Consider the following 144,179-nt stretch of genomic DNA (forward strand, 5'->3'; position numbering starts at 1 on the left):
AAAAGTGGGGGGGCAAAATGAGTCCTCGTCTGGGCCCAGTGCATAGTTGCCCATTCCTTTCAGGCCAGGTTAATTGTGACCCTTACTATTTAATTTTGACCTACTTGCTGCTGCTGCTGTTGTGCAGTTTTTGGCAGCCTGGTGCCCTCCTGATGTTTTGGACTACAACTCCCATCAGCCCTCGTCAGCAAGCTGGGTCACTGAGGGTTAGGCCACATATCCAGAAGCAAAGTGATGGCTTTTCATCTGGCAAGCGAGCCAAAGAGAGATGCTGTTGCAGTTTCTGACAGGACAGCTCCCCTCTGTTGGTGTAAATCCCCGCTGTCTGTCACTGACATTAAAATGGCAGTCCCGTGCAATTAATTATCCAGAGCGACAATAGAAAAATGCAAAAAGAGAGCGCCAATCAGAACTGAATTGGGACAGGGCAAGGGTTTAAAAGTTAGTGGTTTGAGTCTGGTTATTAAATGAAATGTGCTTTAATACCAGCCTGAGCTGCAGACATGAGCAACAGATAAGAAGAACATAAGAGAAGCCAGCAGGATCAGGCCCATGGCCCATCTAGTCCAGCATCCTGTTCTCACAGTGGCCAACCAGGTGCCTGTGGTTTCCTGCAACTTGGATTCAGAACCACTGCTGCCTCCAGATGTGCTGGGGGGAACCCACACTTCCTGATGACTGCACATCAACTGGCTGTGAAAAGAGGCACAAGAGCAGGTCACAACAGGTGTCTCAGGTCAGTTGGCAACCTACCTTCTGCACTACGAACACTCGTTGGTTTTAACTGTCACGGCTCTATGCCCACTGCGAAGGATCCCGAGGGTTGCAGCTTGCTGTGGGTGATGAGGGTCAAAATGTTGTTAATAGGGAATGTGTGGACTGCGACCAAATAGAACCAGTGTGGAGCAAGATCAGATCCAATGAGATCCAGGTTCAAATGTATACACAGCCATCAAGCTGTGGGCCCATCGCTATCAGGATAACCTCCCTCTTGGGAATTGTTGTGAAGATCAAATGAGGGTTGTGTTCTTGAGCTGCTTGAGCAAAAGGAAGGCTGAAAATGTAATAAAATTCAAGTAACTACCCTCCTGTTGCCTATAAAGGTAAAGGGACCCTTGACAATTAGGTCCAGTTGTGGCTGACTCTGGGGTTGTGGCGCTCATCTTGCTTTACTGGCCGAGGGAGCCGGCGTACAGCTTCCGGGTCATGTGGCCAGCATGACTAAGCTGCTTCTGGCAAACCAGAGCAGTGCACGGAAATGCCATTTGCACTTTTGACGTGCTTTCGAACTGCTAGGTTGGCAGGAGCAGGGACTGAGCAACGGGAGCTCACCCCGTTACGGGATTCAAACCGCCAACCTTCTGATCGGCAAGTCCTAGGCTCTGTGGTTTAACCCACAGCGCCACCCGTGTCCCTCCTGTTGCCTATAGTAAATCTAATCTCACATTGTGGCATTCTTTTTTTCCCTGGCTCCTCCCCTCTCCAGTCATCAGGAGCCCCCTTTTTATATACCCATGACTAGGGATGGGGAAAGAAATTAGATTTTGTTTGCATTTTCATGAGAAATGACCAAATCCACGCTTTTCAAACCAACGGGTGAGGTGAAACACATCCATCTTTCAATGTACACACTACTCTAGATTTTGTGATGCAGTTCCCTGTCCAATGATGTGTACAAAAATGACTGTATTAGGGCAGGAGGGGCTAAATTTGGCCCTCCAGGCCTCTGTATCCGGCCCTTGGGATCTTACCCAGGCCACGCCCTGCTCTGCACCGCCCCCTACTGGCTTGAAAGTGTCATTGAACTAACTAGGATTATACCTCTTGGTTGGCTGGATTGAGAGGGCTGTACGTTAGGTCCCACACCCTTTTGCTGCACACACACCTCTGTTATGTGGCCCTCAGAAGGTTCCCCAAGTGGGAATTTGGCCCTCAGGCTGAAAAAGGGTTCCTTATCCTTGCATGAGGGGAAAGTGTGCATACAAATGCATATTTGTGCAAACAGCATGCAGAAATGCATAATATCAGGAGGAAGTGATTGCGGGAATAGGCGAAGTTGCATACAAAATATGTTTTTATTTGGAGAAATTAGCACAAAAATACTGATGAATTTTCATGAAGATTTGTTTTTTTAATGCAAATTGCTGCAGGAGGTGTGGGGAACGGGATTTCAGATTGGAAGACTGAGAAAGCGGGAGGAACTGAAATTGACAGGTATGTCTGTCCCTAATCATGATGGTAAACGCTGCAGTTTGCAGAAAGGGCAGTTCCAGTTTTGAGCAGCAGCTACGGCGTATTTATTGCAGCATGGCAGTTTGGACCTGGGGTTTCTCAGCTGCTCACCTTTGGCCCTTGCTCTGCCTCTGGGAGGACAGGTGCCACTTACCGTCAAGAAAACAGGAGGTGATGTCGGAAGACTGACATGCTAGAGAGAATCAGGGCTGACAAGGCATGCACTTCAGGGTGTCTGGATGATCCCGGGCTATAACTGCCTCCAGACATAGCAAGGATAGTCATTCTCAAGGCTTGCAGGACCATGGACAGGTCACTGAGAGCTAGCACCTTGCTGCAACAGAGGTGTCTTCCAAACAATCTGTTTATTGAGCATCCCTCCTGATTTGCTTGCAAGGAAGGCTGGGCAGCACCAACTACTTATTGAGTTGTCTACAACTACACAGTGCATTCACCTTCACTTTCCTAACTGCAAAAAGCCTGGTGGGTTGGTTTTTTTTTGGAGGGGTGGAAGTGAGCTAGGTGTACAGGAGCAACAAATCGGCTTTGTGTACAACCTGAATTTGCTGCTGCCTGAACAGAAGCTCCCAGAGACCCAACTGCAGGCATAAACTTTACTTCTCTCAAGGCCCAGACGACTCTTCTCAGACTCTGCCCCACTGTTTGAGAATTGAAGGTCCTTTCAGGGGCAACCCACAAGCCCCACTGCCAAGAGCTCTAACACCTCCCTGTGACAAATCCTTTTATGTGATCCGGTGGGGACTGATGCCAATTGAGACTGTAAGAAGGCAGGCAGGTGGAGGTTGGTGGGGCAGCGCCCCATTTGCCCTCATGGACCTGCCACCGTGGAGTTGTGATCTCTGCTCCTGTGTGAAGGTACTGGAGAGTGGATGGCAGCTGGTGGGAAGAGGCTCAATCCTTTATTGGGAAGACTGCCTTCCTTAGGAGTCTCCAGGTACCAGGCTTGCAATGAATAACAAGAATTGAGTCTCGCATCACTGCTGATAACGGGGGTCTAGACCTCTTCCTCAAAGTCCTAGTACAAGGATGGCCTAGTTCTGGCCTAAGAGACAACTATGGCCCCCAGCCTCTCCCCTATCGGGCCCTCAGGACCTTCCCAGGCCACACCCCTCGCCAACCCTGCTTTGCACCCTCCTTGAATTTTTGTGCCAGTTGGTTTGTGCCCTCAGATCATGCCTCTTGCTTGTCTGGATAGAGAGGCAATGGTTGGGGTGTGTGTGTGTGTGTGTGTGTGTAGAAACAAGCCTACTTTACAGAGGCAAAATTCACATTTAATAAGGTGCTTATTTTTGCCTCTGGCTTTCCCAACCACTGGCATGTGGGCCCCAAAACATTGCCCAGAAGGGAATGAGGCCATGCCTTGCAGAGACAAAGCAACCATTCAGAACCATTTGTCTATGGTGTTGATAAACCCAAGCCTGAGACATGCAGTTCAGTCCTTTTCGTGGCAGTGGCCTGGATTACGAAGGTGGGAGAGGGCCTTTTCCTAGAATTGCTGCATTTAGAAGACCGCAGTGAAGCAAGAGTTTGGCTTAAATTAGGGGGAGAAGGGCTGGCAGATTTTGTTAGGCACCCTCTACCTCGAGACCAGGTGCCAAATGCAGTCTTCCAGCCATCTCTTGTCCAGTCTTCAGGACTTTGCCCGGGCCACACCCCTCACTGACCCTTCCTGCATGAATTTGTATTTGGCCAGAAGGTGTCCTTGAACTGAGATGGTATTTCTTGCTTGCCTGGATGGAGAATGCTGCATGTGTTCTGGGCACACTCACCCTTGGTAGGTGGCCCTTGCAATGTTGCCCAGGTCGAATGTGGATGTCAGGGGCTGGAGGAATGGTGGGAGCCCCCCCCCCACCTTCTCCTGAACCTTCCCAAGGGCAGGAGGAGAGTATTGATTTAGAACAGTGGTTTGCAGAGGGGCATAGTTTAGAGGGGGAAAGCTGGGAAATATTGGGTGAGGAACAGCTAGAAGAACAGCTAGAACAGCTGGCAGATTCAGTGTCCTTGGACAGCATTCCTGACTCCCCTTCGCCTAGGACTAGACGGGCTCCGAGAGTGATAGAACAGAAAGCGCAGAGGCAACAAGATCAGATTACCAAACGTAGGAGTGACGTAGATTAATGGGGACAGAGGGGGTGAACCTTAACTAGGACCCACGCCATTTTTAGAGAGATATGCATTCATTTGTCTCTCGCTGTGATGATTAAAGAAACTATCTGGCAAGAATGCTCCCTTTCGTTTGATCTGTTTAATTACTGCCACCGGGGGAGGAATCTGATTCCCCGAAGCCTGACAGTGGCCAATAATCCAAGTGTTACTTTCAGTCTTCAGTTCTGACATCGCTTGGACCATAATCCTTTCTATCTCCCCACCCGAAACACACCATAGGGAATGCTGGTAAATGATCGCATTTGGCTAGGAATATGGGAGACAAGACAAATACCCACGAGGGAGGTGTTCTACCTGCAGTCAGAGGCAATATGCTGTGGGAAAAGTGGGATACTGGCCTGATCCAGCAAGCTCTTATGTTCTCAGGTTATTCTCTCCTTCCCTCTTGTGTGTATTAAAAAAAACTCTAAACAAACAAAAACCCCTGGGATTACTGCAAACTTAACTTCTGCCCTTCCCAAAAAGAGAGAGAGAAATAATAAAGAGATCTTGTTGTTCTATGTACAAGTGGGGAACATTGCACTTAATTTCTTTTACATCCATTGGACAACATTAACTTTCTTTAATATATAAATCTCTCTGGGTAGGCTGTGGGGGGGAAGGAAAGGGAGGAGCCGGGAAATCACCGCGTTTCTCTATATACAGTTCCGTTGGCTCAGTTCGACAGCACAGGCAGCTCATCCTCCACAACCTGAAGTAACAGCCCCAATTTCACTCTCTGGTCCATTTTGGTAGAGGAATGTAACTTTTTATAAATATGATTGATCTTCAGCTTTTGCACTCTCTCCAAACTCCTCCTCAGTCCAATATCCATTTTGTTCTCACTTCTCTCGCAAAGAAATGCCCCCAGGGAAGGAAAAATACTTTCAAAATCCTTAAAAGACAGTAAGTCTTGGAAAATACTGTGGGCTGGGGGGTGTGGTGTGACAGAGACCCACAGGGATGTCATCTTTGCACCCGTTGCAAAAGTCACCGAAATGTTTTGTCTTTGAAACTTCCAGCCCTCTCGCCAGGTTTGGTGGGCTCTCTTTGGTATGGCGCCAGACCTCTTGATAACCTCCTGGCCCCAGGACTCTGTCGTGGCTCGCTGGCAGGATGATGAGGGGAAATAATCTCTGGTTGCTATAGGCAAAGGAAGTGAGGTATGGAGCATCACCAAGCTTGCAGCGGACACTAAAAGGGGCAGGGGTATGAAGGGAGGGAAAGAAGAGGGAGGCAGAGGTTAGAAGTCATATACCAGGAGTGGAGAACTTCAGGCCCAGGGGCTAAAGACGTCCAGGCCTCTGAATTCCCCAGGCCACCCCCACACTGGCCAGGCCTCAAGCCCTCCTTGAGTGTTCTTCCCCAGCTGGAATGTGTCATTGAACTCTGATTATGCCTCTTGCTTGTTGAAATGGGAGGACAGAGAAGGGTGTGTGTGTGTATCAGCTAGCCTACTGCACAATGGTAATGTTTACATTCATTGCTGTGCCCACTTTTGCCTCTTGGCCTAGTCCATCACTGGCATGTGGCCCCCAGGAGGTTGCTCAGAAAGGAATGTGGCCCCTCAGGGTCAAAAGGGTTTCCCACACCTGCCATGTACAAAAAGATTACCTTGGAGAAAAGAGCATTTCTTTACACTGTAAAGGTAAAGGGACCCCTGACCATTAGGTCCAGTCGTGACCGACTCTGGGGCTGCGGCGCTCATCTCGCTTTGCTGGCCGAGGGAGCCGGTGTACACCTTCCGGGTCATGTGGCCAGCATGACTAAGCCGCTTCTGGCGAACCAGAGCAACACACGGAAACACCGTTTACCTTCCCGCCGGAGCGGTACCTATTTATCTACTTGCACTTTGACGTGCTAGGTTGGCAGGAGGAGGGACCGAGCAACGGGAGCTCACCCCGTCGCGGGGATTTGAACCGCCGACCTTCTGATTGGCAAGTCCTAGGCTCTGTGGTTTACCCACAGCACCATCCGCGTCCCTTTTACACTATAGGATGGTGTTTTGATCTTACATTTTTATGCTGTAAACCGCCATGAGATCTACACATGAAGGGCGGTATACAATTATTGTTGTTGTTATTGTTGTTTGTTATGGTGTGTGTGTGGATGGGACCACTGTGAAAGGTTCCAGACATTTACAAATCGGTTCAGCTGGTTAGGTTAAAGTACAGAGACAGGGCGGGGCTTCAGTAGCACCTTGGACAGTTCCCTGCAGAGCTCAGCCTGGCTGCTCCATAAGAGCAGCACTCAAATGTTGCTTCAGCACCAGCCACCCTCAAACTGAGCCTGAAATAGGAGCTCCATCTCCATCTCAGTAGCTAGCTGAGATGAGCCTCTTCGTTTCAAGGGGCCCACCCTGCTATAGCACTTGCTGGCTCTGATAGAGCAGGGGAGAATGCAGTTGCACTAGGACACAGTGGTAGCCAACATGGTGCCCTCCAGATGTTGTTGGGTTTCCATCGACCATCAGCCTCAGCCAGCCTGGCCAATGGTCAAGGATAAAGAGAATTGTAATCCAGCAACCTCTGGAGGGCTATTTCTGCACTAGGGCTTCTGAGCTGGAGTCCTCCCAAGTCAGAGGAAGGCAAAGCAACCTCCTTGGACTAGAGAGCTACTTGCACAATGAGCTTCTCTTGTGCAAGTATTTCTGGCTTAGTAGGGACATCTGGAGATGGCACCAAGGACCATTCCACTCTGAACCCGTCTGACCTCATCCCCAATTCCTCAGTGTCTGGTAAATATGCAGCCGGCTGCATCAGTTCAAGTTTTTTGTTATGTTTTTTAAAGGGCTTTTTAAAAAGGATTTTAAAAAAGCATCTTCTGTGGCTGTTATCTGAAGGTTTGATTGCACGTGCTACTGCTGGGGTCTTTGCTGCTGACTACTGAACTGTATTATGATGCTGAAGGTTGGAAGATTCAGGACAGACGAAAGAAGATACCTTTTCACCCAGAGCAAAGTTCAACTATGGGACTCGCTCCCACAGGAGGCAGTGATGGCTGCCAACTTGGATGGCTTTCAAAGAGGACATCTAGGACAGTTCAGTCGGTAAAGCATGAGACAATTAATCTCAGAGTTGTGGGTTTGAACCCCACCTTGGGCAAAAAAACCCCACCCTGCATTGCAGGGGGTTGGACATGGTCCCTTCCACTTTTACAGTTCTATGGTTCTATGGCTTTCAATAGCTACTTGCTACAATGGCTATGTTCTACCTCCACTGCCAGAGGCAGCAATGCTTCTGAATACCAATTGCTGGAAACCACAAAAGGGAAGAGTGCTATTGAGCTCAGGCCCTGCTTGCTGGTTTCCCCACAAGCATCTGGTGGACCACTGTGAGAACAGGATGCTGGACTAGATGGGCCACTGACTCAATCCAGCAGGCTCTTCTTATTATATTGGATTTATTTAAATTGACTGTTTATACTGTAAACTGGATTGTATGCTCTAATGTTTGTTAACTGTTATTAATGCAAGTCACATTAAGAAGGATACAGTCTGAAAGGCAGCTTAAAAATACATATATAGGTATATTTATTCCAGTCTCTATCTGTACTTGGGTTTGAAATTGTTCTTACATATGAAATTGTTTTTAATATGTTGTTACAATATGGAATTGCTTCTGATTGTTTTGTGTATGTGTATGGCAGTCATTTTGACATGTGGAATTGCTTTAATTGTTTCGACATAATGGTAGTTTTTATTGTTGATGTTTTTGCTGTCAAATTGCTTCAAGGTATTTTTCTTGATAATAATTTTTATTAGTTTTCAATTACAGTCCAATAATAGCCTCATTATAACAAGGTATTTTTATGGGAATCAAACAAATAAATTTAATAACAATAATTTTTTTGTATTATTTTATATAAACAACTTAGTAATTGTTTTTGATTATGCACTCGTGTGTGTGTGTGTGTGTGTGTGAAAATGGCTGAATATAAATATAAATATGGCGAAACAGCTAATTGCTGCCGATTATCCCAAACAGCTCTCTTCTGAGTTTTCTTTACCACCAGCACCCATGCCCACGTTTGACTGCCCCAGCGAGGCTGAGCAAGCAGCATCTTGCTGGGTTTTGATTAAGAGGACGCTTCCTGAATCCAGGAGGGCTTGTTCCAACACGCAAGCATCAAAGTCAACTGGAGGGCAAGATGGAATAATCAATCAAGGACAAAGTTATGGCTGAGTGCCTGGCAGATGAATCGATAGAGCCTTGCTAAGGAAATGGTCTTCTTCCCCCGGTGGTGTGGATGCGCCTGATTGCTTGACTGATGGCGAATGGTGGGCAAGCGGTTTCTCCAGCTCACTACAAAGGGTGGGAACCCAACAGGAGTGGGGGGCCTTGAAAACAACACTTTCGCCTTCCAGTGCAGTGTGGTAAACACTTCTCTGCAAGGCCCCATGTGGTTCCAAATCCAGACGGTTGCCACCAACCAATATGGACAACATGCTCATATAAACAAATCAGGCAGGATGGTGGAAACTGAAGATGTCCAGAAGGAACTCTCCAGACAAGGTGACCAAAAGCTCAGTGTTGTAAATTGGTGTAAACTAGAGGGGGAAATTATTTTTGTGCACACACAGATTTCACACACTGGCTGTGATGGATCTGAACTGCTTGTGATGAGACCTAATCTCATGGTTCTTTCTTAGGCAAAACGATTGAGGGATTTCTCAAAAGCATCCTTACCAAACCAGGCAAAATGTCTTGGAGGGTTATTTGTATGTTTATAGACATCCTTAGGACTGGAATGAGGTTGTCGCATCAGGCAAAAATATCTGATGAATATTTTTAGGGGGATAATTAAACTTTAGCTAAGAGGGAAATTCTCCAAGGGGGTTTCACACCCATTTCTCATTGAACCATGTTTGGCGTTACTAGGCTGGTCATGATGATGAGTTAAACTAGACTTAGCCCCATTCAGCAGTCTGCCAGGGGATGGAAGTTCCAGTCAAATCAAATTCTGTGGAATCATAGAACCATGTAGAGTTGGAAGGGAGCCCTGGTCATCTAGTCCAACCCCCTGCAAAGCAGGAATCTCAAAACGCAGTTCCTCCATCCATTTTGAAACCATAACGGACCCTTTCCAAATGTGCTAGCACTTTTATTGCTGCACCACTAGGAGGTTAGGACTTAGGAACATAGGAAGCTGCCTGACACCAAGTCGGACCGTTTGTCCATTTAGCTCAGTATTATCTACACTGACTGGCAGCAGCTCTCCGGGGTTTTAGAATGGAGACATTCCCTGGAGAGGCTCAAGATTGAACCTGGAACCTTTTGCATGTGAAACATGTGCTCTAATCACTGAGCAATTGGTGGCCTTTTCTCAATGCACCCATGCATGAAAACCCCGGCTGTAAGCACCCACAGAGACTTCCATTCATCAGCCCCTTCTGCACAACCTCCAGGAAACACTGGCCCTGTATGGGAATCCAAGCTCTCGTTCTAGACATTCTTTAACCCAGCCCATTATAATAATTTTGGCACGCCTTGTTTTCTTTTAAAACGCGAAAGCTTATCTGTTGAGAAGTTCAAGGTTTTCTCCTCTAACTATCTGTTAATCAATAAAAGGCTGAATATTTCCCACGGTCTGCAAAGCTGCCTTTAAAGCAGGAGAAAAGAGGACCTTTTGTTAGAACTCCTCGCTAAATGGCTCAGGCCATTTACAGCAAAATGGACTGGTTAGGGAATTTTATTCTATTTTTTGGAGGAGGGTGCACTAACGTGTCTCCAAAGGTTTCATAAAAAGAGGAGGTGTAAGGGCAGGACTATCCTTTCCTGACTTCAAATCCCACCCCTGAGGAACTAGGCACAACAAGGTTCTTCCTCAGACCCTCCAAGTGCTAACACATTGTTAGGCCCTTCCTCATCTTATTAGGCTCCAGCCCCTAACTCCAGGGCTCGCCTCCCTCAGGAGATGTGGCAACTCTAGTTGTATAGGAGTGTTGTCAGTCAGCTAGGAGGCTGGCAGAACCCCAGCTCATATCGGGCTGTGCTCTGAATCTGTGGCTTTATTTGGCGTACCAGTTTCCACAAAGAAGACTTGGCTGATCATTATTTACCTGTTTACTGGAAGACATATTGGTTAACGAACTGATGCTGCTGGTATCCGTGACCACCATGGCTGAAGGGAACCGGGATGTGTGGGAATACTGAGGGGGTTCCTGCTTGTGCGCGTACACTGTGGAGGGAAACGACAACAGCACTTCTGTCATGTGAGGCAGTGGGGAAGACAGGCAGCCCTTTTAGCGTGCAACTATAAACGGACTCACCCCATCAATGGAGAAAGACTCACTCCAAGAGATGATGACTCTTATATTATTAGTTGGGGGTTTTATTTTACGGAGTTTTAAAATTTGTTAGAAATGGAAGCGGGAGCACAAATTACACTTATTGGTCCCCCATCCAGAACAGAAACCAATCAAGTGAATGCAGTTGGTATTTGCTGTTGTTTTCAGCTTGGAAACTGAATAATTACATAATAATTATGTAAATTCCCACCACAGCAGACAGCAAGGCAAATAATGTAATATTGGGAGCTGAACCGCAGCGGAATAGATACAGTGCTGCATGCAATAAATATGGGTCAGAACAGAAATCAATTCTTATGCCCCTAACGTAGTGCCCCTGCCATCCCTTATCCTTGGAACAAACCAGTGACAGAACTGAAGCTAAGAAAGACTGAGTGGCCCCAACATCACTCTGTAAGCTCTGAGGCCAAATGAGGATTTGAACCCAGGTCTAACCACTACACCACAGTGCCCCTTCTGCCCTGTTTTCGCTTCTCAGTCTGCTGTCCAGGCCCCTCCAACTCTCCCGCCTTAGGGTTCTTTATTTTAAACTGGACTTGGACCAGGCAGGGCTGTGTTCTGTAAAAAGCAAGGCAAACCCTACTTTCGCTAAGGCAGTGATTCACAGATTCTGGTTTTTTTTCTGGGAAACTGGCAACCAGGAAGGAGATTCAACATTTTAAAATTCTGGCCCCTGTAGCAACTGCTCCTCCCAACAATATAGACAGACAGCACCTCGGCCACATCTGCATCATACATTTAAAGCCTTCCTGTAGCACTTTAAAGCATCATGGCTTCCCCCAAGGAATCCTGGGAAGTGTAGCCCACTAAGGGTTCTGAGAGTTCTTAGGGACTCTCTTCTTTCCCACAAAGAGCTGTTATCTCCCAGAGCAGTTTAACAATCAATCCCTCTTCCCCAAGGAGCTCCCAGAATCCTGTGGGGGAAGCCGTGGCTGTGAAGGCGGTATAATACCGCTTTAAACGTAAGGTGGAGACGTGGGCACAATTAGTCGCTCTTTTCACCTCGGGAAATACCTGACAAGATCCTTACTGTGTGAATTCTGCAGCTGCGTCACCATGAAGGGCTGCTGTGCCATAGGGTTGGGCGATTGCTGCATGATGGGCTGCTGGTGGGGGCTGTGCAGCTGCTGGGAGAACTGGACGGGCTGCAGGGCTGCCAGGCTGCTGGCCACGCTGTTGATGACGGGGATGCTCTGTGCTTGGGAACTGTTTAGGCCTGGGAGAGAGAGGGGAGAGGAGGAAAGGGGAAACAAATTAGAGCAGGGTGAGGAATCTGGGCCCTTGCAGCTTTCTGCATGTCCGGAATGTAATCCACAGTGCAAAGGTATAAGAGTCTCCTCCGCTGCTGTTCCCACTTTGCTTCCGGCTCTGACCACCACTGTCACACAATTCCTACAAGGGAATGCTTCCTTGAGCTGGAAAAGGTCCCTCAGATTATTCCTAACGTACATCAATTACCTTCCTGCCTTGATTCACACACGGTGGTACAGTGGTACCTCCGGTTGTGGACAAGATCCGTTCCAGAGCTCCAGTCGGATCCCGAGGCTTCCACAACCGGAGGCGCCTGTTCTGCACATGCGCACGGCACAATAGAACACTACTGGACATGCACATGCGACGAAACCCAGAAATACACTTCCAGGTTTGCCACATGCGTATCCTGAAGGATATGTAACAAGAGGGGCACGTAAGTAGAGGTACCACTGTATAAAATTTCTAGAAATTCTTAATGAAAGTCTCTAAAGTTTACTCAGAGTAAAAAAAGGTAAAGGTAAAGGTGTACTCAGAGTAAACCCAATGAGATCAGTAGACCTAAGTTAGCTATGTTCATGAATGGGTTTATTCTGTGTATGACTACCACTGAATGCAATCCACAGCTAGCCCAAAAAAGCCTTCCTTCCTTCCCCTCTTCAAAGCTCACTTTTTCTATGAAGCCTCTGGTCCAACCCCTTCGTCACCACATGCTCTGCTGCAGACAGCTAATGTGGTGCTTCCCATACAAATGATGGACTACATTTCCCATCATCCATTCCCATTGGCTATGCTGCCTGAGGCAGATGGGAGCTGCAGTCCAACAACATCTGGTGGGTACCATGTTGGCTATACCTATCCGACTGTACCTAAGCTTAAGTATGTGTAACTGAAATAACAACATGTTATTTCCGTGTTCACACCTGTTTCCATTTTCCTCGCCTTCCTCGTTTCTTCTCCCATTGTTGAACTTTGGGCTGTAAGATCCTCAGCGGAGAGACCTATCTCCTGCTCCCTCTAAAATGCCCTTCACACTGATGGCATATCATATAAATACGAAAGAAAGATACAGCCTTCCAGTCCAGCAGAAAAGCACTTACTTTGTGTGATAGCCATGACACCTGATAATGGTGCCATGATGAGGTTCTGGGACTGTTGTGGATTATGATGGGAAAAGCTGTGGATGTTCGTGAGAGTACTGACCGGGGGAAGCCCACCTCCTGGCGCCGTAATCTGCCAAGAAAAGAAGAAGGGGCAATTCAAAACTGAGGCATGGACAGTCAGCCAAACAGCTCTCGCTCCACTGAGTGTCTCATACAGGCAGAAAGTCAGGATATAAAAGTTACAAATAAGTAAGATTGTGCAAAGAGGTTTGTGATGCAGCCTTTACTACTGTTGTATGTCCTTTTGGAAATCTTTTGTTGTTTTACCTCAGAATTCCCAGAGATGCTTACTTTGAGCAGAGGCCTTCCAATTCGCCTCAGATTTTCCTTTGGGGGAAACCCAGTAGCACCTGAGATTTTTATATATTTACTATTACTTTAACATCCCTCTTCTCCAAGGGACTTAACACTGTTTACCACAGCCCCATTTTATGCTCACAACCCTTGTCCGGCTAAGAGATGGCATTTGGCCAATGGTCGCTCAGGGAGCTTCATGGCCAAGTGGAGATTTGAACCCGGTGCTCCCAGGTCCTAAGTCCAACACACTTACCACAACACCACACATGCTCTTCCCTGGCCCTGAATGATTTTGCTATTCTTATCTCAAAAGTCCTTCAACATTCCTACAGGCGTCATCACCTGGCCTTCCAAAAACTGGCCTCACATTTCATGGGAGGGGGGCAACATTATTTGTAGAGTGCCGTGTGAGCCTGGCTACGGTAGTCAATAAACGACTTTCTGCATGGAAGGCCAGGTTGTCTCAGAAGAGAACTATGCATCCCTGGCCAAGGGAGAGAAAGCAACTATAAAAACCACCCAGTGTGACATGAATCAGTCAAGCTAGGCCAAGGAAAATAACCCCACAAGGCGAATTTCTAGAATATTCTCACACTTCTGGTACTGAAAGCTGGCATTGCCCAAACAAAGAGGGGAAATAAGTGTTATAATACCAGGAACCGGGGGCTCGGGAACAAGGGGCTAAGAGAGGGCAAAAACGATTCAGAGGTTGAACGGTGGATGTTTGGAACTGTTTTCAAGATGGCTGCCATCACACTTTGGGCAGGAAGGTCCATTTGCTTGGCCCCATGGCAACGGCATCATTGCCTGTGCTAAAGTTCGCATTCTCCTCACGGGGGTCATTGGCCAGGCAGCCGGCCTCAGTGAGGACATGCTGTCCAACACACTTAACACACCATTCTGGCCACACACAGAGCACAAGTTCAAGTGATAGGCCTATCTAGTGATAGGTGAGCAGCCTTTCAAGCCTGGTGTCATAAGAGGGGCATCCTCGGGCAGCTATTGCCAATGTCCGGGGCTCTCTTTTCCGGTGCGCAGAGGCATGCTTGGCAGCTGCCACTATAAATTACCCACAGTTACTGCCTCTCAGCCTGAAGTTATTAAGTATATATTAAGTATACCTGAAGGAGCGTCTCCACCCCCATCGTTCTGCCTGGACACTGAGGTCCAGCGCCAAGGGCCTTCTGGCGGTTCCCTCATTGCGAGAAGCAAAGCTACAGGGAACCAGGCAGAGGGCCTTCTCGGTAGTGGCACCCACTCTGTGGAACGCCCTCCCAGCAGATGTCAAAGAGATAAACAATTACCTGACATTCAGAAGACATCTGAAGACAGCCCTGTTCAGGGAAGTTTTTAATGCGTGACATTTTAGTGTATTTTTGGTCTTTGTTGGAAGCTGCCCAGAGTGGCTGGAGAAACCCAGCCAGATGGGTGGGGTACAAATAATAATAATAATAATAATAATAATAATAATAATTATTATTATTATTATTATTATTATTATTATTATTATAACCTAACATGACTAGCAGGGTTGTTGTGAGGTTAAAAATGGGGAGGACTTGTACTCCATCTTGAGCTCCTCGGAGGAAAGATGGGGTATCAATATAATTAAATAAATAACAAATAAGGCTGGAGTTAGCCCTTCTCCTTGAGGAACTTCTAATAAACCTCTGAGGCAACCTAGGGAAGAAATGGGGGAGAAAACTGGCTTGTGTTTTCATTTTTAATGAGAAAGGTATTTGCACTTTGCAGACCAATACGCAAATTGAAATGCAAGTATCCTTCAAAAATGGCATGTCTCTGAATTTTTGTGATGCAGCTCTCCAACCAACCAAAAATGCATACTTAGGTGAAAGCGTGCATAAAGATGCATGCGTTAGTGAAATTAACATAGAAAAAATGTATTCGATTATGAGAACTGGCTTGCAGAAATGGTTATATTAGTCAAAACTGCATACAAATATGTATTTATTGGGGGGGGGAATTGCACTAAATTGCTGGAAATTTTCATGAAGATTTTTTTTTAAAACAAAATAGTAAATTGCAGCAGAGATGTAAAGAAACCAAACACTATAGATTTGTCCATTTCTTCCTTACAGTCCACCAGGAACACTGATGGATTGAAAGCAACTTACAGAGGGCATATCTACTAAAGCTTTCAGCGCTCTCTGATCATACATTATAAGAAAGGGGGATGGGGCTTCCTTCAACGCAGGACACAATTCCTTGTATGCTTACCTTGAGGAAGGAGAAATTCCTCAAGTCCAGGTCGCCTCAGTCAGGCATGCATGTGATACAAAAAACCCACCCCATTTACACAAACCATTTAATGCATCAGCAAATCTTGAAAAAGCGATTAGGGACAGAAAAATATATGAATTAATAAGGACAGGGGAGGGGAGTCACCTGACCAGGAAAGAATTCGACCCCATGGTCACAAAGAAAACTTGCAGAGACACTCTCCAGCGTTATGACCCTGAGTGCAGAGTCATAAAAGACTGACTGCACACCCAGAGATCAGACTAACACATGTCGGGAATTAAAACACTGGCAAAATGCCTAGGCAAATTCCAATGCAGATTCTGATTTTTACTTGATGGGGCTAGGAGACAGATTTCATTTGATTTTATTTATTTGAAGGATGTATAATATTTTTTTGACGATCATGCACCACAAAGCACTCAGCATACATCGAAACAGAAATCCCAAGTCTAAATGAAATGGAGCATAAAACCATTTTAAATATCAATGTGGTAATAATTCTATAAGCCTACAAAATGGAAAAGAAGTAAAACTGTAGCATAATAACTAGACACCCACCAACCTGCACAAAAGCTCAGCTCCTGCTTATATCTAGCAGAAGAGGACCTTTGTAGCCCCACCTCTTTAGACCTGCCTCCTTAGCCCTTGGTCCTGCCCAGTTGGCTACTAAAGGTAAAGGTAAAGGGACCCCTGACCATTAGGTCCAGTCGTGGCCGACTCTGGGGTTGCGGCACTCATCTCGCTTTATTGGCCGAGGGAGCCAGCGTACAGCTTCCGGGTCATGTGGCCAGCATGACTAAGCCGCTTCTAGCGAACCAGAACAGCACACGGAAACGCCGTTTACCTTCCCACCGGAGTGGTACCTATTTATCTACTTGCACTTTGACGTGCTTTCGAACTGCTAGGTTGGCAGGAGCAGGGACCGAGCAACGGGAGCTCACCCCGTCGCGGGGATTTGAACCGCCAACCTTCTGATCAGCAAGTCCTCTGTGGTTTAACCCACAGTGCCACCCACGTCCCTAGTTGGCTACTAGAGGGTTTAAAAAAGGTTCCCCACCTCTGCTTAGATAAAAAGTGCAGTGGTACCTTGGTTTACGAACTTAATCCATTCTGGAAGTCTGTTCTTAAACCAAAGCGTTCTTAAACCAATGTGTGCTTTCCCATAGCAGCGGGGGACTCAATTTACAAATGGGACACACTCAACAGGAAGTGAAACATGTTCTTATTTCAAGGCAAAGTTCACAAACCAAAACACCTACTTCCGAGTTTGCAGCATTCTTAATCCAAGTTGTTCATAAACTAAACTGTTCTTAAACCAAGGAACCACTGTAGTTCTTAAAGGCTCCAAGGGATTTTGAAAAACATGCTGTGCTTTAACTAGTTTCACAGGGCAATCACAACCTAAATCTGTCCCAGTTCTAATTAGGGGGCCCAGTACCTTGCATTAAGAGTTTCCACGTAACACATAAACATGATACAGCACAGTTTAAATGCTACCTATACACACACTGATTGGCCAGCACCCATGACATCGCTAGGAAATCACCCATACCCCCAATCTCAGGTTAGTTTTGCAGGGTTTCTTTTAAGAAAACACTTTCAGATTCTAATTACGTCATTAAGGGATGGTTCAATATGCAAACTCTGCTTTTGAAAACAATCACACACACACACCCTTCTCCAAAAAGGCAGAGTCCACCTGAAACATGGCAGAGGGAGAAAGACAAACAGGTGCGTTTCATTTGTCAAGGAGGGACAAAGCTGGGATCAGCCAATGGCCAATAAGTCTGCCCTGAACTCTCTTTTTATATAATGTCTTCTTGAGATAGAGAGCTCTCCCTGCCATCAGTGTTGTCATTATTTCCATCCCTATTGGAAAAAAACAGTGGCCTGGTTCACAAGTAACACTAAACCATGCCTAGTGATAACCATAGTTAATGAACCATAGATTTGAAGCATCTGGCAGACAATTACTTAAACCATGGGGTGTGTTTTTTATGTCACAGATTTGTTAGAAGCATTAGCAGCAGCAGCCAAGCTTTGAGAGTGGCTTGAATTATTTACCGCTCTTCACTTGCAGTGACGGTTCCTTTATCCATAATTAAGAAGGAGGTTTGCTTGTAATGTTAAACCATGGTTAATGTTAACGAAGGCTAATAAAAACAAAAAATTTTTTTCCTTCCAGTAGCACCTTAAAGACCAACTAAGTTAGTTCTTGGTATGAGCTTTCGTGTGCATGCACACTTCTTCTAATAAACCAACTGCAAACCTTAGTTATCCATCTTTAACCATAGTTAACAAGCCATGGTTAAATTGCTTAGCTGGGTTCACACATAACACCATGCCATAGTTTAATAAACCATAGTTTACTGTTACATACGAAACAGGCCATTATTACTTTTGCTAACATCTGTTGGCCTGAATGTAGATAGTCATAGGGGTTAAAAGAGAAAGGAATTATGGGAGTTTGCTAAATGACTTCAGTGGGGATGGAATGATTGAAGGTGGTGTGTGTGTGTGTTTTAATCAAATGGAATGTCATCAACAGCGAAGAGCAAACAATGATCCACCCCACCGTTCCAATTTAGCAGGCATTCAATCAATACCCTGAGAACGGCTCTGTGTCACATTTATTGGCGGGTTTCAAAGCCTGTGTCACTACCTGTTGCCAGGGAAAAGGTAAGGTCAGCATGATGACTTTTTCCTCAGTGTACTCTGGCTTTCCCCCTTCCCGTCCCTACAAATGCCTCATTGTCTTGTGCAAAAAAAAAACACACACGCACACACAAACCCCCAGAGTTTTCAAAAAAAAATGAAAAAGAGAAAGTTTTGTTTGTTTTGCTTGCTAGGCCATCTTATCTTATCAGTCCCTGAGCTACAATAGGGCAGGTGTGCTCACCATTTTGCCGTCCGGTGGGAGCAGGCTGTGGCTGTGGCCTGGGTCCAAACCGGCTGGAGACACTTGCTGTAGGGCAGCCTGGCTGGTGGTCACCATGGAGCTGTTGCCATGGTGACTAATGGCGGAGGAGGAAGTGACTTCATTGCTCCCTGGTTGGCTGTAGCGGACTCCTGGGGAGAAGATAATTCAAATAGTTTCAGGCATGTTATTTATTTGTTTTAAAGGCATTTATATGCTGCTTCACCATTAGCACTTTCTAAGTGGTGTACATTTGATAATAAAAAAGCCATATAGGGAATAAAACAACTTAAAAGATCACCATAAAACCCACACACAAACCTGGATGCTACCTGAAAATGCCTCCTGGAACCAAAGAGTATTTAGGATTGTTCACAGATTACACTGGACACAGATACAAGCTGTGTGGGTGAAAGCGTGCAGGTGTGTTGCTTTCTACAGCTGAGATTTTGTGTACATGGAGTCTGTGTGCATGCTGAACATGACACGTTAATAACTATACAAGTGTACAGCTCAGCCATTTTGTGTCCACAAAAGAGCTGTTCACACATTTTGACAGGACGCAGGCACAGGTTGTCTCTGCACAAGTACACGCTTTGGTGTGAAAGTGTACGCTTGTTCACTTGTACAGCTCACCTGTTGTGTACATGCGTGCAAAGACTGTACACTGTTTTAACAGGACATGCAAATTATTGTACAGCTCCAATATCTGTATCACACAGGCAAGCAGGTTGTACATTTGTTGGATGTAATGTGTGAACACCCCTTTTGTCATTCACGTGCAGTTCAGCAAGGAGGGCTCCTGTCTCATCTCAAGTCAGAGGGAGGGAGCTGCCTAGGCCTGGGCCCACAACACTGAATGCATGGAGGACCACCAGCAGAGACTCCCCCCCCCCCGAATCAAGTGACTGGACATATAAGGACTCAGGCAGTCATTGAGATGTCCTGCATCCAAGCTGGTAAGGTCCTACACTGACTGGCAGAGGCTCTCCAGGGTTTCAGGTATGGGTCTCTCCCAGCCCTACCTGGACATGCCAGGGGATGAACCTGGGACCTTCTGCATGCCAAGCAGATGCTCTGCCACTGAGCTGTGGTCCTTCCCTATACAGTCGTATCTCGGAAGTCGAACGCCTTGCGAGTTGAACATTTTGGCTCCCAAATGCCGCAGACCCGGAAGTGAGTGTTCCGTTTTGCGAATGTTCTTTGGAGCCTGAATGTCCAACACGGCTTCCTGCAGCCAATCGGAAGCCGCGCCTTGGTTTCCAAACATTTTGGAAGTCAAACGGTCTTCCGGAACGGATTCCGTTCGGCTTCCGAGGTACCACTGTACATCCTTCCCATATACCAGATGTGTGTCCAACAATACACACCAGCAGCTGTGAGAAAAATAGACAGCTCGTCTTGTTAAACAAGGAGCAGTTGGAAGGTATGAAATGATTCACCGTCGGTGTGTTTAAGTTTTTTATATATATAATGTTCAAAACCTTCAGCCATGGGATACACTGGATGCGGCACTGGAAGGCACACAGAGCAGATCAGAAATAATTAACTGAGGAAGCCAGCTGGGAAACAAAATCCCTTTTATCAGTCCTGGGGCTCAAGAGGTAATTTGTTATGCACCGTCATGCGCCACAAACCAAAAGCATTGTTGGAAGGCGAGCCGCTGGAGGAGGATAAAGCCCAGGCAGCACCTGGGCAGCTAAAGTGACCACAGTGGACCTGGTAAAGGAGGAATCAGTGGCGGAACCCATGCTTTGCCTGCAGAAGGTCTCGGGTTCAAATCCTAGCATAAAAAAATAAAAGCCTACTGGATCAGGCCAGCAGCCCATCTCTCAGCCTAACCTGCCTCACAGGGTTGTGAGGATGAATAGGAGGAAGAGAGTCATGTACACCACCTTGAACTCCTTTGAAGAAAAGGTGGTGTATAAAAGCAATAAATACTTTTTAAGGGGTACTCAAGGGTACCCAGTACTGGCACCTCTCATTTTTTTTGTTACTTACTCTAACAACTTCATGGTGAGTACCGGCACCTATTTTTCTAGTGGGGAAAAGCACGGAATAAATGCAAACACAAACGTGGGTGTGCATGCTGCAAAAAGCTTGTGGCGTAAGCAGCACCCGATCCCACGATAAAAGTTCCGTCTGGAAGAGCCCTTTGTCCATCTAGCTCAGTACTGTTGACTCTGACTGGCAGCAGCAGCTCTCATGCAAGTCTTTCTCATTACCTGCCAGCTTATTCTTTTAATTGGTGAGGCCACCTGGGCTTCAACCTGGGAACTTCTGCATGCGAGACATGACCAGTCCAAGGTCCCTTCCCAAGACTTGCCCTCCAGATGAGACTCGAACTCAGCACCACCGCTGACCTGAGGTCTAGTTCTGGTTAGGCAGCATAAGCTAAAGAAGGGGAAGCCAACATGGTGCCTTCCAGAGGTTATTGGAACACCCCACCCATCATCACAGACCATGGACCATGCAGGCTGGAGATGATGCGAGTTGTGGTCCAGCAACATTCTAGAGGGTTGTTGACTCCTGAGCCAACAGATTACTTCACTGAAACCCAGTAGCCAGTTGACCAATGCAGGAAACAGGATTCTGAATTAGATGGATATTTGATGCAATTTTGCAGAGAAAAGCATGTGGATGTATCTGCTATCTGGACATATACACTGACCCAGTCAAGCCGTGCAAATCCATTGAGTTGACCTCAACCCAGAATATATCTACCCACCATACATTTAAAGCACATGTTCTCCACCCACAAAGAATCCTGGGAACTGTAGTTTGCCGAGGGTGCTGGGAACCGGGAAAGGCAAGCTACAGTTCCCAGAATTCTTCGGCAGAAGGAATCTGCTTTAAATGTATGGCGTGTGGATGTTGCGACCCATATAGACCCCATGCCACACATGTGGAAAGTGTTTGAGAGGCCTTTTTCTCGAGATGTCTTTGGCACCCTCTGTTTTCCCCATCCCTGATAATGGAAGAATGCTCTTTTGACAAATGGACCTTTGCCAGAGCAAGTGGATGCCCCAGACATGAACAGGGTAAACATTGCTCAATCTGAAGCGCTGTACACCCGCATTCTTTGACTGTATTCCTAACCTCATGCAAAGGGTGTCCAGGCTCGGGCCAGATCAGAAAGCCTGAAACATTGTTTGAACAATGGGAGGGAAGATAATTAGAACAAAGAGAGCTGAGTTTGAGGGACGAGGTTTGTTTTTTCTTAATTGAAACGTAAATAACACTGATTCCTTCATTACCTCCTCCCCTCCACAATCCGCATGGATTTTGCAATTTTAAGAGGAGAATCAGTTTCTGCTTAGGAAAGTTAACTCCAAGGTGAAAAATCCCGTTAAGAGATAATCAAAGCTTTATGGGACATTCTATGTATTTTATTGCATTCTATGTATTTTATTAATACATAATACAATTAAATAATGCCAAGCATATTAAGGTGCCTGTATATTTGGAGTTCTGAAGATTCTTGTCCTGATTCTCTTCCACTTCCCCACACACTTTTTGGGCCCCCAAATCCTAAAATTTCTAGTTACAGACCGGTGGTTACAGTTTATGCAGGGTCTTCTGGCAGAATGGATTTCTTTTTAAGGAGTGCAGAAACCAAGTACAAATATGCTTTTTCTGATCATGTTCTCTGGTCCTCCCCTATCATTGGGCAGTGAGGAGAACTGCTTCAGGCAGAAGATGCTAGGAGATGGCATTGGGAACCCCCTGGCTGTACCCTTCTGCTGAAGGACAGGGCTGAGTGTGTGCAGGCCATGTGGTCTGTCCCTGCACCGCCATAACTAGCCTGCTCCCCTAAGAAGCGGTGGAGAACACTCTCCCATTGCCTGGAACTAGGGCTGAAGCGAGGCTCAACTCCCAGTCCACCCAGCTTCTGCAATGGTGCTGTCTTGTATTTCACCTCAGGAAAAGAAATGCTTCAGGCTGACCCCGCCTGCAGAGATGGCAAGAACATCAGGAGAGCCCTGCTAGGTCAGACCAAAGGCCTATGTAGTTCAGCAACCTTGCTCTTGGAGGCATATGGGGTTGGACTAGATGACCCTCATGGTCCCATCCAACTCCACATTTCTAGGATTCTATGAAAATGCAGTTGCAGTGTAGGGCAAAATTGACTGAATTTTATTGCCATGTGTGTTTTTAATTGGTTGGCAAGTCATTTTTGGGGGTGTGCTTTGGTGGTACAGCAGCATAACATACCAAAACAAGGAAACAAACAACAACACTTCTTACGTGCCTATTGCTATTATCATTAATAATAGTTCATATCCCACAGTTTCCCACTTGTCTTGTGCTTTCTAGGCATGAGTCGTAAGTGGTTAAGCCTTTGACTTGCTGCTTTCCCCTAGAAAACCAGCTCTTTAGGACCTAAATCAGAGCAAATGTCAATCTGGAGAAAACCCAATGACATGTGTTCCAATTCAGGGCTCTGTGGATGAGCAAACTCACAAACGATAAAACAGTTAAGTCACTGAAAAACAATTCCAATAAAGATGCAGACTGGAAAAATGTCTACTTAAGAAGCTTGTTTGGGACCAGGTGGTCCCAGGGTGGGCTGTGACAATTTAACAGTACAATATTAAAACAGTTAATGATGGATTAACTGTCATTACAGATGACAAGGAAGACAACAGGAAGGCTCCTAATTAGGGCTGGCCGATCCCTGGATTTCAACATCGTGATATATCACCAGCCAAACATTGTGATATCACAATGTCTGAAATAAGGGTGGAGCTATGTGGAGGCATTGCCTGGCTTCACAGTTTTTCCTCCATTGTGATTTTTGCATAACACACCCACCCACCCACCCACCCACCCATGATTTATGATATATTGCCAGGTCAAAAATTATGAAACCAATATCATTATCAATTTGTCCCTTGACACGGGGACATTCCCAGGGGAACTGAAGGAAGCAGTGGTGTGTCCACTCTTAAAGAAAACTTCATTAGATCCCTTAGACCTATCCAATTACCGCCCAGTTTCAAATCTTCCATACCTGGGTAAGGTAAATGAGAGAGCAGTTGCTGAACAGCTTGGTAGGTTTCTGGAGGAAACATCGGCATTAGATCCATTTAAGTCCGGTTTCCGTCCTGGTTTTGGGACAGAGACGGCTCTGGTTGCCCTAACAGATGATCTCCGTAGACAACTGGATCGAGGCGGGTCAGGACTGCTGATCCTTTTAGATTTGTCAGCAGCCTTTGACATGGTCGATCATGATCTTCTGGACCACCGCCTCGCAGACGTGGGGATACAGGGCATAGCCCGTAACTGGCTGTGCTCTTTTATCTCTGGTCGGGGACAGAGGGTGGCACTAGGGAGGGAAATGTCGTTGCGCCACTCCTTGGTGTGTGGAGTGCCACAGGGCGCAATTCTCTCCCCGATGCTTTTTAACATCTTTATGCGCCCCCTTGCCCAGATTATCCGGAGCTTTGGGCTGGGCTGTCACCAATATGCTGATGACACTCAGCTCTATCTGCTGATGGATGGCCACACCGACTCGGCCCCGAACACACTGACCAGATGCTTGGAAGCTGTGGCTGGATGGTTTCGTGGGAGCCGATTGAAACTAAATCCTTCGAAGACAGAGGTCCTATGGCTAGGTCGGGATGGCATGGGGATGAGGGACCAACTCCCTTCTCTTGCGGGGGCCCAATTAATGCCATTGCCTTCCGTTAAGAGTTTGGGTGTAATCCTTGACGCCTCCCTTTCCATGGAGGCGCAAGTTACAGCAACAGCCAAGGCGACATTTTTCCACCTTCGCCGCATCAAGCAGTTGGTCCCTTACCTTTCCCGCCCCGACCTGGCCACAGTGATCCATGCGACGGTCATCTCCAGGCTTGACTACTGTAATTCGCTCTACGCGGGGCTGCCCTTGAAGCTGTCCCAGAAACTCCAGCGGGTACAGAATGCTGCAGCGAGGCTCCTCACGGGGTCTCTGCCATGGGAGCATATTCACCCAGTGCTTTTCAAGCTGCACTGGCTCCCGGTGGAGTACAGGGTCAGATTTAAGGTGCTGCTTTTGACCTTTAAAGCCCTTCACGGCCTAGGACCCTCGTACCTACGGGACCGCCTCTCCTGGTATGCCCCACAGAGAGCCTCAAGGTCCATAAATAACAACACCCTAGTGGTCCCAGGCCCTAAGGAAGTTAGATTGGCCTCAACCAGAGCCAGGGCCTTTTCAGCTCTGGCTCCGGCCTGGTGGAACGCTCTGCCTCATGAGACCAGGGCCCTGCAGGATCTGATTTCTTTCCGCAGGGCCTGTAAGACAGAGTTGTTCCGCCTGGCCTTTGGCTTGGAGCCAATTTGATTCCCTCCCTCCCTCCCTCTCTTTCTTTTTTCTTTTCCTTCTCCTCCTGCGATGAGGCTACATTTTAATATTTTAATGTTCCATTATTTTAATGTTGTATTTTATTTTTGTTTTTAAGTTGTAATCATTAATCTTGTTTTATTATTGCTTGTAAGCCGCTCTGAGCCCGGCCTTGGCTGGGGAGGGCGGGGTATAAATAAAAAATTATTATTATTATTATTATTATTATTAGACTTCAAAACTGGTTTTGGATGATAACACCGCCCAGCCCGAATACACATCATGATTTGCAATATACTGCCAGGTCAAAAATTATGAAATGGATATGACAATATGGACTTCAAACTGGTTTTGGACGATATATCAATATATTTCCCAGTCCTACTCCTGATCTCCCTTGCCTGCCTTCTCTCTGTATGTGTGTGTGGAGTCAAAGTCCAGGGCAAAGTGTTGTGCCTTCAACAAACTAAGACTACATAGTGAAGGTGCTGGGTACACCTTTGTGGGGAGGGAATTCTCCCCAATTCAGGGGCTGCCACAAATAATGTCCTCTCCTGGGCAGACACCCCCCCCCCAAATCTGATGGTGAAGGAACTGCCAAGAGGACCCCCCTCTGCTGATCTTAACACCTGAGATGGTCTATAGGGAAGGAGGTGGTTTCTTAAATATATTTGAGGCTCAAGTTATTCAGGGCTTTAAATGCTAATATGAGCACTTTGAACTGGCCCTGGAAATGAAATGGCAGCAACCAACATGATATCCCTGGCTTGGAATAAATGAAAAAATATTGAGAATCCTCAGCAGCTCGCCTGGAAGGTAAAGATTCCCTGGCTTCTGAATGTCTTGGGATAATATATTGCGCGAAGAATATTGTCTGTGGTTTATGGAAAACCTGGGCGAGACAGGCATTGAAAAGCCCAGCCCATTGTTCGCCCTCTTCCCTTGCCACAGCGTGAGGCTCTTGTGGCATGGAGAGGTTTCATTCTTCCCGGAGCTCCCTCTGCCATTAGTTCTCAGCAGCAAAGCCTGATAGAAAAACCACCTCTGCGTGACTGCGCCTTGCTTCATAAAGATGGCTTTAGTAGAGGAGCAGACGGAATATAAAAGTCTTGTTTATGGGACCTGAACTATTGTTTCCGACTCCAGGTTGCAGAGCCCATCAAATGCCTTTATTGGCTGCTTCGTGTTTTCCTGCCCAAGCACAGAAAATATCGGTTTTCTAACCACATTGGCTTGTTTGGTGAAACTTTCCAAAGCAGATCCCATCTCAAATTGCACATTGTGGGTAGGTGGGGGGGAATATTTCCTTTCGGGTTCCTCCAGACGTCCTTTTTATTGAACACTCATAATGATTTGTGCTTATGATAGCATCTGGGCGGTCACACACAATCCCACTTCCAACACTGTATGTACCTGCAAAAGTTTTGGGGCAGTCACACTGCTTCATTTTCAGTGGCTCGTATCCCGTAAGTTCCTGATGGAATCCCAAACCCATTTTTACTCCACCATGTCCTGGGTTTAATTTTGTTCCACTTTTGTTCCACTATAGCCCCTTGAGACAGTGCTCATAGAAAAGCACGACAAAATAAAGTAGAATAAATCAACCACTAATGCACTATTTCTGTGTCAACACCATGCTGCAGAACAGACCCACAATAAAACACCGGTCTGGAGAGGCCCTTTGTCTGTTCTGGATCCACTGCCCATGAATTTAACTCAGATGACCTTGAATTCTAGTATTATGGGAGAGGGAGAAAAGGTTCGCTCTCCATGCCATGCATAATTTCAGAAAACCTCACCTTAACCATTCTCCCCTACCCACAAGCAAGAAAGCCTCAGGTGCATTGTCTTTTCCTCATAGGGGAGGTATTCCACATACATACACAGGTCCTATTGCCTTTTTCTGCCCCTTTCCAACTTTTTCAGCTTGCCTGGTGCTTTTATTACATATCTTTAGGTGCCAGGCGAAAACATTCTCTTTAACCAGGCCTTGGGCTCATTCTATGTCCTTTTAAATGTGTTTGTGGGAGTGGGGGGGGTTATGGGTTTGTTCCTGTTTTTATCATGTGTGTTTCATTTTGTATTTTTTTGTTGTGAACTGCCCTGTGATCTTTGGGTGAAGGGCTGTATACCAATTTAATAAATTTATTACCACTGTGGCTCAGTGGTAGAGAGCATCTGCTTTGCATACAGAAGGTCCCAGGTTCACGCCCCAATAGCATCTCCAAGCAAGTCTAGGAATGTCCCTGGCCTTGGAAGAACTGCTGCCAGTCAGTGTAGACAATACTGAGCTAGATGGATGACAGTCTGACACAGTATAAGGCAGGTTCCTCTGCTCCTAACCATATTCAAGTACAGTGGTACCTCTAGTTGTGTTCACCTGTTTACGTATCCTTCGGGGTACGTATGTGGCAAACCCAGAAGTATTTTTCTGGGTTTCACCTCGTGCGGAAGCGCAGAAGTGCTCTATGCACCGCGCGCATGCGCAGAAGCGCCACCTCCAGTTGCAAATTCCTTGGGATGTGACCGTAGCTCCAGAACAGATCCCATTCACAACCAGAGGTACCACCGTATTCCAAATCAGGACATGCCATATACAGTGGTACCTCGGGTTACATACGCTTCAGGTTACATATGCTTCAGGCTACAGACTCCGCTAACCCAGAAATAGTACCTCGGGTTAAGAACTTTGCTTCAGGATGAGAACAGAAATCACGCTCCGGCGGCGCGGCGGCAGCGGGAGACCCCATTAGCTAAAGTGGTGCTTCAGGTTAAGAACAGTTTCAGGTTAAGAACGGACCTCCGGAACGAATTAAGTACTTAACCTGAGGTACCACTGTATTTATAATATAAAAGCATGCCATTACCGGCAGTTTTATTTTTAACACTTTCCCCTCCTAAAACTGGATGTTTTATTTTGGTTACATTCACACCATGCATTGAAAGCACTATGATACCAAGCTTTGAACTTCCATGGCTTCCCCTAAAGAATCCTGGGGGCTGTAGTTTGTTAAGGATGGTGAGTGGGTTTTTTTTTTAGAGGACCCCTCACAGAGCTCGAATACCTACCACCTTTAACAAACTACAGTCCCCACTACAGGGATTTAAATGTATGGGGTGGCTGTGACTTTTTAGTTCATAAGCCACACATAGCAGAGGAAGGAAACCTACGCCATAATCCACAAAGTCTCCAAGTCACTAAGGGCTTTTTCTACAATTCTGAAGGCATTGGTCCAAGTGGTTCTAAATCAGAACAAACAGCAATCCACTGAAAACAGGAGTGCCTTTTTCCTCTGACTGAGCACTAAGGAATGGTTTCTCCCTGGGGAAAGAAGCAGGGATAGAGGAAGTGTGGATAACCCCTAACTCTTCTGACTCGCAGCGGGAGCTCTTTCCACCCACCCACCCAAAGGCCGATCAACCAAACATTTCTGCCTTTGTACCATTTCATCTACAAGAGCCCACAGAGCCTATTGAGAAAGCCAGCAAAAACTACAAGAGACTGCCACTCAAAAGGCGCTTGAAAGCCTTACTCTCCTGCGGCTGTGGGGCGAACCATTTGTGTCCATTATAAACCAGTTTATTGTGACTGTCCTCCTTTGCCTATTTGGCTGGTGCCATAAAACTCTAATTATCCCCAATAAAACCAGAAAAGGTTCCTAAACAACGTGTTGAGCTGATACAACACAATAATGAGCAAGAAAGCGTAAAATATGGGGCTTGGATGGGCCGTCCCCCTTTAGCATTCAAATCCAGCATTCTGTTGCTCCTCCTAGCAGTAGAATGGGGAATAAATCACTGAGAACCTCTTTAAGTGCTTCCCTTCCCCCCAAAAACTAACCCCTACAACTTTATTCCAAAGGACTGAAAATCTTAAGACACGTAGAAACAGGTATAATCAAAGAAGAAAGCACTTGTCTCCTTTACATGAAGAGTAAGTTGGTATGTTGTGCTAATATCTCTGATTTGGTTGACTTTTGATGAGTTGATTTATACTAGAAAGAGAGATGTCAGAATGGATGCCACATCCATTCCAAAACACCACAGTTCATCTCTGGTGTGACTGAACTCTCTTTAGCTACTCCATGGTGAGTGAAATGCACTCACGGGAAATGTAATTAATTAATTTCTTTAATTCACACATTTCAGGGTCAAGTCTAGCTATTTGAAAGCAGATGCCCAGGCTCAATCCTGGCCCAAATTAAGTCCCAAGTACCATCTTGAGATCCTCCAGATGAACTGTTTATTTGAGCATTTCATCTTCATTTGCTTGCACAAGGCTTATGCAGAGGTTAAACAATACCCAGTCTTCATTGACCATTTGTTCAGATTTGTTTGCAGGAAGATTATATAAAAATGAGCGTTTGTCCTTATTTGCTTGCAGGGTGGTTATGCAGTCATTTATCCCATCCTCTTTACTACATTTCCCTGTTTCTTTCCTACCCTCAAATGTCTGATTTTATAGAGGGCACTTCCCAGACTGTCACTATTTTCAGGTAAATTTTTACTGCCTACTGGCAAATTCAGATTGCAGAATTAAAGTTTGGCAAACCCAGTTGCCGAAAAGATGATGATGATGATTGCGATACAGAAAGTTATGGGGAAATGCACATGAAAGGAGAATAACACTTCAGGCAGCAAAGTATATTGGGCTGAACCTGCACTAGGGAAGTATCTATGGGGCAGACCGTCACTGTTTTCAGGTGGGATTTAACCTCATCCTGGCAAATTCAGGATTGTGTAATGAAAGTTCATTTGGAGCTCTTGAGCAACAAGCCTGCTTCCAAAAAGAAAGAAAAAAGACAAAGACAAAGGGGACTATTTGCGATAAGGAAAGTGATGAGAAGATGCCCTGGAAACTATGGAATAACAATTGCTTCACGTGACGCTGTTTAACCTTCCTGCGCACAAATCAGAACGAATGCTTAATAAACAGCCAATGTTGTCTAACCTCCCCACAAACCTTGTGCAAACAAATCAGGATGAGCGCTCAGTAAGCAAGTGGTCTGGAAGCAACCTATGTCTGGATCCTCAGTCCCTCATCTGTAAAATAGGAGTTATAGTGAACTCTTTATAGAGTTATAGGGCGTTATACATCACAGGGTTATTGTACAAGCAGACACAGTGAAAATGGTCATCAGCAATTAAAAAAAAACCCTCCCCTTTTGCCATCCTCTTAAGAAGGTTTAAAGAAAGTTACACACACAAAAAAAATGTATAAACTTTGCTATACTATAAATTTTGCTAAACTTTGCTCCTCATCCCTTCAGAATTCAAAGCTTAATTGCATACAACTGTTGCACATTATTTAGTACTGGCTAGAGTGGCTTGGGACAGAAGAGGGTTGCAGACGATTTGAGGCATGCTATTAAGCAGTTAAGGAATTTAGTGCTCCAGACAACCCTACAGAAACAGTGCAAGGACAGTTCAAATCCCAGCATGGAGAGTCATCAGTGGGGTCAGCAAAAAAAACAGCCAGCCGTGGCTGCAAATTCCATCTCTCCCCTGCCCCTTGCATTGTGCAGGTGAGTAAATTAAAGCGGGGATATTAAACCTCCAAAGAAGAGCTTTGTGGCTGTAGATTTCAGCTCTTTTTCTTTCAGCCTCCGGAAGGGATCCTTTGCACATCAGCTGCTTAAGGAAGCCTGATGTGCAGGACTGTGGAAGGATCTCCAGTGTGTGGCAAAGGATTCTGCAATACATTCTAGAGTAAACACGGAAAAGCCCTGCTGGATTGGACCAAGGGTCTGTCTAGCCCACCACCCTCTGTCACACATGGACCGTCTTAGGGAAGCCCAAAAGCAAGACGTAACAGCAAGAACGCTCTCCCCAGTTTGTAATTCTCAGCCACTGGTATATAAGAAGATTCCTTATACCCGGTCAGACTATTTGCCTGCCTAGCTTACTATTGTCTGTTCTGACTGGCAGCAGCTCTGCAGAGGCTAGGGCAAAAAAAGGGTCTTTCCCATCACCAACTACATGGAGATGCTGGGTTTTGAACCTAGGACTTTCTGCATGCAAAGCAGGTGCCCTACCACTGAGCTATGGCCCTTCCCTCTAGACATGGGAACGTAGGAAGATGCCTTATACCAAGTCACACCATTGGTCCACCTAGTTTAGTACTGTCTACACTGACAGGCAGCAGCTCTTCAGGATTTCGGAGAAGACGTATTTCCTAGTGCTACCTGGAGATATCAGGGATTGAACCTGGGACCTTCTGCATGCAAAGCAGGTGCTCTACCACTGAGAGCAATACTGCTTCTGGGCCTGATCCTGGGAGAAGCATATAGCCAAGATGATTGGGAGCCATTGATAGACTTGTCCTCCGGTTCAATTTGTCTAATCTCCTTTCAAAGCCAACTTAGGCAGTAGACATCATCATATTTTACAGGAGCAGATTCCATCAATCAATTAGAACAGGTCCTACAGACCACACACCAGTTATTGAGGGGGGGTCACAGCTTGGCAAAAGAGCACATGTCCACATGCAGAAAGCCCCTGGTTCAATATCTGGCCCATTGAAGAGAGGTAGCAGGAATGGATAAAGGTTTCTCCCTGTTCATTATTATTATTTATTGGATTTCTTACTCACCCTTCACCGTAAGGTCCCAGGGTGGGATACAACAATATAAAAACACAGGATAAAAATTAGTTTGAAACAATTTACAATCAAAAGAATAGGATGGTCCCCAAATATATACAGGTGAAACTCAGAAAATTAGAATATCGTGGAAAAGTTCATTTCTTTCAGTAATTCAACTTAAAAGGTAAAACAAATATATGAGATCGACTCATGACACGCCAAGCGAGATCTGCTTCTACTTCTCCGAGGTCCAATCTTGCTCCATTTGCAATCCTTGTTTTGCTGATTTCATTGAAGATTCTAATTTTCTGAGATTGTTAATTTGGGGTTTTCATCAGCTGTACGCCACGATCATCACAATTATAACAAAGAAAGGCTTGACATATCTCGCTTGGCATGTCATGAGTCGATCTCATATATGAGTTTCACCTTTCAAGTTGAATTACTGAAATAAAGGAACTTTCCCACAATATTCTAATTTTTCGAGTTTCACCTGTAGGTTAATCTATATCTACCAGGTGTCTGGGTGGCACTGTGGGTTAAACCACAGAGCCTAGGACTTGCCGATCAGAAGGTCGGCGGTTCGAATCCCCGCGACAGGGTGAGCTCCCGTTGCTCGGTCCCTGCTCCTGCCAACCTAGCAGTTCGAAAGCACGTCAAAGTGCAAGTAGATAAATAGGTACCGCTCCGGCGGGAAGGTAAACGGCGTTTCCGTGCGCTGCTCTGGTTTGCCAGAAGCGGCTTAGTCATGCTGGCCACATGACCCAGAAGCTGTATGCCGGCTCCCTCGGCCAATAAAGCGAGATGAGCGCTTCATCCCCAGAGTCGGCCACGACTGGACCTAATGGTCAGGGATCCCTTTACCTTTACTTTACCAGGTGTCCAAGGCCAGAGCAAAAAGATGTATCTTCATCAGATGATGAAAGCTGTGCAATGAAGGAGCCAGGGACACCTCCATGGGGAGAGAATTTCAGAGCTCAGGGGCTGCCACAGAGAGCACCTTATCATGATGCTCTCTCTGTGGCAAACTTGCCAACTCCCAAGAACAGCATTAAGTTCCAAGAGGACCTCCCCTGTGCCAGTCTTAACACCCAAGAAGGGTCTGTAAAGAAGGGGATGGTCTTTCAGATATTTCAGATGTTTGTTCACACACCATACATTTAAAGTACAAGACTTCAGCCAAAGAATCCTGGGTACTGTAGTTTACCTTCCACAGAGCTACAGTTCCTGGAACCCATTACAAACTTGTGGAAAACAGGGGTACAAGTTTTAACTAAGTAAATATTTCCAGGAAAGCAGGGAGAGCTGCCACTTAGTGGTAGAGCTCCTGTTTTGCATGCAGAAGGTCCCAGGGATGCCCAGTTTGAAAAGAACAGGTAAAAGGTGAGAGGAAAGACCTGGAGAGCTGCTGCCAGTCAGTGCAGACAATACTGAACTAAATGGTCCTGTGAAGTATATTGCAGCTTCCTATGTTCCTGGAATGCACCATAGCTAAGCAGCAGCGCATCTGCTTTGCACGCAGAAGGTTCAATTACTGGCCCCTCCAGATAGGGCTGGGAGACACCTTTGTCTGAAATCCTGGAGAGCTGCTGCCAGTCAGTATAGACAATACTGAGCCAGATGGACCATTGGTCTGACTCACTATAAGGCAGCAATCAGCGTGGTGACTATTCCAGGTCTCTCAGAGTGTTTAATTTCACTTTGGTTGGCAGAGCCCTCTTCTTTCAGACTGAAGTCTGAGGCAAACGAGGCCTGTAATGGCAAACCTTGCTGATCCACAGTACAATGCTATTTATTTTATTGTTTAAAGGAAGGGATATCGGGAGGATGGGTTAAAAGGACCACATTTAAGAGCCTTTCCATCCTCTCGGAATAAACTGGACACTGGCTGAACCATCTCAGTGGCCCCGTAATAAGAGGAAAAACAAAAGAGAGTCATCCGCTAACTCAACAGATGCTGGAGGGATGCGGAGGACACATCAAAGGCACCCACGCTGGTTCAAAGCCCCAACTTTAATTGTCAATTAAGCATGCATAACCGGGAGGAGTTGTGGGGGGCTGGGGGGGCTGGAAACAAAGCCAGGGTACCCCCCCCGACTCCATGCTGGCGTATTATTGTAAAGGCAAGCAGGGAAAACACTGAAAACAGCTGATTTTGCTGACAGTGTGCTGGTAGTGCATCTTGTAAGCAATCAGGCCCTGACAGAAGAGAGCAAGCTCCTCTCTCTGTCACACGGGTATTGTGTGGGACATTCCACCACTAGGGTCACGTCGTGGTCAGTGGGGAAGAGAGTGGAGCCGGTTTAGGCAGCTGCTTCAAAGCACATCCAGATTTGGCTTGTTGCATTTGCTACCCGGGACAGTCGGAGGAACACGGCTGCATACACACCATACGTCTCAACCATATTTAAAACACACATCCCTGTGAACTATAGTTTACCCCTCAAAGAGCTACTGCTCCCAGCACCCTTCAACTACAATTCCCATGATTATTTGTATTTTTGTTATACAGTGGTACCTTGGTTCTCAAACACCTTAGTACTCAAACAACTTGGAAACCAAACACTGCAAACCTGGAAATAAGTGTTCCGGTTTGCAAACATTTTTTTGGAAGCTGAATGTGCTCTGTTTTGAGTATTACGCTTCCGTTTTGAGTGTTACGCTGAGGTCTGTCTGTTTTTGCTATTTATTTTGCGTTTTTGGTTTTGTGGCTTTTTTGTTTTGTTTTTGTGACTGTGTGGAACCCGGTTCAGCTACTGATTGATTGATTGATTGTGTGACTGCAGTACATTGTTTATTGCTTTCATTTTATGGATCAATGGTCTCGTTAGGTAGTAAAATTCATGTTAAATTGCTGTTTTAGGAGTTGTTTTTAAAAGTCTGGGATGGATTAATCCATTTTGCATTACTTTCTATAGGAAAGTGCACCTTGGTTTTGGAACGCTTTGGTTTTGGAACAGACTTCCGGAACAGATTAAGTTTGAGAATCAAGGTACCACTGTATTTTCCAGCCCACCTTTCCTCCTAGCAGCTCAAAGGTGGGTAATTAATAACAAGAATAATCATAATTGTAAGCTTCCAATTGGGTTGGACTAGACGACTTCAAGCTCTGTAATTCTAAGGTTCAGGACCCGTCCCCCTTCAATCTTGGCGGCAAGGAGTGGTTTTGTGATTCCCCTCTAGCACATGCTGCAGTCAGTTAATGGGATCTATATAGTTTTGCCACAGCCTGATTATTACCAGCGTGTGGCAGCATGGAGGTGAGCTTCTACACTGGTGGCACCAGGGTTGTGGAACCGCCAGTGTTATACTGAATTCAGGTTGCTCCCAGACACCCTGTTTATTGAGTGTTTATTCTGATGATTTGTTTGCACTGAGTTTGTGAGGACATTGGAAGACAGTCACATTCATTTAAAGCACATGACTTCCCCCAAAGGATCCTGGGAACCGTAGCCTCCCAGAGTTAAAACTCCCAGCACCCTTAGCAAATGACAGATCCCAGGCTTCCTTTTTATGGTTTTATGTGCTTTGAATGCATTATGTGGATCATGCAACCGACATTTATTCAAAGATTGCTTTATAACATAAAGCCATTAATGCACTGTGTAAGATGAAATCCGACCCAGACCCCAAAATGTAACATTCTCACAACAATAGCATCGTTTTGACAAATTCTAAAATCCAAAGAAGAATATTTATGCAGATATATAATTGATATATTATAAATGACCGGGTCAACCATCAGGAAAAGCCTTCTTAAACAAAAACATTATTTAAGTATTTAGTGACAACTCATTCTGACTGGTGGGTGGAGGGATCAGACAACATTGCATGAAGCAGTCATTATCCCACACTTTCCAACTGGATGATCCCATAACTTTCCTTACCACATAAAATCCAGTGTGGTGTGGTCTTTTTGGGGAGGGCGGGGGCAAGTAGCTGTGCTGCGCAAGAGTACCAAATCAGCTTTTATCATACAACCCGAATTTGCTGGCATGTGATTCAATCCCAACCAGAAAACAGAAAATCTGGATGCACTCCAGCACAGTGGCTGTTCCTAAGTGTGATGCAAGATTTTGAGTGCTTCCATCATAAAAGATGACTCAAAAGGACCCATTTATCAGTTCCCTGTTTGTAACCAGCAATGCTGGATAGAAGTTCTGCAGCCTTCCATGCTGCAACTGAGTGGGATTACATTAGTTGTCTCCCTCCACCCATTCCTCTAGAAAGGGGGGTGGAGAGAGAGAGTGATAGAGATTGAGGATGCTGTATTGTTTAAGGAACCAGCAGCAGAGACCCAAAAGAAAAGAGCTAGTGACCCCACACTGACCCCAACACAACCCTAACGCTTGTCAGAAAGCTGATTTCTGTTGTTTGCCTCTTGAGCTCGCTGACTTTGGTGTGTAGATTACAGGTACAAGAACAATGGGGATTGTTCTGCCCAACAATGCTCCTTGCTCTACACCACTCAGTCACTTGAGATAGCCTCCCCCCCTCCCCCAATTAAGAGCCACTCTCTTCTAGCCTTGTCCCTTTCCAAACTCTCCCCATTTAAATGTGCCTGCTTCCCCATCTCTCGTCCCTCTCCATTATCCTGCTTTGCTTTTGTGACAACCCTCTGGTCCACCCAACAAGTTATAAAATGACCAAAGACTTGCCATAAACACAGATGGGGGAGAGCATGAGACAGGCAGTGAAAGTTCCCCTCTGGGTGTCCCCTTTTTTATTGTGCATCCATGATGATTTGTGCCCACGATGGCATCAGGAAGGTTTTAAAAAACTGTTGTTCCAAGGGACACTGCCTCTTGACAGTGGAGGCAGAGCATAGCCCCTGTGGCTAGCAGCCATTGGTGGCAGCCTTATCCTCCATCCTTTTGTCTAATCCTGTTTTAAAGGTAAAGGGACCCCTGACTCTTAGGTCCAGTCGTGGCTGACTCTGGGGTTGTGACGCTCATCTCACTTTATTGGCCGAGGGAGCCGGCGTACAGCTTCCGGGTCATGTGGCCAGCATGACTAAGCCGCTTCTGGTGAACGAGAGCAGCGCACAGAAACGCCGTTTACCTTTCCGCCGGAGCGGTACCTATTTATCTACTTGCACTTCGTGCTTTCAAACTGCTAGGTTGGCAGGAGCAGGGGGACCAAGCAACGGAAGCTCACCCCGTCGCAGGGATTCTGTAATAAACGAAAATCTGCCCTTATTCCCTTATGGGGGACACAAGAGCCCTTCTAGAGTCGTTTGTAGGTTCTCCATCGATCGGAGAAAAGAACGGAGGCCAATCAGAGAATATTGAGAAGCAAAGCAGCTCGTAAGCCTGATCTTTATTGAACTGTTGCAACAGGGTGCTCCCCTCACACGCAGGAAAGGAACGGGACCCAGAACCCAGGTGTGCCCGCCCTTATATAGACATTTTAAATTGCCCGCCCTAGAGTCCAAGACCACCCCCCAGAAACATCATACATACATCACAGAAGGGGTGTAGCTCAAGACCACCCCCCAGACACATCATGCCTACATCACAGAAATCTGAGTGCATTGTTTATCTCCTGTCGTTGTTTATCTCCTGTCTGGCAGGTTACCTGTTAATGCTTACTTGATTGGATACTCTGGGGAGCCTGGCCAGTATTTTGTAGTGACAAATACTTATTTCCTGAGCCAGGTCACAGGCTCACCCTATTCATACACAGATATACCCTTTTGTGAATGGAAAGACAATGGGGAGGCTTTTCCATTTTCCTTTGACCTTGCAGAGAAAACGTTTGGTCAGTTTGGGAGCCAAAATGGCTCCAGGACTGCTCTCCTGTGCTGCCTCAGACATGTGGCCCATACATTTATGTACGTGTTTGCCTATATATATATATATATATATATATATATATATAATATGACCTTAGTTTTTTATTTCAATTCGAACTGGCAACCTTCTGATCAGCAAGCCCTAGGCTCTGTGGTTTAACCCACAGTACCAACCGCATCCCTATCCTGTTTTAAAGCCATCCAAATTGGTGACTATCACTACATCTCTTTGGAGCAAATCCCAGAGTTTTAACTATGCACAGTGTGAATAAGTATTTCTTTTGTCTGTCCAGCATTTAACTTCATTGGATGGCGCAAAGTTCTGGTGTTTTGAGAGAAGGAAAGCTTTTCTCTATATTCACTTTTCTCATACCGTGAAAATTTTTATACACCTCTGTTACGCTGCCTCTGACTTGTCTCTTCTCTAAACTAAAAAAGCCCAAATGCTGCAACCTTTCTCCCCATAGGGGTTCCTCATCTTGGCTGCCCCTTTCTGAACCTTTTCCAAACTGTGCACAGTCTTACAAATGTGGGCATGCCATGGATCTGTCCAGCACTGTGTTCTCACAGTGGCCAGCAAACAGCAAACAAAACCCGAATGCAATAGCACTCTGCTCACCTGCAACTCCCAGCAACACAAGACCAGCATTTACGAGGTTTCGTAAATGCTGGTATAACAAACAGTTTCTATTACTGAGTTCCCTGTTGTCTGTTTTTGATTGTAAGCTTCTTGCAGGCAGTGGACTACTTCTGGTTATGTCACTTTGTTATGTCGTCAGTTACTCTGAAATGTACTATAAACAGCAAACACTGCAAGTGCTTATAACAGTGTTTGCTGGGGAAACACGTAATTCTCATAATTCTCTCTCCCCGCATTTCCTTACCTGACATTTTGCTTGGTGGGGAAGAGCTGGGTTGCGCATGATGGGGGGAATTGTGGGAGAGCAAAAGGTTCATGCTGTGAGGTTGGCCCGTGCTGTAAGCATCCATAGCCAGCTTCTGACGAAAAGCCTCCTCTTTCCTCCGGTTCGCAAACCAGTTGTAGACCCGGACTTCTGTCACCAAATTCGAACCCAGTCCATGTGCTTTAGAGGGGGACACGCCCCGCTGGTGGCATTCTGCCCTAGGAGGAGAAGAATAAAGAGAGCTCATTGGAAGAGCTTGCAATAAAAGCCTTCCGTAGGCAACCAGAGCTATCCTGGCACTGCTGGATCAGGCCAGTGGTCCACCTAGTTCAGCATCCTGTTCTCACAGTGGCCAACCAAATGCCTATGGGAAGCCCATAAGCAGGACCTGAGCACAACAGGATCCGTCCTTCCTGTGGCTTCCAGCAAACTGGCATTCAGAAGCATGCTGCCTTCAGCAGTGGAAGCACCTTAAAGACTTAATGAATTTATTATGGGATAGGCTTCTACGGATGACAGATTCCACTGGCGTTCAGAAAACCTTATGAGGACTTAATGGGGGTAACAGTGGTTGTCTAGATGCTGCTGATGTGTTACAAGTTGAGCTGATTTCTTATGAGCTCAGAACTAATATTATGAGGCACTTGTAACAGTTTAGTGTGGCAGCACCTGCACTTTGAAACTCCCTGCCTGTTGACATCAGGTAGTGCCTTTGCTGTACTCCTTCTGGCACCTGCTAAAAAACCGTTTTCGTTCAGGAAAACCTATAGAGACATGTAAAAGCTGAAATGTGCTTTGCTCTGTTTTTAGCTTAACTCTTGATTTTACTTATATTTAGGATTGCACACAAACACACATTTTCAACTTTAGTCTTTTATTGACTTTTTAAAAAAATAAATGGCTTAAAATTTTGATTTACAGTCAATTGGTATATAAATTTTGCCACATAAATAAACAAAAGTCCCATCATTCCTGAACACTGGCCACACTCAAGAGGGACTTATGGGAGCCGAAAACCCAAGGTGCAAGTCAAGCTTTGCACAGCAGGAGAGGGTACTTTGGTTCTATCAATTGCATCGCCTGGGCCATCTTCTCTACCCCTCAGAGCAATCTGAGCATCAACAGGAACACCAGCTGAACAAAGCAAAAATGATCCAAAGCAGTGCTGGTAGGTGCCCATTGGACAGGCAGAGGGGACCAATTCTAGTTTGGTCTCCATCATCCTCCCTGTTGAGTTATACAAGGGTGACACTGAGACTGCGGAGGAGGAAGATGACAGCCAGTCTCAGCCCCTGGCCTGATGATTAGTAAGGGGGCAGGCGAGTTGGGGGCTGGCTGAGGGCAGACTGGGATTGGTAGGGCAGTTCTCCCAAATAGACCAGCCTCCACTTCACAAAGGACTCTCAGGAATCCATACAGATCCATCAGCCTCCAAGGTGGGACGTTCTGATTGGTTTTCTGCAGAAGGAAATTAACATGCTTGTATAAAACATGGCCTTCCTTTTAAGCCATGTTATTACAGAAAAGAGAGACTCTAAATAAAATAAGTACTATAACAGGTTGGTGTTTTTAATTTGAGACAAATTTAAATTTGCCTGCCTGTTGAGATCAAGGAGGCATTGTCACAGGACTCTTTCTGGTGCCTGCTAAAAACTTACTTGTTTACACAAGTTTACCCGGAGGCTTAGAACAGGCATAGGCAAACTCCTGCCCTCCAGATGTTTTGGAACTACAATTCCCATCATCCCTAGCTAACAGAACCAGTGGTCAGGGATGATGGGAATTGTAGTCTCAAAACATCTGGAGTTTGCCTATGCCTGGCTTAGAAGGTTTAAGTTTCATTTGTTTTAGCAATTAAACTTTTTGTGTTTTGAAGTGTGGTTGTAAATTTTTCTTGATTTCCTTGTTTCATCTTTTTGCAAAACGCTTTTAGTTTTTTTGCACTCAAGCATTGTATAAATCTTATGAAATACTGTACATTAAATAAATATTTGTTTGCTTAAATCATCATATTTATCATCATCAATCTTTAAAAAGGCTACATGGGAACTTGTGCGGATGAAACGAAAGTACAAAAATGCATTCAAATTATTTCTGAAACTGCTCCAGGCATATAATAGTGATGTAAAGGTTGTTATTCACCACGAACCCTTTCCAGCACATCTTTTTAAAATGCATAAACACATCCCTATGAATGCTTCTGGGGCATTCTAGCCCCCCCCAAAGGGTGTGGGTATATAAACCTCTGCCTTTTGCATGGCTGAAATACAACCTACTGTAAAATGTAGGGATCGTATAATTGCTCTGCCCAGGTCTGCAGTAGAAACTGTTTGCACATCGCCAAATGTTGCCCTCAATGAAATATTGCCATTGGACTGGAAGAAGTTGCTCAACTCAGCACTAGGAGCTCAAGCTTTTTATTTACTCCATTTCAATATTGTATTTTTATAGCGTCATAATCTGCCCTGGGGCCATTTTTGTCAAGAGCAGCTTGGAAATCCCAATGAGAATAACCAGATTATATTTTGCTTTCAGCCGCCTACAAAACCAGGGGTCATTATACATCCCTTGTGGAGGCCCCGTTAACTACGAACCCCACAGTTTTGGATCCCCTTCAAACCTGTGCCAAAGTTTTGCAGTGAAAACCCCACATTTGGGCACAAGTTTGGAGGGGATCCCTAATTTGGGGGTCCGTCCTTAATAAGCCTCCTCAGGGACTGAATTTAACTTGGTGGAGGGCTGGGTCTCAAACTCCTGCAGGCCTTACCCAATCCCCGGGTAGTTTTTTCCTCTCCGTTGTTGACTTATTCTAGATGGTGAGAATACCAGGTTCTTTTTCCTTTGACACAGGACGTGCCAGACACTTCACACAATGGGGGTTAACGAAAACAATGCAGGCTTTGCCCTCTGCCAACAACTGATTAGAAGCAAGACAGGGGGGAAGACGCCTTTGTCTTTTGTGCGGGGGTTTAAGTTTTAGGCGTTTATTTTTTCCCCTTATTTCTGTTTACCTGTTGCACTCCTCAACCAGGGCCTCCCTTTCCTCCTTGTTGGGGTTCTTTTGCCGGTCATAGGCCTGGTACAAGATCTGCTGCGAAGCGGGGCCCCACTTGAACCGGTTCCGCCTCATCTTCTTGCTGGGCGTTTCAGCGCAGGGGTCGTCCAGCTGACCCACCCCCTGGCTTTGCTGGTTGAACTCTGGAAAGAGAAACAGCAGCTGATCTTGACTGCTTTTGTCTGTCATATTTCCCGAACCCTGGACTGTCTGGTTGAATTCTGAAAAGAGAAAGGAGCAGATTTTGATCGGGCCTATAGCCGCTGCCACTCAACAAGAAAACCTTCATTGCACAAGAGTTCACTTCACTTCATGGAAGCCAGCCAGTCTCATCAAGCTTCTCCTATATGCATAGCTGTCAACGTTTCCTTTTTTTTAGGGAAATTCCCTTATTCCGAATAGGATTCCTCACAAGAAAAGGGAAAAGTTGACAGCTATGCCTATATGATACAGTTTGCTAAGGCAAAATAGGCCCGCATCTGGGGCAAGGGTAGCCTTAACGTTAGGGTTGCCATATTTCAAACAGAGGAAAAATTGTTGGCCTGGCAACCTCTGAATGTTATTGGACTACAACTCCCATCAGCCCCAGCGGACAGGAATGATGGGAGCTGGAGTCCATCCACTCCTGGAGGGCACTGCCCTTGGCTATTCCCCTGACGTGCTTTTGAATTGCTATGTTAAGTGTGGGGAGAGCAGGCAACAACCCCTCTGGAGATCTTGTTTGGCCCAAGGGACTGCAATTGCTTCTCACTACAACAATTGCGATCCTCCATTTTGTACAGATTGTGTGATTAAGGAAACACGTCGAGCTTTTAAAAACCTCTTTCCAGTGAAGAAAGGCACATGACGGGCCCATTTCTTTGAACGTGCTACAGTGAGTTGGTGGGTTGGGAACCTGCTTTCAAGCAGAGAAGCCACAGATGGGAGCAATCTGTAGGAATATTTCTGTGGAGTTGCAGCCCCAATGTCTCCCTGTTTCAAAACAGGGAGGGCTTTAGTAAACGATGGAAGTGGTGAGCACACTAGTTTCTGACAAAAAAATGGGGAGAACAGTGCCTCTACATTTTACCTCATAGGTGCAAATGCTAGAAACATATTATTTTTTAAAATGAAAACTGGGAATCTGGGGGTTATGTTTCATCAGGTCAGGGACTGCCCCCTTACCCGCCCCATGTATATCCATGAACAGAAGGGAATGCTTAACCCTTCTTGGGATCCATCCCCCAAAGCTATTTTTATTCCACTCTAAGCTCACATTGAGATGATCCCAGCTAAAAGAAAAAGTAGCTTCCCCTTCCACCAGGTGTTTTTTCCCTTGAAAATTGCTCAGTGGCAGTCCACGTTCAAAGGCCCAGGCTCGACACCCCAAGACAAGCAATGCTGAAATGTTTAAACTTCAATCTAGCAAGAGACAAATAGCTCAAAAAGGCTCCAGTGTGCTTGTTGTTTATTTGTTCAATTATTGCATTTAGAGAATTCCCCGCCCTTTCGTTAAAAAAATCCCCCTGACAGCTGAATAATAATAATGATAAAAGGCATACAATAAATACCCATTGTTTGTAGGCAATAACTGTATTTTCTTAGCTATTAGCCATGGCAAAATTGTTTATGGGTAATAACTGTATTTTCTTAGCTATTAGCCATGACAAAATAGAAAGCAAAAAGCTAAACAAGCGAACGAGTTTAAAAATTTCAACACAAGAGACATAGAAGAGCAGAATACTGTAATAAAATCTGGCTGAGCCAATAAAAGCGACTTATTCAATATGCTAGGAAAATTTAAAAAGACATTAGATTTGGTGCCAAGCAAACCTCCCTGGGGAGGAAATTCTACATATGGGACCACCAGCTGTGCCGCCCCCCTTGTATGCAGAATGCCCTCTCTCAATCCAGAAGTAGCAGGAGACTCAAGGAAGTTAACTACCAAGCCAGGGCTTGTGTGTAAGAAGCAGGCAGCTGATCTCAACTTAAGCTCTTTAGGTCAGGGATGGGGAACATCTGTAGCCCTCCAGATGTTCATGGACTCCATCTTCCATAAGCTCATCCAACAGAGTCAGTGGTCAGGGCAAGCCCACACAGAAGGGGCAGCTGGGTACACTTGCCCCAGGCCTTGGAGGGCTATGCCACACTTATGTTGTCATGCCAAGAACACCCCATGGCTCCTTGCCACCCCAGGTCTCAGACAAGCCCTAGAAGGGGCCTAGCTTCAGGCTAGAATTCTGTGTACACTTAGATCCCATCTGCACTAGACTTTTAATGCAGTATCATACCAGTTTAAATTGCTGTGGAGCCCAAGTATGGGTCCTTATGTAGCCAAAATCCATGCAGAAGAAGCAGACTTGGAAGAACCCAAGGTTTGCACAAGTACAAAAGATTTGCAGCGGGAGATCTCAGTGAAAACTGAGAATCGTAAGTGAGCACAGAATACTGACTGACTGTGAGGGGCAGAAAAGCAGGAGATGGAAAGGATTGTCTGGTTTAGGGTATGCCTGGCTGCCTGCCTGTTGCCCTCAATAGGAGGAGAAGCCACAAACTAACCAAAAGCTACGACAAACTGCAGCTGCATTCACAACATAATGTGAAGTCATGGGTTTTGTTTTACCAGTTGGTTCAAGCGAACTGTGAGTTGTCTCACAGATGAGCAAACAAGCCAAGGTGTGTTTCACCAGAGCTTTTTGTTTTCCAGCTGCTCTTGACAAGCATGTCAGGTGACTGCCCCAGCAAGGCACGCTTATTCAAGGCTTGGGCTCAGATGTGTAACAAAACATGGTTATAAGCCATCAGCAAGCCATGGTGTTTGAGCAGAGGCTAAATGGGCCACTAGTCAAGGCCACCACAGGATCCTACACTGAAGATCGTATGAATCAGAGAGTTGCACTTGAATGACTTCCAAGGTCCTGTCCAACTCTGTATTGTTCTATGTCTCTAGAGAGGTTGGTCTTAGCCCCTTGGCCCACCAACACCCTAATCAAGTCGTGAGTTTGAACTGCCTGTAAGGTTGACATTTTCTCTCTCTGGGCTTGCTTACACCAGAGAAAAATGTGGATTTGCACCAGCCTGTTTCCCCATTAATTTAGGGACATCAATATGATGTACTCCCCATCCCAGATCTCTCCCTGCTTTAAATGTGAGCCTTTTTGATCTTTGGAAATTTTGAAACAGCCAGGATTCGAAAATCTTGCATTTAAAACGGAGGTGGGTCCAGGAAAACTCTGGAATGATGTTCACATTTTGGTCTTGTGTGGACAAACTCTCTTTCTCTTCCTAGCACCCGAGAAATTCAGAAGGTTAAGCTTTTCCTGCATGTTGAAAACCTGAGCTGCTATATTTCTGCCTTTTGTGTGGCTGTTTAAATGCTCAGAAATTTTGCCAAGATAAAAAGAAAAGAGGTGGGGGGGTTTTAGGGTGGGGCAAGAATCTTATACGTGTTGGCTAATTGAGAAGCTCTGATCTACCTCAGATCTATTCATCAAAAACAGTGATAATCATACTTTGCAATACCTCCTTGGTATCTTGTGCCCTGCTTAAACCTGGTGCCATAAAACAAAAGAAAGCAAAACAAAAGTCAACCAGTTTATCTTTGGATGTGTCAGAACGCAACCAGCTAATTGGATCACTCTGTCCGCATGACATTGTCCTCCCCAAGGCGATCGTGCTGCATTTTGACACAATAGCCTATTTAAATTTACTCAGATCTCTGTAGACAAGCCTGGAAGGTAATTCTAGCAGAGAAGAAAGCCTGGGTCGCTCTTCGGTGCCACAATGCCAAACAACAAAAACAAAATGAAACGTTTGTGTATGGGATTGGCGGGGCAGGGCGGGGGGGGAGGGGGAGCAGAGATGACAGAAACCCAACTTTCCAGATGGGAGGTGACAGAATATGTGGCACAATCCTATAAACAGCTACTCAAAACTAAGTCCCACTGAGCTCAACGGGGCTAATGCCCAGATAAGTGATAACAAGATTATCTTAGCCTCAGCTCCCTGATCAATAGGGTAGGTGAGGCTCTGTGATAGAGCACTCAGACGCTTTGTCCTTTGTCTGCAGATCACGGTGGAGCAGGATGAAGTGTGGTTCTCCAAATACTGTTGGACTAACACTCCCTTCACATTGGCCATGCTAGCTGGGGGATGATGGGAGTTGTAGCCTAATAACATGTGATGGGTGGCACAAGTCCCCCATCCCCTGAAATTGAAGGGTAGCCTAGGAAGCTGCCTTAATACTGAGTCAGACCAATGGTCTGTCTAGCTCAGGGGTCAGCATACTTTTTCAGCAGGGGGCGGGTCCACTGTTCCTCAGACCTATATTTTTTTTGGGGGGGGATGAACGAATTCCTATGCCCCACAAATAACCCAGAGATGCATTTTAAATAAAAGCACACATTCTACTCATGTAAAAACATGCTGATTCGCAGGCCGGATTTAGAAGGCGATTGGGCCGGATCCGGCCCCCGGGCCTTAGTTTGCCTACCCATGGTCTAGCTCACTATCATCCATGCCAAGGGTAGCCATCATGGTATAGCCCGGATGTTTTGGACTAACTACAACTCTCGTCGGCACAAGCCAGCATAGCCAATGGTCAGGGATGATGGGAGCCATAATCAATATTGGCTACCCCGGTCTACTTAGAATCGTAGAATTGTAGAGTTGGAAAGGAGACAGAGGGTCATCTTAATCCACACCCCTGCAATGTGGGAATCTCAAACACATGGTCCTTCCATTGGAAACCATACCAAACCTTGCTTAGCTTTGCAAATGTGCTAGAACATTTCCTAATCTTGCCTGGAGATGCTTCAGTTTGGGACCCTATGGCCCTCCAGATGTTGCTGGAATAAAAACCCCATAATTCCTGGTTACTGGCTACATTGGCTGGGGTTAACAGAAGAAGAGCCCTGCTGGATCAGGCCCATGTGGTCCAGCATCCTGTTCTCACAGTGGCCAACTAGATGCCCCGATGGGAAGCCCACAAGCAGGACCTGAGTGCAACAACACTATTCTCCTCACTTGCGGTTCCCAGCAACTGGCATTCAAAGGCACATTGCCTCAGGCAGTGGAGGTAGAGTGCAGCCAATGTACAACATCCTTCTGTGGTGATGGAACTGCAGCAGCTTAACTGCATGGCAAGTGCATGTCAACAGGTCGCCAGCTGGAACCCACTCTCTTGTCAAGTTACACAATGTGGATGCATGCACACAAACACACACAACAACATGAAAAAAATATGTACTTACGCCGGAGAATCTCCCTCTGCTTCCGGACGTACCACGTATAGAGAGCCGCCCGCTTCTGCGTTTTCATGGGCGTCCCCTTGTTGAGATGTTGCGAGAGATGGGACTGATTCAGTCCAGTGACATCCACCACCTCCCTCTGGGGGATGTTGTGTTGCTGCATGTAACCCTTGATCATCTTCGCCGCTCGCCAAGGGTCCTCGCTAAGAAAGGGGGAAATGACAGTTAACCAGCACTCTGTAGAAGGCACTAGAAGAAACAGTTCTAGGCATGTAAAATGTTTGGAGTGTTGAGAATCAAAAAGTAGGGTGGGGAGCTATGCTTTTTCCCTTGAGGGGAAAGCACATTTGGAGAGAAATTTGTTTAAAATTTACCTGATGACTCAATCCAGAGTGGTTCTAAAATATTTGCCACCTGAGGCTGAATAGCAAAACAGCATCCTTTCCACCGCCCCCAACAAAGGCACCCAGGCCAAAGAGCTGTTTGACAGTGGAACGGACTCCCTCAGGACGTTGTGGAATCTCCTTCCTTGGAGGTTTTTAAGCAGAGATTGGATGGCCATCTGTCATGGATGCTTTAGTTGAGATTCCTGCATTGCAGAGAGTTCCCCATTCCTCTCAGTAAAAATGCAACAACAACAACAAATAATTAAATAACTATTTGCTGCCCTTTCATGTCACCCAAAGCATCTGCCTAGGCAAGCCACTTCACAATGCCTAATGGCAGGGCCGGTCAGAAGCTGACTAGAAGCCATGATGCAATGATGCAGGACAGAATTAGCCATTCATAGATTCAGGTCTTTAAATAAGCCAAGAAACCCACTTGTACGTACGCAAACACATACACGAAGTTATTTGTGTTTTGACTTTTATAAAATGAATCATAGAGCTACTCTGGGAAATTCTAGATACACATTACTGGTTCTAACTGGAAATCACTCCAAGGCTGACTCAAGTGTGTGAAGAAGACGCAGAACACTCACAGCCTGAAATTTCACCTCAGATGTGATGGCCTCCCGTTTGCTCTGCTCTCAAGGGCTGGCCTCCATTGTGAGGTAAAACTTCATGCCCTCATTTTGAGGGAGAAATGTAGAAATTGACTCTACCTTCCTGATTTTTTTAAAAAAATCACCAGAGCATGTTGAGTTACTCATGGACCTAATTACAGGTCTCTAGGACATGTGGAAGTAGTCTAATAAAGTTGGCATCCCATAAGAGAGTGGCATTTTAATTTCACACATTATCCCACACTGGGCATTGCAAAATGCCCACTCACCACTATTACCAATATTAAGTCCAGAACAGGGGGCAGTAGCTGCCTGAGGGTGGCCAGATTCATCTTTGCCATTAATCCACATCTGAGCAGGACGTTGAAGTTTCAACAGGTGGACAAAGTGCTTCTTTGTGGGAAGGGGGGCATAAATAAGAGTATCCACAGTCTGCACTCAATGTGGAAATTAAATGTAAACTCCTCTGGCCTTCAGTGCCCTCACAAGTACCCCACACCAAAAAAATTATCCTGCCACATTATTCTTTTAAAATGTCTTTTAAAAGACCAATATGGCTATACATCTGGAGTTTGTCACTAACCAACTGAAAATGTTGCCTCTGAACATTTTCTCACTCTACCAGGGAGTGCACAGTTGACAGTGGCAACTTTCCTTACAAAACCACACTACTTTGTGATCTTTTCTTGCCTTGTGTACCCAGAGTTATTGAATGGAAGTCAGGCCCTTTGCTGAGTCACAGAAACGTACGATAGCTACATGCACGAGGTCAGGAAAACACACCGATCCTCCGACAAACATTGGAAGTTGCCCAATCACAGGCGGCTCGTGGGTTTGTGGTTTCGGGTAAGTTTTGTCACAGAGTTTACCTGCCCTGCTCTCCCGCCCTCAGCGTCTCAGCCATCTTCACAACAAGGGTAGGCAAATAAAACCCCACAACATCCTCCCAAGACATATGCCAAGAATTTATTCTCCTGGATTATAAAAAAAACACACACCCTGGCTCTCCGGATTAAGAAAATCTATCCTAACTATATCTGCACTCGCATACAAAGGGGATTCTGCCCAGCCAGGCATTCTTCCTCCAAAATCTGCCCTTTCCCTCAGTACCCCCCATCGCCTGTCTCATATCTGTTAAGGGTTCCTTGAGATCAGGGGGGCGGGGGGGGGGGTTGTGGGTACATTCTACAATATGTTTTCGACCAAATAATTGAGCATTTGTGGTGGATTTATTCTGTTTTTGTTGGTGCCGTGGGGCTTCTCTAGTGGTACATCCCATTACTGCTGTCTGGAAGGGCTACAACGCAACAAAAGCAGAGCAAAAATAAACCAGAACATAGTGGTACCTCAGGTTACATACGCTTCAGGTTACATACGCTATATTTGCTTGTCCTAAATGCATTCTAATTCCCCAACGCCACCCATTATTTTTAATGATCTTGATCTGCTGAAGACCAGAGAGTAGTTTGTAGAAAAGAAGGGAAAGAACAGAATATATTGTTGAGATGATATTTTCTAAATTGCTTTGGGAAGTAGTAGATTAGTGGCTTTTAGAGCTGCTTGTCCTTTCCAAAATAATATTCCAATCCTTCCTTCCTTCTTGAGTAAATTATATACAGTGGTACCTTGGGTTACATATGCTTCAGGTTACATACACTTCAGGTTACAGACTCCACTAACCCAGAAATAGTGCTTCAGGTTAAGAACTTTGCTTCAGGATAAGAACAGAAATCGTGCTCTGGTGGCGCGGCGGCAGCAGGAGGCCCCATTAGCTAAAGTGGTGCTTCAGGTTAAGAACAGTTTCAGGTTAAGAACAGACCTCCGGAACAAATTAAGTACTTAACCCGAGGTACCACTGTATTGACGGTATCAGAAAGCAATGGGATTTCAGGAGGCAGTTGCAGGATATGTGTTGTTTGGCAACGAAGCAGCAGGCACAAACAGCGTTGAAAAGCGGGACTGTGTTGGACTGACCCTAATACTAAAATGATCAGAAATAATCATGAACACACAATAAAAAGGGTGTCTGGAGGTATCCCAAGTTACAAAGTGCCTCTAGACTCTGTTACTTTTTCTTCAGCAGGCTAACAGCACTGTTCTTACTAACCAGTAACAAAACGTCGTTGTATGAAGTGTTTCTCCCACACCCAAGAATCCTAAGAACTGTTCTTTACCCCTCACAGCTACAATTCCCAATATTCTTTGCAGGGCGAGGGAATGTGATCTAAATGTGCTTTTAATTGTATGGTGTTTATGGAGCTTCTGCCAGCCATACCTTCCTCCATGGTACTCCAATCTGCTCCCCTTCCCCTCCAGTTCTTCATTTTCCACCCCATCCACATTGCCATGAGTCCCAAAGTGCTGCAAGGCTCCAGGACTGGAGTGACAAACCTTAAGACAGATGATGGAGGATGGGAAACAGGAGGATGAGACCTGGGTGGAATCTACACACACATAAAAAACATTCTGAAAATGATTTTTTAATAGCGTTTTTAAAAATACATTGAATTTTCCATAAGGCTCACCATCGCCATCTAGTGTCACAATATATATTGCATGTAAAACACACTTCAAACGTTTTATTTGCAGCTGTATAGCTGAGTTCCAAGAAAGAGACTGGAGGAGGCATGTACTTCCCCCTTTCCTGGATAAAGCTTGTCCTTGCTGAGGAACCAGGACTCCCATCTCCCCTCTTCCCTCATGGGGACATGAGCCAGCTACTGAATCCATGGAGGGTGCCAGGCAACCACTAGGGCTGGAGGAACCAGAGTCAGACACCCTGGAGAGATGCTGCCAATCAGTGTGGGCAATACTAAGCAGGACATATTACTGGTCTGACTCAGCTACCTATGTTCCTAACATAGTGAGCAAGCTTTCCTGAGTTCCTACGAAAGGCGTTATTATAATACTGTTATTACTTCTGGTTTTTTATTATTATTATGAACCAACAAGGTACCTGAAAGCTTAATAGCAATAACAACTTGTTGCATAAAACAGTGAGGTGGTCAGACCACTGTCCCCACTGTGGAAGGATGTGTGGATCCAGAATTGGCCTCCGCAGTCACTTACGGACTCATTGTTAAAACCGTGTTTATGGAAGACAATCTTACTCGGCTATGTGTGATTGCCGAAGAAGAAAAGAAGAAGAAGAAGAAGAAGAAGAAGAAGAAGAAGAAGAAGAAGAAGAAGCAGCAGCGTACACATTGAAAGCACATTTATAGCATATTTTCCCCCTCCCCCAATACTGGGAAATGTAGTTTGTTAAGAGTGCTGGGAATTGTAGCTCTGGGTGTAAACTACAGTTCCCAAGATTCTTTTCAGTGTGTGTGCTTTAAATGTATGGTAGGTACGCTGTCCTAGATGCTCTTGAAGAATAATCGTATGTGTGATGAAACGTGTGTCCATACTCCCTAAATCAAGGATGGGTCTTCCAGGTGTTGGGCTACCTTCAACCCCAGCCAGCAGGACCAGCGATTATGATAACCATAGTGCAGCAGCATCTGTAGAGCCACGGGGTCACCGCCCCTACCCTAGGTGGCAAAATAAGTTCTCATGGGATGGATGTGTGCTTATTATTTTGTGCTCATCACCCGGTACACAGAGGGCCTGTGGGCAGGCCTGAACTAGGCTCCCTAGAGCCAGCCTCTTCTCCAGCTACAAAGGCTCCCTTTAAAGCAAACAGGGACCTGGTTGCAAAAGCCTCTTGGGGCCATGGGATTGATCTTTTGTTTGTACAGGAGGGAAACTTTGCCCTGACACTGGAAACCCTGGAGCAGCTGGGGCGGGGACTCTGTGGGTCTTCTCCATTCAAAACTGCACCAGGGGAGAGGACTGGACCTGCAATGGCATCGTGATTCAGGTTGTGTTTCCTCAGCTGAGGTCTACCTCTTCACCGCTCTTGGATATTGATTTGATCCAGGGGAGGGGAGCCTCTGGCTCAGAGGCTGGAAATGGGCTTCCAATTCTCTTTATCAGGCACGTAGGAGTCTCCGCAGCCCATGCGAGTCACTGGTCCACCTTGGGTGTTTTGTTTAGCTGGAATCTGTTCTTGATAATATCTCCTCCTTGCCCAGATGAGAGAAGTGAGTGGTTGTGCATGGGTAGGAACACCTGGTTTATTCATAGTTGGAATGTTGGCTATTCCACAAAGGTAAAAGCCACATCTCTCTTGCTCTGCCCACTTGCTCTGCCCATCATCTTTTTCTCTGGCCTCTCTCCACTATGGGCATGTGGCCCCTGGGAAGCTGCTCACGAGAGAAAGCGGCCCTTGCACCCCTCCCAGGTCAGCTTGCAAAAAAGTTAAGCAATCACAGTTAAACAGATTCAAACATTAAAATGAGAATATTAAAAGCAGTCAGCTGATTTTTTAAAAAATAGTAATCAGCACAAAAGCAATGTACAGAAGATTTTAAAGCTGGAGGGTGGGGGTTGGAAGACAGAAGACATTGCATTGAATATGTATACTGATTTTTAATGGCATTTGTATTGCTTCTTTTATGTCTTCTATTGTATTTTGCAGTAAAAGAAGCAATAAGAATACAATTGAAAATCATTCAACATCAAACAGGGTCAACGGAAATCAACAGAAGACACAGAAAAACCCACCAAGAGACCCTAAGCAATTTTCAAATGGTCTGTGTGGGTAAAAAAAAGAGGAAGGAACTGCTGCTCTAATATTAATATAGGTCATAGGTCCCCAATGGACCAGGAAGTTGCATCTCTGGGTGGCCTTCAAACGGCAAACTTCTGTTTGCTTTTTAATTATGCACTGAAGACTGGTCTCTTTTGGTCGTCTGCTTTATGAGCCATGAGAACACACAATTTAGTCAAGTCACAAGAATTGTCATTACAGTCCACCACCCCCACCCCTCCACCCCATGACCTGGGGGGTGGGGGAGGAAGAAACAGCTTTTAGTCCGAAAAGCAGCAGGTAAGCTATACTGTGACATCTCTGACTCAATCCAGTTCATAACCAGTCTGCACTCATAATCAGCTGTGGAAAATCACCTCCTACCCCAACACAGAAGGCAAAAAGACAAAAGAAACAGGTGATCGAGTAGGTCAGGAACCTCAGGCCCGGGAGTCAAAATGTAGCCTCCAGACCTCTCTGTCTGGCCCTCAGGAAGTCTCTCCCCACACCTCACCCCCCACTAGCACAGTATTGCACCCAAAATCTTTTTTGCCTGTCTGGAATGAGTCTTTGGACTGTGATAACGCCTCTCACTTGCCTCGACGGAGGATAGAGGGGTGGGAGTGTGTGTAGGAAACAGCCGACTACTATACAAAGGTAATATTTACATTTGCTGCGTAGACCACTTTTACCTCTGGCCCCACCAACCACTGGCCCCTGCAAAGTTGATCAGTAGGGAATGAAGACCTAAGAGTGAAAAAATTTCCCCAGTCCTGAATTACTGGGATGGGTGGGAAAAGATCTGTTCCAAAACACAGGTCCTCCCCTACCAAACTACCCAAAATTATGTCCCAGGTGCATGATAATTCCTCAACAGTGTTTATCTTTGGTTGTTACATGTTTCATAAGGGGAGGGGGAATAAAGACAACAATGTGTATAGAGACTGAGTTGAATTTCCACTCCCTTCCCTTCCTGTCTTTTTCCACTTGTGTGTATCATTATCATCATCAGCCTGTAGGCAGGGATTGTCTTGATTTAATTCCTGCATTGAACTAGATGACCCGTGGGGTCCCTTCTAACTCTATAATTTTATGATTCTATGAATTGATTAAACCACAGAGCCTAGGACTTGCCGATCAGAAGGTCAGCAGTTCGAATCTCCACGACGGGGTGAGCTCCCGTTGCTCGGCCCTGCTCCTGCCAACCTAGGAGATCGAAAGCACGTCAAAGTGCAAGTAGATCAATAGGTACTGCTCCTGTGGAAAGGTAAATGGTGTTTCTATGTGCTGCTCTAGTTCGCCAGAAGCTGCTTAGTCATGCCAGCCACATGACCCGGAAGCTGTACGCCGGCTCCCTCGGCCAATAAAATGAAATGAGTGCCACAACCCCAGAGTCGTCTGCGACTGGACCTAATGGTCAGGGATCCCTTTACCTTTACCTTTTTAAGCTGCCCTGGGCACCTTTTGGGCTGAAGAGTGTGGTACAAATGCACTAAATAGATAAATTTATCTACCTGCCCTGTGGAACGCCCTCCCACCAGATGTCAAAGAGAAAAATAACTACCAAACTTTTAGAAGACATCTGAAGGCAGCCCTGTTTAGGGAAGCTTTTAATGTTTAATAGGTTATTGTATTTTAGTGTTTTGTTGGAAGCCGCCCAGAGTGGCTGGGGAAACCCAGCCAGATGGGCGGGGTATAAATAAATTAATTATTATTATTATTATTATTATTATTATTAAATAATCTCTGTACCACATGCTACAATGCAAGCCTATGGAAGCCTGTATAGGAGAGCTTTCCAAACTTTTCATATTGGTGACATGCATAATTTCGTGACACAGTAATTCAGTTTTACTGGCAAACCGGAGGTTCAACTAACCCCTTATAAGAGATACGGACACATATGGCACACCAACACACCAAAGTGTCGTGACACACAGTTTGGAAAGCTCTGCTGTACAGGGAAATGGAGCTGTCATTCAGAAATGAACCAAATACCATTTGTATTATAAAACTGCAAACACAAACAAAAACATTTGTGCTTTATTACTCCTTTCATCCTGGTTCTCAGTATATAATTTACTCAAGAAGGAAGGAAGGATTGGAATATTATTTTGGAAAGGACAAGCAGGCCACTAATCTACTACTTCCCAAAACAATTTAGAAAATATTGCAACAATATATTCTGTTCTTTCCCTTCTTTTCTACAAACTACTCTCTGGTATTCAGCAGACCAAGATCGCTAAAAATAATGGGTGGCATTGGGGAATTAGAATGCATTTAGGACAAGCAAATTCTAAATGGCTAAGGAAAATACAAGATATAGCAACTCGGATAAGGACAGGGACAGCTGCTCTAGTTTGCATAAAGCAAAGACTGATTACAGTACAGTACAGATGTCAAAATCAGAAGGAAAATGCCATGAAACTGAATGGAACTTACTCGCAGGTTAAACTCATACAAAGGTTTGTAGCTGTCCAGCACGCAATCCTATGCACGTCTCCTCAAACGCAAGTCCCATTTAGTTCAGTGGGACTCAGTCCCAGGTAAGAAGAAGAAGAAGAGGACTTTGGATTTGATATCCCGCTTTATCACTACCCTAAGGAGTCTCAAAGCGGCTAACAATCTCCTTTCCCTTCCTCCCCCACAACAAACACTCTGTGAGGTGAGTGGGGCTGAGAGACTTCAGAGAAGTGTGACTAGCCCAAGGTCACCTAGCAGCTGCATGTGGAGGAGCGGGGAATCGAACCCAGTTCACCAGATTATGAGTCCACCGCTCTTAACCACTACACCACACTGGCATGTATAGCAGGGCGGCAGAATCTTTCTTTAGCCTGAGGGCCACATTCCCTACTGAGCAACTTCCCAGGGGCCATATACATGTGGTGGGCATGGCAAAAGCACACAGAACAACAAATGTACATTTTACCTTTGTGCTAGGAGATTCGTTTCTACACACACAGGTGCCGTAAATAACAATGGTAGCAACAGACTCCCCATTATCCTGGGGTGGGAATTGTAAAACAAAACAGAACACCTGTTTTCATATTTTTCTTCTCATCAGCCATGAGCTCCATAGCTTGTTCAGTGGAGTTCAAATGAGGGGCATCCTGGATTATGGGTTATTATAAACCTGAGCGTTTTTACCTCTGTGTCACAGATTGAAGATAACCCCTGTTTGGCTGTGGGTGAGTCAAGTTGTTTACAATGTATGTTTAGTATTTTCAGACCTCCCTAGCAGGGAATGAAGATACGCCCAAGCATACAAGGAAAGGCTGGTGTTAAATATTAAGGAAAACCATGGATCTAGATGAGCAGTTTGGCAATTAATAGCCAGCTGAGGAAAATTAGGGAATCTCCTTCCTTAGAGGTTTTTAAGGGAAAGTTTAGTGTAGCTTTGATTGAGTGTTTTGGGTACTGTCTTGGTTATCCATTATCCAACTCCCTTGAACTCTCAGCTGAGGCCAAATCAGATATTTTTCATTTCTTCTCTCTCTTCTCTCTCTTAGAAATATGAATATGCATTCAAAACAGTACTGCTTAATATGAAAAGATCGCAAGGCGATTTGCAACAACGTTCATTAAAAATACAGTAACGGCATTTAACTTTAAAAGGTTTTGACAAACTGCTGGGACTAGTTCTTCAAGCAATGTGTTCAGCACAGGTCAGGCGTTGCACTTTTATTGCACACCTGTGCTCCTTGTGTGACATCGCGTGCAACATCGCGAGTGCAAATAGACAGTGCCAGAGGTAACCTCACAGAAGGGATTTTGCTAACACACACTATACCCCCCTTTCTAATGTAATGCTTTTCAAGGGAATAAAATCCACAACTTCAAATTAGAATAAACTTACATATGCTAGGAATTGTTCAGGGATGGATCCAATTGCCTAGGGGGGTGAGCAGGCTCTGCCTTGCTGGAGAAGGCTGCATCTCAGTGGCAAGAGCATCTGCTTTGCAGGCAGAAAGTTAGATGATCCCTAACATCTTCAGATGGGGTTGGGAGAGCTTTCCTGCCAGATGTCCTGGACAGCTGCTGCCAGTCAGTGTAGACAATACTGACCAAACAGTGCAAAGATCTAACTCAATATAAGGCAACTTCCAATGTTAATTAAGTCAGCCAGCAGAGGTTGGTCACCTATGAGCTAGGTATTCACCAATATTATTATTATTATTATTCAATTAATTTATTAATCACCTTCTAAACCACCATCTCCAGGTGATTTACACATAAATAATTTAAAATACCGTATTTTTTGCTCTATAAGACTCACTTTTTCCCTCCTAAAAAGTAAGGGGAAATGTGTGTGCGTCTTATGGAGCGAATGCAGGCTGCGCAGCTATCCCAGAAGCCAGAACAGCAAGAGGGATCGCTGCACAGCAATCACTCTTGCTGTTCTGGCTTCTGGGATTCAAAATATTTTTTTTCTTGTTTTCCTCCTCCAAAAACTAGGTGCGTCTTATGGTCTGGTGCGTCTTATAGAGTGATAAATAAGGTAGTTTAAAACCCAACAACAACAAATACATATAAAACAAGAATAAAACTGTTACAAATGAAAACTAATGGTAAAGAGCCACTGGAACATTTACCCACTGGAACAAAAATGTCTTCAGCTTTTTCTGGAAAGTGCAGATTGTGGGTGGCTTTTGTACCTCAACAGGAAAAAGCTATTCCACAGGGCAAGGGAAGCCACACTAAAAGCCCTGCTGCTCTGCATTACCATGGAGGGAACTTCTGTAAATTTTGGACCTTGCATAAAAGACGGTCCCCGAAGTTTGCAGCAATCTGCCAGGTGTATAAGGAATAAGGCAATCTCTCAAGTAGCCGTGGCACTGACATCTTGAACTTGGTTCGATAGCAAATCAGCAGCCAGCTTGCAAATCCTGAAAGCAAGCTGTTATATACTGGCAATAGCTTGCCTCCAACAAGCAACCTTGCCACTGCATTCTGCACCAACTGCAGCCTCCAGATCAGTCCCAAGGGTAGCCCCATGTAGAGTGCATTGCAGTATTCGGACCGTGAGGTTACCAATGCATGGACAACTGTGGTCAAGATATCCCAAGCCAGGAGTGGCCATAGCTGTCTCACCAACAAAAACTCCCAGCCACCAAGGACAGCTGCACCTCCAGTGACAAAGCTGCATCTCAGAGCACCCCCAAACTGCTGCTCCTTCAAGAGGACTGTGATCCCATCCAGACCAGGACCTGGGAACTGCTCACCCACAGACCCTCCGTCTTGCCAGGATTCAGACTCTGTTTGCGAACGTGGGAAAGATAGAAAAGGCAGCCCTTCACATGACAAGCTATAGCTGCTGAAATCCCTCTTCTAAGCCAGTATTAATAGTGCAGGAACCGTACCATCTTTTACACCACCATTAAGGTGGTCTGCAGCCATACTACCCTGAACACACCTGATCTCGTCTGATCTCGGAAGCTAAGCAGGGTCAAGCCGGGTTAATACTTGGATGGGGGACCAAAGTTGAGGAGTAGGATCCCCGCACTTTTCCACCTTAGTCACAAAGTGGTTTTCAAAACACTTCAGTCAGATTAATAAACGTGAGCACGTTCTAACACTCACAACCCAACCAGCGTGACTGGTTGGTTGCAGTGTAGAACAGTGGGGGGGGGGGTGCGCCAAATTTTAGCATCACATGACCCCACCCTGCGTGTCCTACCATCAAGAGGGAGCTGATCTCCTCACTTTTTGAGGGGGGTGCACTTATGGCTGAAGTGGGGGTGTTAGTCATGCAGGAGCCCAGAAGTGATAAATAATATAAGTCTAAATAAATTAAAAAATTGCCCAGTAGCACCTTAGAGACCAACTAAGTTTGTTCTGGCCCAGTAGCACCTTAGAGACCAATTAAGTTTGTTCTGGGTATAAGCTTATACCCAGAACAAACTTAGTTGGTCTCTAAGGGGCTACTGGACAATTTTTTAAATTTTTAAATTTATTTCGACCGCGTCAGACCAACACGGCTACCTACCTGACTCTAATAATATAAGGACTGGCTGGCTGGACCATACAAGCTAGTCCAGCCTTTATTCGCAGCAGGAACTAGCCAAATGTCCCAAGGGCAGAGATGGGGAACCTGTAGCCGCCTGATGTTGCTGAACCACAGCTCCCATCATCCACAACCACTGGCTATGCTGTCTGGGGCTGATGGGATTCGAAGTCCAATGGCATCTAGCAGGCTTACAGGAAATTGTTTTTTTGTAGCAGCTCCCCTATTAGCGTCCTTTGTTTTCGCAGTTCTGTTTTCACCTCTACTCCCCGCCCAAGCATGAGACTCTATTAATCTCAGGCTCATGGATTCAAGCCCCACATTGAGCAAAAGATTCCTGCATTGCAGTGGGTTGGACTAGATGACCCACGTGGTCCTTTCCAGGTCTACCGTTCTATGATTCTAAGGATTGGGTGCCCCTTTCAGCCAGCCACAAATGTGAATCCAGCACCACCATATGAAAGGAAAGGTCCTAGCTCAAGGGTACAGCATCTGCCTTGCATGCAGAACTCCCCACGTTCAATTTGCAGCATATCTCCAGGTAGGGCTGGAAGAGACCTCTGCCTGAAACCATGGAGAGCAGCTGTCAATGTAGACAACACTGGTCTAGAGGAACCATTGGTCTGACTTACGGTAGTATAAGGCTGATTCCTATGATCCTATGATCCAGGTAAGGTAAAGGTAAAGGGACCCCTGACCATTAGGTCCAGTCGTGGCCGACTCTGGGGTGCTCATCTCGCTTTATTGGCCGAGGGAGCCGGCGTACAGCTTCCTGGTCATGTGGCCAGCATGACTAAGCCGCTTCTGGCGAACCAGAACAGCGCACGGAAATGCCATTTACCTTCCCGCCAGAACGGTACCCATTTATCTACTTGAACTTTGACGTGCTTTCAAACTGCTAGGTTGGCAGGAGCAGGGACCAAGCAACGGGAGCTCACCCCGTCGCAGGGATTCGAACCGCCTGATCGGCAAGTCCTAGGCTCTGTGGTTTAACCCACAGTGCCACCAGCGTCCCTGTTCCAGGTAAGACTGGGTGCCAGCTGGAATGACCTGTCTTGGAGCGAATTGACTAGAGCTGGCCAGGCCAAGGCAATATTTGAGGAGCCTTCCTGCAAGAGCACAACCACCATGCTTCTGCTTATTTATTTAAGAGTGTGCTTTGAAAGACGCGGCGGGGGAAATCTCTGTGAAGGCTTTCCCTCTTCACTTCTTAACCAACCAACATCTCCCCCCACCGCTACACAGAGAAACATGTGGGTACATACACAAAACCAGGATTTGATTTACAACTTCGCCAATGAATAACCCTCCTCCCCTCTCTCTCTCTTTTTTTAATCGCAAGCTCTTGTGTATCTTTCTGTTGATGATTTATAAAAATAAATTAATAACAGCCAGTCCCCACGTGCTGGAAGTTTATGTTCTCCAGTATCTTCCACGCCATCAGATTTGGGTCAGATTTATTTAAACGTAAGAACTGCTTCATTGTACGGATCAGGGGAAAGTGTCCATCATTCTTGTTTCCTGACAAGCTGGGCAACTTCCCCTTGAAAGACATGAGTTTCAGAACCCTTGGCAAGAGATGAACTTCCCCTGCTATCAGTACCAAGCAGCTGTGACCCAGAGGTAGACTGCTCCAGACTTGGGAGGTTCCATTTTGCCATGCATCCGAACATCTGATAATACAGCAAAACACACCCACACACACCAAAACCATCATTTTGGTGGACTGAATATTTGCAACAATATCTGCCAAAATAAAATAATATGAAAACTTGGGAATTTGGATGAAAGCCCTCCATAAAAATGGGTTTGGTCCTCTCTGCAAGTTTTCTATGCTGTGCAAAGGCACTCCATACTTGTTCCTGCCTCGTGGAACAGAATTAAAATGCAATCACTGAAGAAATGTTTCTGCATGCTGCGGGGTCGGGGGTCTTTCACGTGGAATTCTCCTAGGCTGCAATCCCCACTGAATTTACTTCTGAGTAAGTTCGCCCTGGGAATCCTATGCCCCCACTTCCCTGGGAGCCCAACTCATTGAACTCAACGGGCTTCGCTTCTAAGTAAATACGGATTCATTGGATCAGTTACGAACCGGTCCTAGCGTGGATCGAGAGAGGCCTGGCCCTCTTGCGAATGGAGATCATTCAGATCAATGGGAAACTGACCAGATTAGGATCCACAAAACGCCTTGCCAAATCCCTTTAGCCTACAAGAGGTGCCAAGGGTCTCTCTCTCCCAGAAGGGCGCGGCCTAACCTTGTGCGTGTTTACTCGTGAGTCAGCCCCGCTGAATTCAAACCGGGCTTCGCTTCCTCTTCCTTTCTAACCGAGGAGCCGTGGATAAGATTGCAGCCTCTACGACGTTTAGGCCGCAATCCTAGATTGGGGGGGGGGGGCTTTTTTCTGAGGACAGACGTGTTAAAAGAGCACCGTGCTGCGAATTTCCAAATGCTCCGGCAGCACGTATACAAATGCTCCGGTTTTATTATATGGCGTGTAAACGGACCGGCGGTGGGGAAGGGGCTTCTGGTCCCTGCTCTCTCGGAGCTGTTAAAATGAGGCAGAGTGGTTTCAAGCCTTTTTTTTATTCCAGAGTTTGTCCAAGACAATTGGATTGACATACTGGCCTGAAAATCTCAGGGGGTTAGGGTGGTTTTTTTTTGGGGGGGGGAGGGAGGAGGTTGTCCGTTCCCCAAACCCACCCCTCGTGACATTTATTACCCGTACGTAAATTGCACTGAAAATCAAGGGACGTTTGCTACGTCCAAACGGGACCGGAGTGTTTCTTTGGGGCGATATGCCTACCAGTTTAAACCAAGCAGTTAAGTATTTACCGGAAAGTAAACCTCCTTGAACTCACTGAGGTTGACTTGTGGACAAAGGCGCGCGCAGGATCTGCCTCCTATATAGGCTGTTAAAAAACGCTTACTCAGAAGTAAGCGCCTTTGGAAATAAACGAAGGAAACTTGGTTAAGATCCGGCCACAAAAGAAGAAACGTGGTGTCCGGGATGAACTTCCCCAGCCAACCCATGGGATCCAAAAGTGTGGCCTTGTTCTGGTAGGTTTACTCTGAAGTAAGCCACAGTTTCTCTTGGATGGGAGTAGGGAGTTGCTTCCAAAGTAAACGGGCAATAGTAGATTGCAGCCCACACAGCCCCCGTTCCTGACCACCTTTGTTCGGAAAAGTCCCGTTCACTAAATCCTATGTTGCCCAGTTAAAATTGGAGTAAGCGCGACTGAACTCCCTAGAACTTGCTTCCGAGTAAATTATACGTTGGATCGGGTGCCAAATAGTACCTTCAGGCTGCGATCCTCAACAAATTAAGCATATCCCACTGAACACACTTCAACGAAATTGAATTAGACGAAACAAATCGTTCAATAAACTACTGAATTTCCTGGATTCTTTAAAGAAAACAAAACACCTCATATTTTTCCAATTAAATAGCTTTTTTTAAAAAGCAGGATGGGAATAATAGGAAATATATTTATGCTTGGCTCTCCTAACCTAACCTAACCCTAGTCAATTACATTCCATCAGAATAAATCAAGAAAAAAGTATTATTATTATTATTATTTTAAAGTTACCTTTAGACTGAAAGCCATTTTTGAGCTGTTGGCTTCTAGGCCGCTGAGGAGAGTCGAGCTAAACCGGGAAGAAATCCCCAGCTTCTCTTTAAATTGAGGCGTGGGGTTAATAAATAGCAGAGTTTATTTAGTTGATATTTTGCTAAAGGAAAAAAAAATCGTAAACTACGCGGGATAATTAGTAACCAACTTGTCAAAGCCGTTCAGGTGACTTTTCAGTTGGGAGATACACACATATTTATAAGATCTTTAGCTAACAAATCGAAGGGAAGAGAAGAGGAACTTGGACGGGAGAAGGGGATAGAAGCAAACGAGGTGCTTATTTGACAAAAGAAAAGTTTTTGCAGAGAGAGGAGGGAGGGAAATCTTACTAGGAAGTGAAAGGGTTTACTCGGAGTTAATTATTATTAGATTCCCTTTTAATCAAACTCACGCTTCTCTCTCTGGGGCCTACCCACAAATATATTTTTCCTACTACTACTACTGGTTGTTGTTGTTATATACCCCTTAACAACAAACTCCCACTTCTCTTTATGGACTTTATATCGCTATTATTATTGCTTATGATGGATGGCTTCTTGACTAGATGATGGCAGGTTATTATTATTTATTATGGATTATCATGCTTATGATTTGTCTTTTTTAGAAAAAGCAACTGAGGAGTATATATCTACACACACAAAAAAATATTATATATTCAACAATATGGGTCAGACAACGTTGTATAAGAGCGACTTCGGAAAAGTTGACCGCTTGTCGATATTCATGTACATATATAGGTGCTGAAAAAATTCCCCACAGTGTGTGTGTTTCATGAAAACATTGTATATTCATCAATATAAATTAGAGAATGTCAGCGAATCCCACAAAACTTGGCCACTTCTCGACATTGCGTCGATGTTGCCAATTCCAGGCAGTCTTTGGGAATAAATGAAAACTCGATTATATGCACGGATATAATACGCCGAGGTTCACCAAAGCTAATCGCCAGCGATTTGTGTCTGAATCACAAGGAGTTAGTTACCTGCCTAGTTTCCGACCGTCCCGAAATTCACCTGCGACTGTCAAAATCCACCAAATTTTTGACCTTCACAAATGACACGTGCGTCATCCATAGAACGCGTGCAATGCCTAATTAAGGCACGACATAATATATACGTATCTTGCAGATGTGATATCTACTCTCTGCATACGGTATTATACAAATTATGTACACACAGGTGCACGCTCACACGAAGAAAAGCCCATTTAGATGTGAAATAAAGGAAGAATTCCCACGTTATTCCACACACCCCCTTGAAATTATCCCCCTCCCTCCCTCAGGCGGTTTAAGTCTCGTCCTTCTTCCCTTTTGGCCTTCACCTTGGGCAAAGAAGCGTCTGAGGGGAGGGGCAGAGGGCAGCTGGAAACTCAACTTCTAGGTAAGTCGATTTCAAAAATCACAACCACAAGAACAGCTGTAGCAGCGGAGCAGCGACTGGGCTCTTTTGCGTCTTAAAAACCCTGCAGCGGAATCCTAGGCGAATTTCGCTCATTTCCTTGCATTCTATGGGACTTACGCTCCCCTAAGCGTGGCTAATATTTCGGCTTTTCTATTTAAAAAAAGTTCCAGTCCAAATATTACTTTTCCTCCCGCTTAATCTATTGAAATGGCGGGTGGAATCATGGTAAGTGGTTTAGAGGGGTTTTTTATTTTCGATTTTGAGCAATCTACAAATTCTGTAAAATAATAAAAACATAGTATATACCCCGCTTACAGTGACAATTTGTTTACTAGTTTGCTGGGCGTGAGAGGGAAGGGTTTCACGTGAGGGGATTCTGGGAAGGCGGGAGTTTTTCATTTCTCTTAGGACTTGCACCCCTAAAACAGGCTCCCTGGGGGAAAAAAGACCCCACTCAACGCAGTGGATTTACTCCAGGGTAAAACACGCACAAGATCCAGCCGCCCGCGTCCTGGGAAAGCACGCTTTTCGGCTTATGTTTTAGGGAGCATGGCAATCAGTTTTCACGCATTTAAAAGGGGGTGGCCGAATAAGGGGAACACCTCAGTCCTGAATCCAGACAAGCCTTCTCAAATTGCGCGCGGGTGAAGCATATATATGCTGACCACGGGGATCACAACAACGTGGTTGGGCAAAATTTTGAGGTGGATGGGTTCTCCAATCGATCCATGTTTCAATAGGAGACATGAAATAAATGGGGATGCACTGTGGGGGCGAAGAGGGAGAGTTTAAATAGAAACTTCTAAAACGACCCCACCCCCCATTTTTCTTTAAGCGTTCCGTGCTATTTTTAATAGAGTTTTTGCTCCAAAGGCTCCCGCCGGCTTCGAACGCTCCCTCCGACCGAACGTTCCGTTTATCCGAACGTTCCATCCTCCCCTTTTGATCTGGACGTTCCATCGGAACGTTCCATCCTCTCCCTTTCACTCCGCGCGCGGTGCTGCGCCCCCGGCTTGCCTGGAGCCGGGTATCCGTCCGTCCGTCCGTCCCCGCTGCCTAATTTTTACCTGATCATCCTCTCCACTTCGGCCCTTTGCTCGGCCGCCTCCTCGGTGTTGAGCGCCTGCAGCTCGCGGAGGATCTGCGGGGTGTCGAAGTCATCCCCGTCGTCGGAGCCTTCGTCCCCGGACAGCTTGTCCTTGCCGTGCCCGTTGGTCAGCGTGTGGAAAACCGGCTTGCTGTCCACGTCGGGGCCGCCGCCGCCTCCGCCGCTGCTGGGCGAGAGCTGCAAGTTTTCCAGTTTGACCCCGTAGGCGCCGTTGCTGGCGGCGTTGCTATTCCCGCTGGCGGTGCCGGAGGTGGGCATCAGCTCCTCCAGAGCTTGGATCAGGACCTCTTTGGTCACCCCCGAGGTGAGGAGCGCTTCGAGAAGTTCTTGCTGCAGAGCGCTCAATTTGGACACCATTTTAAACCAGGGGGGAAGGAGAGAGAGAAAAGGGAGGGAAAGGGGGGGAGGGTTAGGGAAGGGGTGAGGAAAGAGACCCTCCCCAAAACTCCCGACCCTCAGAAATCCAGCTTTGCTTCCCTTTCGGATGGTAACCCCCCGAATCTCCAGTCTTGACACCTGTTTCTGCCGAGAGGATCACTGGAGAATCACCCTCGAAGGATGCCTCGGCCGGCCTCTACTCCAATTTGATGATCTCCATTAGGCAATATAAGATATGCAAATGAAGTGGGCAGGCGGGGGCATTCTTGCAGCATGCAAATGATGGGCAGGGGGGGGACTGGGCAGGAGGGGAGGGAGAGAGGGAGCCGCACCAGGATTCTCTCCCCTGCCCGGCGTCTAGAATTGGCTGCGATCAGAACCAGGGTGTCTAAGAGATCGCCAAATCTTTTTTCCTCTCTTCTTCACTGTACTTTGAACCTGTTTAGGGAGAGAGTGAGAGGGAGGGTGAGGTGAGCTATCAAGGGCGACCGAGAGTCTCTCCTTCTTGCGGGGAGGGGGGAGCTAATCTGGAAACCGCTGGGGAGATTAGATCGATTCGCCTCGTCCTGTAAACTCCAAAAATTGAGCTAAGCGTGCAGGATCGAAACCTTTCCACAACCCCCCGTTCACTTAAAAAGAAAATAAATTGGGGAAAGATGGGTCCCGATCCCTTGACCGGCTCTGCCGGGATCACAGTTTCACCGTTGTCTTGAAATAGTGGCTTGGTCAATTTCACGTTCCATTTTTATAGCTATAACTCCCCAGAATTCTTTCTATCTCCTTCGATTTCTTTTTGGATTCAAGTCTGGTAAGGAAAACCTTGACAGGACAAATATTACCTGTCACTTCGCAAGGTAGAATTATTATTATTATTATTATTATTATTATTATTATTATTATTATTATTTTCTCCTTCTTATGCCCCCGACTACTCACTACCAGTTCCAATTTTCTGAGGTTCATTAGAGAGAAATTTGTCAAGACTTAAAACAACAGCAGAATCCGTTTGAGATGTGTGTATTTTTATATTCGAGATCTGGGTCCAAATCTGAACTATAGAAAACAATATTTTGCAGGATTGAACTGGTCAAAATATATATACTTCAAATGAAATATGATAATACTTCATTTAAAAATAATTCCACGTTGGAAGATTTGTTGGTTTTTATTTGCAGCCCAGATCCACTTACTTGACAGTAATTTGAATTGAAATTATGAATGATTATTTTCACTTTAAAAAATAAGTTGTACTTTGCAAGAATGCATTAGGTAAACTTTCCTTGCATGTGTCAACAAACATTTCTTAATTAAACAACGAAAAAGACCCTGCTTATGATTTGTAATGAGCAACTTTCATTTTAACTCAATAAATTTCAGTTAAAAGAAAACGATTAAACACTTTGCAGGCAGGGTCCGGCTAAAGTTAAGCGCTTCCAGCCCTCTGAAATGATTCGTGTTTACTTAGAAGTAATTCCCACAGAGTTCACTGGGACTTACTTCTAAGTAAACACAAGCAGAGAACGGGGCTGTATGTTGATTGTGGCGTAAGCTCCGCTGTTTGTGTCCAAGGATTCACTTCCTGGTAGAAGTGTGGTCAGTCTCAGACATGTGCTTCTCTCTTTCCTTCAGTAAGCCAATGCATGTTTACTCAGAAGTAAGTGCCACTGTGTTCAATGGAACTTACTCTTAGCTTAAGCGTGCATAGAACTGCAGCCTTAAAAGTTCACACACACCCAATGCCAGTGGGCGATGTATTTGCTGCCTTTGAACATGTCAAAGAAAAGCGATATGGTCCTTTTGTCCGTATGGCTTTTAAAAAGTGCGTTTCGGTTTTTTTAATCACTTCAGCCGGTGATCTGGAGAAAACGACTAAACTTGTGGCGATGTGCACAAGAGGCTCAACATTGCACGTGGCCGTGGACTGCACAGATAGGCAGAGTGAAGCAGTACACGGAACCCCCACCACATCTGCAAGCAACTTTCCCCCCACTCCCAATCTACATTTAGGAACTGTCTTCAGCAGTAGTAGATTGGATATCAAAACGGAAGGCTCTAACTTGTGCCTGCTTACCTGATCATAAGCCCCACTGAAGTCAGTGGAAATTACTTCCAAGTAGACCAGTAAAGGATTCTACTGTCGATTGCTTATTTATTTGTTTGTATGGGACAGGTCCCAGTGAAACATTTTTCTTTATTTACTGACTATCAAAACGCCTTTAATTTTGGAGATATATATAAGCATGCCACCAAATTACTTGAGAAGCTGAATGAAATTTAACAGCCACACACAACAAAGGTGTCTGCTCCTATCCAGGTCTGTTTACCTGCCTCCATTAAAAAAAAACCTTAACTGAGGGCATGGCCGGTTCCAAGGCCATTTAGGCTGAGCAAAGAATCTTAGGCGGTTTTGTTTAAACACTTTCCAGTTTTTCCTCCAGAGGTGTACTTGGAAGGGGGTGGCTAGAGAGAAAAGAAGACTGTTTCATATAGCTCCAACAAGGAAGTGCCCCAGCTGACTGTGTTCGCAGCAGGAAAAAAATCATAATTTAACTTCCAGAGTGGGCAGTGGTTATTTTAAGCTGTGATGGAATGAGGCGTTTGTGTGTGTGTGTGTGTGTGGTTGTTTCTGGAAAACAATATCTGAATTCAAAGGAGGCTCCTTTGCCATATAGCTGGAGGAGTCTTGGTTTGTTTTTGTTTTAAAAAGCACTTTGGCAGAGCCTTGAGTGAAAAAACGCAAAACCAAAGGGAGGAAGAAGAAAAAACTCCAGACTTTTATTCCAGTGGATTCTGCAGGTTATCTCACCCCTAAACCTGTACACACAGGTGTCACTTCTGCATAGAAAAAAGCCTCTGCATGGAGCAGGCATATGAGGGGCGGAGAACCATCTTCAGTCCGAGGGCCGCCTTCCCTTTTACTCAACCTTGGGGGGGCCACATGCCAGGAGTGGGTGGGGTTAAAATCAAAAGTGGGCAGAACTAAGAATGTAAATTTTACATTTCTACACTAGACTGGTTTCTACACACCCCTCTCTATCCTCCATCCAAGAACAAGAGGCGTTATTTAACCATACATAAGATATAGATAGGGACGCGGGTGGCACTGTGGGTTAAACCACAGAGCCTAGGGCTTGCTGATCAGAAGGTCGGCGGTTCGAATCCCCACAACGGGGTGAGCTCCCGTTGCTTGGTCCCTGCTCCTGCCAACCTAGCAGTTAGAAAGCACATCAAAGTGCAAGTAGATAAATAGGTACCGCTCCAGCGGGAAGGTAAATGGTGTTTCCGTGCGCTGCTCTGGTATGCCAGAAGCGGCTTAGTCATGCTGGCCACATGACCCGGAAGCTGTACGCCGGCTCCCTCAGCCAATAAAGCGAGATGAGCGCCGCAACCCCAGTCGGCCACGACTGGACCTAATGGTCAGGGTCCCTTTACCTTTAAGATATAGATGATACACTCTTTTTCTTTTAAAACTTTTTCTTTTAATTGCACTAGAAAATTATTTGCTAATAACAAAATCTAGCACATGAATGAGGTCAGGCTGACAGTGGTGGTTGCTGAGTGCCAACCGAAGCAGAGTAGACAGGTTGGATTGGGGGCTCCGTGGCTCTCCAGATGTTGTTGGACTACAACTCCCATCAGCCCCAGCAGCAAGCATGACCAATGGTCAGAGATGGTGTGAGCTGGAATCCAGAAACACCTGCTGGGCCATAGGTTCTCCACTCTTGCATTAGATATGACCAAATCTTTCTTTTATAGGCATGAAATAGTGAAATGCATTTTTTTAAAAAATGGTTGGGCTCACTCCAAGTTATATAGAATCAAATGCAGCCTGTAAGGTTGCCATACGCCCGGGGTTGGCAAAATGTCTGGGTTTTTGCCAACAGAACCAGTATGTGTGTGTTTGAGTATCACTCTTTGCCTTTTTGGGGTGAATTCCCAAAAGAAGCTCAACAAATATGTCAAATATTGTTGGGATTTGTCTTTCTCGAGAGACAATGGAGCATGCCTCCAGGGGTGAAGTCTGTCAAATTATACAGAGTCTATATAGCATTTCTTAGAACAAAGAGTTCTGCAGAACCCCAAATCTTGCAGACTAGTCACAAAATTTCAATTAACAGGAGCTCAGCTTCATCCCCTATTGTCTGTTATCTGTGGCTTTTTCTTCTCCCTCCTATCTTCTTGTTGTCTGCAGCCGCACTGTCAGCATTTAGACTGTGAGATCTTAGGGTCAGGGAACAATCTAGTTTCATTTTTGCTCATGCTACTGGATATTGATGTATTTCAACAGGTATTTTACAGCTTTCTATTTCCATGAATAGTTTTGACCTTATTCTTTGCGTGGTCCACAACCTCAGTATTATACATATACTGTTTAGAAATTGCTTCCAGAGGCATGAGCAGTATACCTCTGAATATTTACTTATTTATTACATTTATATACCACTTTTATCTTCCAAGGATTTCAGGGTGGTGTGCGTGGTTCTTCGCCTTCCCATTTCAGCCTCACAACAACCCTGTGAGGGGGATTAGGCTAAGAGATGGGGAATACCAGATGTGGAACAAGGGAAGACCCAACAGGAAATTAGATGGAGGAAAGAGTGGGTGTGAGTGAGTATGTACAAACGAGCCTGCCATACAAATGCAAAATTTACAAAATTTACACCTGGCCCTATCTGGCACTGGCATGTGGCCCCCATAAGGTTTCCCAGAAGAGAATGTGGCCCTTGGGTGGAGAATGTTTACCATCCCTGCAGTACGTGGAGTGAGGTGCCTGCCTCAGGTGGGGAAAACTGTACAGGGAGGGTAATAATAATAATAATAATAATAATAATAATAATAATAATAATAATATATTTATACTCCACCCATCTGGCTGGGTGGCTTCCAGCAAAATATTAAAATACAATAATTCATCAAATATTAAAAGCTTCCCTAAACAGGGCTGTAGTGGAGGTAAATTGCAGTTCTTAGGATTCTTTGTGCTTTAAATGTATGGGGTGTACGCAGTCCGAGATTTGCTTGCCAGTCCAGTCAGCTTCTCCATATGCAATGTGCAGCAACATCTTGTTCTTCATCCGCAAAGCATCTTGAGCCGTCCCTATCTGACCACTCTGGGCATTTGGCCTGGCTACAGACAGCTTTGGCCCAGTGCCCTGAAACGTCAGGTTTAAAACGTCATTCGCCCCTCTCTGGCTAAGCGGACTGGAAAGGGAGAACTGAACAAAAGATGCATCGCACAATGGAGACTTCGGAAGTGTTTCTCTTTCATCCAATTATCAAATCAAAGCCTTCCCTGAAAGAACAAGGCCCTTTTAATCAAGGTAGGCAAACTGATGATTGCCATCGTGTCTCCCTCCTTAGAGGAGAAGGGAGAGAGGGTGTGATCAGTGCGGCACCAGTCTGGGGTCTGCAAATACTGAGGTATTAACCTCTCAGCCAAGGACTGATTCACATAGATGGGTATTTACTGGGGTACTTAATCCAAGCCTCTCAGGCGGGGATTTTGGGGAAGATTATACAGTCTGAGGGCCACATTTGTTTTTGGGACACATTCCAAGGGCCAGGCATGGCAAAAGTGGGTGTAGTCAGACAGATATACACACCCACCCTATCAATCCAGGCCAGCAATAGGTATTATTACATGTGAAGGACACATTAGAGGAGGGGGCAGAGCAGAGCCAGTGAGAGGTGTGGCCTGGCTCCAGCCTCTTCTTGAGGGACACAGAAGAGATGCCCAGAGAGCCAGCTTCAGCCCTCAGACCTGAGATTCCCTACCCTTCTTCAAGAGAATACTAACTGAATTATTTTTGCTTCTGTGCAAAGGAGCAAGGCACACATCAATATAGATCAGGCACGATCTAACATCTCTGTATGCTTTGTGCGAGGAAATCAGGATGAGTAGCCAATAAACAAGTTGTCTGGGGGAACTCTTAAGAGGCTCTCAGGCCATCACAAAAGATGGAGTTCTAGAACTGTGGAGTCGGAGGGGACACCAAGGGTCATCTAGTCCAGCCCCCTGCAATGCAGGAATCTCAGCTGAAGCATCCATGACAGATGGTCATCCAACCTCTGCTTAAAAACCTCCAAGGAAGGAGAGTCCATCACCTTCCAAAGTAGTCCATCCCACGTTCCAGCAACCCTAGCCATCAGCAAGTTCTTCCTGATGTTTAGTTGGAATCTCCTTCCTTGTAACTGGAAGCTATTTTTCAGGTCCTACCCTCTGGAGCAGGATATGAGCCTGCTCAGCATTTTTTTCTGGGTTCCCGAGGACATTCCAATAGTTCTTTTGCCAGCAAAAGTAGGAGCATGGAGTGCCTCTGTCTATTTCCTCCATATGGCAGAACCCAGTCATTGATCTACAAAGGAAATGAGGGACTCAGCTACATTAGTAAAGAAACAGTGATTTGAATGCGCTATACATATGCAACACCAGATGGTGCTAGAGAGCAGAAAATTTTAAAAAGTGATTTTCCATACAGATTTTGTTGCTAAATGATCTAATTTCTAACTTATTTATAACGTGGTTCCCCCCCCCCTGTTTTTAGATCCACCTAAGGTTTGATACATATTCCTGCATTGCAGGGGGTTGAACTAGTTGATCCTCAGACTCCCTTCAAATTCTATGATTTTATGAAATTATTCCAATAAAACGATCCATTCCACACTTTACTCTGGGGTTCCCAACATGGTGTCTTCAGATAGTGCCTGCAAGGCCCTAAGGCTCCCCCAATTTTAATTTTTTAAAATCATAAAATCATAGTGCCTGCAATCATAAAACATCTTTACTCAGAAGAAAGTGCCTTCTAAGTTCAGAGGATCTTACTGCCTCTAGGAAGTGTGTTTAGGGTAGCAGCCTGAGTTTTTAGAAGCCCTTCCTTGTATCTGCTGGGTCATTGTACACAGCTGATTCTCTTATCTAACAGTTGGGAAGTCGTGACCCTCCACACAGTTTGTTGGACTCCAACTCCCACCAGCCCCTGGCCACCATGGCAAATGAGTGGGGGATTCTGGGAACCGTAGTCCGAAAACATCTGAAGTTCTTTCAGATGTTACTGGACTACAACTCCCACCATCCTGGACCATTGCTCAAGCTTGCTGGAGCTCATGGGAGCTGGAGTCTGGCAACAGTTGGAGGACGCTGCTTTGGAGAAGGCTTCCCACAAGGTCCACTGCTGCCTTCACTCTTGCAGTGATGGCTGGTGCCCAGGTCCATGCAGAGCCTGTGTGAGGCCCAGGGCAGGAGTCTTGTTCTTGCCATGACAGCGTAAGTCTGGCAGCCCCCCAGCAGGGTCCCCCAGTTGACTTTGCCCTCTGAGATCTGGGGCAAGTGCACCCGGCTGCCTGCACCCCCTCTGCATGGGGCTACTGGTCCCCATTGGGTCTGTTAGGGCGGAAGTGCAGGAAGGAGAGAAAAAGCCCATGATAGGAAGGAGCAGCTAATTCTGCTTTGGTTCACATCATCCTCTGAACCAGTGGTTAGAGCAGGCACAGGCAAACTCCGGCCCTCCAGATGTTTGGGACTACAATTCCCATCATCCCTAGCTAACAGGACCAGTGGTCAGGGATGATGGGAGTTGTAGTCCCAAACATCTGGAGGGCCGGAGTTTGCCTGTGCCTGGGTTAGAGCGTGGTGCTGATCATATACCAATTTGCAAGATTTTTATTAAGGCTTTTCATAATAGGGAAAGGTAAAGGGACCCCTGACCATTAGGTCCAGTCGTGACCAATTGTGGGGCTGCAGTGCTCATCTCGCTTTATTGGCCAAGGGAGCTGGCGTACAGTTTCCGGGTCATGTGGCCAGCATGACTAAGCCGCTTCTGGCGAACCAGAGCAGTGCACGGAAACGCCGTTTACCTTCCTGCCGGAGCGGTACCTATTTATCTACTTGCACTTTGACGTGCTTTCGAACTGCTAGGTTGGCAGGAGCAGGAACCGAGCAACGGGGGCTAACCCCGTCGTGGGGATTCGAACCGCCAACCTTCTGATCAGCAAGTCCTAGGCTCTGTGGTTTAACCCACAGCGCCACCATAAAAAAACAAACTAAACTAAAATGAAGGGGAAAGTGGAAGGGAAAAGAAGATAAAGTCCTCTTTCACCTTCCCATGTCCCACACAGAGAAAGGTGAACCCTCCCAGCTCTCACCTGGGAACATCCCTTTCTTCTCTTTCCTTCCCTGCCTCTCACACAGAGTCCTTCTTCAACCAACGATCACCTTCATCTGCATTTTAGCCCCTCCTTAACCTGAGTGGAGAACCACACAAAATACGAAAGACCAAAGCAGAGCAGAAACAAAAACAGAGCAGAAAAGATGAAGGCTGCAGGTTCGTTCCCCATAATATGGACCACTTCAGCCTTGCGGGGGGTTTGACTAAATGACCGCTGGGGTCCCAGTCCCAACTCTACAATTATATACTAAGTTCTACAAGTGGCAACATTAAGACTACAGAGTGGGGGGAGGAAGCTGACAGGCAGAGGCCCCTCCTGGACTGTTGTACATAGAAGAGCAGGCAGGAGGAGGTTGGCTGAGGGCAGACCGAGGGTGGCGGGGCAGTGCCACAAATGGAGAAGCCTCACTGCACTCTTGAAGTCTGTAAGCGGCAAAGAGGAGGAATCAGGGCAGGTTCACGATATTCTAGGAGGAGGGTGCCGAAAGCTAGAGGTTAATGTGACTAAATACTTGGGATTGCCTGGGGTTCTGAGAGCCAGTGTGGTGTAGTGGTTAAGAGCGGTGGACTTGTAATCTGGTGAACCGGGTTCGCTTCCCTGCTCCTCCACATGCAGCTGCTGGGTGACTTTGGGCCAGTCACACTTCTTTGAAGTCTCTCAGCCCCACTCACCCCACAGAGTGTTTGTTGTGGGGGAGGAAGGGAAAGGAGAATGTTAGCCGCTTTGAGACTCCTTTGGGTAGCGATAAAGCGGGATATCAAATCCAAACTCCTCCTCCTCTTCTTCTTCTTCTTCTTGTTCTTCTTCTTCTTCTTCTTCTTCTTCTCCACAGGGTCCTGTGCCTTATTTAAGAACCACAACACCTCAACGCCTCTCCCCATATAAACCAAACCGGACTCTGCGATCATCATCAGAGGCCCTTCTTTGTATGCTTCCTCCAAGAGAGCCCCAGAGGGAGAAACATGAGAAGGGCCCTTTTCTGCAGTGACTTGCCTGGTGACTTCCTTTATATATATGGAGGTGCCAGGCAAAATTGTTCCTCTTCAACCAGGCCCTTGGCTGATTAATATTCTACAGCCTTTTAAACGCGTTTGTGGGTCATCGTTTTGCTGTTCCTGTTATTTGTGCTTTTTGTTTCGTGTTATTATTCTGTGAACCAACCTGAGATCTTTTGATGAAGGGCAGTATATAAATCCGATACATCAAATAAAACAGGCGTCCCCAAACTCGGCCCTCCAGATGTTTTGGGACTACAGTTCCCACTATCCCTGACCACTGGTCCTGTTAGCTAGGGATGATGGGAGTTGTAGTCCCAAAACATCTGGAGGGCCAAGTTTGGGGATACCTGGAATAAAATAAACCTAAAGGAGCCAGCTGGATCAGGCCAATGTGTCACCAATCCCAGCACCCTGTTCTCACAGTGGCCAACCATGGGAAGCCCACAAGCAGCAGCTGAGTGAATCAGCAAAATTCCTCACTTGCAATTTCCAGCAACTGGTCTGAGGTCTCTCTGGGTTTTGGGTTGGGCAGGATCCTGACAATCCCTGGCCTGAGCTACCTAGGATTTTGAGACTCTAAAGATCCCTGCACCAGGCGACCTGAGCTGGTGGGTCGGCAGAGATTCTGTGGTGCAAGAAGTCAGCCATCTGTGAAGGAACGCCTCAGCTTGGCCTTTGAGCAAATTCCATGCCCGTTTGATTGTAATAATGTTCTGTCACAGTCAGTAAGCCGGGCCTTGGCCGCTCTCCACACTTTTGGAAACACAGTGCTAATTGAGGCGATATTGTTCTCCTTCCCTTTCTGCTATTCCCCACCACTGCCCCTCGACCCCCTTCTCACCAGACCCATCGCTCCTCGGGCAGGATGTCCAGAGGGAATTGCGGGAGAGTTGCTTGGGTGTTTTCTCTTCCCGCCCCCCCCCATCCCTCCACCCATCACTATCCTACATGCCTCATTAATTCTTCTCAGATGAAGATCACGGCCATTCTGCTTGCCCAGGGTTGCTGGGTTCCTCAGGGCCTCGGACAACACACCGTTTCTCAGAAGTTTCAAGCTCAAGAATTCTGTCCCATTGGGAATCGGTCGTGGGAAGGGACAGGTGGGGATGGGCAGAGGAGCTACTATTGTTGAAAGCAATCCTGACACTGTCAGGCGGAGGACACCTGCTGCGCATGCAGAAGGATCCAGGTTTGCTTCCCAATGGCATCTCAAAGTAGAGCTGGGGAAAGACAGCTGCCTGAAACCCTGGAGAGCTGCTGCCAGTCTGTGTAGACAATACCAAGCTAATGGACAAATGGTCTGACTTGGTATAAGACAGTTTCTGGTGTTCGAGGGATGGATGATTTTGCCCATTTCAATTTCTCCCAAATTCTCATTTTTCCAACCTGAAATCCAGTTCTCCACCTTTCCACCTCAGTGTGCCTTTTTTTTTTAAAGAACATACTCCTGAAAATTCTCCAGCATTTAGGTGCAAATTTCTCCTATACGTGTTTTTCCCCCTAACGTACACATTTTTGCAAAGCAATTTCTCCTGATATAATGCATTGTGTTGCTTTCACCAACAGATGCATTTATAGGCACACTTTAGCATGGGTGCTTTTGTACGTGCTGCTTGCCTGGAGAACTGCAGGCCTTGAAGGAGGGCTGCATTTCAATTTACCTCTCGTTTCGCTCGGCTTTAAATGTGAACTGAATTGAATCCGCCCCTCCCACACACCTGCTATGTTCCTAAGAGTGAACATATGTTCCTCTGAGGGATAGAATCCTAGTCACAGAATTGCAGAGTTGGAAGGGTCCCCCGAAGATCCTCTAGTCCAACCCGCAGGAATCTTTTGGCCAACATGGGGCTTGAACCCACGACCCTGAGATTAAGAGTCTCACACTTTACTTACTGAGCTATGAGACTCCTCATTATTTGCAGTGATTCCTGCAATGCAGGGGGTGGACTAGATGGCCCTGGGGGTTCCCCTCCAGCTCTACAATTCCACATTTCTCTACATTATTTGGGGGGGGGGAACACCCACAGGATAGAACTTTGGATGAGATGAATGAGCAGCAGAATGAGCAGGAGAGGCCCCTGAAATGCAGCAGGGCTGACTTGGCACATTTTGAAATAAATGAAGGTGATGCCAAGGGTGAAAGAGGAGAACGCATAATATGGCCTGAAGCTCAACATCAAAAAAATGAAGATCATGGCCACTGCTCCCATCACCTCCTGGCAAATAGAAGGGGAAGAAATGGAGGCAGTGAGAGATTTTACTTTCTTGGGCTCCATGATCACTGCAGATGGTGACAGCAGTCACAAAATTAAAAGACGCCTGCTTCTTGGGAGAAAAGCCATGAGAAACCTAGACAGCATCTTAAAAAGCAGAGACATCACCTTGCCAACAAAGGTCCGTATAGTAAAAGATATGGTTTTCCCAGTAGTGATGTATGGAAGTGAGAGCTGGACCATAAAGAAGGCTGATCACCGAAGAATTGATGCTTTTGAATTCTGGTGCTGGAGGAGACTCTTGAGAGTCCCATGGACTGCAAGAAGATCAAACCTCTCCATTCTGAAGGAAATCAGCCCTGAGTGCTCACTGGAAGGACAGATCCTGAAGCTGAGGCTCCAATACTTTGGCCATCTCATGAGAAGACTCCCTGGAAAAGACCCTGATGTTGGGAAAGATGGAGGGCACAAGGAGAAGGGGACAACAGAGGACGAGATGGTTGGACAGTGTTCTCGAAGCTACCAGCATGAGTTTGACCAAACTGCGGGAGGCAGTGGAAGACAGGAGGGCCTGGCGTGCTCTGGTCCATGGGGTCACAAAGAGTCGGACATGACTAAATGACTAAACAGCAACAATGCCAGAGGAGGTTGGTCTGCTTGGGTATATGGGGAGCTGGCTCACCAGCTTCAATCTGTTCCCTGCCACCCGCCTTCTTCCTTGCTTAGCCAGCCCAGGGGTGGCACTGCTGCCACCTTCCTCCTCCTCTTTACTGTGCTGCCCTCATCCAAGGAGAGGTGGGACAGAAACTAAAATTAGTTGGCTCTGCCTGTCATTGGTTCTGACTCTGGCTGTCACTCACCCTAGCTCCACCCACTGTTGGGCTCCCTGTCTTCCACCCCATCTAGTCCCCAGTGGGCACCATCCACCACTGGGTAATATACGTGTTAAATCCAGAGCATCAGAATTGCCACTTGCAGCCACTGGGTGTAATAGAAAGTCACAGACTGTGGCTTCCCATTAGCCCTTGCAAATGTGGAATGTGGAATGTGGTCAATGTGGAACAGCCCCTAAAAAACGCACAAAAAACCCCTATAACTTTATTTTATTTTTGCGGCAGGGAAGGCGAAAAATCAATTCCGAACTCGAAAGAGAAATTTAGAATCCCTCGCTCGTTTCTGTCTACCTGTGACAGAGTGATGAAGGGCTCCTCCCGATTCAATCACATCCCTGCCAATCCAGGTCAAAAAGATTGGACTTCTTGTGATGTGGAAAGTGAAAACACTTTGGAATGTGTGGGCTAACACTTGCTATGAAGTGACTGTCCTCTAAAGTCCCCACCAACAAATCAGAATGGGTACTCTTTAAAGAGCCAGCACCGTCTGATCTCCCTAAAAGCAAACTGGGATGAATGCTCATTAAACAAGTGGTGTGGAAGTGCCTCAAGAACGAATACAGTGGTACCTCGGGTTAAGAACTTAATTCGTTCCGGAGGTCCGTTCTTAACCTGAAACTGTTCTTAACCTGAGGTACCTTTTTAGCTAATGGGGCCTCCCGCTGCCGCTGCGATTTCTGTTCTCATCCTGAAGCAAAGTTCTTAACCTGAGGTACTATTTCTGGGTTAGCGGAGTCTGTAACCTGAAGCGTCTGTAACCCAAAGTACCACTGTATGTGATTTTTTTGAATTTTTTTTCTGAAGGAAAGAAAACAAAGGTTCTATTTTACAATTTCTTTTGAATGCATCAGTGCGTTCAACAAACTGCACTCCGACCTCTCGGTCTGTGGGTGAGAGGTGTTTTTCACAAACAGGGCCATTAAAAAAACGTCTCCATGGGATTCTGACTCCTTTGGCTGAGGACGGAGCCCCTTCCCCCTCCTCACTTTCTCCAGCCTACACACACACACACACACACACACACACACACACACACACACTTACAAGCAGTGATGTCATATTCGCCAGCTCCTTTAAACGTGTTTCATCTCCACCTTTGCTAAATATGACCTGTATTTGATCCCCCAGCCTCTGGCTGATGGGGAAGCTGTGGTTTTGGCTTTTTAAAAAAAAAAAAATACACAGAAAGAAGGAAAGTAAAGAAAGGAACTGGCATGAAAGAAGTCACTTATTTTTTAATTTTTTAAAATATACTTTTGGCCTCCAAGCTCAATCAACTGCACAGGAATCGCTCAGATTTGTTTCCACTTGCACTAAGGACGTCCTACTCCTAATATTTACAGTCTGAATTGCTGCAGTAGGTTCAGGCGGGTGGGAGTAAGAGGAACAGGTTGTCCCTTTGCAAAGGGGGAAGCGATGGAAGGGGCATTGGGGCGCTCTCTTTGGGCCCATGAGACAAGCGAGGGGGGGTGGAGAGTTGGGGGCTCTTTTAACACCTATACTTATCCTTATTGATTTGGTTTGTATGCCATCTCTTCCCTGGTGCTCCCCCCGCAAGCATTTCCTATCAGAAGAAGGGCAAATGCCACCCACCGCCACGTACACAAATAGGACACAGCACACACACCCTCCAGCGTCCTGAGAAAACCCCTTAATCCCGATTTTATTTTATTTTTTTGGTAAGATTTACAAAAAGTAATGCAAAAAATGGATTTTTTTTTTTTTAAGAAAAGGACAAGATTAGATGTGGATGCACAAGGCACTTTTTAAAAAATCAAGACTCCTTGTGCTCTGCTCTGCTCCCCTTTATTTCCACCCAGGACGGCCCTGTCCTTGCCTGCTCCTCGGAGCCAGCGCATCATGCAGGGCTGAGCCTTGGCGCCATGGCCTCTCTTCTTCCTCGCCTGCTCGCCAGCAGCCACTACAAGCTGCCCAAGGGAGGAGGCTGGCAGCAGCAGCCATGGATAGGCAACGGCATGCTCCCCTCGCTGCTGCCATCGCTGAAATGCAACTTCCGCTTACATCATTGCCCGTTGTCAGCCTGGCAACCTCCCCCTCTGTGCCCTGTCTTGTCTCCTGCGTTGCTGATGGCTTGACAATGAGTGCAGGGTTTAAGTTGGGGTTCTAACCTGCGGTACAGAATGGTGTCATGAAGATGTGTTCCAAATGTTATTCTGCTATCCTATTGTTCTATGGAGCTATTCGCCCAGTCACACATAAAGGTAAACCATGGTTTGTTTAGTAAAACTATGGTTTGTTTTCCAGCACAAAGCCATGATGTAAAGCCATAATTTGTTGTTGGCTCACAAACCGTGGCTTGTTTCACCTTTGGTTTGGTATTACATTTGAACTCAATAGCCTCGCTTAACCACGGTTTGTTCCGCCATTCCATTCTAGGCACTCATCAAGCCACAAAGTCATGAGGCCAAGGCAGCAACAAATAAACCAAGGTTTAGAGAAATAGGATGTTGTGTGACATTCATAACGACTCAGGGTGCCCAGAACAAACCATGCTGAAAACAAACTATAGCTTAGAATTGTGTGTGAATGCAGCCATTGTCTTATGAACACAAAAATGCCCAGTGTGAAACTGCAAGCCTATGTTTTGCCAAGCCAATAAAAGGCTGAAGCTGGTGCCATCAAAATATACAATCCAGTCATTAGGAAAGCATTTGCCCCAGCCTATGAATTGAGATACTCACAAGGCGGACGAACAGGAGCATTTTTAGATCCTAGATAACTTTTGGAATTGTTTTATTTCATTTCTAGCTTTTGGTGGGAGTTATTTACCATAATTACTTGAGCCTAATGCACCATCAAATCTAATGCGCACCTCATTTTTCAGAACCTTGAAACCCCAAAAAGTATTTGCTGGTGGATGTAAATGTGCCATCAAATCTAATGCACACCTTAATTTTCACAACATAAGTTGGCCAAAAAAGGTGAGCATTAGATTTGAGTAAATATGGTGTTTTGTTTGTTTTGCTTATTGGTTGCTTCTAAATAGCCTTGATATGTTGTGTGAATCTATCTTAAGTCACGCTTTCAGACACCGCCCTGGAATCTTTTGATAAAGGGCGATATAAGAATTGTTTCAGAACCTATACTACATTATACATCCAGACTTGTCACTTTCCAGACTGTAAGAAACAGGGCCGTCTTTACCCGGGGGTGCAAGGGATGCGGGGCACCTGGGCGCCAAATTCTGGGGGGCACCAGGCACCCACCGCTGAAGCTGCTTAAGCTCTTAACTACCTACCTGTTATAAAATAATAATAATTTTGATCAAGCTAGAGAAACAAAATAAATATATACATAGGTATTACAGAAATGTATACCTACTGTTTCACTAAAGGACTTTCGACTTTGTGCACTCATTTACCAAAGATGCACCGCAACAGCAGCGGCGCTTGTCATTCACAACGGCGCTGTGCACGCAAAATTAACTCTTACATCAAAATATTATGTTACGTACTGTATTGAGCTGCTATGTGGCAGTGGGGTCAGCGGCACCTTTGACACAACTGATGTTTCTCTTAAGTAGGTGCCTAAACAATAGGGTAAGGGTAAAGGGGACCCCTGACCATTAGGTCCAGTCGTGGCCGACTCTGGGGTTGCTGCGCTCATCTCGCTTTATTGGCCGAGGGAGCCGGCGTACAGCTTCCGGGTCATGTGGCCAGCATGACTAAGCCACTTCTGGCGAACCAGAGCAGCGCACAGAAACACCATTTACCTTCCCGCCGGAGCAGTACCTATTTATCTACTTGCACTTTGACGTGCTTTCGAAGTGTTAGGTTGGCAGGAGCAGGGACTGAGCAACGGGAGCTCACTCCGTCACGGGGATTCGAACCACCAACCTTCTGATCCCCAAGTCTTAGGCTCTGTGGTTTAACCCACAGCACCACCCGCGACCCACTTGCCTAAACAATACTTTTAAGTTTAAGTGTGGTGGTGTTGTATCCTTAAGTATAAGTGTATTGTAAATAAATGAGCAAATAAGGAAGTCTGTTTCTTTTTCCTCCCTTCTTTCGTAAACAAGAGATAAGGCGTTAGTGTGGTGTCTGACATAAACATAATAAAAGTTAAGTTAATTTGGGGGCTAAACTAAATTTGGGGGCGCTGGGTGGGTCTTTGCACCCTGGCGGCACATATGCTAAAGACAGCGCTGGTAAGGAACTTTGAGCATCACGCACGACAAAAATGCCCCAGGCAGTCTTCTCAGCTGTTACTTCTCAGTGCTTTGGGCCAGTTCTCCTCCTTGGGCACATGCCGTATTTTTTGCTCTATAAGACGCACCTGACCATAAGATGCACCTAGTTTTAGAGGAGGAGAACAAGAAGAAAAAAATTCTCTCCCTCTCTGTGGCAGCGACCTTTCAGCGGCAGAAGAAGCGGAGCCCCTTACATTTCTCCTCCCGCTTCACTGAAGGGGGGCTGCACAGAGAGGGAAAGCTGCGCAGCGCCTCTCCAGCGAAGCGAAGCCAGGAGAGCAAGAGGGATCAGTGCGCACTGACCCTCTCGCTCTCCTGGCTTCAGCGAAAGCAACGCAAAGCCTCCGGAGCCCAGCGGGAGCTCCTGCTACACTCCGGAGGCTTCGTGTTGCTTTCGCTGAAGCCACGGAGCCTGCATTCGCTCCATAAGATGCACACACATTTCCCCTTACTTTTTAGGAGGGGAAAACTGCGTCTTATAGAGCAAAAAATACGGTATTCGCAGGAGTGATGTCCGTCATACCAAGGCCTGTGGGAAGCACGGCTTCCACCTATTCCTCGGGAGACGCGGCGTAAGATCTTCCAAATGTGCCTTTCAAGTTGCAGGTGTTAGGACTAATCTGCAAAGGATCAAAGATCCTCCGCGCGTCCTTAAACCTCCCACGGACTGTACTTTTCTTTGGCAGAGGACAGACAACAGCATGTGTCTCTGTAACTGTGTGGCTAGGACAGGGTGGGGAAAACAAGGCAGTGGCCAGGCTGCTTCCAGGAATGGGCTACCTGCTGCTCAGAGAGGCTGAGCCAGCTGAGAATTCACTACCAGCCAGGTTCAAGGTTCTTGTGTTACTTCACAAAGCACGGAACAAGCAAGGCCGGAAGTACCTTGAGGGTCGCCTGGCTCCATCTCAGTCACCAGGGTCATCTGAGGGGACACTTTTGATGATCCCACACATCTCCAAAGTTCAGCTGGCCTTGTCCTGGGGAACTCTTGGCCCTTTTTCTGCTGCCTTCAGCACCTGGGACTTAGAGGGAGAACAGAATTGTAGAGTTGGAAGGGACCCCGAGGGTCATCTAGTCCAACCCCCTGCAGTGCAGGAATCTTTTGCCCAATGCGGGGCTTGAACTCATCACTCTGAGATTAAGAGTCTCGTGCTCTACCAACTGAGCTATCTTCCCATCTGGAGGTATGAGCGAATAAGTCAGTGTTGGTTTCTCTTATTTTCCCAGTCGTAAGCTTGGCTCTCCACATTTCCACATCAGTTTGCATTTAAGAATAAAAGTCCTCCTGAAAAGTAATCAGTGTTGGAATGTTCCTTTTCTCCCAGTATACATGTTTCCCTATGCAATTTCCTATTTGGTGTGTGATTTTTAAAACAAATATATGCATTTTAAACACACTTTCCCCTTGTAGATGCATTTTTGTGCACATTACTTGCCTAGAAAACTGAACTGCGAAATTTGCAATGGTGCAGACTTTGAAGGATAGTTGTGTTTTGGTTTGTGTATTGTTTCAGAAAGGACAAATTAGGTAAATTCACCTTGAAATGTGAAGGAAATTTCCCCCCATCCCTACTCACAAGGTAGACTTCTCCTGAGCATGAGGGTTCCATTTAGACTGCTTAACCATTTCTAGGCCATCTCACAAATTAGCCTAGTCCTAAACTAGTGGCCAATGAATTTCTTTAATTTTGTGCTTTGTGGAAATAAGTGCTTTTCAACGCACTCAGCTTCGCTTTGTGACCTATTGCAACTTCTTTAAATACAAAGGAGGGAGGCACAGCTAGGGGGGGAAATGACTTCTTGTTGCTCCAATAATTGATGTCTTTTGAGCACTTTGCAAACAAATCCTGGATTTTCTTTGTCCAGGAGGTAAATAACAGTCACTTTGAAGTTATCCTCCTCACTTTTGGAAAGCAAAGAAAGAGAGAAACACATTCTGTATCAGCCATCAACCTCCCTGAACTTTTTTTTTAAATAAAAAAGATGTCAACAGGCATGAACAAGAAGTCTATATGTGCATTACTTGAGTGAAATTGCTGCAACAATTAATATTCATTTTGGGGTGCAGATTAGTAACTGATGGAGGCCGTAAGGGTACAGAGGAGAAATGTTATCTATAGCCACCCTTCACCTTCTTTTAAATAAATATTGCAATATACATAAATATCAATGGCCACATCAGGTTACTCCGCAGCACGTCGTTGCTGCAACCATAGCACATTCAAAGTGGATGTGTGCTGGTCCATCCACACTTCATTCTGCGTTATCAGTTGTTTTGCGAGGGTTTCCCAATGTGGCCACATTATGGTCATTTGGAGGGGAACTCTGGCACTACAGGGCAGCAAAAGCAGGACAACACACATACCGTATTTTTTGCTCTATAAGACTCACTTTTCCCCTCCTAAAAAGTAAGGGGAAATGTGTGTGTGTCTTATGGAGCGAATGCAGGCTGCGCAGCTATCCCAGGAGCCAGAACAGCAAGAGGGATTGCTGCTTTCACTGCGCAGCGATCCCTCTTGCTGTTCTGGCTTCTGAGATTCAGAATATTTTTTTTCTTGTTTTCCTCCTCCAAAAACTAGGTGCGTCTTGTGGTCTGGTGCGTCTTATAGAGCGAAAAGTACAGTATATTCTGTGGGATGAAAAGGATTTCAGCAGGAATTTATGGGACGTACACTGGCTGGAAACAAAACAGTGTGACCACCCCGAAACTTTTGCAGGAGCAAATAGCGCTGTAAATGGGATCAAGTTTAACAACCCCAACATCACGAGCACAAAAAGTAATGCTCTCATACCACTTTTCATACCACTGAGGATTGCCCCACTTTAGCGCAAGGGGTAGCATGGCCTCAAGGGTCAGAAAGAAAGGGGAATGCGTCCTCAATAAAATCACCCTCCCAAACCCCACCCCCCAGAGCAACAGATACTTGCACAAGACACACGTACTTTGAACAGGGGTCCTTCTGCTCCATTGAACACTCATCCAATGGCGTTTGGGTTAATATTTAAGAAAGGAACCAAGGAAAAGGTAACACACTTGAAAAGGAAGATTCTGCTTTCCTTGGGGAGCAAACTCTAAATTTTGTTTTATTTAAATTGGAGCGGGGGAGGTTGCATCCAATGTTAATCCTACCCAGAGCACACCTATTTAACTTAATGAACTTGACTAAAATGAGTCCCGTTAATTTCAACGGGTCTACTCTGTCCATATGTGTGTTTGCAAGCGTAATGACACATCCGATCTCGGATGGGGACAATTTAGAGCAGGGAAACGGCAGGTGGGGAAGGGGTTAAGCAGCCTCCCCTGCCATCACTCTCCCACTCAAAGCATAACCCCCTGGGGCTATTTTTCATTTAAAAGCAGTGTGCTGTATGTACATGAAACCCCACTTATTAGGGTTTCATGACACACCTCGCATATATGCGGGTATTGTGTGTGCTTTTCCGCAACACATCACGAAAAGGCTGTTCCCTGTTTCGACTTCTGAGATAACCTGCACAGTCATGAACCTGGTCTGCGATGCCAGCCTTCATTTCAAAACACAGGAAGTGAGTAATGGCATCGCCGTGGGCAGCAGAAACAAGATGCAGTGACCTTCAGACCCCTAAAAGGGACCCATTTCGACAGGCTGAATAAATTGAGCTTGGCGGCGGCAGGTGTTACTGGAAGATTCTGCTGGGACGCAGTGGGGGGGGGAGGAAAACATCACATTTGGACTGGACACCCTGTAAGGGGTAGTTCTGAATGAACAACACCTGGAACGGTGAGCTGGCAAAGGCGAGTTTCAGGTATGAAACACAAGAAGTGCAGAAACCCTGAGAAGTAGCCTTCAAGCTCCACACCCCAGTCTGAAGCACTTCAGACTTGAATGCAGAAGGTTCCATGTTCAATACTAGGGCATCTCCAAGTAGGGCTTTTAGAATCACAGAATTGTAGAGTTGGGAGGGACCCCAAGGGTCATCTAGTCCAGCCCCTTGCAATGCAGGAACCACAGCTAAAGAATCCCTGGCAGATGGCCACCCAACCTCCGCTGGAAAACCTCCAATGGAGTCCACTACCTACTGACAGAGTCCACTCAGAGGCAGATTTAGGGGAGCATGACTGGTTCGGTCACACTGGGTGTGGAGCCTTGGTGAAGCGGGTGGTGCTGTGGTCTAAACCACTGAGCCTCTTGGGCTTGCCAATCAGAAGGTCAACGGTTCAAATCCTGCGATGGGGTGAGCTCCCGTTGCTCTGTCCCAGCTCCTGCCAACCTAGCAGTTCGAAAGCACACCAGTGCAAGTAGAGAAATAGGTACCACTCTGGCAGGAAGGTAAACAGATTTCAGTGCACCCTGGTTTCCGTCACAGTGTTCCGTTGCACCAGAAGCAGTTTAGTCATGCTGGCCACATGACCTGGAAAGCTTTCTGTGGACAAATGCCGGTTCCCTCGGCCTGAAAGCGAGCTGAGGGCTGCAACCCCATAGTTGCCTTTGACTGGACTTAACCATCCAGGGGTCCTTTACCTTTGGAGCTTTGGGGACTCTGCCAGGGACACTGCAACTATGATTTAGAATGGAGCGCGAGAGGTGGGAAGGGGGCAACTTTTGGCGTCACACAGGGCACTGCTGAAATTGGAGACTAGAAGATGAGCCACTGGTCCATTCCACTGTCTGACATCTCTTATCAAAGTTCTTCCTAATGTTAAATTGGAATCTCCTTTTTTTGTCATTTGAATTCAATGGTCCAGGTCCCACCTTCTAGAGCACACAGAAGATATTTGAAGGTGGCTATCCTTTCACCTCTCAGTCTTCTCTTCTCCAGGCTAAATGTACCCAACTCCTTCAACCATTCCTCATAAAGTTGGGAATGTTGTGGTGGTGGTTCCAACTTCTATACTGCCCTTCACCCAAGGATTACAGGGTGGTTTGCCATTGCTGTTGACACCCATCTGTCTGGAGAGACAATGGAGTGTGCCTCCAGGGGTGAAGTCAAACCACTGCATTGGCTGCTGGCATCAAAGTGATCTCTCTGAGGCAAAACAAAAAAATTTTTTTCCTTCCAGTAGCACCTTAAAGACCAACTAAGTTAGTTCTTGGTATGAGCTTTCGTGTGCATGCACACTTCTTCAGATACCACTGAGGCAGTGTGTATGGAGGTTCTGGGTTGTCCAGAAGACAAGACCCCTCACTTGGCCTTGCTGATGTGGTTTAAAGGAAAGCAGAGTAGCGTATGCAACAACAGCAGCAAGAATACTTCTTGCTAAGTATTGGAAGACACAAGATTTACCCACCGTGGAAGAGTGGCAGATGCAAGTGATTGACTACATGGAGATGGCAGAAATGACTGGCAGAATCCGTGACCAGGGAGAAGAATTGATGGAAGAGGATTGGAAAAAGTTCAAGAATTATCTACAAAGATATTGTAAAATGTTTGAATGTTAAAATGATGTGGGATGTGAAGGTAACATGGCATTTGGGATATGGTTAAAAGAGCTATGAAAAGAAGAATTTTAAAAAGGAGGGGGTATGACTAGAATAATATTATGTCAAAGTATATAAGGTGGAGTAAAGGATTAAGATAAGGGAAATTAGAGACATAATAAGTGGAAACATACAAATATAAACAAGGTTGGAAAAAGGGTTAGAATTTGCTGAATTTGACGGAATAAAGAGGAATACAAAAAAGGGAGATGTGAGGAGGTCAGGAAAGAGGGATATGGAATTTTGAAACCTAAAAGTGGAATTTTCTTTTCTTTTTCTTCTTTCTCTTGTTAAGTGTGTATTTTTTGTCTGTTGTTTTTGTTTTTGTTTTGTTGTATGTGGTGTATGCTTTGTAAAACTTTAATAAATATTTATAAAAAATAATAATAAAGGAAAGCAGAGTAGCACGTTTACAATATAAAACAGGGGTAGGCAACCTAAGGTCCGCGGGCTGGATGCGGCCCAATTGCTTTCTCAATCCAGCCCGCGGACGGTCCGGGAATCAGCGTGTTTTTACATGAGTAGCATGTGTCCTTTTATTTAAAATGCATCTCTGGGTTATTTGTGGGGCATAGGAATTCGTTCATTTCCCCCCCTGCAAAATATAGTCCAGCCCACCACATGGTCTGAGGGACAGTGGACTGGCCCACGGCTGAAAAAGGTTGCTGACCTCTGACATAAAAGAACAAAAATACACACCATAGTAACAAACAAAAACAGTACCCTACACAACACACTCATGGATTGTTTAATTAGCTAAAGGCCTGGGAGAAAGGGTATGTTTTTGCCTGGCACTTAAAGATATTCCGGAAGGTAGAGCCGAAATGTCAGCTCCTGACCTTGTAAAAAAACATCAACAGAAATATTAATGTGTCTCTTCATGCAAATAGGATCCTAAAGCCTTAGTGCTATTTCAAAATCATGCCTGGGTCTTTAGCAGGTAAACCTTGACTGCATTCTATTTTACACACTCCATTCTATGGGCATCAACAGAACTAGGGCCTCTTTCTTTCATTTCGGGTAAAAAAAAGAGAGTTAAAATAAAGGAGATATAAAGAAGGAACAAAAGGGAGCAAGAAAAGAAGAAGGGGGTGGAGAGAAAGAGAGAAAAAAATAGATTATTAGTGGACCCTGAGTCTGGAAAGGGTCAAAGCTGCTTTCCTAGGGCTTCCCATAGATATCTGGTTGGTTACTGTGAATGCTGGCATAGATGGTCCTTTGGCCCGATTGAGTAGGGCTTATGTTCTTAGCAGCTGGGATTCTGAAATTGCCAGCAGCTGCACAGCAGAATAAGCAGGTACAGTGGTACCTCGGGTTAAGAACTTAATTCGTTCCGGAGGTCCGTTCTTAACCTGAAACTGTTCTTAACCTGAAGCACCACTTTATCTAATGGGGCCTCCCTCTGCTGCTGTACCGCCGGAGCATGATTTCTGTGCTCATCCTGAAGCAAAGTTCTTAACCCGAGGTACTATTTCTGGGTTAGCGGAGTCTGTAACCTGAAGCGTATGTAACCCCAGGTACCACTGTACACACCCAGAAAGATCACTGGTGACAGTCATCCCCACTACAGTGGAGTGTATTATACTGCTCTTTAAAGATTTGCATCTTTGATATATAAATTAGCACATGCACATTTATGTAAATCTCCGTCATCTTGACAATGGGTAAATGGCCACCTGATGCAATCTTGAGGAGGATGCCCTATTGATTACAGCCGCACTTTCTTCTGAGTAAACATGTGCAATACTAGACTGCAAGATGAGACTTTTCTTGCCAATGGGCCCAGGTACAAATTTTATTTTGGGGTGTGTGTGACCCAATGGAACGAGTGTTATTTGTTTATTCCCTGCTTTTAAAACAGTTTTCAAAAGTGGCTTACAGAAAAACAAAGTGTAATAACAACAGTAATAAAAGGTGACACTTAAAATATATGAAGTATAAAACGCAGCAGTTTTTTTAAAGCAGCAAATTTAGAAATTCACAATCAAAAGACAGCAAAAGTCAATTCTAAAACACCTTTTTTCTTTTCTTTTTTAAAATCAACATTTGCCTGCTTCCATCCAGCCACTTTATTGAGATGATTTGTTTGAAGGGAAGTTAGATGTTGCGCTATGAAAATGTTATCACACATTTTCCAACGCATTTCCTCATCACGTTCCTTGTTGCAAAAAATCCAGTTCGAAATCAACTTTGATTGTGCAACCTTAATTTGCCGGTACGTAGTTGGAATCCTGCCTGAAAATAGCAACAGCCTGGAAGTGTCCTAAAAACAGAAAGGGAGGGTTCTTGCTGGACCTCCCTGGGAGAGAGCTCCACATCTGTGGTCCCACCACCAAATAGGCCCTGTTCCTGATGTCCATCCATCAAATATTTGCTAAAGCCAAGCCAGAAAGCACAATCACTGGTGCTGTTTGTGAACCTATTTATTTATTTATTTATTTAACCAAGGGGACTCACCCACACTCCTGCATTTTTGGTCTTGATCCTGTTTGCTCACCAATCCATTCCTGGACTCTTGCAGATAATCAATCAATCAATCAATCAATCAATTAAATTTTCTATGCCACCCTTCATCTGAAGATCACAGGGTGGTTTACAATATGAAAACACAAAATACATACCATAATAACAAACAAAAACAATACCCCCCACAAAGTTTAAAAGGCCATAGATTGTTTAGTTAGCCAAAGGCCTGGGTGAAGAGAAATGTTTCCGCCTGGCGCCTAAAGATACGCAACGAAGGCGCCAGGCATACCTCCCTGGCGAGAGCATCCCACAAGCGGGGAGATACTGCACAAAAGGCCTCTTCTTAAGTTGCCACCTTCCGGATCTGTCTCAGAGGAGGCAAACAAAGAAGGGCCTCAGAGGAGGAATGCAGGGTCTGGGTAGGTTCATACGGGGAGAAGTGGTCCCTGAGGCTTTATAGGTCAAAACCAGCACTTTGAACTAGACTTCTGTCAATAAATATGCCCATAAACCGATCCTATGAAGATGATTCCAAGTGGGGCTATGTGAAAGGAATAATCTTCTATTACTGCTTATACAATTAAAGCACATCACCACCAAAAACCAAAAACAGGGTTTGCTCTGTTAGGGGAGAACTACAGTTCCCACGAATCTTCGGGTAGAAAAATGTGCTTCACATGTACCTTGTGCGTGCGGCCTCTCACTGCTGTTGACCGGTTTCGGAGGCGAGAGTCACGTTTAGCACCCTGAGATAGTTAAAAACACCTATACGCTCATCTCCTTCCAACCTCCTTTCCCACAAGACATGAAGCCGTGGCCCTTGATCCAGCTAGTGACCCTTCGCAAAGGCAAAATTGGCTGTTTGGGGTCCTAATTTGATTGTCTTCTCCTTTCCCAAGAGGGCCTCGGGTAGCTGGGTGGGGGAGGCACGGCCAAAAACTGCCCTCTTTCTCGAGCGAGTTTCCTACTGGATGCATCAACCCTCTTCTCAGCAGACCGAACTCGATCTGGGGGAGAGCGTTAGCAGAGGCAGTCTCCCAGAACCCAACGGTTAGGCCCAGGTGTGGAATAATCTCCAGCCGTCAACCAGGGAAGCAAGGGGCCAGGGGACGACCTCAGCTTCTAGGCTGAAAAGCCTAAAGCTTGGAAACTTTTGTGGGGGTCTCCGAGAAGACTGGCTTTTCAAAACGAAGGTTTGTTTATTATTATTTTAATGAAACAGATGCACACACAAGTAGAATGAAGGAGATGGAAACGGGGAGAGCAATAAATATAGATTTTTTTTTCAAAAAAGGGGGGAAAATCAAAGAAAATTGGCCAAGCCAATGGCCCGTGACCGAGTCGGCCTCAGCGACTGTAGTGTGTGACTTTGATTCTCCTATCATAACCCTCCTGAATTAAAAATGCGGGCAATTACTTGCATGGTTTCCCTCCGATGAGGGCCAGGCCTGGGCCTCATTAATGCAAGCGCACAGAGGAAAGTCGTTAGCGCTTGTGAAATGGAATGTTTCTCTGAGAACAGTTCCGCTTGAGGGGGGAATTTAAAAAAAGAAAAGAGAAGAGAAAGAGAAAAAGTCCAGAGAAGAAACTGAGAGGGTAGGGGAGAGAGAAAAGGGAAAAAGTTAAATTTCACACTGTTCTGAGCAGAGTGAGAGTGACGGAGTCACGCAGGTGGCCTGGATGACACCTTCGCTGGGGAAAGCCAAAACGACAGCCACCCAAAAGTTAAAACAGAGGTTCTCCTCACACGTTGCCCACACTGCGCCCTGTAAAAGGTGAAATTTGACCCACCCACGCACACAGAGGAAAATATAGGCATGTCTCTTTCCTCAAACAGGTGGAGCTGGCTGTTAACTGGATTTCACTGGAGCGCAATAGAAAGGTGGCCACGGGACTGCCATAGGCCAGCTGCCTCACGTCTCCAAGCTGGAAGGCTGATGGTGTTCCCAGTGGGGAGTTTTGCACCTGTCCTTATCTTAGACCCGCAGGCAACGGCGGGCTGAAATTCACTGCCCACTGCCCGCTTTGGCGGTTTGGCAGAGAGGTGCAAGGCGATTAACTCTCCCTCATTTGTAAAGATAATAGTCTTTCTTGCTTGTTTCCGAATTTCACAAAATACGCTGAGCTGGAGAAGGGAACGTGGATAGGTGATATACATACTGTAGTTTGGGGATGATGGGTATATAAAGGTAAAGGGACCGCTGACCGTTAGGTCCAGTCGCTGACGACTCTGGGGTTGCGGCACTCAACTCGCCTTACTGGCCGAGGGAGCTGGCGTACAGCTTCCGGTTCATGTGGCCAGCATGACTAAGCCGCTTCTGGTGAACCAGAGCAGCGCACGGAAACGCCGTTTACCTTCCCGCTGGAGTGGTACCTATTTATCTACTTGCACTTGACGTGCTTTCGAACTGCTAGGTTGGCAGGAGCAGGGACCGAGCAATGGGAGCTCACTCCGTCATGGGGATTCGAACCACTGACCTTCTGATCGGCAAGCCCTAGGCTCTGTGGTGTAGACCACAGCGCCACCCGTGCCCCGATGGGTATATATATTCCTTATTATTATCATTTAGTACATCTGTATCCCATCTTTCCTCCAAGGAGCTCAAGGTGGAGAACCAAGTTCTCCCCCTCTTCCCCATTTTATCCTCACAACAACCCTGTGCAGTAGGCTAGTGTGAGAGTGAGTGACTAGCCCAAGGTCACTCTGGGAGCTTCATGGCCGAGTGGGGATTTGAACCTGGGTCTCCCATGCCCTAGTCTGACACTCTAACCGCTACACCACACGGCACAGCAGCAGCTAGGCCATATTGCACCACAGGGGTGGCTGGGCAAAGTTGGAATATAGAGAGCCAGTATGGGGGTCAAGGGTGGAGTCTAGAAGATTCTGGATTTTGCAGAAGGGGTTCCTCAGAATTTTGTCCCTACAAACAATGGGCTGTTTGAGGTCAATTTAAAGGGGGTGCCATAATTACACCCTTACCTCTAAGATTATAAGAGCAGCTATCCTGGATCAGGCCAGCACCCTGTTCTCATTGTGGCCAGCCAGATACCTATGGAAGCCCAGAAGCAGAACCTGAGCACTCTTCCATTTTCTGATTTCCAATGACTCGCATTCAGAATAATGTTGTCTCTGACAATGGAGGCAGAATACAGCCATTGTGGCTAATAGCCACCAATAATCTTAATTTGTCTCATCCTCTTCTGAAGCCAGCCCAGTTGGTGCCCATCATCACTACATCCCGTGGGAGGGAATGCCATCGTTCCACGAGACTTTCTTTCATCTGTCTTGAGTCTTCCAGCATTCGGTTTCATCGGATGTCCCCTGGTTCTAGTACAGTGGTACCTCAGGTTAAGTACTTAATTCGTTCCGGAGGTCCGTTCTTAACCTGAAACTATTCTTAACTTGAAGCACCACTTTAGCTAAAGGGGCCTGCCGCCGGAGCCCGATTTCTGTTCTTATCCTGAAGCAAAGTTCTTAACCTGAAGCAATATTTCTTTATTAGCGGAGTCTGTAACCTGAAGCATATGTAACCCGAGGTACCACTGTATTATGAGAGAGGAAGGAGAAGCTTCTACAAGTCCCGAAGCTCCTATGTTAGTATATGTGATCAATCATATTTGTTTGATCAACACACATCTTTCCTCCAAAGTGCTCAGGGTGACTCACACTCTCAAAGCCACGTAGCACCTTCAAGACCACCACGTTTACTGCAACACAAGCTAAAGACTCCATTGGTTTCTGCAGCATTTTATGTGACCCTAACAGAGAATTGGATGGTGCTGAACTATCACCATCCCTGAAGCAGGGTCTGAAGAGAGCAAGAGGAAAACAATACAGTGGTACCTCAGGTTACAGACGCTTCAGGTTACAGACTCCGCTAACCCAGAAATAGTACCTCAGGTTAAGAACTTTGCTTCAGGATGAGAACAGAAATTGCACAGTGGCGGCGGGAGGCCCCATTAGCTAAAGTGGTACCTCAGGTTAAGAACAGTTTCAGGTTAAGAACGGACCTCTGGAATGAATCATAGAATCATAGAATCATAGAGTTGGAAGAGACCACAAGGGCCATCGAGTCCAACCCCCTGCCAAGCAGGAAACACCATCAGAGCACTCCTGACATATGGTTGTCAAGCCTCTGCTTAAAGACCTCCAAAGAAGGAGACTCCACCACACTCCTTGGCAGCAAATTCCACTGTCGAACAGCTCTTACTGTCAGGAAGTTCTTCCTAATGTTTAGGTGGAATCTTCTTTCTTGTAGTTTGGATCCATTGCTCCGTGTCCGCTTCTCTGGAGCAGCAGAAAACAACCTTTCTCCCTCCTCTATGTGACATCCTTTTATATATTTGAACATGGCTATCATATCACCCCTTAGCCTCCTCTTCTCCAGGCTAAACATGCCCAGCTCCCTTAGCCGTTCCTCATAAGGCATCGTTTCCAGGCCTTTGACCATTTTGGTTGCCCTCCTCTGGACACGTTCCAGTTTGTCAGTGTCCTTCTTGAACTGTGGTGCCCAGAACTGGACACAGTACTCCAGGTGAGGTCTGACCAGAGCAGAATACAGGGGCACTATTACTTCCCTTGATCTAGATGCTATACTCCTATTGATGCAGCCCAGAATTGCATTGGCTTTTTTAGCTGCCGCGTCACACTGTTGGCTCATGTCTAGTTTGTGGTCAACCAAGACTCCTAGATTCTTTTCACATGTAGTGCTCTCAAGCCAGGTGTCACCCATCTTGTATTTGTGCCTCTCATTTTTTTTGCCCAAGTGCAATACTTTACATTTCTCCCTGTTAAAATTCATCTTGTTTGTTTTGGCCCAGTTCTCTAATCTGTCAAGGTCGTTTTGAAGTGTGATCCTGTCCTCTGGGGTGTTAGCCACCCCTCCCAGTTTGGTGTCATCTGCAAATTTGATCAGGATGCCCTTGAGTTAAGTTCGTAACCCGAGGTACCACTGTATCTGGCAGACCACAGATCGCCCCCATCCCTGATGAGCTGCAAGAGAAGAAAGAGGGTTTGTACCTTTAACAATTGTGTAGTAGCCAAAGGAGTTTCAGCAAGTTTGTTCCTTTGTTTTATTTAACAAAATTTATAGGGTTGGGTATGCTTTTTTGTTCTTAATTGTTTTTAATGGGAAGTCACTCTGGGTCGCTCTGTGAGGACAGCAACAAACAAAATATTTTAAAAATGCAGTGTGTAATTTCACCCAACTTTCTCCTGTAATGCTAGCGTAATGGCAGCCAATGCTAATTTTAATTTCAATGACCTACAGATAATAGCCATCTCTTTAGAACCTCACCGCCTTTGCCTTCTTCCCCACCTGCCCTGCCCTGCTTACAAGCACCTCTTCCAGAAGCAGAGCCAGCTAGCAACTCCCAGGCTGAAGCTGGCTGCTGTTATTATTATAATTCTTGGGAGCTGAATATATATATATATATCTTTGAACCGCCGCGGGGAGGACAAGGGGAGTCAGAGTCATCCCAGAAACACATTCACTTGCAACCTCCTCCTCCATGTTGGCAAGTCAGGATCTTCTGACATCCCATAAATCAAGCCAGCTCAGAAATCGGCTAGGAGGGAAAACACCACCAAAGGAGTTGCAAATGTGGGAGGAGGGAGGGAGGAACCAGAGGATCTATGGGAATGGTGTGCTGCTTGGAGGGGTAGCATAGCGCTGCACTGAGTGTCTGTCGGGTTCCTTCTTACCAATGGAGGCAGGTCCCTAAGGGCGAACTGGGCGCTGCCCCACCAACCCTCAGTCTACCTTCAGCCAGACAATCACCTGCCTGCTTCCTCTGCTATCCTCGTAGAACTCAGCAGGGAACAGGATGCAGGCAAAATTAGATTTAGCCTTGCCTGTCAGTTGGTTTTGGCTTCATCTACTGTTGGGCTCCCTGCCTTCCACCCCATCAACCCCAGTGGGCACCATCCACTACAAGCAAAACGTTAAAATGCCAGGTTTGCATTTGATCAGCCACCTAAGAAGCACCGCGGGGGACCAGACCATGCCTCTCCTCCTGTAATCCAGTTGCCTCTTTGGTCGCCTCCAGACTGTCAGCAGTTTGTGGGAAGAACTGGACGGCACACCATAAATGTGCATTTGTGCAGCACTCTGTTGCAACAAAGTAACTGGGGGAAAACCCCACAGGCTTTTTGCAGTTAGGAAAGTGATGGGGAAATATTCTGAAAAGCATGGGATAGACAAATGGGAAGACATATTCAATACCCCACAAGCAAATCAGGATGAACACTCAGTAAAGATTGAACACAGTCTAACCTCTACAAAAGCTTTGTGCAAGCAAATTAGTGTGAATGTTTGTTCTCCCACAGCCTCCCTGCAAACAAATCAAAACGGGTGCTCATTAAAGATCAGACATGATCTAACATCTCTGTATGCTTTGTGCAAGGAAATCAGGCTGAATAGCTAATAAACAAGTGTCTGGAGGAGCTCTAAGAGTCTCTAAGGCCATCACAAAGATGGCATTCTGGAACTGTAGAGTTGGCAGGGACCCTGAGGGTCATCTAGTCCAACCCCTGGAAGTGCAGGAATCTTATCTGAAGCATCAATGACAGATGGCTATCCAACCTCCAATGAAGGAGAGTCCACCACCTTCTGAGGGAGACTGTTTCAACTGTCGAATAGCTCTTACTGACAGAAAGTTATCCCTAATGTTAAACTGGAATCCCCTTTATTGTCATTTGAATGCACAGGTTCAGGTCCTACCCTCTGGAGGAGAAAACAAGCTTGCTCCATCTTTCACACATAATGCACTGCATAGCTGGATTACGGCAATGCGTTAAGCATGGGTTTCCTTTTAAAGAGTATTTGAAACTTCAGCCGTTTCAGAACTTGGCAGCCGAGTTGGTTGTTAATGTACATTATTTTGCCAATGCTTTAAAGATTTGCAGTAGCTTTTGGGTTATTTCTGAGCACGATTCAAAGTGCTGGCTTTGACCTCTGAAGTAGGGCTGAGCTGAAATGGGTGTGTGTGTGTGTGTGTGTGTGTGTCTGTGTGTGTGTGTGTGTGTGTGTGTGTGTGTGTAGAGGCATGAGGTGAAATACAAAGAAACAATGTAGTACCAGCGATGAACAAATATGTTAATTTCATTTTCTGCTGGTTTCTCGTTTTTCCCCAATCTTAAGACCAGTTTCCCACATCTCCATATCAGTTTGCAATTCTTCTTTCTTTTTTTTCTAAGTCCTCATGAAAATCTAGCGTTTTTAGTGCAAATTTCTCTATTGACAACTGCCCTTAAACAAGATTTCCATAATAGAAATTGGGACACAGCGCCACCTAGTGCTTGTGTGGAGTTAGCACAGGATATATTTCCTCATCTCGGTCTAGCGCAGGGATGGGGGGAACCAGTGGCTCTTCAGATATTGCTGTACTCCGACTCCCATCATCCTCAGCCCCAACAAGGCCATTGGTCAGCAATGTTTGAAGCCGAAGTTGGCGTTTCTCACCATTTATGAACAAGTGGGACCTGTTGCCACACAATATTGCCAGCTGCAGTACTGCTGTTCAGGACGCCAGCCAGCCAAGCCCACAGACCTTTTCCCAGGTTACTCCATTCTATCCCCCACCAGCGTTTTTTCAACCCCTCCCCCAAAAAACCCACAAGGGGCTTCTTGATAGATACTGATGTGCGTACATGCCTTCAGGCAAACAGAGAACTAGGGTCTTGCATCAGTGTCATGAGTTCTCTACAGCTGGTCATTTCAGACAACACAAAACTTTGCACACAGTGACCTGGGAATCTTGGTGGTCCAAGGTGCACAAGTGGATCATTCTGTCCGATCCTGCCTTGGGACCTGCTGGTCAAGGGCAGTTAGTGAATAATAAATACAACTGCTGAAATGTTGGTCTATTTCTGCTAGGTCCAGTATACCTGAAGGAGCATCTCCACCCCCATCATTCTGCCCGGACACTGAGGTCCAGTGCCGAGGGCCTTCTGGCTGTTCCCTCACTGCAAGAAGCCAAGTTAGGGAACCAGGCAGAGGGCCTTCTTGGTAGTGGCACCCGCCCTGTAGAACGCCCTCCCACCAGATGTCAAAGAGAAGAACAACTACCAGACTTTTAGAAGACATCTGAAGGCAGCCCTCTTTAGGGAAGCTTTTAATGTTTAATAGGTTATTGTATTTTAGTGTTCTGTTGGAAGCCGCCCAGAGTGGCTGGGGAAGCCCAGGCAGATGGGTGGGGTATAAATAATAAATTATTATTATTATTATTATTATTAGGCAAATGTGCGGACAGCAACAGGCCTGCTCCAACCACTGCCTGCCTCCTCTGGGCCTTAGAAGTTGCTGTCCGCACAGTTGCCCACTTAGCAGAAACAGACCAACATTTCAGCAGTTGTATTTATTATTCTTATTCACTACCTGCCCTTGGCCAGCAGGTCCCAAGGCAGAGGTTACAACAATTTAGCATTCTGAATCAAAAGCAGTCACAGATATGGGTGGGTCCTGCAAACACACATCTCAGGTGGCAAAGGTCAAGGAAAAGAGCATGCATAGAGTCAAAGAGTTGGGAGGGACCCTGAGGATCATCTAGTCCAACCCCTGAAATGAAGGAATATGCAGCTATTCAATACGGGGATCAAACCTGCAACCTTGGGGTTATTAGCACCATGCCCTAACCAACGGAGCTATCCAGCGTCACAACGACACCTGCTTCCCGCTTAGCTTTCTTCATTTTAGCCGTGTAATCTAGTCTGGGCACCGGGAAGTCATTTTTGCCCTTGCCACTTAGCTCATCCGGGGAAATTTTACTCCTGGCTCTGCACCCTACAGAATATTGCAGGGTGGTGACTCGGAAATGGGAAATTTTCTGCCACCGCCCCAGTACTGTGGAATGCCCTTTCCTCGGCCTTGTATGAAGAAGTAACCACCAGTTGCTTCAGATGCATTGCAAAAACTTACCTTTTTGCCCAGATATTCCCTGCTCCCTTAGGGTGGAGCCTGATGCCCTGAAATTTTAATTTTCTTTGCTTTTATATGTTTATATACTGCTGAGCTATTGGTCTGGCATTGTGCTTTTTGCTTTAGTGATATTGTTGCTGCTGTTGTTTTTATAATGTACAGTGCTCAGAGATTTTTAAAAAGAAAAATATGAATGAGTTTACAAATGTTTTAATAAAACAACTAGGCATCAGAAATACATCCCAGGTTCAATCACAGTAGAGCTAAGAATGTCAACGGCCTGAAACCCTGGAGAGCCACTGTCAGTCAGAGCAGACAATACTGAGCTTAGGGAGATTAATGTTCTGTACTCCATATGAAGCAGCTTCCTATGTTCTTAATATGGGAGAACTGGTTACTTGCCCTTATCTAAATTGGAACTCTGGATTAGATAATACTGTTTAAATCCTTGTTTTATCTGTCTAAACCAGCTTCCCCCTCCCTGCTCCCTGGAAAAGTAATGGAAGAGGGTGCAGCTAACCCCAGCTGCCACCCACTTGATAAAAAGCTACAATCAGGAGCTGGCATAACTTCAAAAGCAGACGGGGTCACACCCACTGCAGCTTAGATGGGAGACGGCTGGTGTTTGATGTCCTCTCAAGAGGTTGGCCGGGTTTGGGCTGAAGCCCAGATTGTGCAGTGGGGTGTTGGCGGTTTTCTTCTTGGAACCAGAAACATCTCACTGGCTCACACATGCATTGGTGAATTGCAATGAAATCCTCCTGGTAACAATTGAGGCTTGCTAGTGCGTGCATGTGTATATACGCATGTCTCCTTTCCCCATCTAACCTTAAGAAGCTACGGTCCCAAGACTTACCTTGCAAGATACAACTGTTGTGTACCATTAGGGCACGGTGATCAGCGGTGCTTGGTGAAAACTGCAATAATGATGATGATGATAATCATAATCATAATAATAAATTACTTATACCCCACCCATCTGGCCAGGCCTCCCCAGCCACTCTGGGCAGCCCCCAACAGAATATTAAAAACAAAATAAAACATCAAACATTAAAAACTTCCCCAAACAGGGCTGCCTTCAAATGTTTTCTAAAAGATAGTTGTTTATCTCTTTGACATCTGGTGGGAGGGCATTCCACAGGGCGGGCGCCACCACCGAGAAGGCTCTCTGCTTGGTTCCCTGTAACCTCACTTCTCGCAGTGAGGGAACCACCAGAAGGCTTTTGGAGCTGGACCTCAGTGTCCAGGCAGAATGATGGGGGTGGAGATGCTCCTTCGGGTCTACTGGGCCAAGGCCATTTAGGGCTTTAAGGTCAGCACCAACACTTTGAATTGTGCTTGGAAATGTACTGGGAGCCATACGGGCAACATACAGGCAAAGGCAGGGGATGGGAAAGAAGTTGCCTAGTAAAAATGATACCACCAAGGAAGAATGCTCTGCTCTGTGCCTTTCTGTGGGAAGAGGTGTGGTGCAGCCCACTCTTTCAGGGCTGTACCACTTCAGACGTGCTTAATGTCAAATACTGAGATCCTGCCCTTAATCCAAAGATCTTGTATATCCAACTAAGTGCTACTCATAGCAGACTTATCGAAATGAATGGACATAAATAAGTCACGTCTATTGTTTCAGTGATTCTGCACTAGAATGTAGTTAACCCTGGCAGAGGTGGATTTAGGGCAGTGCAACCGGTTCCACTGCACTGCGCACTGAGCCTAGAGGATGCCGCATGGTGCCACAGCTATGACATAGTGAGTTGAGCAGAATGGCAGCCGGGAGGTGGGGGGGGCATGTATCAAATTTTGACCTCGCACAGGGCACCGCTGAAATTTGAAAGACCAAAGTTATGCCCTGACATTGGATATAGGTAAAGGGATCCCTGACCATTAGGTCCAGTCGTGACCGACTCTGGGGTTGCGGCACTCATCTCGCTTTATTGGCCGAGGGAGCCGGCGTACAGCTTCCGGGTCATGTGGCCAGCAGGACTAAGTCGCTTCTGGCAAACCAGAGCAACGCATGGAAATGCCGTTTACCTTCCCGCCGGAGCGGTACCTATTTATCAACTTGCACTTTGATGTGCTTTCGAACTGCTAGGTTGGCAGGAGCTGGGACCGAGCAACGGGAGCTCACCCCGTCACGGGGATTCGAACCTCCGACCTTCTGATCGGCAAGTCCTAGGCTCTGTGGTTTAACCCACAGCGCCACCCGCGTCCCTCTGACACTGGGTGCAACCCAATAAATCTTTGACCCGCCACATGTTGTTGAATGTCAACTCCCAGCAATCAGCACAGCCAACTGTGAGGAATGATGGGAGTTGTAGTGCAGCCGCACCTAGGAGGCCACAGGTTCCCCCACCCCTTGCAAAAAATTAAAATCCTAGCCCTTCAATAAATACCAATCAAAAGCAGTAAAAACAGGATATATGACCCTGGCAAAACAAAAAACCCCACCAGATCAAGCATAAAACCAGCCACAGAGCCTAAGCGCCTTTGCAGACACCCACATTTTAAGATTATGTCAGAATGGCATGGATGTAGATGCCTGTCAAATCTCAAGCTGGCAGGAAATCCAGAGCACTGCCCCTGGAGAAGGCTTCTCACCAGTATTTCACGAAGGCCCCCAACATAATATGGACACAACTGTTGTCAATCCCCCCCCCAACTCGCTAGCTTTTATCAGTCAAGATTAGGGATGGGGGAGAAATTCTGTCCACCTAATTCACATTTTCTGAAAACAATAAGCGAACTGAAACAACACAGCCAGCCTGTGAAATTTGCACCTCTCTGAATACTGCAGGGAAGTTCTCCCTCTAAGTTATTTGTGGAGAAACGCATCAATTCAGGTAAAGTGTACACAATAAAGCAAACATCTGTGAAAATAGCATGCAAAACATTATCGGGCAAAATGCTGGGCAAAAATTCACTGGTGAATTTTTTTCAAGGCCTTTAACAAGCAAATAAATCACAATCTGATGTGGAAGTGAGGAGCACTGGACTTGAGAGTGGAAGAATGAGAACTGGATAAAAACCGGAACTGATCGATTCTAGAAGTTCATATATATATATATATATATATATATATATATATATATATATATATGCATGCATGCATGTTTAAAATATTTATATTCCACCTTTCTGCCTGACAACCAATCTCCATGGCAGCTTATAAGAAATGAAAATTAATATGCATTCATCAGTAAGTGTCTGTTTAAAAAGGTGATGAAGGCTCTGAGTGGGACAATGGTGGAAACGTCCACCTCCCAGGACACAGGTGGTGCTCTTGTGCTGACAATACATACAGTCACCTCTCAGGGATGCTGAAGTGGGGCATCCCTTGGGGAAAGGCTGTGGCTCCGTGGCAGAGCATCTGCTTTGCATGCAGAAGGTCCCAGGTTCAATCTCCAGGTAAGGCTGGGAGAGATTCATGTTTTAACCTGCTGCCAGTCAGTGCAGACAATGCTAGGTTAGGTGCACCATATATCCGTTTTGGTTTCTCTCAGTTGTTAAGGGTGCTCAGATGTGTCAGGGGACCCCTGTTCACTTCACAGAGCAACAGTTCCAGAATGGTTTGTCAGTACCTCTTCCCAGGGAACTCTGGGAATTGTAGCTCTGTGAGGGGAATAAACAACTCAGTACCCTATCAAACTACGGCTCCCAGAATTCTTTGTGGGAAGCCATGACTGTTAAAGTGATAGTGATACTGCTTTAAATGTATAGTGCAGATGGGGCCTGTGGGTTGATGTCCTGTTACACACTTTCAATGTGAATATTTTGTTCACGTGTAAAATGTCCTTCTTGATTTTAGAAAAAGAAGGTGCGTCCTTCTATCTATTAGAACTGCAGGAAGCCCCAAGACGCTTTCTGCATCTCCCTGAGCACACCCAAAGACGACAAACACAAGAAAACACAATCCTGGTGGTAGATTGGATAAAGTCAGTTTGCAATCTCCCTTCTTGTGTCAACACAAAATAAGCTAGATATACTGAGGAAGCTTAACTAATCTTGCAATACGTGATCCCAAGGAAGTACCTTCAGCTAATTGTTTCTGGGTCACCTGGTTTGAGGGTGTTCTACAATCTCCACAACAGAGATGAGCGTTTCTGGATTATTCTCAAAGACCCATCTGTTTCTCACAGTGGATGTTACTGGATGTTACTGGGAAGCTCACGAACAGGATGTGGAAGGAACAGCCCTGCCTCCTTTCAAATCCCAAGCAAAGGTATATTCCAACATCTACAGCCTCTGATTCTCGGAAGCAGCAGAAAGCAATCATGGCAAGTTCTCATGGACAAACCTGTCCTCCATAAAGTTACAAAGCGGTTGCAATCATCAGGAACAAGTGTGCTTGCACTAAGCTATGGTTCGGCTTAGTGTTGTGTGCAAACATGGTCCCTGAGAAGCAATGGAGATCTGATTGGTTGGAACCCAAAACAGAAGCACACACACTTATTAGGTGGCAACCATACATTGCCATATTCTGAAGGCAAGTTCCCACTTCTTTCATTGATTAGAAGGTGGCTGGAGAATATATAGGAACATAGGAAGCTATCTTATATTAAGTCAGACCACTAGTGCATCTAGCTCAGGGCTGGAGAACCTTTGGCCCTCTAGATGTTGTTGGACTACAACTCCCATCATCTTTTAAGCATTGGCCATGCTGGCTGGGCCTGACGGGAAGTGTAGTGCAACAGCAGGAGGGGCCAAAGGTTCCCCAGCGCTGATCTAGCTCAACGCTAGTAAAAACTGAACAAAAACACAGCGGTTGAACTGAGAAACATGGGAATCAGACAAGTGGAGCCATCAAGCTCAATAGTCTCAACACTGACTTGCAGTGGCTCTCCAAGTTTCCAGGCTGGTAATATTTTCCCAGCCCTACCTGGAGGTGCCAGGGATTGAATCTGGGGCCTCCTGCCTGCCCTACCACTGAACTACAGTCCTTCACCTAAAAGTAGATCCCAGTTCTCATGACTCTGAAGCTGTCTTATACTGAGTTAGCCCATTGTTCCACCTAGTTTAGTGTTGTCTACACTGACTGGCAGCAGATCTCCAGGGGCTCAGATAGGGGACTGTCTCAAACCTCCCAGGAGACGGCTGGGGACTGAATCTGGGAACTTCTGCATACAAAGCAGATCCCCTGCCCCCTGACTTACGGACCTTTCTCTAAGGTTGTCTCCCTGACAGAGGAAGCCCTCCATTTAAAATAGGCAGCTCCTCACAAGAGGAACCCTCTGCTCCCACCCTCAAGCAAGCAAGGTGGAAGACAATTCAAGCAAAGAGGCAGTCAAGGATGAAAGAACAGAGAACTTTCCACCAGCTGAGCTCAGCAGATTCCCAGCTGAGCCCCATGCAGTTTAGACTTTGGACTCCACCGAAAAAAACCTCTGTGGTCAGTGACGAACCTGCCATGCAAAAAACCCCAATAAAAACAAAATAATTGAGCTGTGCACCAGGGTTTGCTTGACCTAAGATTAACTCTGTGTTTGTTTGCAGCTCTGCAAATTGGGGGGGACGGAACAAAAACACACCCACAACCCTTTAAATTGTGGATTTTTTTAATCTGTCAAAGGGTCACTCGCAGGATTTCCTGGATGAGTCTTTATCATTGGGGGTGGGGTGTTAGAAGAAGAGAAGGAATGGATGGGGAATGAATGGATTCCAGCCAGGCCTCACTCTTATCCGTTTTATTGCTATCTTCTCCCATAGTTACACTGGGGTCATTTCAGCGCCACCCGGGACAGGACAGATGGCAATTTGGGAGACCCAAAATGTCATCCTAATCTAAATTCCAGCAGGTGACTCCTTTGGGCCTCTCTCAGGTCGGCATGGTACACCAGAGATAAACAAGGTTTGCTTGGATTGACCTGCGTCAGGCTGCAAGGTGGGACGTTCAGCTCCCCACCCCACGCCGACCCCCTGGAATTTAATGCAAGAACTTAAGAATGTAAGAAGAGTCCTGTTGGATCAGGCCAATGGCCCATCTAGTCCAGCATCCTGTTCTCACAGTGACTGAGCAGATGCATGTGAGAAACCCGCAAGCAGGACACGAGCACAAGAATAATCTGCCCACATGCAATTCCTAGAAGTTCCATAGTTTAACTGTGTGGTCTACAATTGCAACTTGGTCTACAATTCTGAATGTTGTTGCTGTTCTATAGGAGGGATTCAAGTGCATATCGGATTTTTAGGTCTGCACAAATAAAGTGGGTTAAAGTGCTCTGTTGCTCAAGTACAGTGTAACCACCCACTTTCTGTTTTAAACAGGCGTTTTGCAGTTAGGAAAGCAATGGGAAAATACAATGAAAAGTGTGGGGTGGATGAAACTAATCGGGATGAATGCTCATGGTTGGGAAACTGCCCCGTAAACAAATGAGAACCACTGCTCAATAAAGGCCAGTCTTGGGAGGGCTGGCTGACCAAAGTTTGGGGCACAGCCAACAAGGTCAAACTGGAGGACAGTGGAAGAGCTGAAAGCTGAAGAGAGGGTTTTGATTTTTGTTTGTTTTTATAAGATCTGAAGCGGGGTGTGAGAGAGGTATCGTTGCCCACCAACCGGCATGCAGAATACAGGCTGATCACTTTTCCTTTTATCTCCATCGTTCAAAGGGCTAGACATTCATTAAATGAATTTACAAAAGACGTTTCAGGGAAATTGTCTGGAATACAGTGGTACCTCAGGTTACATATGGTTCAGGTTACATAGGCTTCATGTTACATACGCTTCAGGTTACAGACTCCGCTAACCCAGAAATAGTGCTTCAGGTTAAGAACTTTGCTTCAGGATGAGAACAGAAATCGTGCTCCGGCGGCGCGGCAGCAGCAGGAGGCCCCATTAGCTAAAGTGGTGCTTCAGGTTAAGTACAGTTTCAGGTTAAGTACGGACCTCCGGAACGAATTAAGTACTTAACCTGAGGTACCACTGTATACCCCAACAGGCAAGAGGTTGGTATTTGCACCACACAGACCATTTCTATTGCAGACCCAGAAGATAATTATTTATGATTGTATCCCATTGTGATCTTATGCAGCTGGCAATAGGAGTGAAGACTCTAATCCAGGCATCCCCAAACTCGGCCCTCCAGATGTTTTGGGACTGCAACTCCCATCATCCCTGGCTAACAGGACCAGTGGTCAGGGATGATGGGAACTGTAGTCCCAAAACATCTGAAGGGCCGAGTTTGGGGATGCCTGCTCTAATCCACTGGGGAGTGTAAGGTGATCCATGGTTTTAAAATAGGGATATTGCAAGCTGGCCCCTATTGCAACCTGTGAAGTGATGGAGGATATGGGGAAGTCTAACAGTTAAACTGAGGCTATTTGTCCATCTAGGCCAGGGAGGTGCCTTCTGCATGCAAAGCTGGGGCTTTCTGCATGCCAGAGACTCTCTCCCCTTAAATATAGATTAAGAAAGCACACAACTTTTAAATGGCAAGCTGGGAATGGAGTTCAGCATTTAGCAAACTTTTGGAAACAGTCGCCTTAACCCCTGTGGGGTTTGCAGAGTCCTCGCTGGGGCAAAGTCAAGAAAGGAACTATCTTGTTCCTTTTTGAACAGGAAAATGGCATGTTTGACCTCTATAGGTCATGAAGCTATAAAACTGGGTTGTATAACTAACTCAAAGCTGCAACTTGAGCTTTGGACTTCTGATTGCTCGAGGCTTAGGAGGGTGGGAGGGGGGAGAAGGTGGAGATGCCCTTTTCTGGAGCAGGACAAGCCAGGAGAATCTCCGCTCCAGTCTCATGCCATTTTCAACCTTTGCCTTCAAAGCTTTTGCAGGAGAGCCTCAACATCCAAGCTAAAATATGTGCATCATCTTCCAAAGGGCACTCTCGGTTCACACCAGCGGTGGCACCACAAAATATGCCAAATGCACTTTTTAGTGGTATTCTTCCACCCTTCCCTCCTAAACATATGAAGGAAACCCTCTAGCCTTTGCTAGGTTCACATTCAATGGAAGCACATTTCAGGTTGCAGCTTGGTGGACCCTGCAATTCCTTACAGCCCGTCAATTGCTGGGATCTTCCCAAGTTCAGCTTGCTGTTAACTATCTTAGATGGCTCTGAATCAGCCTTTCCCAGATCTTGTTCAAGTACAACTCTCATGTTCCCTGAGCACTGGTCCTGCTAGCTAGGGATGATGGAAATTGTAGTCCAACACCTCCTGGGGAATCTAAGGTTGAGAAAGGTTGCTCTAAAGGGTTGTGAAGACTTATCCTCCAAGAATTTGCCTTTCAGTTGTTACTAGTGACAAACCTGGAACTAGTAGATGACCACAAGCTATATATTAGTTCCAGATTCTGAAGCATCAGCTTCTGGGGAGAAACAACAGGGCTGTTGTTTTCATTCCCTGCTTGGAGACTTGCCAGGGCATTTGACTGGGCACTATGAAGACTGGATGGAGCTTCAGATCTGACCCACGAGGGCTCTTATTTATTTTGCTGAACATTGTTGGCCACATTTTAGGGCAGTCCCTAAATGACAGCATGAACTACAATATACTATTTTTAAAAAATGCAGTCATATAAAACAGCAGCTGAAAACCTCTGGCAGTCCAGCACACTGGTATAAAGACCTAGCTTAAATAATTAAGGAATAATTTAATAATCCACAGCAGTAAAACACTTTAACAACACACACATGCACAAATTCTGCCCAGCATCCCAGTTAAAAGCAGCTTGAAATAAATTGAGCTTGAGAACCATTTAAAGGCCAATGCTGATGTCTCTTGGGAGTGTGTTCCACAGGTATTGAACCTGCCAATCTGACTAATCTTAAAAGAAGGGCCTGCAAGAAGGACTTCTGAGGCTGATGTCAAGACCTTGGCAGACTCATATACTAGCAGGTTGACTCTCACATCACCCATTTCCAAACCATTTGGGGTTTAAAATCAGAAAGCATTTAGAGGAACTCCCTATTAGCTTTCAAGAAATCTAGGGTTTCCCCAGAATACTGTTTGAAAGCCAATGCAGTACAGGGATGTTGGGGATGAGTCATAGCTCAGTGGGTAGAGCATCTGCTTTGCATGCCAAAGGTCCCCAGTTCGAACCCCGGCATCTCCAGGTAGAGCTGGGAATGCTCCCATCTGAAGCCCTTAGGAGCTGCTGCCAATCAGTGTGGACAATGCTGAGCTAAATGGACCAGTGATCTTAACACAGTAGAAGAAGCTTGTTATGGACACTGACACAGGATGGAAACATGTTCCTAGTTAAGTCACAGCGGACTTGTTTTCACTCGGAAAGATTAATTCACCAAGTTGTAATTCCTTGAAGGTATGGGATTCACAAGGCCACAAGTGTCACCTGAGCAAATCCCGGCAGAATGCCAAGAACCAAGAAACACAATCATTTGAATCACAGAATAAGGTGCACAGGAGAGATGGGGAGCCTGTGGCACTCCAATATTCCTTAGAATATAACTCCCATCATTGCTGAACTTTGGTATGTTAGATGCAGTTCTACCCACAGAGCAAAAACTTTAAAAGCCACTACCCTTAGCTTTCAAAGAAGGCCTATGTTGCTCTGATGCACCCTGTTGCTTCTTAGGTGATAATAAATCATTCCTCCAGCTGATAAGCTAAGTGGCCTCACCTTGAAACAATTCACAGGGGAGTCTATAAAAAGGGCTGTCTTGCAAACAGAACAACAAGGCGAGCAGCTCAATAAAAGCTGATTCAGGGCAAGGAGGAAAAAACACCTCCACCTTTTAAAAAGGCTGTTAAAGCCCATTCCCCACAAACGTGAGGCTGCCAAAAGAAAAGAAGAGTTAGGAATCAGTCATCTGTGTGATATTGCTTTGAGAACTCTGCTCTCAGGCTTCCATTTGAAATCCCAAGCAAAGTCACAACCACTCTTACACCACTTTATGGCTCCCCCCCAAAAAAAGAATCATGAGAACAGTTGTATCAGGGTGCTAACCTCAGAGCTGGAATTTTCAGCATCCTTAATAAACTACAGTTCCCAGGACTCTCCACAACTGTTCAAGTGGTATAAAAGTGCATTGAATGTATGGTGTGGATCCAAGTTGCTAGTCCTTAGGACATCCTTAGATCGAAGTTCGAGAAACAGTGCAAGAGTGCAGCTCATAACAGTTCAGTACCCAGAAAGGGGCTTTGGAATTCCTCCACTAGTCTCTGGGCATTTATCCTAAACTGCTCTTTGCTGACCTCCTCTGCCTTGCACCATAACTGCCTTTTCTACTCTTACCTTCATCTGGCGGCACCACAGAGGCAGCCAGACAGTGAAGAATCTGCAGTGCACTCAAGGTATGCACTGTTGGGTTTCCTGTCTCAATCTTCCAATATTTGATTTTTATCTCTGCCGATATATCTCAGGGCAGGATCCAACAAAGCCATTGGCCATGTTGCCTGTGACTGATCTCAGCTGTAGTCCAAAACATCTAGGGCTAGAGGTTAGGGAAGGCTGTAACAGACCAACAGCAGAAAGGAAGTGTCAACTGCAATCCACCAGCACAAAACAGCTTCCTTGAAAAAGCAGGGTTTGACCGGCAAAGAGCAAGCTAAACGTGTCTACAGAGAGAAACATATCCCTGGTGTCACCACAAAACAGGCCAGGTTCTGTCAAGCCAAGGTAAATTATAAATTTAGGGTCAAGTCCATGCGTTTTAATAACACCAATTAAGTAAGAAAGCCCCACACAGTCTAACACCTTAAAAATTCCCAAAGGCAGAATAATCAGAGGACTGTGAGCCACTTTGCTGTGCTGTGGGTTAAACCACAGAGCCTAGGACTTGCCGATCAAAAGGTCGGCGGTTCGAATCCCCGTGACGGGGTGAGCTCCCGTTGTTCGGTCCCTGCTCCTGCCAACCTAGCAGTTCAAAAGGATGTCAAAGTGCAAGTAGATAAACAGGTACCGCTCCGGCGGGAAGGTAAACGGCATTTCCATGCGCTGCTCTGGTTCGCCAGAAGTGGCTTAGCCATGCTGGCCACATGACCTAGAAGCTGTCTGCAGACAAACGCCGGCTCCCTTGGCCTATAGAGTGAGATGAGCGCGCAACCCCAGAGTCGGTCACGACTGGACCTAATGGTCAGGGGTCCCTTTACCTTTAACACAGTCTAACACCTTAAAAATTCCCAAAGGCAGAATAATCAGAGGACTGTGAGCCACTTGGGATGTATAACATTTAGAAGTTTCCAAATAAGGCTTGTTATCCTCTGCCAAGGGAATAAGCCAGCTTGATCCAATGTGTTTTGCAATAAAGAATTTTAAACATTTCACCAAGACAGAGGTAAATATTTTTGAAACCCACGAGTAAAAAAAAAACTGGATGAAAGATTCAACTAAGATCTTTAAAGGGTTTCTGAATAACCACAATACAAGACTGCTTCTAAGCTTGCTAGTTGTGGGAGCAGCACACCCTTAAAGATTCTGAAAAAGGAAGCTGTATAACCATCTAGGCTAGGAGCCTTGCCTGATTTAAGATGCTTAATCGTTTCCAAAATCTCCTTTGTGGTTATGCAGTGCTCAAGAATGTTCCTGCTCACCTCCCTGAGCTGAGATATTTACACAGTATCCCAAAAAATGTTGTCTTGGCTGGGGGAGGCAAACAGGAACCATACAAACTGTTATAAACGTTGGCAAACTCCTCAGAGTTTGCCAACTGTATTTCACTCCTGACTATTTAAATATATTTAAATAGATTTTCCCGTTATCTCTGAAACTCCAGTTTTATTTTTTATGTAATTTATTTGCCATTAAATATGAACCCTCCATATTCATAAAATCTGTGTTTCTAGTGCAACAGATCAACAAGTTTGATTCCTCTCTAGTACTTCCTGTTCTTTCTGTTTACATTCAAGTGGTTTGTACATCTGACAAGAGCCAGTGACTTTACAAACTTGTTCAAGGTCCTGAATATTTTTTCCCCAGTGTTTTGTGTCTGACCCGCAAACCACCCCCTTTTCAAAGTAAGTGAACCCATCGTGCACTCCTAACGATAAACAGAAGCTGGTTCGCTGACTTGGCAACACTTTTTCAAGTTAAGAGACACAGCAAGAGAGGCAATACTTTTATTTGGAGAAAACAGATTTATTTATTTTTTAGAGGCAAACTGTTGAGTCATAGGACTTTTCTTCAGGCTTAGATGTTGGGAACTGGGTTGGGTGGTTGCCTCGTTAGGCTGTTTGCCTGGACAGATCTGCTTTAGTCACAGCACAAAACTGCAGAAGTTAGGCAAAACAGACACTGTAAGGTAACAAAGAATGCACTCTGCCAAAATGGATATCACACAAAGTCGCCTTAAGTACAAATCAGCACTATATAAAGTATGGTAAGGTAAAGGTAAAGGGAGCCCTGACCATTACGTCCAGTCGTGACCGACTCTGGAGTTGCAGTGCACATCACGCTTTACAGGCCGAGGGAACCGGCATACAGCTTCCGGGTCATGTGGCCAGCATGACTAAGCCGCTTCTGGCGAACCAGAGCAGCGCACGGAAACACCGTTTACCTTCCCGCTGGAGTGGTACCTATTTATCTACTTGCACTTTGGCATGCTTTCGAACTGCTAGGTTGGCAGGAGCAGGGACCGAGCAACGGGAGCTCACCCCGTCGCAGGGATTCAAACCGCTGACCTTTTGATTGGCAAGTCCTAGGCTCTGTGGTTTAACCCACAGTGCCACCCGCGTCCCATATAAAGTATGGTACTCCTACCAAAAAAGGGAGGGGGGAGGGAGAAAAACCTAGAATTGGATATATTTTAGCTCAGATCAGGTTTCACATGCAACCAGAGATTGTGCCAAGTCTGGTATAATATACAAACTATGGCTGAAACTTTGAAAACATTCAACAGACAGTTGAATAGTTGCAGTTTCCTAAATTTACTCCCATCTCCATAGTACAGGAGGTTTGGGAGATGAAGGAACAGTCATAAATATGGCATGTCAATTCATTCCAAACCACCGTTAAGTTTCCCAAACCATGGTTGGCTTGTTTGTTTTACTTCATAAAATTTATATACCACTTAATTTTAGATAAAATCTCAAAGGGGTGTACAAAAAAAAGATACTGTAAAACAATAAAATCATCACTTAAAAAATTACAATAATTTACAGAAGGTTAAAACCACAATAGAGGTTAGGTGTGATGTCTGAACAGAGTCATAGTTTATCCACCCTGATTATTATAAAATTATGAAAATGGGATACTTTCTTCCCTCAGTCCCTTAACACCAAGGACATAAACACCTGTCATATGACCAGGCCTTTTTGTCAGCTAAAACTCAGTTCCGGCACTTCTCAGGTGGGTGCTACTGCCATTATAAGAAAACAAAGGCGTTCATGGTGATTTCCGGCGCCTTTTTCTAGAAAAATAGCACCATATATGACGGTAGCCAAACTATGTGGGAATAGATGGGGGATGTGATATAACGGAAGGCTACCTCAGACTGCCACGGACTAGCAGGAATAGAGCTCTGAAAACAGGTCATGTGACAAATATGGAAACATAGAGGAAGGCCCCCTTTCCCTCGGTTTCTGAATCCTCATATTGGGAGAGGAGGAAGGGTTGTTTTTGTTCATTTAATTATTTTAATTATCTAGAACTTTTTGATTAAATTTATTAGTTGCCTGGCAACCCAGGTTTTCTGACCAACCAATAATTTAGAGCCACTAAAACTCAATAAATAAGATGACTGCATATAGGAAGGGAAAAGTTTATTAGTGATTTATTATTATTAAGCACATGACCCATTTATTTTTCATCAGAACAGAGTTGGAAACTGAGAATCTTACTTACCAGGTTCTTTCTATTTGGTCTGAATTTGTGTTTGGCATTTAACTCCCCTTTTCCCTGACAGTACTGGACACTCCGCTATCTCTTCCCTTTCCTTTAATGGCTGTATCTTCCACTATCACGCTCCTCACTTGGGGAAAGAGTTTTTAGGGACCTGAAAGTCTGCCCCATCCATGCCAAAGTGCACTGACTCATCTACAGAAAGGGGCTTGATTTTACTTGCTGTGTGCTGCTCCTGCTTCTAAGGAACCAAGGCAGCCATGTCTAAGCCCCCTACAGGAAGGCTCAAGGCAGTTTTATACTGCCTTTTGTGGCACTAAGAAGATGCCCTCTGCTTAGGCCACATTCCTTTAAGCTTCCGAGGGTCCTGTGGCACTGTTGTGGGCTTCCAATATGTCTTCTAGATAAGCTACTGTCCCCCTTTTCTTCGGGCATCCTTCCAACAGCTCCTCGATACTCTGCACATGCTCAACAGCCCTTTCCAGGAATTTGCTCCTTTCGGGAAAGTTCTCACCTATCCCCACTTCCTCTTCGGAAACTCCAGATTTCAAATACTGCAACATGTAAGATCCAATTACTTCTCCATGCTCAGCCACCGACTTTTCGATGGCCGGCAGGTCCACCTCGTCTGCCAGGCTCAGCAAATGGAGCAGAGCGTGGCAGAGCTGCGTCCGCAGGCTGGCGCTGTACTTGAACTCCAGGAAGTCTTGGGCCTCCTCGCTTCTCTGCAAGGCCACGACCAAGGCACTCCAGATCTGGGAGAACTGCTCAGGGGTCCCGTAGCGCTTCCTTTCGGCTGGCACCGAGAGGGCTGCGGCTGATTTGATGCGGACTTTGAAATTCTTGCAGGACTTGACAACAGAGGTAAGGGCGTTATAGGCTTGGGCGGTCCAAAGGGCTTCTCCTAAAAGAATTGGAAGCAGGAAAAAGCAAGGGTCAGGAGACTGGATAAGGTGCTTCACAGCCACATTCTGCCAAAAATCTAAGAGACAGATGGGCTGTTTGGGGGGCTTTTTTTACTCACAGAATGTAGAATTGCTGTAATAAATGTCTAGCTATTGTTGCTAGATAAATGACAGCTGTGCTGGCTGCTAATCAGCTACTAGGCCATGTTCAAGGTCCTGATGTTAACATATAAAAGCCTGAACAACTCAGGACCAGATTACCTGAAAGACCACCTGCCCATGTTCACTTAGATCACCGGTCTTCAACTGGTGGGTCAGAACCCACTAGTAGCCTGTGGCCTGATCCAACGTGGGTTACGACAGGAGCACTACCACAACGCAAAAATATGATAAAAGGTTGAAATGGGTCCCAAAATGCATTTGGGGGCTAAAAGTGGGCCTTGGGTCTGAAAAGATTGAAGATACCAACTTATATCACCAGGGAGAAATTCTACTCATGGCAGCACTGCACGCTACAGAATATCATAGGGTGGTGACCTGAAAACAGACATTATCTGTTACTGCCCCTGTACTGTGCAATGCCCTTATTTTCTGCCATATGTGAAGCAGCAATTGCCAGTTGCTTCAGATGTTTTGTGAAGACTTTACCATTTTTGCTGGGGCTTTCTCTGGCCTATAAGACCAGGCCCTAATTTATTTGTGCAAATCTCCTGAACATCTGATTTACTTGCCTTCATGGGGTTTATTAAAAGTTTTTTATTTTATTTTAATGTATAATGTTTTCATATTGTACATAGCTTAAGAGCTTCTCAGAATATTAAGTGGTTTTGAAATGAATAAATGGAATTTCAGAGGCAGTGTGCCACTGAGTAGGGGCAACAGGAGTGGGGTTCCTTTTAGAAATACTTTGAGCCTTGATAATGGGTTTCAAAGAGGCATCCAATTGGCCACTGTTGGAAACAGAACAAGATCCTCAGTATGATACAACCGGGGTTTCCTTGGATTCTTACACCATACTGCCTGTGATCTGTAGACCAGGTGCCTTGAAGAGACAAGAAGGGAAATCTTTGCCAATATCCACTCAAAGGACACATGGTCCTAGGCCTCATTTTTGCACATCCATTTGGGATCGATAACATACAAGACAACGAGGCACAGAAACATTGAACCATTGTTTTGCACTCACCCAGTGGCAAGGCAGGATTTTTGAAGACGTTCCCAAGTGCATAGCAGGCGTTCCAGCAGACTTTCATTCTGTTTTCACTCTGCACTGTAGAGATCAAGGCATGTACGGATTCCTCAATGGGTTGGCTGAACCTGGGATTAGCAATCTGTGACGGCTGCAGAAAATGAAGGAGGTTTCCAAGGGCACGGACAGCATTGCTTTTCACCTGGAAAAGAGATTTTGAAATTCTGGTAAGTGCAAGAAAATGGCTGCTGCCACTGCCTTCAGTCACAGATTTACCCAGGCTGTAAGATGACCAGATTTGCCTTCTGTGTCACTGTCTTGGGCCTTTAGGTGACTGAGCATCAGAAACAGGACCTTCTCGGTAGTAGCGCTGTAGGTCTGGAATACCCTCCATTCGAAAATCTATCCAGCTCCCTCTGTGGCTTCTTTTCATTGTGAGTTAAAAACAGGTTTTCCCATCCAACTACTGCTGCTATTTGTATTGTGTTTTAGATTACTACTTTTAATTTACTTTTGTGTGAGTTTTAAAGAGCTTTGCTTTATTATATGTGTTTGCAAAGCCACGCCAAGTACCTATGAGCTGGAGTAGAAATAATAGTTCCACACTCCATCTGGTGTATCATACGAAGTTTGGGAAGCAGCTTCATTCCATGTTCCTTAAACTGAGGGATGCACATATTGAACCAGGTTCAAATTGCAATTCGGCCCCAGAACGTTTGGGAACAACCACTCCAAAGTGAAACTACCCCATAGTGTTGCTAAGACTGTAAAGGGGACAGAAATGTTTCAGATGGACAGCCACATCAGTCTGCTGCAGCAAAACAAGAAGTCGCATAGCATTTATTTTTGTAAATCTCTTTTTTCTGTAACAATCAAGCAGTATATAAATTTTGATAAATAAAAATAAGTTTAAACACTAACAAATTTATTTTGGCATAAGCTTTGTGAACTACAAGCCAGTTAGTTTATTTGACAAGAGTGATACACTGCTCAAACAACAAAAACATCTAAGCACGTAAGAACAGATGAAGTTGACATTAGCTCTGATGAAGTGAATTTTAAACTCATAAAAGCTTATGTCACAATAAATTTGTATTTCAGGTGCCACAAAGGTTGGAAAGATGGGAAATAAAAAAGCCTCAAAACCTGCCCCCTTGTGGCAAGAGGTCATGTGCAGAAGTGCAAAGAAGTACAGCATCAGACTTCACATTCCCCTGAAAAGAACCGATCTGGAGCTTGCTTACAATCATAGTTGCTTACCTCTCCGACAATGCAAAATCCAAGTTGGAGGCAGGAAACATCTTGAGGAAAATGTACTGCATTTCCCAAAACACTCCAGCACTTAGTCTATGTGGGACGACTACAGGTCCTGCTTTCAACTGCAAAGTCTCACCACTTCAGCCAGCCAGAGTGACATCACTGTCCTCTATGAATGCACTGGTCATTCCAATGCACTCCTGTTCTGGTCCTGGCTGAATGGTTAAGTGGATACCTCAATGCGTCTAAATAACAAAACACACTTTGGCCACCAACTCTGGAACTCTTGGCACTCCCAGTATTTCAAGTGTGTCTGAATCCAAGAGCTACACACAAGTCCACAGCACCACCAAATACAAAGGGACCGTCAATGTACTTGCCTTGTCTTTGTCCTTTGACGCATCAGTTGCTGACCGCAACATTTTCAGAAGCAGCAGGTCTGAGAATTCATCCTGGAAACTTTGTCCCAACAACTCCCTGCATTCCCAAAACAGGAAGGCGGGATCAAAAGAGGAGAGATCATAATTAGAACTGCTGCAAGAAATGCACACATAATGCCCACCTGAGTAAAAAACAGTAGTGCCCTTGGATTGGTGCCCTTGGATTGGCCATTTCAAATTGTGGGAAGGGAATCTATGATTAAATTAGGAATCTATTGATTGTTCTTCTACATACTTCCACTTACTGCTTTTTTTAAAAGTAAGAAATGAGTGATGTAAATTGAAATCCCAAAATCAGATTCATTATGGACTACCTACCCAATTCCCGCAAACACACACACACAATCTCATTAGGACAAAACAGCAGTATCAAAAACTAGGCTCTGGTATAGACAGGTAGTAGAATTTTAAATGCCACTGGGGCAACAGCACACAAATAGGCTTGTGTACCAAAACCCATCTTGAAGGTTGGTATCTGGGTCAAACCACTAAAGGGAGAGGACAGGGCCTTCTCTGTGGTGACCCATCAACTTTAGAACCCGCCCCTCCCTTTGAGGTGTTATCTTTTTGGCACTGAGTAGAACCTTCCCCCTTTCCCAAATGCTTGTTTTATTTTAAATTTTAATTTTATGGGATTCAGTTGCTGTTTTTCCAAATGTCATTTAAATAATGTTAATAAGATGTTAAAAAAAAAAAAAAGGTCCCAAAGGAGTTAGCTACATACATGTTGATGATCAGAGTGTCTGTCAGGTTGCCCAAGGACCAAGCTGCTTTGGCACGGACGTTTGGAGAACTGTCACAGAGGGAATCCAGGATTGCGTTGGCTGTGTCCGCAACGAACATCACATCCTAAGGATAGATATTGACCATTTTTTTCAGTCCACTTGATTTCACCCTCTTCACCAGGAACCCTGCTTGGCTGATTTTATATATCACAATCCAGCAAGGGATTTTTGTATGATTGTCTAGCTCAGCTGCCACAGAAGGGTGTCTGGATACATTTGCAGTTTTTTAGTTTAGAAAAAAGGTAAGCGGGAGGCAACATGAGTGTATAAAATTAAGAGTGGTGTGGAAAAAGTGAGTAATAACAACAAAAAGGTCTCCCTGTCTCCTAACACAAGAATTCAGGGGCATCCGTTAAAAGAAGAATGCTGGAAGATACAGGACAGACAAAGGGAAGCAGAAAGAGTTTGCTTCCACATCAGGCAGTGATGGCCAGCTTTAAAAGAGAATTGGCTAAATTCGGGGAAGGCTATCAATAGCTACAAGCCACAATGACTAAGTTCTGCCTTGACTGTCAGAGGCAGTAGGCTCCTGAATGCTAGTGGCTGGAAACCACAGGCAGAAAGGATCCCTATAGGCAACTGGGGAGAACCAGATCCTGGACTAGATAGACCACTGACTTGATCCACCAGGCTCTTCTTAAATTCTCCTGCTGGTTGTCACTGGCTGAGCATTCTTACCCTGCTTCTACCTACAACTGGCCAAGCTGCTCTTATGGTTACCCATGAGAGGGATGGGGCAATTAGAGAGAACTGAACAGGGTCTGGACCATGTGAAAGGACAGGAAATGGGGGCAGAAGAAGAAAACTGAAGAGCAAATAAGCCAGCGGTGAAGCTGTAGCCCTACGGATGTTGGTCTAAAACACCCATAAGCTTCAGATAGCATGTTAATGGTAAGGGATGATGGGTGTTGTAGTCCACCAATATTCTGTCTCAAAACAGCTGTCGGCTACGTGTTTTCAAGAAGCCTACAAGGGCAGGAAGGCAATACCTCTTCCCTGTTTAACTCCAGCATGTGGGAGTTTTGCTGACTCTGAATATGGAGTTCATTTTATTCATCTTGGCACAGTGACTACTCCTGTGGCAAAGTTGTCCTAGTGATTTAAGCTTTTAAAAAGCCAACCTTCCTTCCGCTTTGTAAAGAAGCCTGCAGAAGTTACTAGCCTGCAAACTTTAATAGGCTGCTAAAAGGCTAATAGTCTGCATTTCCATGTTGGCCATGAAGGAAAGGAAGCCCCCTGCTCCTTGGTAGGCATGGAATCACAGGCTACTGGCCTCTTAGCAGCAGGTTGGTGGGAGAAGAATGGAGCTTCCGGGTCATGTGGCCAGCATGGCTAAGCCACTTCTGGTGAACCAGAGCAGCGCATGGAAACGCCGTTTACCTTCCCACCAGAGCGGTACCTATTTATCTACTTGCACTCTGACATGCTTTTGAACTGCTAGGTTGCCTGCACGGAATTCCTGGTTGCCTATGACTATCTGGTGCATCACTAAATGCAGAGTTGGCCTTCCTCTACACATTACGGACACTGTATTACATTTTATCCAATATACCCCGTCACCTTGGTTGTTAATTACTGACGGGTTGTATGAGGTGCCCAAACCTCACTGGTCTCCTGATACTACAAGGGCCTCCGAGTACATTTTCATCTAATTGGCGCTCCAGCTACTTAAAATCAAGTGCAATTACCCCAAACCGCTAATCTTATCCTTTCACTAATCACAACCTATCATTAAATTAATTGCTTCTCAGTACTCCCCAGTGACCTTACAACTCTAATCTGCTCTTCAGTGTCACGCTCCATTTGTCTTCTCCTTTCTTTGCCATTGCTATTATTCATTTAAAGAAAAAAAAGCCACACACTCTCTTTGTAGCTTCAGCTGTTTGGGTGTTTAGCTTAGCAGTGCTCTCTGAAAGAGCAGCCTGCTTACTAAAGGACTTGCAAACATAGACGTGAGGTTTGAACAGAAATGCTGAACTCAAGCTGTGCTTTGAGAGCCCAAAGGATTGTCAAGTGAGTAGTTATACTCAGTTATATACAGGAGAAATTTATAATATCCATGTCCCACCCACTGGAGAAGGGGGACATTTGTCCAGGACCCAAGTAGGGTGATGTGTAACTAGACCTGTATACTTGCTTCAGTCCCGTGTTGAAAGAAGCTAAGAGCAAAAAGGTCCAAAATTTGAACAGGCTAAAGACATTGGTGCAAATATAGCAGTGATTTTACAGGTGGTTTAATTAAGACTTGCAATCTGCCCTTCGTGGCAAAAGTGACAGAATTTGCAATTGTGTGTGGTGGTGGAGGAGAAAAAACAGAAGATTTTGAGGGCTTTTGGACCCCTTTCATTTTCTATGCAAGTCAGAAATTCAACACGGACATGAATGCATTTAAACATTTTCATGGCGTTGAAAAAGAACCATAAAACATTATGAAGTGTATGAAATTTGCAGTTGTAAGGGTTAGTGTACAGTCGTACCTTGGTTCTCGAAGGGCTTAGCTGCCAAAACAAATCGACTCCCAAAACCGGAAGTGCTCTGGTTTGTGAACGTTTTTCGGAAGCCGAACATCTGACATGGCTTCCGCTTGAGTACAGGAAGCTCCTGCAGCCAATCGGAAGCTGTGCCTTGGTTTTCGAACGGTTTCAGGAGTCAAATGGACTCCTGGAACGGATTAAGTTCGAGAACCAAGGTACCACTGTATATGCATTTTGTAAGTGATACAATTTAAATGACCCACAGCACATGTTTAACGTTTCGTAAATTAAAACGCTGAAGACTGATTTAAAATAGGACAGAGGACTACACTTGTCAATGCCACAGCAAAGTGAGAGACTGAACACACTAGCAGACCTCATCCTCTCATGGAACTCACTGTCATAAGATGTGGTACTGGTCTCTTGTTCTGACAGCTTTAAAGGGGAATCCGCCCTCTTTTCATCCCTGAAATTGCCTATCTAAAATCTATCTTCTACTGTCAGAAACCCTATGGCCCTGAATACCAATTGCTGGGAATCCCAGGCAGGGAGATCTACTGTGCTTAGGTCCTGCTTGTCAGATTCCAAATAGGCATCTGGTTGGCCAATGTGAGAACAGGATGCTGACCTAGACAGGTCATTGGCCTGATCCAGTGTGCTCTTGTTAAGCTGCTGTTGTTGGACTAGATGGGCCACTTGCTTGATCCAGCAGGGCTTTTGCTATGCTCCTATATAAATTATTATTCTTATGTTGAGTGAAGAATTACATCTTGCCTGCCTTGGATTTCACTTGGTGACCCTGAGTTTAGGAGTCTAGTAGCTCAAAGTTAGGTTTCATCTGTATGGAAAAAGCAGAACAGAAAAAAAACCACCACAATCCCCCCCCACTAGTAAGTTTTGTGGGCTTATTTACAAGGCTAGACTTAACAACAACACTGTTCCCATTTCATAACAAGATGCAGAGCAAAACCAAAAGGAACAGAGGAAACAGAGATCAAGCTATGACCTGCTGGAGAGATGGGAAGACAACGTAGACCCCAAGCGCACGAGCGGCAGCAGCTTTCACCAGTGGATTCTCACTGTGGTTGAGCCCAAGAAGAATAGTGATGCAGAGGATTTGCTTGTCGCCCTGCCCATCAGCAAAAGGAGAGAAGTCATCAGTCAAACATCACGCAGCCAAACTCATTTTGTTGAAAGGATTTCAGCCCAGGGTTAAAATGGTAACGTTAAACAAAAACCAGAAAATATGGAAGTCTAACAGACTGAAGATACTGCCAAGGGATTTTAAACCAAGTCACAGTGAGCCACAGTAAAGGCATCATGGCAAACCACATTGGAGGGTTTGTATCCTGGTGTCCAGCAGGGTTGAAGAACCTGGAGCCCAGGGGAACCTCACCCTGAGCCACACACCCCTCCCCAGCCACAACCTCTCACCCCAGGCCATCCCTTTCACCAGCCTTGAATCACACCCTCCTTGAATACTTTTTGCCAGGCTGGAATGTGTCTGTGGTCCCTGACAATGCAGCATCTTGCTTGCTTGGATGACAGAGAGGTAGAAACCAGCCATCCTTACCAAGGCAACGTTTACATCCATTGCTCCACCTACTTTTTGCCTCTTTCATTCCCACAGGAATACTGACATGTAAAGCTTAGCAACATGCTTACCGGGAGACCACTGAAAGCTTCTGGTAAGATGGAAGAGAGAGCATTGCAAGAGCTGGTCTGAAGTGTTGGATGTTGGGCGTTTTGGAGTGCACCCAGTAAGGGTCCATTCAGCATTCTAGTCCAGAATGTTACAACCTACAGGGAAAGCAAAAGCCTAGTTGCAGTTATAACCCCTAGGAGTCTTTCAGTAAATTGCTACATAGAATCACAGCACTGGAAGAGATCACTCAGTCAATGCAGGGTTCAATGAGAGCATCCCTAACAGGAGACTGTTCAAGCACTGTCTGTTAAATACATCCAGTGAAAGGGAATCCTCCAGTTCTAGCTGTAAGGAGACTTATACTGAGACTTCACCAAATTCTGCTTCCTTGTAAGTTTCCATCCATTAAATTCTAACCCTGCTGGTTTGAGTAACAGAGAATAAGTCTGTTCCTTCTGTATGGCAGTCACCTTAAACCAGTAGGCATAATATCATGTCTCCCCTTAATCGTCTCTACTCCTGGCTAAAGATACCCAGTTTCTTGCCAACTACTCCTCACAAGAGGTGGTTTCCAGACCCCTCACCCATTCATTTATTGCTAAACAAAGGATCTACATTCAGACACTATTTCAAAAGCTTGAAAAATGGAATCAACCACATGCATATTATACACACCAGGTCGACAGGCACCCGTTGATCTGCAGTGACAGCCTCATCTGACTTGTGCTGCTGTATTATACCGACACCAAGCTCATCCAGGAGCTGACAAAAAAAACCACACACACACAAACACAGAAGATGAATAAACTGAAATACATCCACAAGTGTATGGAACAAAAGATCATGCGGCCCCAGGTAACTTTCTTACTGATCTGTCTTATTGACCAATTCCCACTCTCCCCAATTTAGAAAATAAAAAACCTCCAGGGAAAACGACAACAAGGCAGTCACAATATATATGTTGCTGTGGTGTCCTTTAAATGTTGTTTTTCAAGTTATAATATGGAAGCTGCTGTTAGCTTAACTGGACGGCCTTTTCAGCTATGGAATTTAACTTGTATAATGCCCTCCACAGAGATGCTCGTCTGACAACCACACAATAGTGTTTTACCAGCCAGGTGAAGAACGCTCTTCTGTTCTTACAGGTCTCTTAAACACAAGGAGTACAGTCATCTGGTACTTTTAGATGCTTGAACCAAATTATTCCTCTTGCAGGTTTTTAGATTTTAGCTGCTCTTATGCTAGGTTCCTCCACAAACACACACCAGTGTTATTTATAAATTGGTGTTGCTGTCTTTATTGCCATTTCTTAAATTTTGATTTGTTATTACATGGGTTTGTAAACTGCTCAAAGAGCTAGGCTAAATATATATGAATTTAATGAACAAAAAAGTGCATTTATCTGGAACCAAAGAAGTTTGGGCAGAAGCTAATTTTTTTACCATACAACACCAAAACTGGACAAACTCTACAAGCTCTTACTTTTGCCCCGTGGAGCTGGATGGATGGATCTGTTTCCTCCATGCACTTACAAGCCACTTCGCCAAGCTCTAGCAGATAGCTCTGGGAGACTGAGAAATACCCCTTGACAAGTAGGGCTAGGACCTGTAATAGATAAAGATGGAGAGAAGAGCATGTGTCAGATAAACATAGGCAGCTACATGACTCCAGCAGTGGGAATCCTCTGGGTCATGGGCCAATCCTGGTCTGTCAGTAGGGCTGCATCTACACAGCTATAAAAAACACTCTGAAAACGCTCTGCAAAAAACTGTTTTAAAGTTCACAATGGAAAATTTCAGTGTTCCGATTTCAGCTCTACACCATTTATTGTCACAGTGTTATAACGCATTTATAACCTTAAAAAAAACACTAATGTAGCTTAGTCCTGGGTCTAATTTAGTCCGCAAGACCATTCCCCCAAAACCACACCCACCTGCTTATCAGCTGATGTCACTTGAAATGTCACCTGATGGGCAGGAAGACAGGGATAATTCCTGTATTGGCTGTTCTCAATGGGCACAGCCAGAGCACCATAATGTAATAGCCCCCAATTGTGCAGTTGATAAGTTGGGGCTGAAGCCTGATTCAGGAGGGGTTTTTGCATGGAAACGCCTGCTAAAACAGAGGGAGGAAACTTCATTTTGGCAGCGCCTTGCAACCAACTTCCCTGTGACATCAGGTGATCAACAGGTGGGCCGGCATGTGCTTTCCGACTGAGCTATGGTCTTCAATGTGTCAGAGGACTCCCTTGTTTTAACTGTAGGAAAAAGGTGGCTACTATTCTAGTCATCTAGCCTCATTGACTTACCTGCAAGGACTCCAGCCGAACTGGAGAGGGTTCGTATATGCTAGTGGCTGGCAGGCAGCTGGTGTCGCTATCTGAGTAGCTGTCTTCCTTGGGCAGCACAACCAGAGAGATGCAGAGATTTAGGAGCCAGCAGGGCTCTGCTGGTTCATTTTCCACAGCAAGGGGCTCCTCTCCTGGAGCTGCTGGAGCTTCTTTGCGCCATTCAGGTACGCCAGAGCATGTAGCTGAATGCGGTATGGCAGAGCGGCCATCACTGAGCCCTGAAGAGCTGGGCAGCTGCAAAAGGCGGCGAACCTCCGGCAAAGGAGCCTGAGCCGATACGATGGCTCCTAGCAGTGTGAGGCTTAACACTCGAACATTAACATCTAGTAGAAAGAAACAAAGAGACCTGTGAGGCAGCTGCAGTAAGGCCAAGGGTCAGGCCACTACCTTGTATGCATTGTATACTCTGGCGTCATGGTAAGTCTTAATATGCAGAGATCAGCAACTGGAAGCCCTAGGGCCAAATGTGACTCCCCTTGGCTCGCCGCCAGTTGCCAACCTAAATGGGGGGGTGCTCCAATTCGTGGAGCAGAAATATTTGACACCATTCACCAGGGTTTCTGGCAGCAACTGACAAGTACACCGCTGGGTTACATGCCATAATGCAGCAGACAATTTCTCAGAATGGAAGTTTAATACACAGAAGACCATTAACATGCAAGACTGTGGCACAAACCCACACCCCCAAGGAGAACTGGGACCTGCACTTACCTTTGTGTCTAATGTATGGCTTTATCTGGTGCCATACTCTTGTCAGCAGCCCAGGCTTCAGACGGCTGTATGGCGCGTTCGATACCAGATTGGCAAGGCACTGGAAACGTGCAAGGAAAAGAGAAGGTGTTAGCAAGTCACTTAGAAAGCAGACACCATGTATGCTTCTTGTATATTTGTACCTACAGAAGGACTGTCTTGGGCAAGGCCTAGTAGCAGAAATAGGTTTAGTAATCCTTATTTCTGGTTGTCTGTAGATTAGCAACAAGAGCATAGCCATCATGGCTAATAGCCACTGATTATGAGAATCTGCACAACTGCTGGAGAAACAATGCATGCTGCAAAAAATTACTTTTAAAACCTGCTGGCGAGCAAACTAGTAGAATTGACAACATAAAGGGAATTCCTGCAGGCAAAGGTTTACCTTGATTATTTGGGTGAGCGTCTGGGAAGAGGATTCAGCCACCAAGGCCAGCAGCAGACAGCGGTGGAGCTCTCGGATGCTGGATGCAATGGAAACCGAGAAGGGTGTGAAGGCTCTCCTGTGATCAACTGCATCTTCAGCAATGGAAAGGAACTGCTTGGAGCCTTCCAAGATGGCCGAGAGAACTTGGAGGGCACAGGCCCGTGTCTGGAAGAGGGAGGGATTCATTTCATGGGAAGGACAATAGCTCAGTGGTAAGGCAAAGACCCTACAGACAGATGGTCCTGGGTTTGATCCCTACCATCTCCTAGTTAGAAGGAACAGAGATCAGGCAATGGGGAAAGACCCTGGAGAGCCATGGCTGGTCAAAAGTAGACAATGCTGGGCTAGACTGATAAAGAGTCTGACTTGGTATAAAGCAGCTCCCTACAACTTAATAATAATAATAAAATAAGATCGCTTACACGTCAAAATGGCTTCTAAGTGGTTTACAAGATCAATGATTAAATCCATGCACAATTAGAATACACAATAACACAAGCCTGTTATAAAGTGTTAATAGTTTAAAAAACCCCAATTAGATTAGGTAAGACTTTCCTTGAACTTGGGACTTCCTAAACAGGTGGAAGAGCCAGTGGAATGCCAATACTGATGAGGCCTCTCGTAGTTCAGCCACCAGTGAAAAAGCCATCCTCCGTGTTACCACAAGTCACAAGTGCTAATACCAAAGCTGGGCATTCAAGGGATAAAGAGGACAAGCAGGGCTGACATGGTCAGGTTGGATAACCCAAGAATGAAAGTCCACCAGTGAAAGTCTACAGCCGCCAGTGAACTTCTTACCTTTGGAGAAGGATCTTTTAAAGCAATAGTCATCAAGGATGCAGACTGTGGGCTTCCTATTCCAGGCACATCGGGAACGAACGCGGACCAGTAACCATAGAGGACTTTCTTCTCTATCGATTTCACAGTGGAAAGGAAGCAAGTTAAAGCCCCTTGACGAACTTTAGCTTGGAAAGACCTTGCACAAAACAAGAGAATGCATTTTTAGGTGCACAGAACAAAAAATGAATTTAAAAACCTGGATTAGATTTATTTATTTAGAAAAAGTATTTATATACCGCTAAATCATAAAAGATATCAAAGTGGTTTACAACATCGAAAAGATAAAAACCATACAATAATAGTGTTAAAAATAATCTTAAAGTATACCTTATAGGCTTACACCAACCTTGTTTTACTCTGCATCCCTCCTTCAGCATCAGAATACTCTGAGTCGCTGCTGCTAATTCTTTTCCAGCCCAAAGCACTCAGAGGTACATGGTCATTCCCAAATGACGAGTGTATGTCACTGGAAGCTCGATTCCAGACATCTGAATCAGAATCTTGCAGTGCATCTCCACGTAACTTCTGCTTCTCTGGTTTACCTCCTCTGTCACTTTCTGGCTGCCCTTTCAGCTCTTCTTCCAACTTTCCCTTCTTCTGCTTCCCTTTGGGCTTTTTCTTCCTGCTCTGTTGTTTGAGAAGAGAATCATGCACAGAGAGGGGTAATCAGAGTTTTGGTTTTATATAACGAAACAAGAATAATCTGCATCAGCAGCCAGAGTACATCAACTTCCCCTAACCTCTTCAGCACAATTTAAGGTTTTATTCCTGCATGCCTAAGAAAGCATCTTGTCAGAAATGTCATTCATATACAAAATTTGATCACCGATATGTATGTGAGTAATGCTTTCCCTGAGTGCTCAAAGAGCTTAACACTTTCCCCCAGAAATCCCGATGACTCTGTAGAGGAGATCAACATTATTAACTACAGACATAATGGAAAATATAGAATGCAATGCCACTTTGAATCTGGCAACCATCTGACTAAACAGTCTAATCTTAGATGCACAAGGAATCAAGGAGAAATAACTGGCTACCAGCTTCAGTCTAAATCTACACAAACACATACATTCCCTGTGCTACAGAGGAGACACTGTGATCAATAAAAAGTGCTTTGGCTGAGCTCTCCCTGTACACTGAGGTGCTATTTGAACCAGAGGCTTCTAGCTCACAGCTCATGTGGTTAACCATCACACAACTTTTTCTGAGGAAAGTCTGGCCCCTTTCAAAGTAGGCAAAACTTTCTTAAAAGGGTAAAACCAGCCTCTTTGCTTATTCCCTTCAAACTTCCCCTCAAGCCCCCTTTGCCAAAACCCAATTACAAGGCCATGCTGAAACTCAGCTTGTAGTTAAAACAGTGATCTGTACTGAAACAAAAGCATATCCCACCCATTGACCTGTCTCTCCTTCCCCTGAACTCTGTAAACTCTCATGCATTTAGAGATTAATGATTCTAGACAAGCATACAAACCAGGGGAGTGCATGGCATGTATTTTCACTATTCTCTTTTATAGATGGCCCCCTGCCCTTCCGGTATCTGTCGCAAAGTGTCATTGCCTAGACATGCTTAAAACATGGTAAAGCAGAGGCCAGCGAGTGTATTAAAAATGTGCTCAGTCTGTGCAGATGCAGCGTTTGAACTATTTTTAAATGGTAGATCTACACAAATGAAAGATCAATACAAAAATATGTTTACCCCAGTCATTTTAGCATTTCTCAGGTCTGACTTCTCCTGCTTGTCTGGCGACCTGCTGTCATACTGAGGAAGCAATGCTGGATATAAAACTGCCGGCATTTCTATGTTCAGTCCAGGAAGCCCATGGAACATGCACTTCTAAAATGAGAAACAACCCCCCCCCCAATGAGAATTGCATTATTTGGTGACAGCAAGTCAATACGCAGTGGGTCCCTTCTTTTTGGAAATGGTCTACTTTAGTGGCTCCAGACAAAAGCTACCCTTCTCTTTCTTCAAGGTGCCTCTGGATTCCTGTGTCATCCCTCCTAATTCTTTTGCTAAACATTCCTAAATTCACTTCAGATTTCTCACTATACATTTTTAAAAAACCCAGCTTTGATACTCTAAAATTCCTTGTAAGATTTTTAAAGCATGCCAACCAAATCTATCCATGCAAACTCAGCTGAAAATGCCCAGCTAGAACCTGCCCACATAAGCTGCACTCAAATGGAAAAGAAGATGAAGAAGAAACTATGGTTTATCCTAATGGGAATTAGCCTAACTTCCACCAGAGGCTCACATGTTCCCTGTCTCTCCTCTGGCACAACCATAGAGAGATCAGGAGCTTTTTGCTTTCATTTTAGGTTAGTGAGTTTAGCCCTAAACTGTGGCTAATCTTAACTATGGTTTGTGGGAAACGTTGCTTTAATAATCCATGGTTTAAAATGGACTTGCTTCAAATGACCATAGATTAACAAGTTTGCTGATTAAAGTGACACAAAGGACAGCTAATTAAAAAAATGGAAGTGAGAGTTTTCCAAGTCTTCCTTGCAGCTGCAATAAAGGAGAAGGGATAGGGCAGCATTCAAATTTGGGGGGGGGGGACAAGGCTCATTTCTGTCCTGATACACCAGACTTCCCCATCTGATGTACTTTGGATGTCGTTGGACTAAAACTCCCAACATCCCAACTGTAGTCTAACAGATCTAGAGAACACCATGTTTGGAAATGCTTCGATACACTACAGTTTTATCATGATGTCCAAACTCAAGACACAAATCTAGTCCTAGAAAGTGAAGGAATTTCAAAAGCAGACTGCAAGAATGGAATACAGGAGGTTGAAAGGCATGATCTATTGCTAAGACAAGTATTTGCAGTGCAGATTATGAGAAGCATCCTGGCCAGAAAGTTCACCTTCCTCTATGACAAAAGGGATAGACTTCCATTTTAAACAAGTCACCTTTAATACAGCAAGAAGGGAACCCAGATGATCAGTTTGTGTCAACTTCATCTTCCCACCATTTAAGAGTAACTGGATTCCTTTCAAGGCGTTCTGCAACAACTAGAAGACCGGGGGTGGGGGTGGAGGAGAGAACAACAACATTAGCCACTTGGCCCATCAACTTGGCACTGTCTGAAGTCACAATGTTGTAGCACATGATACTATTAGTGTAAAGCATCAAATTTCATTGAATTTCATCTGCAAATCTTTCCCAAAAGCCAGAAAGTATTTCACAGCATCACACCCAAATTTAGTCACAAGCTCAGCATGTGGCTTTGACCAAATAAGAATCTTTGGGCCTATGATACAGGACTGCACATTAAATCAATTTCAAAATGTTATCAGATTGTTTCACCGGCAAGATCTGCAACATTAAAAACAGGAAAGTAAGAGGAGTTGGCCAACTAATTATGAGTTCCAAGCAAACTCATTGGAGAGGGATATAACTGTGAAACAGAGCATATGCATTCCATTATATGTCATCCCAGTTCCAGTTAAGAGATTTCCTGTACTTCGGACAAGGAAAAGACTTCTTTCCGAGAACCTAGAGCATTTTCCAAAACATGACTGCAAGCAAAGCTGATATGCTCCTTCAGCAATAGGTTGACCACAATTTAAGACAACACGATGATCAAGTACAACAATGCAATATCAATATAAACTCTTTATATAATCTATACGGAACATTGAACAATATGAAAAACCAAATAAACAGAGATCTTATAAATCTCTGAAAGTCACAAAATGTGCACTCTTGATGGATTCTCTTGAAAACATATAACCAAATAAACATGAGTCTTATAAGTCTCTGAAAGTCTTTGTAGACTAAGCAAGTCTCTGAAAGAAGCAATGGGTCAGATTCTTATCTGATGAAAAGAAGCTGTAAAGCTTTGTTTTATGATGTCCGATGCTGCCGAAGTGGTCTGCAAACAGACATAGTGAACAATGATTCCGGATATACCCACTGTTTTGTAGAATTCTTCTTCAGCACAGCAGAAAGTTATAACTTTATGACCACTGCTCCATTGATATTGCTGTTACACAATTCCATTCACCATATAGATGGGTTTATGAAGCATTTCTGTATCCTTCTGCTGTGCTGAAGAAGAATTCTATGAAACAGTGGGTATATCTTTCAGAGACTTGCATAGTCTACAAAGACTTTCAGAGACTTATAAGACTCATGTTTATTTGGTTATATGTTTTCAAGAGAATCCATCAAGAGTGCACATTTTGTGACTTTCAGAGATTTATAAGATCTCTGTTTATTTGGTTTTTCATATTGTTCTATGTTCCGTATAGATATATAGAGTTTATATTGATATTGCATTGTTGTACTTGGTCATCGTGTTGCCTTGGATATTACTGATAATTGTTTGCAACACAGGTGTTTAATTGTTTGGTTACACAGTTTAAGACAGGCACAGAGAATCTTCTTTAGCCCAAGGGCCACTTTCCCACATGCACAACATTCTGGGAGCCATATGCCAGCAACAGATGGAGCCAAAACAAAAAGCAGGCATGGACAGAGCAGGTGGTGTCAAAAATGGCACAAGTACACCACAAACATACATGTATGTTCAACACACATGCAGACTCTTACCCTGCTCCAAAGCAATTAGGCTTCGGAAAAGGAATGTTATTGTTAAATAAAAGGGACATTGCTGTAGGGCATTGCTGCATTTTACAGTTGAGGAAACCATCCCCAGAAGTGATCAGGAAAGTTGCTGCTTACCAGTGTGTCTCAGACAAAAGGGCCACATTTGCTTACCATGCAAAAGGTGATGTCATCCACCCCAGATCCTTTTGAAGACTGTAAGACACTAAGAAAAGCCTGAAAGCAGAGTTCTCTGTAAGGTTCCTCCAGACCTGATTGCCCAGGTGTGCTAAAAAACAACAACAAGCAGTTAAACCCAAATCAGAGCAGGCGAGAACGTCTATTACAGAGAAAAAAGACACCACCAGAGCAGTTTTCCTTACCTGAGGCAGAGATTTGCCATGCTAAGCACTGCGGCCCTCTTAAGCTCGGAGTCGGTCTGAGCAGGGCTGCTGAGTTGCACCAGAAGTCCATTTTCTCCCAGCAAATCCGGAAGATACTAAAAATATAAAATACCAGTCCCCACACTGCTAGATACATGATCCAATTATTATTATTATTCAAATGAAAAAACGGCTTAATATCTCATAATATCCTGAAGCCAAAACAGACTAATACTCAGCTGCATGAAAGATAAAAATAGAACAATGATGAGGGGCCCCAACATGACATCCTCAGACACCCCCCTTGGCAACTGCTAAGGCTCCTTGGCCCTGCATCATCCTGAAACCAGATGACTGATAGGGGAATGGTTCCACCTTGTTCTCAACCCACCTTTTGGCACTTAGATCCAGTGTTGTAGACAGAAGCTGCCAAGGCCTGCAGGATTTCAACATGCGTCCAAGTGCTGCACTGCTTCAGTGCAGAGATAAAATAAGGCAGAAGATATTTCAGACTCTCCTCATCAACTATAACCTGCGATTGTATAAAGAAATTGTTTTAAACCTCTATGACATCTCACCTTACCTTTTCCTAAATTAAAAAGTCCTAAATGTTTTCTCATATGAGAGTTGTTCCAGCCCCTTGATCTTATTTGTTGCCCTTTTCTGTACCTTTTGCAGCTCTACAATATCCTTTTTGAGGTGAGGAGACCAGAACTGCCCACAGCACCCCAAATGTAGTCACATCATGGATTTGTATTGAAAGGAACGGTATCAAAAAATTATCTAACCATCCCTCAACATGGTGCCTTTTTCATAGGTGCCACATAATGAGTCATCATTCTCACACGGTTATTCCCAATGAACCCCAAATCTCAGACCCCATTCATATGAAGTTAGGACTTCTTGCCCCAATGTGCATAACTTTATACTTGCTCAGGAAACTACCTGAGATCAGACTAGTTGTCCACCTAGCCCAATACTGCTTGTTCCGACGGGCAGCACCTCTCCAGGGTAACTGGCAGAAGCCCCTCTCAATCACCTGCTCATGATCCTCTTTATAACTGCAGGTGTTGGAGCATATGCTCTACCAGTCACCTACGGACCCTTCCCATTTCAGAGAATAATAATAATAAATAATAAATTTTATTTATATCCCGCCCTCCCCAGCCGAAGCCGGGCTCAGGGCGGCTAACAACAATCAAATAATCCAACATTCTAAAAACATTTCGTTATAAAAATTAATTAAAATCAAATTGATGGCAACCGTTAAGCAAAATTCTGTGCGGATTGCCAGAGGAGGGAGTCAGGCTGCGCCCTGACCAAAGGCCTGGTGGAACAGCTCTGTCTTGCAGGCCCTGCGGAAAGATGTCAGGTCCCGCAGAACCTGCGCTGCAGTATTTATTGCAGTATTCCTCAGAACTCGGAATACTGCAATAAATACTGCAGCGCAACAACCATTCAGATCTCTGGTCCCAGAAACAGCTGAGCAAAAACCACGTGGGGGCACAAACATTGCACATGTGTGTGAACGCACACCTAGCTTCAATTCACACACTGGATCAGAAAGTAGGGGAGGCCGGGGTGGGAGAAATTAATTTTCTTACCGGAAATCTGTTAAGCAAGTGATGAATCAGCTGGCAAACTTTGTTGACAAGGTGTTCTTGATTAAGTGGTACAAGCTTGCAAGCCTGAACAAGTAGTTCACAGACATCCTGCAAAGTAAGACACATTCAAGATTTTTAATTTTTAAAATTGACTTTATATGCCGCCCTATACCAGGAGGTCTCAGGGCGGTTCTCAGAACAGAACATGCGTTTCCAGCTGGCCTTTCCTCCCAAGGAGCTGACAACCCGACCCCACTTCATCTTGTATCCTCACGAGGACCCTGCGAGGGAGGGTGAGGGAAGAGAGATTAGCCCATCGTAAGTTGCCCACCCAGGTTCATGGCTCGGGGAGGATTTGAACCCCGGGCTCTCCCGTCCTGAACTCTCCGCCCTCCCGCCCCCATTGCACCCCGCTCCCCCCTTCATGCGCCCCCGCCCACCTCTACACCCTCCTCCTCCTCCTCAGCCCCCTCACCTCCGGCCTCGGCGCCCCCGGCCCCGCTCCCCCCGGCCCGCAAGTCTCGGAGATGAGCTGGTCGAAGAGCAGGTGGAGCTCAGTGCGGCGGCCGCTGTCGCCTCCCGAGGCATGGCTGGCGTCGCCCCCGAGCCGCAGGGCGCTAAGACGGGCTAGGTAGCGCTTCAGGAAGGGCACGGGTTCAAGTCCCGCCGCTCCCTCTCTTAGCGTTGCGGCCTCGGCCGCCATTTTCCCAGCTCGGCTGCCGGTTGCCAAGGCGACGGAGCCGCGCGGCCGGAACTTCCGGTGGAGAATGGAAAAGCCGCCATTAGCCGTGCCCGAGTCTCATTGGGCGCTGCTCTAGGCGCCGACGTCTCTGTGGTGGAACACCCCGCTTGGCCCGCGTTGGAATTCGCTTCTCTGGGCAGGCGCTCACGTCCTCGAGCGCCCCCTGGTTGCAGCTCGGCATTTAGTTCGTAGGACTTAAGCCTGAAAGTAAGCAAGCCACGAAACTATGACACAGCTGGATATTGCTGGCTGGGGCTGATGTAGTCCAAAATATCCGGAGAGCAGCTCATTGGCAAAGGCTGGCACAGACACTCACGATACTGGCGGTCGCTGTTTTAAGTGTCTCGGTTTGCACAGCACGTTATATGCACTGAGATTTGTCACACAAGCTTCTGTTCTGGAGGGTGGGTGGGGAAACACTATGAGCTCCAGATTAATCTCCTTGTATAATCTCCACCATCCCTCTGCTGAGCTTTAAATTATTATCCGCTACATTAAATATTTTTATCCCTTCACCATCCCCCTAAATTGTTGTCTCCCGCTTCCTTTTTTTGCTCCTTGCATTTCCCTCTCCCTCCATGTTAGTCACAGACACACAAATGACTGAAAAAAGCAAAACAAACAACACCTGGGTATATTTGCAACCATCTATCTGCCTAAAAGCTGCAATTTTGCCTTCACAACACAGTGCGGCTGATCGTTCTCTTTTGCATAATGTGTAAACTCTGGGTGCTTCGTGGCGGTTGTATAAACTTTAAATACAAAGGCCATGATCCTTGCCAAACCGAAGATGTTTTTTCACATGCCTTTGACTCCAGTATGCTCAGTCTTAAAACTCCCCCCAGTGGGTTAAAAATGGGTGCTTCATTTCGGCTGGATCTGCCCTGTTTCCCCTCCAAAACGGCAGCAGAAATGCCATACAGCCTATCTCATCATATTTCTGCGAATGAGGGTGGACATGTCTGAGAGGGGGCAGTCCTCTAATTGAAGTTCTGTCTGTCCAAGTCTCATTTCAAGACCAAGTACCCTAAAAAGGGGTGGGCTGCTGAAGAACATAAGAGGTGTGCTAGATCAAAGCTGTTCTAGTCCATCGCTCTGTTCTCATGGTGCCTTACCAGATGCACCTGGAAAGCCTGGATCTGCCTAACATCACCCTCCCCATTTGTGGTCCTTAGCAATTGTTATTCAGAGGCACACTGTTATGTACTGAAGTTCTCACCCAGTACGTTTCCGAGCACAATTCAAAGTGTTGGTGCTGACCTTTAAAGCCCTAAACGGCCTCGGTCCAGTATACCTGAAGGAGCGTCTCCACCCCCATCATTCTGCCCGGACGCTGAGGTCCAGCGCCGAGGGCCTTCTGGCGGTTCCCTCATTGCGAGAAGCAAAGCTACAGGGAACCAGGCAGAGGGCCTTCTCGGTAGTGGCGCCCGCCCTGTGGAACGCCCTTCCAGCAGATGTCAAAGCGATAAACAACTACCTGACATTCAGAAGACATCTTAAGGCAGCCCTGTTCAGGGAAGTTTTTAACGTGTGATATTTTACTGTATTTTTGGTTTTTATGGAAGCCGCCCAGAGTGGCTGGGGAGGCCCAGCCAGATGGGCGGGGTATAAATAATAAATTATTATTATTATTATTATTATTATTATTATTATTATTATTATGGGCCAGCAGGGGGATACTGTAGATAGTTTTCACTCAGGTCCACATATGCAAATAAGGAATTGAAAGTGACATTCAGTGATTGCATAGTTACAGAAAGTTGTTACTGTTGCCTTGTAGTTGAGCTCTATATAAGCAGGTTGGCTGAACCCTTCAGTTCAGTTCTGTTCTGGCCTGTGAATAAACAAGAGCTGTTTGAAGAATCGCTGTGTCGTCTGATATGTTCACCCACAACTTAACACACACTGCCTCTGACCAGTGTAGGTGCATCACAGCCATTGTGACTAGCATGGACAGCACCAGGACGGGGGGTGGGCAGGGGAGAAGCACTCCCCAAATAAAGAGCGTGTGTCCCCATTTGCCCTCCCCCCAGTGTTGGACTCACCCGCCAACATTTCTCCTATGAAAATAGGGACGTCCTATTCCATAATAAAATTTTTATTATTTCCAGCCCATCTATTTGACTGAGTTGGCCCGGCCACTCTGGGTGGCTTCCAACATATATAAAAACATAATGAAACACTGAACATTAAAAAATACTTCCCTATACAGGGCTGCCTTCAGACGTCTTTTAAAGGTTGTATGGTTACTTATCTCCTTGGCTCGGGGGTCGCATGACTCCATACACTTCAACATTCCTCTGATGGTAAAATAGAGACATCCTAAGGAAAAAGCGCTGGAGGAGACTTGAGAGTCCCATGGACTGCAAGAAGATCAAACCTATCCATTCTTCAGGAAATCAGCTGTGAGTGCTCACTGGAAGGACAGATCATGAAGCTGAGGCTCCAATACTTTGGCCACCTCATGAGAAGAGAAGACTCCCTGGAAAAGACCCTGATGCTGGGAAAGATGGAGGGCACAAGGAGAAGGGGACGACAGAGGACGAGATGGTTGGATAGTGTTCTCGAAGCTACCAGCATGAGTTTGACCAAACTGTGGGAGGCAGTGGAAGACAGGAGTGCCTGGCGTGCTCTGGTCCATGGGGTCACGAAGAGTCGGACACAACTAAACGACTAAACAACAACAACAAGGAAAAAGCAGGACCTTCCAGGATCAAATCAGAAACCAGGATGGCTTCTGTAAATCCAGGACTGTCGCTGGAAAATAGAGAGTCTGCTGGACTCTTGTTATTAACATATACCGTTACTTCTCTTTCAGAGATCTTAACTTGGGGATCACAACTTGCTCTCCTGGAAATATACTTTGCCCCTTCTTCTGTGTTGCTGCCCCAAAATTTGTTTCTGGTGCCTTATCCTCCATAACTTTTTCTCATCTCTTTTTAAAGCCATCCAAGGACAGTAGGATAACTACACAAGACGAGCCAGGTAACTTTTATGAATGAATGAATGAAAGAATGGGAAAGGGACCGTTCATTCATTTTGCACGATTTCTCAGCTGTGACTCAGTGTGGCAAATCACAGCCTTTGTGCTTTGTGTGGGAGCCTTGCATCTTAATGTGGCAATTACCTTTCCAATTAGTGTTTTGTAGTGCAAAAGGGGGCACGGAGGTGTGCATTCGCAAGCCTCTGTGGTGTTACTGCAGCGCAGCCATAACAAAGAAATCCTTCCTGCCCTGGGGAGCACCTTTCGTTAGAAAGCGGCATATTAGTTGTTTTGGTTAGTTAAGGCCCCTGTAGGACATTTCCTGCTTTAAGGCTGAATGATCACCCCAGGCCCTGTGTAGCAGAACACACGCCAGGGGGGAAATAAGGAAGAATGGCATATGGATACAGATTGTTACACATTTCTGAGCAGTGAGAGACTCCAGGGGTTCAAAGTGCTCTTTTGGGGTTTGGTTTCCTTGGAGTGAAGGTCAGCGGAGACTGTGATGTATTTAGGATATAGGCAACTCCCCATTTAAGCACATTCAAGGCACATGCTTTTTTCTGTTTCCTGGATGTTGTCACCAGCTCTGCTCCTGGATTTGATCTCAGTTCAGAAGAGTCCTTCAGATGAGATACTGCTCCATATCAACAGAAAGGCTGCCAGAGCCGCCACTGTCATCAGCTGAAGCTTTAAGAACTGTAACTTTAGGGACTTGTACTTGAGTTTGCTTTTCCCTCCTCCCTCCTCTTCCTTTTTCCTCATGTGCCATGTCTTCTTTTCTTTTCTTTTAAGATTGCGAGCCTGAGAGCAAGAACCGTCTTAGAACTGATATTTTTGGAAGATTCTCTCAGAGTGCTCTTTCAGCTCATTTAGTGGTGTAAATACTGTAGATAGATAAATACGGCTGTGCCCTCTCTGGATTTTAGTGGGAACTGTGGCCAACTTTCTCTCTGTTTTACTTCCCAAGAGATCTGTTTTGGGGCCTGAGACTGAAACTGTTAAGTTGTGGGTGAACATATCAGACGACACAACGATTCTTCAAACAGCTCTTGTTTATTCACAGGCCAGAACAGAACTGAACTGAAGGGTTCAGTCAGCCTGCTTATATAGAGTTCAAGTACAATGTTACTGTAAGAACTTTCTAAAACTATCCAATAACTGAACGTCACTTTCAATCCCTTATTTGCATAACTATCTACAGTATCCCCCTGCTGGCCCAGGGTGAGAACTTCAGTACATAACAGAAACAGTGAGTGGGCTTCTCAGAAAACAACAAGGAAAAACACGAAGGCAGACAGACTCGGGCTGCATACACACAATACATGTCGAGTACACATCCCTTGTCCAAGGGTGCTGGAAATGATAGTTCCATTAAGGATAAACTACTATTCTCAGGATCCTTTGGGGAGAGTGCTTTAAACGTATGGTGCCAATTTGAATTCCGTAATGCCAATCAGATTGGGGTCAGCACTAAGGCCAAATCCGCTGTTCCATCTTTTCGATTTAGCCCTGTATTCCCACCGCTGGAAAATCCTCAGCAAATTATACAAGGATCTCCAGTTACCAAGGGTGGATTTTGGGGTTGTTGTGGGGGTTTTTTTATATATTAAAAAATGCAATTGCAGGCTAAGCACTGCTCACTTTACACAAATGCCTCTGGTACTGCAGCGGACTTCAAAGGACGTATATGTCATAAGAAATTGCGCAGTTCAAAGCGGGGGGAAATGAGCTGTGCAGCACAAGGCAACTGTTAGGGGAGGCAAAATAGGTCTCTCTCTCTCTCTCTCTCTCTCTCCCCCTCTCTCTCGTGTGTGTGTGTGTGTGTGTGTATCCTCCGCCGCAACGCTTTACTTGCTGAATTTTTCATTCATTTTAAGAATGCCTCTCAGGCCTTGTTGGCAAACCATGTTCCTGTTATTATTCATAAAGGAACATCTTGGGTTTTCTGCGGTTGGGGAGAGATGGCTCATTATCACCAGCAATCGTGCAGCCCCGTATGTGAATGCTTCTGAGGGCAGCAACTCTCACTGAGGTAACCCCGCCCTACAAACCACAACAACAATATGCAAAATGACATTCTTACACATTTGGCAGAGAAACATACTATTTTGAGCCAGGGCTGGCCCAGGACATTTTGCTGCCGGAGGCAAAACAGAAAATTCCGCCCCACCACGGCCTCCCCCTCATCCATCTCTGCTGCGTTCCTGTCGCCATGCGCCACCCACCCGCCAAAAAACACAAGAGTTGGATCTGCTGCCCCTCCCAGCTGCCCCGAGCCAGTTTGCTGCCTTGTATAAGGTTGGCGGTTTGAATCCCTGTGACAGGGCGACCTCCTGTTGCTCAGTCCCTGCTCCTGCCAACCTAGCAGTTCAAAAGTACAAAGTGCAAGTAGATAAATAGGTACTGCTCCGGCGGGAAGGTAAACGGCATTTCCGTGCACTGCTCTGGTTTGCCAGAAGCGGATTAGTCATGCTGGCCACATCACCCAGAAGCTGTACACCGGCTCCCTCGGCCAATAAAGCAAGATGAGCGCCGCCACCCCAGAGTCGGTCACAACTGGACCTAATGGTCAGGGGTCCCTTTACCTTTACCTTACACTGCCGAGTAAAACCTTGGGGGAGGCCCCAGCCCCTTCATTAAAAGTTTGTGGGTGCTCAGGCACCCAAGACCCTGCATAGTCGGTGCCTACGCAAGAAATATATTTCCAACAACATGTGTGAAGTACTTGAGTACTTGGGTACTTGAACTGTGCATGATTGGCAAGCGCATGTCTGGATCTCAGATTTCCCACCTGACACCACAGCTTTTCTAGGACATACCTATGGTGTTTTGATGATGCTGTGCGAAATGTGTTATGGGAAATCGTGGGAATTCCTCAGAACCCATGTGCCCTTTGTTCTGGGCTTTTTCTTCCTTGTTTTGCTTGGAACCTTGCTGCAGCGATAAATGATCAGGCTTCCTAGCCACTGCTTTGCTTCAAATTTGCCTGGATGAGGTCTTCTTGCTTGAACCGGACATATTCTGAACCCATAGGGCTAGACCGTAGCGAAGCTGGGAAATGATTTAAGTATAATAATAATAATAATAATAATAATTTATTTATACCCCACCCATTCGGTTGGGTTTCCCCAGCCACTCTGGGCAGCTCCCAACAGATTAAAAACAGAATAAAACATCAAATATTAAAACTTCCCTAAACCGTACCCCAATATTTTGTCCCTTTCATAAGGTACTTCCTTTGCCAAAAGCGTAAAACCAAAAAAAGACTCAACACCAAAGATTAAAAACAGGATAATTAGTAGAAAGTCCTTGGGCACTTTCTGCATGTTAATGCATGCAGTCTATTTTGAATAAATCGCAAACTTGTGGGTGCAGTGTGGAGAACTGAACTGAACTTCAGTTGCCAGCCTGAGGTTGGAACAATGAGAATAGGGGAGAAATAGAAACTGGCGGATTCACAGATTGCTAGATAATGGGGAAAGGATGCTGGGTGTTATGGGCCACGGTTTGGAGGAGGACATGGCACCCAACAGCTGATCAGACACCAGACCTTTGGGTGGGAAGGTTAAATGTCACGCCCTGGGCACCCACTGTCGTGGGGCTGCACCTGCTTCCTTGTATATAAAGCTGCTTTATAGAGTTTAAATTCTAGAGTGCCTTGGCAGGTAGGTGGCATATAAATCCAATACATAAATATCCACACTTTACACCAACGGATGCATTTTACACATTGCTTGGCTGGAGAATTGCACCAAAACATTTGGGAAAGCACATGCATGCTTTTCAAGGTTGGCTGTGTTTCAATTCAGACATCGTTTTGGAAAAGGTGAGCTTTAAAGGCAAACTGAACCAAATTTCTCCCCATCCTTAATCATTTTGCTGGCCGAGGGCAGAAAGGACCCGTTCCTGCTCAGTTTCTCATTATTCGAGTAGGACTTTGTCCGCTGCTCATTGCGCACTAAAGCCTCTTTCCACCTGACAAAGGGGGGCAGTGATTAGAAAGCCAAACATAAAATAAAAATAAATCATAGTTGCCATGGTACAGGTGATCATGACCGCCTGAAAAGGTTTCCTTCGCAAGCGGAGCAGCCTAGGTGACTAACGAGTATATTATAAAGGAAGCTTTAGGGCAGGGACAGCGAACATGGGTCCTGCCAGATGTCATCGGACTACAACTCCCATCGTGCTTCTCCATTGGCCATGCTGGCAGCAAAGGTGTCTCTTCGGAGTTCAGGGGAGTAGGTGCAGGCTCTCTAAAGACTGCAACTCCACGTGATATGGACCAGAGAAGGGATATATTTCCTCCTCGGGGCAATAGGTTAGCAGCACAGCATCTGCCTTGCAAGCAGAAGGTCACAGGTTCAATCCCTGGCATCTCCAGGTAAGGCTGGTTTCCTGCCTGAAACCCTGGAGAGCTGCTGTCAATCAGTGTAGAAAACACAGAACTACATGGATCAATGAGTCTGAGTCAGCATAAGACAGTTTCCTGTTCTCATGAAGACTCTCCTTCTGAGGATTCCTCGGACGTTCCAAATGTTCTTGGACTGAAGCTCCCCTCATGCTGCCTGGGGTGGTATACAAATTTAATAAAATCATTAAAAAACCACAAATTCTTAGGTAAATGATTTTATTCTCATTTTATTATTAGGATTCGTTTTTGGATAACAAAAATATAATGCACTTACTACTTTTCTAACAAACTGTCTTACATTTTAGAAGGAAAAGCAGTTTGTCAATAAAGGACTAAAGCTGTTTTGCAATGTTTGCATTCTGCCACTAGGTGTCACTATAGGTCTTAGTTACACAACTAATACAGCAAGTAATGCCTTTTTATTTAAACAAACAAGCAAACAAGCAGGGAGACAATCATTGCTTGTAAACAGCTAAGTATGGGATGCTCAATTTAAATGCCCTAGGACTATGCTGCATCAAATTGGGGCATTGTTGAAAATTTAAAATGATGGATGGTTTCCCAGACTCAGCCACAGGTGCCACAATCTTACTGCTAGGACAACAGATAGCACTGGTGAGCCCCACATGGACATTTTGACCCCTGGAACCTGCCAGAGGGCTCCGATGCTGATACTGTCTGGCGATTCTAGAGAGAAAGCTACCTTAGCAACTGCTCAAACCTTTTTAGCATACTTGAAGACATTGGTTGCTCAACGGGAGAAAAATAAACCTATTTTGCTCCTTTACCAAGAGAAAGAAGAAAACTAAATTTGCATTTCCTAACCTATATATCAGCAGGCTACACAGAGATGCAGTACTCTCTCCCTCCCTCTCTCTCACACACACCCCAATCTAAGCAATTTAGCTGCAAATCTCTGCCACCCAACTTGATAAAAGAGCACTCACCATTTTTCACTCTCCGCGCATACTAAAAATCTGAAATAATCATGGCAATTAGAGATAATTACAGTTATTTTGAAATAGGAATTCGAGTTGGATTCCGACTCGGCATCCAAGAGAGAGAGAAAGGGGAGGGGAAAAAAGAAAAGGAAGGGGAAGAAAACCTGAAGAGTGCTGCCCCATTTATCATGCAAACCACTCACTCCTTTAGTTGATGATTTGCCAGATCTTTCTGTTTAAGGATTCTCTGTCTAAATTACTGGATGAGAGACAAGTGCAGCAGAAGCTGGCTGCCTGCTGTTGCTTAGCATAGCATGTGGGTTAGTTCTGCAAAAAAGAAAAAAGGCAGAAGCTTGGATTAAAAAATGCAGAGTCATAGAATGGTGCTTGCCACCTCTCATCGCAGCTGCACGCACCTTGTATTAATGTGTTATTTACTAAAGGAAAAGCTCTGCCATATGCTTGTCTTTCACTAAAGCAATACGAAGGACTGTACACAATCAGCACACAAACACAAAAATATTGAAAGCCTGGGCAAGAGTACCAAAAAAGACTGTGGGCGCTGTCTTAAATGTGCGCACATCATAAACCTATTGTTGGAAGATTGGATGCAACTCAGTTTGCAGGAGGAGGTTCTTTGCATGAGTTAAGGCAGATAGAGTTAGGGACCTCCAGATTCCCAGACTATACCCTGCATCTTTAACCTCTTGAGCCAGCCTCAGCCTGGCAAAACGCAGCCAGATGGGTGGGGTATAAATAATAAAACTATTATTATTATTATTATTATTATTATTATTAACCTCACTGTCTCTCCCATGTTAGACAGATGTTCTCATATTGTGCTCTGCTTATAAGCTGCACCTCCTTCTCATACTTCTCTCTGCCTTGTTCTTCTCTAGACTAGAGCAAAAACACTTTCCTATGTATTTCCTACAATAAACACAGTGCCAGATTTACTGAAGTGTGAGCAGTTCCCACGAATTGGGCGCCAAGCAGATGGGTGCAAAATTGAGAAACTCCATAACTGAGAAGATCCATTTAGGGGTGCCAAATTTTGGGCACACTCAGGGCACCATACAGTGGTACCTCGGGTTACATACGCTTCAGGTTACATACGCTTCAGGTTACAGACTCCGCTAACCCAGAAATAGTACCTCAGGTTAAGAACTTTGCTTCAGGATGAGAACAGAAATCGTGCGGCGGCAGTGGGAGGCTCCATTAGCTAAAGTGGTGCTTCAGGTTAAGAACAGTTTCAGGTTAAGAACAGACCTCCAGAACAAATTTAGTTCTTAACCCGAGGTACCACTGTATTATGAAGGATTCCCAAAGTCTGTGCCTGATAAGCAACTTCTTTATTTTCTTGCCTATAATCATCTGTGTTGTGTGATTGCAACAGGTAAAGTCTACTTTCAAACTGAGATTCACTAGTTTAAACGCTGTCCACTCTGCACAGAGGTTTCAATAGGTAATAGGCTCTGTTATCCTATTGCATATGGAGATCCATGTTGGCCTTAGCACTCTCTTTCCAGCCAGGATTTGGAGCATTTGCAAGCTGGATCATGGCGAGGGGTAGAATTCTATTGCACTGTCATTAACCAATGGCAAGGGCAGGGAAAATGTGGCACAGTCCAGGCATTAGGACTACAACTCCCATCATCCTTAACCATTGGCCATGCTGATATGGGTTGAACTCCAACAACATCTCGAGGGCCGCAGGTTCCCGATCCCTGAATGATGGGATCATAGAATCATAGAGTTGGTAGTGACCACAAAGACCATTTACTCCAACCCCCTGCAATGCAGGAATCTTTTGCCCAACGTGGGGCTCAAACCCACAGCCCTGAGATTAGGAGTCTCATGCTCTACCAACTGAGCTACCAAGGATGGTTGCTTTTTCATACAAAGAAGAAGAAGAAACACCTCCAAACGTATCTCATGAAAGCCTTTAATTAAGGTAAATTGGCTTGTCAGGAGGAGGAAGAGGAAAACAGTTCATCTCCATTTTTGTTTTTTGTTTTTTTGCTGTAATTGACTGGTAATATTATTTGCTAGATTTTGTAATAACTCATCTAGTTGGCATAATAATAATGCCCTCACATGCACGCGTCTAAAACATTGCAGTTGCTATATTTAACATTCTTACCACAGTCCCTACTTGCTTATAATAAGGAAATCTGGTAGTTAAGAACGGAATAATTTCCTTGCTGAGTCAGACTTTGGTTCATCTCATTTGGCATCCTGTTTCCAAAATACCATATTTTTTGCTCTATAAGACTCACTTTTCCCCTCCTAAAAAGTAAGGGGAAATGTGTGTGCGTCTTATGGAGCGAATGCAGGCTGCACAGCTATCCCAGAAGCCAGAACAGCAAGAGGGATTGCTGCTTTCACTGCATAGCAATCCCTCTTGCTGTTCTGGCTTCCGAGATTCAGAATATTTTTTTTCTTGCTTTCCCCCTCCAAAAACTATGTGCGTCTTGTGGTCTGGTGCGTCTTATAGAGCGAAAAATACGGTAGGTTTCCTCCTGGTGGAATAACAGCCTAGAGACCCCATACATCCTCCAAGGAGGGATACTTGCCTTCCCCTGGAAAATCATTCAGAGTCTTCTGGATCAGGCCCATGGCCCATCTAGTCCAACCAGGTGTCCCTACAGTGGCCAACCAGATGATATGGGAAGCCCCAAAGCAACAGTTTTCTCCCAACTTGTGATTCCCAGCAACTCCTATTCAGAAGAATCATTGCCTCTGCCCACCACTGGGGTCCAGGTCCTGACAGATGAGCCCTGTCTCACAGCCACACCATGCATTTGAAAAGCACTATTACCAATCGTTTGTTAAGGGCTGCGGCCTCAGAGGGTTGTAGTTCACAGCACCCTTAACGAACTGCGGCTCTTCTCCCTTACCAGTCACAATGGGCAACAGTCATCGCCGTCAAACTGACATTTCTAAGATGTCTGCAGGAGTCTGTGTGTGTGTGTGCCCACATCACTGAAAGCTCTGCTCTCCCTGCTGAACGCTGCACTCGTTTGCTCTGCAGGAACCTGCCCTCCCCTGATTTAAAGAGCCAAGAGGGTGCTCGTTCTTTGGGTCTAAAAATAGACAGGGAAAACATAATTGCCCTATTGTATACTATTGACAGATCAAAACCAGCCCTCCCGTTTCAGCTGGTGGCTTGTGCAACCATTTAGAACAGGAGTAGGCAAACTAAGGCCCGGGGGCCGGATCCAGCCCAATCATCTTCTAAATCCAGCCCGCGGCTGGTCCGGGAATCAGCGTGTTTTTACATGAGTAGAATGTGTCCTTTTATTTAAAATGCATCTCTGGGTTATTTGCGGGGCCTGCCTGGTATTTTTACATGAGTAGAATGCGTGCTTTTATTAAAAATGCATCTCTAGGTTATTTGTGGGGCATAGGAATTCGTTCATATATTTTTTTCAAAATATAGTCCGGCCCCCCACAAGGTCTGAGGGACAGTGGAGCGGCCCCCTGCTGAAAAAGTTTGCTGACCCCTGATTTAGAAGCACATGCAGACCCCGGAATCATAAAGCATCCTCCACATGCTCAGAGATTTAACATCAATAAATTTTGAGGAAGGAGTCCCACCTTAGAGGGTCAGTGTAGCATGCTAGTTGAAAGACTAGGCTGCCAATCGGAGAGCACATCTACACCTTACATGCAAAGAAGGAGTGGGGAACCTTTGGTCCTCCAGGTGTTGCCAAACTACAACTCCCAACAGCCTCAGCAAGCGAGGCCAACGGCCAGGGAAGATGGGACTTGCAGTTCGGAAGCA

General features: G+C 45.5%; 2 protein-coding genes and 1 non-coding gene across 7 annotated transcripts; all 3 read right to left on the bottom strand.

Annotated features, from left to right (window-relative positions):
• Window positions 1–4,966: 4,966 nt before the first annotated feature.
• HNF1B (HNF1 homeobox B) lies at window positions 4,967–64,926 on the bottom strand. 4 transcript variants are annotated; one of them, XM_053367547.1, is made up of 9 exons: window positions 64,226–64,924; window positions 46,492–46,691; window positions 41,217–41,403; window positions 38,185–38,423; window positions 18,581–18,750; window positions 13,060–13,192; window positions 11,739–11,924; window positions 10,460–10,578; window positions 4,967–5,592 (listed from the first exon to the last, which is right to left on the bottom strand). In XM_053367547.1, the coding sequence occupies exons 1-9, from the start codon at window positions 64,621–64,623 to the stop codon at window positions 5,572–5,574; spliced, it is 1,653 nt and encodes a 550-aa protein (XP_053223522.1). In that variant the 5' UTR covers window positions 64,624–64,924; the 3' UTR covers window positions 4,967–5,571. The 4 variants fall into 4 exon arrangements, with proteins under 4 accessions (XP_053223522.1, XP_053223521.1, XP_053223520.1 ...); XM_053367546.1 differs by having other exon boundaries at window positions 11,723–11,924; window positions 41,217–41,481; XM_053367545.1 differs by having other exon boundaries at window positions 41,217–41,481; window positions 64,226–64,923.
• A 46,687-nt stretch (window positions 64,927–111,613) lies between these two features.
• Window positions 111,614–132,048, bottom strand: HEATR6 (HEAT repeat containing 6). 2 transcript variants are annotated; one of them, XM_053366678.1, is made up of 21 exons: window positions 131,788–132,048; window positions 131,313–131,420; window positions 130,100–130,240; window positions 129,709–129,824; window positions 129,500–129,614; window positions 127,687–127,788; window positions 126,468–126,605; window positions 125,118–125,398; window positions 124,730–124,907; window positions 123,890–124,096; window positions 123,466–123,565; window positions 122,981–123,077; window positions 122,713–122,932; window positions 121,887–122,009; window positions 121,080–121,166; window positions 120,425–120,559; window positions 119,766–119,888; window positions 116,225–116,349; window positions 115,441–115,537; window positions 113,801–114,005; window positions 111,614–112,613 (listed from the first exon to the last, which is right to left on the bottom strand). In XM_053366678.1, exons 1-21 carry the CDS (start codon window positions 132,013–132,015, stop codon window positions 112,060–112,062), a joined length of 3,480 nt encoding a protein of 1,159 aa, XP_053222653.1. In that variant the 5' UTR covers window positions 132,016–132,048; the 3' UTR covers window positions 111,614–112,059. The 2 variants fall into 2 exon arrangements, with proteins under 2 accessions (XP_053222653.1, XP_053222652.1); XM_053366677.1 differs by having other exon boundaries at window positions 122,713–123,077.
• Window positions 132,049–142,203: 10,155 nt separating this feature from the next.
• On the bottom strand, window positions 142,204–142,276 carry TRNAR-CCU (transfer RNA arginine (anticodon CCU)). Its single transcript has one exon. It is a non-coding gene; the product is annotated as a tRNA-Arg (tRNA).
• Window positions 142,277–144,179: the final 1,903 nt, after the last annotated feature.

The sequence above is a fragment of the Podarcis raffonei genome, chromosome 15, assembly GCF_027172205.1.
Source record: "Podarcis raffonei isolate rPodRaf1 chromosome 15, rPodRaf1.pri, whole genome shotgun sequence".
Classification (NCBI taxonomy): domain Eukaryota; kingdom Metazoa; phylum Chordata; class Lepidosauria; order Squamata; family Lacertidae; genus Podarcis; species Podarcis raffonei.

Bases quoted from the DNA above. Each gene is read 5' to 3' on its own strand.
- HEATR6 (XM_053366677.1), bottom strand. From the start codon at position 132,015: ATGGCGGCCGAGGCCGCAACGCTAAGAGAGGGAGCGGCGGGACTTGAA. The intron at 123,078-123,465 runs GTAAGTGCAGGT...TCTTTCTACTAG, and splicing joins GCCATACATTAGACACAAAG to ATGTTAATGTTCGAGTGTTA. The intron at 116,350-119,765 runs GTCATAGCTTGA...ATCTATCCTTAG, and splicing joins TCTTCCCATCTCTCCAGCAG to GATGTGATGTTCGTTGCGGA.
- HNF1B (XM_053367544.1), bottom strand. From the start codon at position 64,623: ATGGTGTCCAAATTGAGCGCTCTGCAGCAAGAACTTCTCGAAGCGCTC. The intron at 46,692-64,225 runs GTAAAAATTAGG...CCCCTTTCTTAG, and splicing joins GAAGTGGAGAGGATGATCAG to CGAGGACCCTTGGCGAGCGG. The intron at 18,751-38,184 runs GTAAGGAAATGC...TCTTCTCCCCAG, and splicing joins CCCACCAAGCAAAATGTCAG to GAGTCCGCTACAGCCAACCA.